Below are 137,414 nucleotides of genomic sequence, written 5' to 3'. Positions count from 1 at the left end.
CCGTATTTCATCAAGCTCATTCAATTGGAATTTCCTTTGACTTCCCGCTTCATCGAGGTTCATGTTAAACTTCTTGACGGCCCAAAGTGCTTTGTGCTCCAATTCAACGGGAAGGTGGCACGCCTTGCCATAGACAAGTCGAAAGGGGGACATCCCAATGGGGGTTTTGTACGCCGTACGATACGCCCAAAGTGCATCATCTAACCGTAAGCTCCAATCCTTCCTTGTTGGCCCAACGGTCTTCTCAAGTATTTGCTTGATCTCTCGGTTGGAAACCTCGGCTTGGCCATTTGTTTGAGGATGGTAAGGTGTAGAAACCTTATGGGTGACATGGTATTTCCTCAATAACGCTTCAATGGTCCGATTGCAAAAGTGTGACCCTCCATCACTAATGATCACTCGTGGCATGCCAAACCTTGCAAAAATGTTAGTTCTAATAAAATCTGCAACCACTTTAGAATCATTAGTCCGGGTGGCTTTTGCTTCCACCCACTTCGACAGATAATCAACCGCAAGCAAAATATACGTAAAACCATATGATGATGGAAAGGGACCCATAAAGTCAATACCCCAAACATCAAAAATTTCAACATTTAGGATAGAAACCTGCGGCATTTGGTCCTTTGCACTAATACCACCCATTCTTTGGCATTTATCACATGTTAAGCAAAACGTTCTAGCATCCTTCAAAATACTAGGCCAATAAAATCCACATTGTAATACTTTGAGGGCCGTGCGTTGTGTGCCAAAGTGCCCTCCACATGCATATGTATGACAAAAACTCAAAATTGAATGACATTCAGAATCATGCACACAACGACGTATAATCTGATCGGGACAAAATTTCCATAAGTATGGATCATCCCACACATAAAACCGTGCATCATGCCTAAGTTTATCACGTTGGTGTCTAGTGAACTCACTTGGAATTCGTTTTGACACCAAAAAATTAACAATATCGACATACCAAGGTGCACTAACCTTAATGGACAGCAATTGTTCATCGGGGAATGTCTCGGCAATGGGTAGGGCCTCTTCATTGTGCACCATTCGGCTTAGGTGATCAGCCACCACGTTTTCACTTCCCTTCTTGTCCCGAATCTCTATGTCGAACTCTTGAAGTAGCAACATCCATCGAATTAGCCGTGGCTTGGCCTCCTTTTTAGTGAGCAAGTACTTCAGAGCTGCATGATCAGTGAAAACAATTACTTTAGTACCAATTAGATATGATCGAAATTTATCTAAAGCAAAGACAACGGCAAGAAGTTCTTTTTCCGTAGTGGAGTAGTTCAACTGGGCATCGTTCAACGTCCGTGAGGCATAGTAGATGACATGTGGCCTCTTGTCCTTTCTTTGTCCCAAAACAGCCCCTAAAGCATAATCGGACGCATCACACATAAGCTCGAACGGGAGGCTCCAATCCGGGGGAACAATAATGGGTGCCGTGGTTAACAACTCCTTGAGTTGGTTGAATGATGCCGTGCACTCCTTGGTGAATTCAAACGTCACGTCTTTTTGTAGGAGACGGCAAAGAGGTTGTGCAACCTTCGAGAAATCCTTGATAAACCTACGATAGAAACCTGCATGGCCAAGAAAAGAACGAACCTCTCTAACCGAAGTTGGAGAGGGTAAGTGACGTACAAGATCTATTTTCGACTTATCAACCTCAATACCGTTTTCAGAGACTATATGACCTAAAACTATGCCTTGTTTAACCATGAAATGGCATTTTTCCCAATTAAGAACAAGGTTAGTTTCAACGCAACGTTTTAAGATTAAACTAAGATTATGCAAACAACCATCAAAAGAATCACCAAACACGCTAAAATCATCCATAAACACTTCAATGATTTTCTCAACATAATCAGAAAATATGCTCATCATGCATCGTTGAAATGTAGCAGGTGCATTACATAAACCAAAAGGCATGCGACGATATGCAAAAGTACCAAAGGGGCATGTAAAAGTAGTTTTTTCTTGAAAACAATAGAAAGCATAACCGGCTAACCTCTCAAGCATTTGGTCGATGAATGGCAATGGGAAGTGATCCTTCCTTGTTGCGGCGTTTAGCTTTCTATAATCGATGCACACTCTCCAACCGGTTTGAATGCGTTGAGGAACAAGTTCATTCTCGGCATTTGCAACCACAGTCACCCCAGATTTCTTCGGAACGCATTGAACGGGTGAGACCCACTTACTATCCGAGATTGGATAGATTACTCCACAATCCAAAAGCTTGATTACCTCCTTCTTCACAACTTCCATCATCGGAGGGTTGAGACGGCGTTGAGCCTCTCGGGATGTTTTAGACCCCTCCTCTAGAAGTATGCGATGCATGCATGTAGTGGGGCTAATTCCCTTGATGTCGGCCAAGGTCCATCCAATTGCTGTTTTGTACTCCTTAAGCACTCGCACCAATTTGCTCTCTTCTTGTGCCGTGAGTGAGGATGAAATAATGACGGGCAACATGTCATCCTCGCCCAAGAAAACGTACTTCAAATGACTAGGCAACGGCTTAAGTTCAAGTGTAGGTGGCTGCACAACTGAGGGAAGCATTTTATTAGCCGAAACTGAACTTAAAATAGGGTCCGAATACTTACCTGATTGTGTTGGCAATGACTTGAGGGCAGCCACCATCTCAATGACCTTATCATTAGGGGGCACGGCAAAAGAATGATCATGCATGCTGTGGGTTCCCATGGTTGTGGCTTCCATGTTTTGCTTGTCCATGCCTTGTGCAATGACCAATTCAAGTGCATCGTTGTTCAATTTGTCAAAATAGTCCTGCGACAAAGAGTCAATTACATCAATAGCAAAACATGAATGATTCTCACTAGGGTACTTCATAGAATCAGAAAGATTAAAATTAATAACTTCCCCATCAAATTCCATCGTCAACGTGCCATTATAGACGTCAATCTTTGTCCGCGCAGTTTTCATGAATGGCCTTCCGAGGAGGATGGGCAATGAAGGGGCATGGTCTGATTCATCCATCTCAAGTACGTAGAAGTCCGCCGGGAAGATCAAATGATTAACCTGCACTAACACATCTTCCAAAACTCCCTTTGGATAGGCATTAGATCTATCGGCTAATTGTATAATCACACCATCGTTTTTCAACGCTCCTAGGTTCATAGATGCATAAATTGAATATGGCATGACATTTATAGATGCACCTAGGTCTAACATGGCAGATTCAAACCTAGAATTACCAATAACACACGGAATTGTAAAACTACCCGGATCTTTGCATTTTGGGGGCAGCTTGCGTTGTAAGATAGCTGAGACATTTTCACCTACTTTGACCACCTCCTTGGGCGAAATCCTCCTCCTATTGGTGCAAAGTTCCTTCAAGAACTTGGCGTACCTCGGGACTTGTTTAATTGCATCCAAGAGGGGGATATTGACTTGAACTTTCCGAAACGTCTCCAAAATGTCCTTTTCCGCTTCTTCTTTCTTTGTTTGCTTAAACCTACTAGGAAAAGGAACATTCGCAGGAAAATCATTAGTATGAACCGAATTTGACACGTTTTTACCTTTATTGGATGAATTGGACAACTTGGGGTCACTTGGAACATGCGGCCCATTTGGTTCCACCTTGGCCGTGAGTGGCCTTTGCTCCTCCTCTTCAATTCTCAACTCGTCCTCCTCGTTGGAACGTGATTTGGATGGGTTGAGGTCAGATCCGACTTGCTTTCCACTTCGTAAATGCATTGCTTTTGCAGATTCGAATCCGCCTTTCGGATTGACCACCGTTGAACTTGGCAACTTTCCTTGCTCACGAAATTGCCCCATAAACTCAGCAATTTGTCCCACTTGTTTCTCCAAGTTGTCCACCCTCTTCTCTTGCATTTGCCTCTCTTTGTTTTGATTTTGGACTTCCTGCGTCAAAGTAGTAAGTAATTGAAAAATCTTATCATTATCACTTGAATTACCTACATTGCTTTGGGCAGGTTGTGCTTGGGCTTGTGGTGGTGCCAACGGCTTTTGATAGAAACCCGGGGGTTGTTGCCTAAATCCGCTTTGTTGTTGACCTTGTTGGGGGTCTCGCCATTTGAAATTCGGATGATCACGCCAACCGGGCTTATAAGTATTAGAAAACGGATCGCCACGTGATTGGTATTGGTTGCCATATCCCACGGCATTGAGTGTCTCCCACCCTCCATTCTCGATCAATTGTGGGCACTTGTCCGTAGGGTGTCCTTGCATGGAGCATACGCCACAAGAAGCTACGGTTTTGACTTTTGGACCTTCCACCACTTGAGAAAGCAACGTAGTAAGGTTAGCCATTTGATTTTGAAGTTCGGTTATGGCACTTACCTCATTAACTTGGTGTTGCCGTGGGGTACTCCTATGTCCAACGCCTTCGTATTGTTGAGCGTTCAATGCTCGATTAGCAATCAAAGTCTTTGCATCCGTGGGGGTCTTGTCCACCAAGGCTTCTCCCGCTGAGGCATCTAGCATTTGACGTTCAATAGGTAGAAGTCCCTCGTAGAAGTATTGTAGAAGTAGTTCCTCCTTCATTTGATGCTGTGGACATGAAGCAACAAGAGATTTAAAGCGTTCATAATAAGTAGGAAAGGATTCACCTTCATCTTGTTGAATTCCACTTATCCTTTTTCGTAGGAGGATGACTCGAGAAGTTGGGAAAAACTTCTCCAAGAAAGCCCGTTTCATGCTCTCCCATGATGTGACCGTTCCGGGAGCCAATTCGTACAACCAATCTTTCGCTTTCTCTTGGAGAGAAAAGGGAAAGGCCTTCATCTTCAAGATGCTCTCATCCACATTCACCGGAGTCATGCTTGAGCAAACGACTTCAAACTCCTTCAAGTGCTTGTTCGGATCTTCCATGGATAGCCCATGGTACTTCGGAATGTGATGTAACAGGCTTGACTTCAATTCAAACTCGGCAGTCTTGTCTTGAGCCACCCTTGGGTATTGAATGCACAAGGGTGCGGCATTGGCCAATCCCGAAGCGGAAAGCTCCTTGATTGTTCGGTTGTCCGCTGCCATGTCTTCCACTTCTTCTTCAAATTCAGAAACGGACTCGGAACTTGCACTTGATTCACTAGGTTCCGGGTTCTTCCTCTTACGTCTCAACTCACGCTCAAAATCGTCGTCAAAGTCTAAAATATGTTTGTGAACCGGATTAGAACTCCGACTCATAAACAAGTACCTAAAACAAGAAACAAAATAAAATAAGAATCTGATCTAAAATAAAACAAACGAAAATAAACAATCCAAGGGATTAGCAAAGTTGCTAATCCCCGGCAACGGCGCCAAAATTTGATGCGAGATTTATACGCACACAAATTAAACCCTCTTTTTATCAATTGTAGTGAAGAATGTAAGTAGGGATCGTTCTGGACCGGGGATTAGGAGGGATTGTTAATCACTTGGATTTGACTCAAAAACGTAGAAACACAATATAAAACACTATACTAGACTGAAAGAATGCAAAACTAAATTTTAAAACACAAAAACAAACCAAAAGACTCAAAACAGCACCAAAACACTCAAAACTGCCTTAAAAACACAATCTGGGCAGTTTTGAACACTAGACACAACTTTGGACGAAAATTGGTTTTAACTTGACCTAAGACACTTAAAAACACAAACTAAAGTGATTTCTAACTACTATGACTGAACAAAGTAAAGGGGGATTGGTTTTGAACGAATTTAAAAACAAAACTTAAAACTTTGTAAAACGAACAGATTTTAAAACGAATTTGGATTTAATGAATGGGATGGAAGCTAGCTAAGGGGTTCATCTCCACACATGTTATACTTGCACAAAAAAACGATTTCTAATTGCTTTTCAATAAACTATGAATTCTCAACGCCCAGATTAACCGTGAATTGCACTAATTAACCCTCAGATTTTCCTAACGTTATTGAATTGGATGATTGCATACGACAACCCAAAACATTCCCCACAAGTCCCCTACATGATTGCATAATAGAGATCCAAGCAAGAATCATTAAGTTCTATGAAAACCATAAGCATTGACGAAGCACTTGTTACTATGATTGCATGAAACTTATGCCAAGAATTTACTTAACGCGATTGAGATCATCAACCTTTACTACTTGTGAATATAATTCCATAACGATTAGGTGAAATTTCCTTATATCCTAGCATTCAATTTATGCATGATAATTAAGCGTGCACTCTCAACCAACACACACAAATCAATGTAATTCACATAGATAAGTAAATTGAATTCACAACTTATGAAACGCAATTAAAAGTAATCAAATCATATTGCAAGCATAAACATGTGTTTCAAATCCCCCCCTAGCCAAGGGGGGTTTAGTTCCTCATACGCACAAAACAAAGAGAATTGAAATTAAACATTGAATTCAAAGGAAAAGAAACACCTAGAAATTCCAGCGATGTGAACTTGAATTGCATGAACTTCCGAGCTTCCTTCTCCTCCTCCTTGGTGCGGCAAGGGTCTAGGGACAGGTTTTAGGGCCTTAGGTGTATGGATGTATGGTTATGGAGGGATGTAGTAGTGTTTAGGGGAAGGGGATGGTGCGGCAAAGGTCTAAAACTAGGGAGAAAGGTGTTTGGTGGCTGCGGCAAGGGTGTGGAGAGGTTTGGACGAATTTATGGAGTGAATGAAGGTGTATGAGAGGTGGTCATTTGATCTAGGGGTTAATATGAGTATATATAGGCACTTAAAACCCTAGGGTAATCAGATATGGACTTGAATAACCTAAATCCACTAGGAAATAGGCTTAGAAATCAGAAATAGAGAGGGATAATGCTTCCTAGGTGTGGCAGGTAAGGGATAAGGTGATAAGGCTTCTAGAATGCCTTGCAAGGCAAGGGAAATCAGATTTCTAGAAGGGTTTGGGCGCCACCTTTGTAGGAGATAAGATAAGGTTCCTAGAATCATGCTTTAAGTGCCAAATTTGTAGGGAAAAAGGGATAAGGGTGCGGCAAAGCTTAGGGATAATATTTAGGGCTTCTAGAAAGCCCTAAAACTAAGGGGAATTGGATAAAACCCATGGCAAGGATAGGATAGGGTGTCCTAAATGGATAAGGTACCCTCAATGGATAAGGACTCCTCATTGTACTTGGAAACTTTGCCTATTAGGATTAGGAAACCTTGTCTTCATCATTCCTTCTTCATCTTGGACTCCTTTTCCTTCTTGGACTTGGAAAACTTCTTTGTTGCTTCACTTGAGACCATTTGGATTTTGACTTTCCTACTTCAAGTAGGAAACCTTGTTTGAGTAGGAAACTTCATTCTTCAAATCTTCAATTTCGTCCATCCTCTTGGCTCCAAGCATATGATGTCCATTCCAAGCTCTAATTTGCTCCAAAAGGCTCCAAAATGCATCCTTTTGCATACTTTGCCCTTAAAACCTGAAAATACATAAAACTAGCTTAAAAGACTACTTTACTAAGGAAAAACACTTTAAATGCACAAGAACAAGCTAAACTAAGGTGCATAAATATGCTCCTATCAGTATCTCCCCCAACTATACCAAGAGGATCTTAAAGTTTTTAGATCTTGCATCATATTACTTGATTTATGGTTAATTGCTTATGCATTTGTGTTATGGGCCCGTGATGTCTTAGTTTGTTAAAAAATTTAAACTTTGAGTGTACTTATTAAAAAGAATGTCAATTGTTTTTTTTAAATTTGTGGTAATCAACTTGCTTGTTTATTTGACCGAGAGCTGACAGTCTGCTAGTTACCACGCGGATCGTGTTAATTAGATAAATGGAAATTTGGAATCTTTTTATGTATGGAAATTAATCTTTTGCATTTATGTTTGCATATGAACATAATAAATGGTTAGTCTATTAAGATCTTTTCATTAAACAAATTTTTTCATAGCAGGAAAATTCGGATGATAATCATTCTCCTTCGGATAAGAAGCGAGGGTTAAAAGGAATTCCATGGAAGGATTTCTCAAGAAGTGGTATTAGTCTCGGGAGGGATAATTGTTCGATGGGCAGGACAGCGGGAAAGAATGCCTATGGTAAGGAAGGCGATGGATCTGAACCAGTTCGTAAGAGCAAGCGAGTGCCTAAGAGGCGCATTCTTGATGGAGATTTTGGAGATGAAGAAGAGGATGATGAGATTCGGTATCTGGAGAAACTCAAAATATCAAGGGTTGCTGCAGTTTATAGAGATGACGATGATGAATCAAGCAGGAAGCACAGAAAACTTTCTGCAGTTTCCAACATTGATAATGCCAGTGCATCAAGGTTGGATAAAGACCTTAAAAGGAAGTCGAGAACTGATAGAGTATCTGGCGACACTGATCATGAGGAAGAACAAGGTTCATTATCTGATGGCGAGGTTGAAGGTAAAAAGAAACAGAAGAAAGAAGCTGTTGACTCTTTGGTGGATGGTAAGAAGGAAGTGACTCTCACAACTCGTCAAAGGACCCTTCAGTCAAGCAAAGATGCCACCCCTGGTTCATGCTTAATTGAGTTTCCAAACGGATTACCACCTGCACCATCTAGAAGTGAGCTTTTCCGCCATAATTTCGTATACTTTGAATTACTGTAGTTAATTGTAATATTTACATGTTATTGTTTTGGTTGACCACAGAGCAAAAGGAAAAACTTACAGATGTGGAGCAGCAACTGAAGAAAGCTGAGGCTGCTCAGAGACGAAGGATGCAGGTTGAGAAGGCTGCTAGGGAATCAGAGGTATGTTTGTTATTTGCCTTTTATTTTCATAATGTCCATTAGTTTCTTCGGAGCTCTAGAACTAGAAATCAGACGTATTTATTTAGTTATTTATTGTTATTGAATTATGTAGGCTGAGGCTATTAGAAAAATTCTCGGTCAAGATTCCAGCAGGAAGAAGCGTGAAGACAAGATAAAGAAGCGACAAGAAGAAATTGCACAGGTATTGAAACCTATGAGATGATCTCCCTCCCTTCCTCTTTCTCTTTCTCTGTCTCCGTAAAATGCTAGCAGTTCGGGCTTAGCATTCATTTGTACTTTATGCAGGAGAGGGCTGCTAACGCCTTGACACTTCCGCCAAACACCATCAGAACAGTGATGGGCCCAGCGGGTACTGTAGTTACATTCTCCAATGATATGGGTCTCCCAAGTTTATTTGACCCAAAACCCTGCAGGTAGTTACTTTTCTTGCAAATTTTACCCTATGTCTATGCTTGTTTCCTGATAGTGTCTAACATCTTGTGGTATGGAAATTCAGCTATCCAACTCAGCGTGAGAATTGTGCGGGTCCATCGTGTACCAATCCATACAAGTATAGGGATTCTAAGTCACAGCTTCCTCTTTGCAGTCTTAAGTGCTACAAGGCAATCCAGGAAAAGACAGCGGTGGGAACTACATGCTAATGTCTGGAAACAATCCTGGACTTGCCTTGAAGTAGCGTCTAGCAGAGCGAAGCAACATTCCATTCTTTTCAACGGCATCTTTTTGCATTGGCGGGGATGCTGATGATTCTACACAGAGTAGTTGATAACTAATAAGTAGTTTAAGTACATATTTAGGGGATTTGTGGGATAACATTTTTAAGTCAAGAGTAGAGATGTTTATACAAGTGCAGATTGTTTATCTGTCGCAATATATAAAGTAATCCCCTTCCATCTCAATGGTATTTTGCATTTGCACTTCCACTTGAGCATATTGGTGCGCTTTGGGAAAGTTACATTTACATACTTCAGCTGGTTTCAAACAATCCTTGCAGTTTTCGAATCTTCCAATCCAGGCCATAGCAAATTTACTGCAGACCGCGTCTTGAGCAATATTTTAAGAAGGTTTTCTGAGATGCAATTTAAATGTTTCTGGACATGCTTGTAACTACATTTGACTGCAAATTTTAAAAATGCTTGTGCGTCGTATAAGCACTTTCTGGAGGAGAATCTGTTAATGTGCTTCGGAAAGACTTGCAAGTACTTTTCCTTAGCACTTGGACTTTTAATAAAGGAGGAGAGTTCCCTCTCTTCCTATTTCTCTCCTCTCTCATCCTCTCCTGTTTATTGTGTAACGCTTGTGAGGGTTGTTGAACAAATTGATGAGAATGACGACATAATTCAAGAATTACTCGACAACTTTGAGATCTTTGAGATAGTTGTCAAGTTCTGCTACGACGACGAGAGCGACCTGAGGAGTCAACCATGAATGACGTGCAGGAAGAGGGTAAATGACGGTGTGGACATGAGTGGAGAAGACGAAGAATTGTTGAAAAAAGCAGTAAAAAATAAATAAAATGAAGCTCATTAAATATGTGGCACAACTTTAAACCATCAAATTTCTTTTGTACAGTCCAGATAAAAAAGGAGGAGAAGTGAGGGGAGAGAAATAGAAGAGGCGAGAATTCAAGTCCTTATATAAAAATATATAGATGTTTAGAAAATTATAATAAAAGCACTTCAAACATAAGTGATTATGAGTAACTCTTAATTAAACTAGTTCAAAATATAAAAAAATTTAGACCAATGTCAAACATAAAATCTTAAGGGGCCGTTTGTTTGCCATCACTAAGTGGGATTGGACTAGACTGGACTAACTGCTTTGTTTTGTGTTGAGATTAACATTAATGAGACTAAAGGGAACTCGCATGGACAAAACCCTTCGCTAAAAGGTCTTAGCGAGACCCCCAATAACCATGGACTGCTAAGACCTCTCTCTGCTACTGCTTGCATTGCTAGCTTTTTGTCCTCAATTTGAAATCACACCACCAGACCTGAAACCCTTCTGCGTACGAAGTCTGCACGTTGCAAGTCGTCTGCTTCTTTGCAACTCTGGCCACCTATACCCAGATCTAAAACCCACCGCATGCACCGCCTAATTCTCAAGATCCAACCACCAAAATTTGAAAAGAAAAAAAAAGTCAATTCGATAACAACAACAAACTCAATAGAAAAATTCTTAATTTTTCCTAGAAAATTAAGAGATTTTGTAAGAAAATCAGAGGAGGGCAAGAAACAAAGTGGTTGTGAAATCCATGGCACTGCAGAGAGGAGGCTCTACACGATTTCAATTTTCCGTGTGATTTGAAGTTGGGAAATCATAATCTATGGTGCCATAAATAATTTAGAGGAATCACAACAACAAAGAAAAGGAAAGGGAAAAAATAGAGAACAAAAGGTGGGGGTGATGAATGACGCTATTTTGAGGGAGGAGAAGAGTGGAATGGAAGAGAAAAAGACGAAGAGAGGGTGAGGGTCGGAGAAAAATTAGGAAGAAAAAGGAAGATCAGAGGAAAAAAAAAAAAATTAGGAATGAAGATGGGAGCTTTCCGGAATGAAAAAAGAAATAGACAGTGGAAGTAATAAAATATTACTAAATATGTATTAAATAATATAAAATATTAATAAAATATGAATGAAAAAATATAATATTAGAATTTGTTGTTATCCTGTTGTTTAGTCCGACACTGCATCAAATGCTTCACTAAGTCAGTCTAGCTTAGTCTAGTCTAAACCACTCCAACTTAGTCCCTAAAACTAGTCTAGTCCGAGATAATCCGGTACAACAAACGCACCCTAAATGCTTTTGTGCCCTAGTTGCAGCATTTTCGTCCCTGAATTGCAAAGTCCAAACTATGAGTATGAGCTACATCTAAATGGGCCCAATAGATTTGGGCTTTGAAGGAGAAGTAGGCCCAACAAAATGAAGAATCGGGTGGAAGATAATCACAGAATGGAAGGTGGTAAGGGGTTGCTTGCTCCAACACTCCAGACTCCTCCAATCCTTGTGCAGACTGCCGCCGTGTGAGCTTCATTTCTTTATATTTTGCAGATAAGGCGCCAAACAATTCAACTTCTTCATTTCTTCCCCAATAATTTACACTCCGAGCAGCACACAAATGGCGCAGACCTCCGTTTCCACCTCCGCCTCCGCACTCAGATTCAACTCCCTCGTCTTCGCCCCAAACCCTAGCTCTTCTCCCCAACCGCAGACCCTTTCTCTCCCCTTCCACCGCTTTGCTTCAAGGTCATTTCTATTCAAATTCACTCTCTCTATTTCAATTTCTTTTTACCTTAGTAGTACTACTTGGATTGGCTAAGGTAAGAAATTACATGTTCTGTAATTCGAAAAAATAGAGGAAGGAAAACCCAGAAATCTTAGCTAATTGGTGAGAAATTTGATGGGATTCAAAGATTTTGAATTTCTGCTGAACCCAGTTCTTTAGAATTCTCCGCTTTGTTCGCTGAAATTAATTTGGAAATTTTGGCGAATGTTACCGTAAAGGAAAGCTTTTTCCATGTGGAAATTTTGCAGGAATTTGAAAAATTTAGTTGGGAGCAGCAAAAGGAGTTCTCCAGTGAAAGCTATCTACTCTGGTGAATTTTGGACACCGGCGGAAAGGAATTCCCGTCAAGGAATTTGGTCCATAAAGTGGGTTCAGTGTTGATTAGTGCCTGCGTGAATAATATTTACTCGGATACTAAATCTTCTGCATATTTTTCAGTTGTTTATGTCACTATGACTTTGATGTTGTAGGGAGGATGTCCAAGTTCCATCTTCGCCATACTTCCCTGCATATGCACAGGGACAGGGGCCACCCCCCATGGTGCAAGAACGCTTTCAAAGCGTTATTAGTCAGCTTTTCCAATATGTAAGGAGTAGCTATTTGTGTTTTTCTTCCTGTTAAATTTGGTGAGTTTTGCATCGCTTTTTAGTTTCTTATAATTAATGCTTTTCTTGTTTATATGACTGTCAGAGAATAATACGTTGTGGGGGAGCTGTTGATGATGATATGGCAAACATAATTGTTGCTCAACTTCTTTACCTTGATGCTGTTGATCCTCAGAAGGTCTGTACTATTCTATTTCTGCTCTTCGTTTATAGACTTATAGTTCCTCTCTTTCTCTCTCTCTATTGCATGTTTCTTGCAGTGATTTTTGGAATTGTAAAATATTTTTCAATTGATTGATCAGTTAGTCTCTTCTGATTTCTGAACAGGATATTGTCATGTATGTTAATTCACCAGGAGGATCTGTTACTGCTGGTACGACCTATCTTACGAACTTGTCTGGCTCTGTTTACAGTTTTTTGTTCATAAGGCAATTGTTATATGTTACTTGAATAACTAGCTCTTTATCTGCTTAGGTATGGCCATTTTTGACACAATGAGGCATATCCGACCTGATGTCTCCACTGTTTGCGTTGGACTTGCTGCTAGGTACATGCCTCTATAATATACTCTTCTCTTCCCCTGTTACTACATATGAATCTTTTAAGTGTGTGTCAGTACGGGTCTAGTGTTAACTTTATTGATACAGATAGTAGCTTTGGGGATGAAATTCTAAACACAATTTTTATTTTATTTTTTATTTTTCTGCTGCCTCACAGATACTGTTGACTTGATTTCCTTAGCTTTTTCTGTTCTCCCATTTTATATTAGAAAAAATGAGGGGTGTTTTATTCATTATTCTTCTGGTTGTATGAGTGGAGATGCTGAGGCAGATTTAAGCTTTAGTTTGTGAAAAGATATCATTTGTTAATGCTTATAAGTATGTAATTTCTTAATATCAGCTACGTATTCAGAATTTGAGCGGTTTATTGATGGCAAGATTTCTTACTTGTTGGTTGTTGCTAATGTTAGCATCCAAAAGAAAATGTCTGTTACCACGCACCAGCAATTGATATATGTATTTGCTTTTAAATAAACAGTATGGGAGCTTTCCTGCTTAGCGCTGGTACCAAAGGTAAGCAATTCCTGTAGACCTGTGGTTTGTATAATTTGTGGTTTTGTGTCCTAAAGTTTGCTAAGTATTTTTCCTTTTTGCTGCATTAATTCACTGAAGGAAAAAGATACAGCTTGCCAAATTCGAGGATAATGATCCATCAGCCTCTTGGTGGAGCTCAAGGTGGGCAAACTGACATTGATATTCAGGTATGATTTGTTTCCAGTTTTGAAACCTCTATCCGTGTCAACCGAAAGCCAAAAAGGATAAACCTCTCTCCGTATATTATAGTGGGACCTCATGTTACTTTAGCAATCACATCTTGGTTAATGTTTTATTACTAGTCATCAAGCCTGTCTTATTTGGTACTAAAACCTTTATATATTAAAGTAGAACTCTCGATGTCTTGAAATTTTAACCCGCCATTAGGAAAGATTAGATTTTAAAGATTTCTTGAAGGCTTTTGGTCTACTATTTTCTTGAAGGGGTTGGTGTGCCTTGTTTTAAACCCACGATTAAATCTCTAAATAGTTGACATGCTGTGCAGGCAAATGAGATGCTACACCATAAGGCAAACTTGAATGGCTATCTCTCGTACCACACTGGTCAAAGTCTTGAAAAGATCAACCAAGACACAGATCGCGATTTCTTCATGAGTGCGAAGGAAGCTCAAGAATACGGGCTTATAGATGGTGTTATATCGAATCCTCTCAAAGCTTTCCAACCTTTGGCAGCCGCAACAGCGAGTGGAGATGAACCTACTGAGCAGACTGTTGCGGACAGTTAAAGGGGAATCTAGTGTCCGAACCTGTTGGTTTGTTGCGAGTAACGGCATGGATATGTTGTAGAGTTGGATGGCGAGGAAAGTGAAATTTACGGGGGTTCGTTTTTAATGCTGAATGATGTTAATATCCGTCAATCAGCGTAGAGAGACGTTAGTATTGCTGTTGATTTTCTCTGAACTAATCATTGAATCATGAAAGAATAGAAATTTCGATTAATTTGGGTTTTCATAGTCATACTCGTACATTGTCAATTTGAACTTCCTCGTTACTTCTCCAGAAATTCTTGTACTAGGATCGGGTGGACTGTCGGACAAGCTCACAATGAAATGAGCCCTACCACTAGGCCTCATGGGATTGCACTCCTTTGTTTGTGGGTTTGAGTCTCTCTAGCTCCGACTGTCAGATACAAGAATTTTTCCTATCTTGTTTTACGGTGGTGGTGAACTTGGTTAACGTTGGAAAATTTGAGTGGCCAAAAAAAGATAATGATTGATGATATTTAGAAACGCCAAATTGGATTTTTTTTTGGTCGAACAAAAACACCAAATGATGATTGGCATCTTGAAAGCTTGAATGATATACACGGCACGTGACTTGCATGCATAGTCCATAGGCGGATTATTGTTCTTATAGTTTGGTCTTTGGCTTTTTGTAAAGGGGATCTGCAACTATATCACACCAGAAAACAAATAAAACATATATTTTCTTAAATTATTATTATTAAAAAGAAAATTTGAAACTATTATATTAACCAAATCAACGACGCACGGCTCTCTGAAAAAGCAGGACGGACGGAAAAGAGAAACACCCAACACCACTTCATCCCCAAAAGAAGTCGGATGAACTTGTGCTGTTGTGCACCTCGTGCCATCTTTGATTAACTTATAAAGAGCCCGTTAATGTGTGAGAGAGAAATTTAACTATACCAACATAATCACGTATTGTTGTGTGTTTTGATTTTTCTGCATGAAGTGTGTGATTGACTTAGATAGCGATCGTCACTGGGGGCATTCCAGGCGCTTGCTACAATGGCGGTTCCCATGTTGATAAAGTAGTGTCATGTGTTTTTTTTTTTTTTTTGTATGAGACTGTGTAATTGAATGAGATATCGTTATTATGGCATTCCAAGTGTATACCATCAAAGCCATTTTCTAACCAATCTTTTCGACTGTGTATGTGTGTATTAGAATGACAGGATTGAAGAACCTACCACCACCCACTGTCCACCCCCACTCGTTAACTTTATGCTCATGAGTCATGAGCGATGACAAAGTGATCCAACTTTCTCATTTTGTGAACCAAAAATATATTAAAAAAAAAAAAATTTGTAAAAGATGCCAACAAGAAACAACCGCTGGTAGTGGGCTGTGCGGGATGAACAAGAACAAGATGACGACATATGTTACATATATTTTAAGTACATTGTTCTAAAAACACTAAAACACTAAAAACCAAACACTTCGAATTTCACATGGATCAAGAAGGGACAGAGGGAATCCTTTCAATTCCAAAGGAAAGATTGTTAGTCCTCCTCATGAAGCTTGGGAAAGATGAAAATGTTGGCAGTTCTTCAAGCTCATCAAAGAAGTCATTGTTTTCTTCCGATAATTTGGGTGTTGAGAAGCTCATCAGCTGAGAATATGATAGTGATAGTGGCTCTTGCTTTTCATCCAACAGGAACCCAAAGCTCGTGTCGTGAGCAATAAAAATGTGTTCTTCTTCCTGGGAAGATCTGACTGGGGACTCGATGTAGTGGAAGTGTTCTTCCAATTTCCGATGTTCTTGTTCTTGTTCTTGCTTTTGATCTTGCTTTTGATCCTGTTCTTGTTCTTGTTCCTGTTCCTGTTCCTGTTCCTGTTCTTGTTCTTGCTTTTGATCATGTTCTTGTTGGGTAGTGGAGATCACATTCACGTCAGGAGGACCTGAATGATTGTGGCTACAAGTGTAGGTGATTATGAGTACCGAAGCATCAGTTTTGCTTCTCTCCACTTGTTTTTTTGCCGAGCAACCTTTCGATGTACTGCAACGGTAGTATCCCCTGCATCATCGGGTGGTTGCTCGGTCAGTCATGGAGCAACCATCATCAAAAATACCAACAAAACTGAAACATTGTACTGACTTTGAAATCCCACCATATGCCAACCAAAGCTTGCAAATTCTTGATAAAATATGATCATAGATGGCAACATGCATGAGTACAAATAATCAAGGGCACTGGTTTTTAAACCCCGTTTTCTTCTTTTGCACTCCTCTCGTTTTTGGTCATTGATCTTCTTCCTCTGACGTGTCGGGAAATAACAGGGAAGTTTGAAATAACTTCCTATAATAAATTCACTTTTCCTATGGGGACTTCAAATTTAACTAAAGAAATTAAAAAAATAAAATGTGAAAACAATTGATCATGAGCCAAAGAGAAAAATATAAAACCTTGGATAAGGAGATCCTTTGATGGGTTTTTGGCCATATTTCCTCCATGACCAAAGATCAGAAGGCGGCCCTTCATTCTTTAGCTTCCCAACATTAGCTCCTATCTTCACTGTCACAACAGTCTTCTCATGAGCCAACTTCCTACAACAATACAACAATATACATATGTTAAAAACAAAAATAATAAAAATACCCGTACAAGTTTCAGATGAAATTTAAAGCCAGTGATTTTCACTCTCTCAGTTTCTCCTTCCGCACTTCTTCCCTTGTTTCAGTACATCGTTTCTTGTTTGACTTAGGTAGATATGTATGTACCTTCTTTTGGATGACCGAGTTTCTGGCCTGAGCTCCTTTGAAACATCTGAGTCGGGTTCTGGAGAGAGGGTTGCATCCATGCTCCTCCCCTTGGTGATGTTCTATCTTTTTTTTTTCTGGGGAGGGAGGGAAGGAAGTTGCAGAAGCAAATGACACTAAAAAAGAAGGAAGAAATGGACCAAGATGAGACAGAAGAGTTGTCCAGTTGGTTAAGAGAGAGAAAGAGAAGAGAGAGAGGAAGGGGAAAAGCAAAGGAGGAGGAGGAGGATAAGCTCGGAGATGACAAAAACCCCTCCAAGTTGCTTTCTCTCTTTCTTTTCACTCATTTAATATAAAGTTATCAACACTTACTATATGCACTGCACGTATCACCAACCCCACTTCCCTCTCTCTTTCTTTCTATTAGTAGCCCCACCTCACCACATATTCAATATTATATATAGCCCCACCCATTAGAGCCATGCAAAAGGATATTTTCCATGGCCAGCATGAGCATCTTGGCCCCATGCACTTTTTAATGCAGTAGAAATACAGCGGATGGATTTGGAAATTATATGTAACAAGTAATCTAACATCCAATGTCCACGGAGAATTCAAAAATGTGTATTAGGTTAATTGACAGTGACTTAAACCAAGTTCTAACTTCTCCCTCTTAAATAAGAGTAGCTCGTAAAACATATTGGGCCGAACAAATTGAGAAATTGTAGAGGCAATTGTATGCAACCATTTTTTTATGGAGGTATTGGTATCATCCCCTGAGATACTCTTTTATTGGTGTGATGGATCATTGACATTATCTTGTTTCAAAGAGTTGAGGTTTGAGAGGCATGAAAAATAAGGTGCATATTTTCTAATTTTGTTTTAGATGTCGAGGGCAAATCCTCTCGTCTAACTCTGCACACTCAAGCAACCCAAAGTTGAAATACACTAGAGAGGACAAAAGATGTACCAAGATGAAAATCCAAAATTCCATTCCATTCTTAGCCACAAATCCATCCAACCAAGCTGAAACAACTTATTGCATTAGTGCAACAATCAATTTCTATGTTTTGCACACAAAAGTTCGAAAATATGTTAAACCCAGGAGACTATCACGACAAAATATTAAGACATGCACTACCAAATGAGAGGTGAATAAAAATTAGACAAGCTGAGAACAGGTCTGCTACTGACAAAAATAACTAATAGAGTCGCCACAAAAATAAAACGATTCGTAACATATATCAATAAGCCTAATTATATTTTGTTTTGTGTGTCAATTTGTTATGCATCAGCGAACTTAGAGCGCCATTGAGAAACACGATCCGGGTGAAATGCATTGAAAAACCCTTCCAAGCCATGCTTTGAATACTTTTCCTTGAGTTGGATTTTAGGCTATGAACACTGACTTCATAAACACAACCTAAACTATTACCCAAAAACTCCGCAGTTCTCAGGGCTTTATAGCCATCGTCAACTGAATCGCACCCGAATCCATAGTGATGTTTCATTGTGAATTATGATGACGGCGGGTGTGGGAGAGGAAGCATCTTGAACTTTTGAATGGACGGGTTCCACAAAGCAAATACGCATAGCGTCATAGTTATAAATGCAAACTAGACCATTGGCATAGCCCAACATCAAAGTACACCTTTCTGGATTTTTCGGAGGGTGCTAAATTTTCACGCCTCTCCTGTCGGTGGGTATCGTTGTCGTAAAATGGCGATGAGTAAATAATGAACGGGTTTTTTCGTCCAACCAAATTCCGTGAATAAAAGAGTGCGAGAAAAGTTGGTTTCAATGGAGCGTTGAAGATGGGATTTGGTGAAGTGCTGGCCATGAATGATAGCATTCCAAGCTTTGGAGACGCAAAAACATCGTAGCAAATCCTCGGGGGGAGCCGTAAAAGGATTTCAAAGATTAACTCCAGTGGGAAGCCTGACATGGCTGGAACATGGAAGCCTCTCATTTTAGGGTTTTTAGGGTTAACAAGTCACTCGGGGACTTAGGGTTTAGGGTGAAGTGCACACGACGAACCAGTTTTGGACGAAGTAGCCAAATAAAACGTGAAAATAGCTCAACAGAAATAATAAAAAAAAAGGGTGGGCGATTGTAACAACAAAGTCGTTGTAGTATAGTGGTAAGTATTCCCGCCTGTCACCCGGGTGACCCGGGTTCGATCCCCGGCAACGGCGACACTTCTGTTTCTTTTTATGTTTTCAAGTAATTTAACACTTTCCCACGTGAATATAATATAATTGTGGTACGGCGGGACAAGTTAGAATCCCACCAGCAAATCCAATTCAGATATATAACCGAGGGCCCGCTTGCTCCTCCTCCTCCTGCGCTCTCAATCATTTACTTTACTGGATTTTGTGAGTAAAAAAAAAGAACAATTGATGGCATCGTCACTGGAGGGAGCTCAGTGAGGGAGTGATGTGACATGTGAGTGTCCATTTGCAGAAATTAAAGTGGAAACTCAGATCACAGGGTTCCACTTTTCCCGTTTTCCTGCTGTGCACAAACAAACAGAAACAGGAGGATCGCTTTAGATTATGGGGAAATTAATTTGGAGAAGCTGCCATTGGAAGCCAAATTATGTCTTTAGCTTTAATTAGTGTATAACATGCAACGGATGAAGGGGTCACCGAATGTGTAGCCAACGATAAAACAATTAATCAATGATCCAAAACAGGTACGTATAGGCAATTAGGCATCCACGTATACTAGGTCCAACGAACTATATATTGTATATAGACTAACAGCATGCCTTGAGTCCGGACCACTTAATTAAGGATCGACCTTAATATTCTGATTTTACCAGAATATATTAATTGTTGAGTACTTGAGCATATTTATTTATAATGTTACAGCAGCAGCATGTTTTTTATATCAACTTGAAAATGTTGTTGGTCGATTGACTGTTGAGGTAAAGATTACTATTACTTGATCATCATCGTGACCACCAATCAGGGGGCAGTAGTACTTCTTACATGTATATGTGTGTGTGTGTGTGTGTGTGTGTGTGTGGAGAGAGAGAGAGAGATTGTATATTTGCAGTTCATCAAATTATTCACGGGCACTCTCTATCCGTCTCCAAGCTTTAGCAAATCACCAAACGTCACACGTTACACCATAATCCCAGACAGTGACATGCAATGAAAAGAATCAGCATGCACGACTGCTGTAACTAATTAAGATCACCAATATTAATTAAAACTTGATTAGAAAAGGCAGACCAGCATAATTTTAATCCTCCTAATTAACAAGGCTAAATACACAAGCAAGTATTTTCTATTGCAAAAGTCTGCTTGGCCGTAAATGGATGATCATTGATGCATAAAGAAGGCAGTATAATTATTTATTTATTTATTTATTTTGAAGGCATCTTCTACCACCATAATTAAAAATAAAATTTTGTTATTCTTAATTAGCATATATATGGCAATAAACTAGCCACACTGGAAGTTCATTGGCGTAGGGTTGCCGGTGGTGGATGACAGGGTTTTAGGTGGCGCTAGAGAGGAAAAGTGGGTTGAGAGGGTGGCAATAGCTGCCAGCTTTGGTTGTTTGTGGTGGTGGAGGTTGAGGGATGACGTTGAGTCTTTGGTTGTTGTGGCTAAAGCCAAAAGAGAGCTGGCGATGGGCTCAGAACTGGCTGACTTTGTTGGTTGGTGGCTGTATTACCTCACTGTGACTATTGGTCTGGTTAGGGTAGTAAAGGGTAATGTGTGGCTTTCCATGGTTTTGTTATGTAGAAGGACAGAAGCCAAACTTCGTAACGATTAATTTGCAGAGAAGATCATGATCGTCAAGACGAAAAGGTTTATATCTTATAACCTCATCCGATTAATTGATTATTGAACACAAAACTTCGGGTGCAAGAATAAATGTTCTAAACCATCTGAGCTATAGGTCCCTTATCTTATTTGTTTCATACTTCATTTTGTATTGTTGGGTAGCTGTTCCAAAATTTAATTTAATTTTTCTTTTCTTTGGATGAACTTGTACCCTATTTTTAAGGAATTGGATCCTCTCCGAGGCAATGCCTTGGGATCCTACTGACCGGACAACATGGGTCCGTTGGATTTTGATCCAACAGCTACAAACAAAGGGGTCTCTCAAAAGTTATAATAATTATAGTTGTTGGATCAAAATCGAACGGCCCATGTTATCCGGTCAGTAGGATCCCGAGGCATTGCCTCGGAGAGGATCCAATTCCTATTTTTAAAGCCAACGTACAACAACTGTATCATAATTATTTAATTGTATTATTCTTGGCAAGATGTGCATTTATATATTATCAAATCAGCTGATAATGAAGATCAACATTGTTGGTAACTTTGTATTGGTTCCTTTACAATGTAATGACAAAAAATTGGTGCATTAAGTTGAGAATATGAGAAGTACTATAATCAAGTAAAATGGTATCTTCTTAAGTACAAATACAGCGACAGATTGATATATACACACAAACCAATCTTAACACAGCTCATTGCAAGGGGGTGTCTCTGATTTCACAGATCATAACTTGAGCGAGAAGTATTGTACAATATTAACCAAAGAGTTAAAATTCTTCCATTGTGGAACTTACCTGGCTGGCACGAAATATATTCTCTCCTTCTCACGTAAGTTATATCACATGAGCAGTGAGATTAACACTATAGTTATAACCCTGTGCCAGCATGTGTTTTTCTGTCGTTAATGATCTTCTTCTGTAAATATACATAATCAATCACAGCAAAATGCAAGGTCAATTGACCTAATTAGAGTTAAAAAGTTTTCTTCCGAATTTCCAATTCCATGATATTACCGAAAATGCTGGATTAAAAAGGTTCAAAATCTATAGTAATCTTCTCCAATTGAAAAAACTATGGACAGTAATATAATAATACGTTACTGCTTTTAGTTTTTTTACTTTCCTGTCCAACCCTTTTATTTGTCGTGTTTCTGAGTTTTGTCTTTTAACTCTCTATAGTCATCCGAACGAGTCCACATCTTCTTCCTTTAATTAAATCCCTTCGTTTAACAACCTTGTAATCTTGCGCAGAATATTTTGATTAAATATGGTGATTGGCAGTGACATTTGTTTAACTTTTAGCTCAAATTGAGGGTTAAATACAAGTTTTTGGCATTTCATGGCGGCTGCCTTTGTTGAATATATCGGAATTATGTCACTATCATGGTTGCATTCCTCGCCTTAAAATGTGCTTTAGTACCCATGCCTGTGATCGTTGTTATCAACCAAACATACAAATTGATATAGATATATTCATCGGCACATATCCGAATTATACTATTGTCAGGTTCTCTTAAGCTCTGAGAATATATTTGGTGAATTTGTTTGTGCATATACCCTTATCCGACATGGCGAATGCATTCTTCTCCTTCACAGCCTTTCATTTTGGAGTCCTCGGCAGCGGTGGTGGTTTGACTCCCCAGCTCTAAGAATATGAGAAGGAAGATCAGGAGTTCAAAGGGAAGCTAGACCATTTGATTGGGATACAAGAACTAGGGTTGGGAGAGAGGGAAAAATTATCTTATTTGTCCAAAGATCAACAACATTCCAAGGCAAGTTATTTGATGACGGATAATTTCAGTTTCGATACAGTTTGTTCCGAACATGATCTCCAACGATCCAACAGCAAGTCCGAGAAAGGACGAGCTCATGTTTCCAAAGATCACGACCACCGCCACAACCAACAACAAAACCAACATTACCAACAACAATCCAAGTCAAATTACTTTGATTTGGATAATTTCACCTCCCATCCACGCAACCGATCCAGGATGCGAGGAATCAGCTAATACCAGCCAAATCGGAGGATCAGACATTGCGTAAACCAACAAGAAAATGCCCCATCAGTCGACGAGGGTTTCTTACTTTCAAGAGGATACCACCCCTACGTAAGATTAGAATCTTAGACATAGACTTAATTTTTTAGTTGAAATAAGACAATGGGGCCGAATTCCACCTAGTGGCCGAACCCCTCATTGTTTTTTGGTTGATTTTTGAACAATTTTCCTTTATGTTTGGATTATTCGTTGGTGATTTGTTTTTGGATATTAAGTTTGAATTAATTACCATCCTTGAATAAGTAAAATTATTTTGAATTGATATTTGTTTTTATAAAAGTTTATACAAACCACTCGGGACATGCACCTCTGACAACTCTCTCAGGCTCATCCAACCTGAAGGATACGGTAGGGCACATACAATGTTGTCCAATGGTACAATCGGTACAATCTTGACCAATGCTGAGGCACTCTATTCTCCACGTTCCGAAAGAACGTTGTTGAGTTTCAAGGACATTAGAGATAAAAATTACTACGCTGAAAACCACGTAGAAAACGAAGTTGAATTTCTGTGCATAACTTCCTACGAATATGGCCAGAAATGTATTCTAGAGAAGATGGAGTGTATCCCGAGTGGTCTGTATATTACGACAATACGCCCCATCGAATGCCACTATGTGGCTGACCCTACTACTGGGACCGCGCACGAAATTACACTTTGGCATGATCGTTTACGACATCCTGGACAAATAGCGATGCGCCGTATCCTCAAATCTTCACACGGACATCCACGAACCCGCAATTTAGGTTTGATCCAAGGACATTCAAGGGGGAGTGTTGTAAACATTCCTAGTTTAAGTGTGATTATGTAAATCCTAGAATAGATTTGATTTTAGTTATCATTTCCTATTACAACTTGTATTACTTAGGGAAGAAGGAATATCTTCTCTCCTTTTATTACTATAAATAAAGGCACAATATAGGAGGGATAACAACACACATTTCCATACAATTCTACAAACACATCTCTATTTCTCTTTCTTCTCCTTGCCACCGGCCACCCTAACCTTGTCAGATAAACTAGGCTACAGCATATATATATATATAACACCATGACTAGAAGTCAACTATACTTGGGCGTGGCAACCACTATATATTCTTGTTGGCAACTAATAATTGTGAACAATTTATCTTTTTTTTTTTTTTTTTGGTAAAGCAGGTCTTCATTAACAAGAAGGAGTAAAACAGAGGAGCCACAAATGCAAAAGCTCCACTCCCAGCAGGGAGATGAAAAGTACAACCTTAGCATACAGGGAATACAAGAAACCTCTATAGAAAAGGAGGTACTGCCAAAAGCCATAAAAGGCAACCAAAAGGACAGGAGGGTGGAGGATCTCCACCAGCCTCAATCATCCGTAATAGGAGGGCACGGTAAGCCATCACTTGAAAGAACCATCACCAAAGAGGGAGGGGGCATTGCCGCTCATCTACAAGTGCTCACCCTCGAGTTGGCCAGTTTAGCAGCAAAATGAGTTGCTTGATTCAAGGACCGTGAAGTCCATCTCCATCGGATATTGGAGAAGTGAGTAGCTAAGCGGCGAATGACGGCAATTATCAGGAAAATGCGCCATGATCCTTTGTAATGACAATTAATGATAACATTGATAACTGATTTTGAGTCGCTCTCAATAATGACTTGTTGTAGTTGATATTCCCGAGCCAACAACATTCCTGCCAAAATAGCCTCCGCTTCAATCTCTTCGATGGTAGAACGTAACAAAAACTTTGCTTCTCCTCCCACCATCAAACCCATTGAATCACGAATAATAATTCCAACCCCAGCATGGAAAGAAGTGGTCCAAGCCCCGAACACATTCACTTTATAAAAAGGAGATGCGGGAGCGGACCAATTGAGGGGAGGTTGTGGTGATTCAAATGAGGAGGCATGGCGTAGGAAAGACACCCTTGCAGAAATATCACCAAACAAAAGCTTGCTTTTGGTAATCACACTAATAGGATTTGGACGGGTGTGGTTGAAGAAAGCATGGCTCCTCTCCTTCCAAATCTCCCAACAAATAACTCCAATTTGTACCAGTAAGCATGTCTTATGTGAAGATGTAGCATATTGCCTCTGATCCATTGTCTGTAACCATTGATCGAAAGTAGTGATAGCTTCTCCATTGGGACAATAACCAACATTAGAGCCAAACAAAACATAATGAACCCAAGGGCAAAGAAACAAAATGTGTTCAATGGACTCCTCGTATTCCCGACAAAAAGGGCATATTGGATTCGGAATAATGTGGCGACGAATTAAATTCAGCTTTGTAGGAATACAATTTGAGACAGCTCTCCAGAGGAAGTTGTTAATTTTTGGGACCATCTTGAGCTTCCAAATTAGCTTCCAGACCATTGGGTCAATCTGGTGCAAAGTGTGGGATGAAGAGGTGATATCAAGCATATTATGATCCATAGCCCACCAATAACCACTCTTAACAGAGTAGCCCCTATCTTTATTCCAAGCCACACAAACCTATCATCTTTATTCCAAGGCCACAACCTTTATTCCAAGGTAGCATCACCGCTGAGGTAGGTGGGCGCGCTACTTTTGGCGGTTTTGTTGATGGCAAAATATGTTTGTCAAGCAGAGCAATATTTTTCCTAGGGTTGCATGAGACAATGCTTCATTGGTGTAGGGTTGTGGTGATGCCGGTGATGGATGACACGATTTTCGGTGGCGCTAGAGAGGAAAAGTGGGTTGAGAGGGTGGCAATAGCTGCCGGCTTTGGTTGTTTGTGGTGGTGGAGGTTGAGTGTTGTGGCTATAGCTAAAAGAGAGCTAGCAATGGGCTTAGGAGTGGCTGACATTGTTGGTTGGTGGCTATATTACCTCACTGTGGCTATTGGTACGGTTAGGGTGGTAAAGGGTCTTATGTGGTTTTCCATGGTTTTGTTATGTAGAAGGACAGAAGCCAAACTTTGTAACGATTGCGGAGAAGATCATGGTCGTCAAGACAACAAGTTCTAAATCTCACGAACTCATCTGATTAATTGACTGTCGAACACAAAACCTCAAGTGCATGAATAAATTTTCTGAACCATTTAAGCTACAGATCCCTTCTCTTCATTTCATACTTAATTTTGTATTGTTGGATGGCTGTTCCAAAATTGTAATTTCATTTTTCTTTGGATGAACTTGTACCTTATTTTTATAGCCATGGTACAACTGTATCTTAATTATTTAATTGTATTATTCTTGGCAAGACGTGCATTATATATTATATCAACCAGATAATGAAGATCAACATAGTTGGTATCTTGTTATTGGCCCCTTTATAATGTAAATAAAAAATAAAAAAAAAATTGGTGCATTAAGTTGAGACTACGAGAAGTACCGTATATATGGTCAAGCTAAATCGTATCTTCTCAAGTTAAATGGTACATATCTTCATGTCTCTGAGTTTGTCTTTTAAGAGAGATTTTTCAGTGTTATCGTCACACGATGTGGTACATCATGTGTCCTTATATAAATGGTGGGTTATTTGTGTTAAAAGGTTAATAACTTAAAAATTAAAAATTTTCACCACTTGCATAAAAACACATAATGTACCATCCATATTCCTGTCACAACTAAAAATTTCTCGTCTTTTAACTCTTTGTACTCATCCAAGCCAGTCCACATCTTCTTCCTTTAATTAATCCCATCGTTTGATCAACCTTGTAATTTTGCGCAGAATATTTTGATTAAATATGGTAATTAGCAACTACGTTTGTTTAATTTTTAGCTCAAATAGAGGATTAAATGGTTTTTATTTGGACAAGTTTTTGGCATTTCATGGCTGCTGGCTTTGTTGACAATATCGGAATTATGTCACTATCGTGGTTGCATTCCTCGCCTTAAACTGTGCCTTATTACTCATGCCTGTGATCGTTGTTGTCAACCAAACATACAAACTGATATAGATATATTCATCGATATGAATCCGCATAATCCTACTGTCTCACTTGAGGTTCACTTGAGCTCTGAGAATATATTTGGTGAATTTGTTTGTTCATATATAATCCGGCATGGCGAATTCATTCTTCTCCTTCACACCCTTTGATTTTGGAGTCCTCGGCGGCGGCGGTGGTTTGACTCCCCAGCTTGAAGATTATGACAAGGAAGATCAGGAGCTCAAAGGGAAGCCAGACCATTTGTTTGGGATAGAAGAATTAGGGCTGGGAGAGATGGAAAAGTTATCTCATTTGTCCAAAGATCAACAACAATCCAAGGCAAGTTATTTGATGTTGGATAATTTCAGTTTCCATACAGGTTGTTCCGAACATGATCTCCAACGTCCCAGCTTCAAGTCCGAGAAAGCACGAGCTCATGTTTCCAAAGATCACGACCACCGCCACTACCAACAACAAAATCAACATTACCAACAACCATCCAAGTCAAATTACTCCGATTGGGATAATTTCACCTTTGACTCTGCCTTCCCATCCACGCAACCAATCCAGGACGCGACGAATGAGCTCACGTACAGCCAAATAGGAGAATCAGACATTGCGGAAACCAACAAGCAAATGCCCCATCAGTCTTCCTTAGCTGTGTTGGAGCTCCTAAACAACTACGGCAGTGCGTTCAAGAATCTGAGGGGAGACAGATTAAGCAACAGATGCAATGAAGCTGAAGCCTCCTTGTTTTTGATCCAACAAAAATTGTCAACCGAGGAGATCATGAGGGTTGCCGGAGCAAGGTATGTGCAATTCTCTAATCAAGGATATGGCGATTTTTTCATGCCTTTGCACCCGTTTGGTTACGCGCTTTCGGGTCTATCTGAAGAAGAAACGAAAGATGTGGAGCTTGCTCACATCCTTTTAGCTGCAGCAGAGAAGGTAGGCTACCAACAATTCGAGCGCGCAAACCGCCTGCTTCTTCGTTGCGAATTTGCTGCCTCCTTCAAAGTCAACCCTGTCCAGAGGGTTGTTTTCTATTTCGCCGAGGCGCTTCGCAAGAGGATCGAAAAGGAAACGGGGAACGGCATGTATAAGGGGAATGAAATATCTACTTATAGTAATGGATTAAGCACAAACCTTACATTTCTTGCATTCTACCAAGATACCCCCTTTCATTCAGTAATGCAGCACCCAGGAATCCAAGTAATACTCGAAAACGTAGCCTTGGAAAGCAACGTTCATTTGATTGATCTCGAAATCAGAAGCGGAGTGCAATGGACAGGGCTGATGGAAGTGCTTGCAGGGCGTGAGGAGTGCCACATTGAGCTCCTTACAATAACCGCAGTGGGAGTGACAGGCAAGCAGAAGATCGAGGAGACAGGAAGGAGGCTGGCAAGCGTCGCAAAGGCCTTGAACTTACCCTTTCAATTCAAGGCAGTGATTGTGGCAGACATGGAAGATGTCAAGGACCAATTGTTTGATGTTGAGGATTACGAAGCTGTGGTGGTTTACGCGCCTCTAATACTAAGGACGATGATTTCGAGGCCAAGTTGCTTGGAAAATCTGATGAGGGTGATGAGAAATCTCAGCCCTTGTGTAATGGTGGTGATTGAGGTGGAGGCCAACCACAATTCACCGTCATTTGTGAACCGATTCATTGACGCACTGTTTTATTACAGCGCATTGTTCGACTGCCTTGAGGCTTGCATGAAGCAGGAGAAGGACAGAGTGCTGATGGAGGGGTTGTTACATGAGGGAATACGAAACATTGTGGTGGTGGAGGGGAGTGAAAGGGTTGTGAGAAGCGTGACGATGGAGGTGTGGAGAGCCTTCTTTGCAAGGTTTAGAATGGTGGAAATCAACTTAAGTAATGCAGCTTTGTACCAAGCTAGTTTGGTGGCTAAAAAGTTTGGAAGCCCTCCTTGCACACTAGATTGGAAAGGGAAATGTCTTATTGTTGGGTGGAAAGGAACCCCAATCCATTCACTTTCGGCTTGGAAGTTCACTTGAGAAGAAAAACTTGGATTTTGGTACATACCGATCAAGTCATCCATACGACACTTCTCACAAAAGTGTAGAAGTCTCTCTATATTTAGTCTCACTCCTTATGAGAGGTACCCTAGTAGCGTAGAAATATCAAACTTGTGCTCTCTTCATTGAGAGATGGTGGAGAAAGAGTATTTTTTAGAGTTGAAAACAATGTAATATACGATTGTTGTGTTGATCTTGTATTTTCTATCCAAAGCGTCGTCGTTTTAATCAAACAATATTCGAATTTAAATTAATTTATTTCTTATAAATTTAAAATTAGTTGCATTGGAGAGAGAGCGCAATGACATAATTTTAACCATAGCAAAATGATGAACATAGAAAATATAAACATCAAATTGTATCCGTTTTGAATTCTCATTAGTGCTTGAATTTATCCAAATTTGGAAATGCATGAGGGTTTCTAATGGGGTAGAGAACCCTAATTCCAACCAATAAAAGAAGAGGATACAGTCCTAAGTATGTAGGCCAATCATTAATCCCCTAATTATGGGGTACAAATTCTATGCTTACTATCTATCAATTTTGAATTTCATATCATTAAGCCTTGAAATAGTTTGTGTGAGTTTTAAATTATCATATCATTTGTTAAAAGAATTAGGGTAAAGTACAAAAAACTACCTCAACTATTGGTGTCATGACACTTTCATACCTCATCTTTTAAAATTGACAATGTTATACCTCATCTTTAGAATTTGGTCCAATGTTATACCTTCCGTTACTTGGCCGTTTACTTTTCAGTTCAATGCTGACGTGGCTTGATCCGGGGCCCACTTTATGTTAAAAAATTATTAAAATATAATTAAAAACTAAAAAAAAAATTATTTAATATTTTTTAAATATTAAAAGAAAAGTTAAAAAAAAATAGCCAAATGTTAGTCCTATGTAATTTAACCCTAATATGAAAAACTCTCAGTAACATAAACCAGCAAACGCATAAAACCCTCCACGCCGCCGCTATACCAGCAACCATCCACCTCCAGCGACGGTCGGCGACATCTCGTCTCTTCTTACTTACTTCTTCGTTTTCTCTCTCATCTTCCCTTCGTTTTCTCCTTCTCTTACTTCGGCATAGGACCCAGGTTGGTCGACGGCAATTGCAATTCTTAAATCTGCTACTCCGATCTAAGAATTAGTGAGGTCGCTGACCTCCCGTATGTCCTTATCCGGCGTAAGAGAAAGGAGGCGAAAGAACAATAAAGGAAGATGAAGGAGAAAGAAAGGGAAAGGGAGAGAGAGAGAAATAGGTGAGGCCATGAGGAGCAAAAGAGGGATAGGTGGGGGTGAGGGTTGTTGGGCACAGAGGATCGGCATATGGGTAAATTTTTTTTTTTTTTTTTAATTAAGTTATACAGGGTTGAAATTGGAAGTTGAAAAAAATAAATTAATCCATCTATCACTTTGTAATTTGTTTTAATTTCAGATCTAATTTTGGGTTGTGAATTTGTTCCTCTTTTTCTTCTCTTCAAGTTCTAAACACAGAACATTTGAATCAGAACTCAAGTCATGTTTAATTGCAACCACACGATCTGATTAAAGAGATTGGACCGCGAAAGCAACAAATTGGGGGTAATCTGTAGAATGGGTTCAAGGATTCGAACTTCATTTTTCAAATTCTAGAGGTAATACCAACTATGTTCCCATTTGAAGGTGAAAATTCATTTGATTCTGATTAGAATGGGTTCACAGTTTTATTTTCTGGGTTTTTTTCCATTACTTTTTGGTACCTATATATCAGTCCTTATCTCCTTGAGAAGCCTAAGCTGCTGCCCAAAAATTGGGAAAAAAGATCCCAAATAATTGAACCCATTCTCCAAAATGGGAATTTACAAAATTCAAGAAAAGGTGTTGTGCAATTTAAATCAAGCAAGAGGACACCCAAATCCATTCTCCAGAAAATGTCCAACTGGAAAAACCAACAATTCCAATTCCCTGAACCCATTTTTCCAGAAAATTATAAAGAAAAAATAAAAATCAAATCGTTTAACCCGTTCATTGAATTGCCTATAATGATAAGGTGGAGGAAACCCATATCTAGATTTCAGAAACAACACGCCAGGAAGAGATAGAAAGATTGGGGTTTTGGTTTGCGATTCGTCATTCGAGGGAGAAAAATGAAAGGACAAAAAGAAAGAACAAGGGAAAATGGTCAGGTATTTGATGTTCTGGTCTGGAACACCAACTGTCACTAGTGAGTTGGTGTTCCTGGTACTTAGAAAAATTTCTACCCCCCCGCCCCTCTTCTCTCTCTTCTCCCCCATCTTCATCTTCTTCTCCCTTCCAGTCTCCTTCCTGCAACCCAGAAGAAAAAGGAGGAAGAAGAAGAAGAAGAAGAAGAAGAAAAAAAAAAAAAAAAAAAACCCAAATCTGCAAAAAAAGGAGGAGGAAGGAGGAGGGAAAAAAAAAAAAAAAAAACCCTAGATCCCATTAAGGTGGAATCGGGAAACCTTCGTGACCTCCTCCCTCTTCTTCTTCTTCTTCTTCTTCTTCTTCTACGGGCCCAGGCGGGGGGTGGTGGGTTGTTACTGAGGGTTTAATTTTTTTTTACTTTTCTTTTAATATTTAAAAAATATTAAATAATTTTTTTAAGTTTTTAATAATATTTTATTAATTTTTTAACATAAAGTGGGTCCCAAATCAAGCCACGTCAGCATTTAACTAAAAAGTAAACGGCCAATTAACGGAATGTATAACATTGGACCAAATTCTAAAGATGAGGTATGACATTGTCAATTTTAAAAAATGAGGTATGAAAATGTCGTGACACCAATAATTGAGATAGTTTTTTGTACTTTACCCAAAGAATTAATAGAAGAAGAGAAAATAATAAAATCGACACATACGATATTTTTTCCTTCATAGCGTAAACACGTCATCAATCTTTCAATGTGTTTGCTAATCTTTCATTCATGTCAAATTTTATATACGTGAGACATAAGTTATATATATATATATCTGACACACACAATAGTCGCCGCTCCGGAATGTAGGCCACGTCATATTTCAGACACGTAGGCCACGTCACAAAACCTCGGGCGTGTATGCCACATCAGCAATACTTACACGTGTCAGTCACAAAATGGTTTATTAACTTCATTTTCTTAGTCATTTCTTTGTTGAGTCGAGCAGGTACACAACAGAGATGAGCAGAACAGGGACGATGCTGTCCCAAGCTTCCGACTCTGCAACTGAACTCACAGTCAGTCTCTCTCTCTAAACTCTCTCACCTCATCGATCCCTGAAATCTCTGTTTCTTCTCGCGATTTTGGTTTGTGCTTTCTTTTTTTTACCTGTTAAAAACAAAATTTCGATGCTTTTTTTTTTTTTAAATTTTTATCAGAATTGTAATTGTTGTGATCAAACAGGGATGAGAATTTATCTTCGGATATCCAGATTGCATTTTTGATGTCAAAGCAATGAAATTTCAAAACTTTGTGTGATTAGAAGTCGTAGCTTCTTGCACAGTAATTGCACATTTTCTCTGCAGCAAAACAGAAAATGGAATCTGATTGTGTTTGATATTGAATTCACGAAATTGTGTGTACTCTGTGATTTATATGGGCAGAAATTCCATGGAGAAGATCCGAGTGATGGCGTTGGAAGCTTGGAGCAGAAGATGCACCAGCTCAAGTTGCAAATTCAAGCAGAGAGAGTGATATCAGTAAAAGTAAGTTTTGTCACATACATTTCAATGCCTTTTTTATTAATCCGTAATCGGAATTGTTTAAGAATTGAGTTTAGGAGGAGTTGAATTAAGGAGAATCAGAATCCGAGTTCCGGTAGAAGCTGTTTGCTAGATTATCTGGGAACGTATAACCGTAATGATTTCACTTTCAGTAAAAGTAAGTTTTGGCATACATTTGTTATACATTTCAGGAAAAAGTTGAGAAGAACAGGGAGAAGGTAGAGAGTTATGTTTCGAAAATTATATCGGAAACATCAAGAGCGAATTTGAATGCTTCGTCATCAGAGCAAAATGGGAGCTTTAAATTGTTTTCTTCAACAATTGAACAGCCTCTCTGCAAAATCAGTGGATTTGCGCAGGGATATGGTGAGAAAAACTGGATTGAGAATCAAGAGGTGTTATTCTCATCAAGTACCAAGCTCCCACTTGTTGATAAGATTCCGCCTTATACAACTTGGATATTCTTGGACAGGTTTAATTACCCGTTTGCTTAAACGCTTTATGGGGTTTAGAATTTGGACTTGTGACATAACGCAAATTGTAGATTTTTGTATATGTTTTTGTCCCTGCTTTCTTATGTTGTTAATGTGAAAATTGTTGCTGTTGTGTTTCTCCCATCTCAAATTTTTCTTTCACAGCACAGAAATCAAAGAATGGCTGAAGACCAATCAGTAGTTGGGAGGAGGCGTATTTACTACGATGAAGATGGCAGTGAAGCTCTTGTCTACAGTGGCAGTGATGATGAGGCAGAAGAACCCGAAAAAGTAGAACATGAATTTTCTGCGGGCGAAGATCGAATTCTGTTGTAAGTTCAAATGAGATGTTAGATTTTTAGAGAATCACATCGACTATGGCTGCTTATGAACTTGCGTAGTCCAATGTTTTTGTAGGAATAAATGAAGGTTTTTAATTTTTCGTATTGAATTTGTAGGATGGCATTTCAGGAGCATGGCCTAGGCGAGGAAGTAGTGGAAGTTGTGAGGGAGTTTATTGGAGTCCCCATTTTGGAAATCCTGGTAGCTGGCATTAACGTGTGTTCACATTGTTGTTTGGGAGGATTTTGGTGCCTAAATTTTGTGGAATTCTACACTTGCAGGACCGTTATAACACAATCAAGGAAAGGAACAGCGAGAAACGTGAACCCGATGGGTGCATTTCTCTTGATAAGAGTCTTATTGCTGCCTTAGATTCTTTCGATAACCTTTTCTGTCGCCGTTGCTTGGTATGCGGGTGTCATCTTGCTTGAATTGTTAAATGAAATTACTGGTTTTGCATTTTCTGATATAACTCTCAACTGATTCTGTCTAACAGGTGTTTGATTGTCGTTTGCATGGATGTTCTCAACCTTTAATCTATCCTGTAAGCAGCAGTGTTGCTTATATGTGCCAGCTTGCTTGAACTCCATTAATTTATGTCTATTGTGGTATTTTTTTCTTTTTCAGAGTGAAAAGTCGCAGTGGTCCGGTCATGACGAGAACAAGGAACCTTGCAGTGATCAATGTTACCTCAGGGTATGGAATTTCCTTTCCTTATTAATGTTCTGTTACTACTTGAGTCTATTTAGTTAAATTAGTTTCTTTCGTTCTCCTTGAATTTAATAGTAGGACACTGTTAATCTGATAAGTTTACTTATCATGAACTTGTACAAGTTAAACTTTTTCACCCTCTAGGGTTTTGGTGGTGAATTAAGTTAAACGCCGAAATCTCACTAGTTCGGGGCCTGATTACGCTTTTGTTTTTATTCTTTTGGTCAAATCTGAGGCTCACTGAACTTTTCATTTTTCTTTTCTCCTGATGGACTATAGGGCATATTTATCATGACAATTATGTTTTGTACACTCCATAATTACTTTGGCTTTTGCCACTAGTCATAGGATTTTTAATTATGACCTCCAGGTTCTTCTTGCAGTTGAGTATAGTAACATCAGAGAGAGAAAGTGCTCCAGGATCATCCATTAGTGCCGAGCGACCAAGTTCTCATGGCTATACAGACGTCACACACAACGAAAGAAGCATTCCTGGAGATGCTGTGCCTGCAACCTCAGAAACCATTCAGTGTTCTCATATCCTGAAGATGCACAATGAAAAAACAGGGAAGCGCAAGGTCATGAAGCATACGGATAAAGTGGCAAAGGACCTAACTATAGTACCTGATGATTTCCACGGTTCATCTAAGAAACAAAAGAGATTAGATGCTTTGGATTTGGTAACTGCAACTAGTGAACCTATCCCGGTTCGGGTTCACATTTCCAGAGGTGAACCAAGAGATGTAACCGAAGTGCCTGAACTGAGGCAAACATCCAATTCTACACGTAGACAAGTTGAGCGGATGTGTAGCAACTCTGAGTGGAAACCAGTGGAGAAAGATTTATACATGAAGGGACTACAGATATTTGGGAGAAACAGGTACATATTTTTGAATTCGAAATGCCTTACACGGTTCTTCATTACACCATTCCGTATCTTTGTACTTAATTGGTAACTTGCGTTCTGCAGTTGCCTCATAGCGAGGAACTTACTCTCCGGATTGAGGACGTGTATGGAGGTGTCTAGTTACATGCATAATTCTGGATCTTCAATGCCTAACAGATCTGTGGTTGGACCATCGTCATTTATGGAAGACAATGTGAAAGCTGATTTGGATCAGACAGTAGCATCATAGAACTTATCCTCCCTATTTCTTTTTTTACCTCTCTCTCTCTCTCTCTCTCTCTCTCTCTCTCTCTCTCTCTCTCTCTCTCTCTCTCTGTGGTTAAAAAAGGTTAATTTTGTTGTACTCGTACTAGGAACAAGAGATGTCGTTAAAGCCACGGTTACTTCATAGAAGGGGAAAAGCACGGAGGCTGAAGTATTCTTGGAAGTCTGCTGGGCGCCCAACAATGTGGAAAAGGATTGCTGATGGCAAAAACGATTCACTTAAACTGCATACGCCATGTGGATGCTAGTCTATGTGTGGAAAGGAATGTTCTTGTATGAGCAATGGAACCTGCTGTGAAAAATACTGTGGGTATGTCTGACTTATCCTAAAAGTAAACTGAATGAAATGCACAGAACCAGTGATTAACTCTTTCGATTTTAGGTGCTCAAAGAGTTGCAAAAATAGGTTCAGGGGATGTCACTGTGCAAAGAGTCAGTGTAGAAGTCGGCAGTGCCCATGCTTTGCTGCTGGGCGCGAATGTGACCCAGATGTCTGTCATCATTGTTGGGTTAGGTAATGAGCTCCATGATGGACCAGCTGATCGAGCTGTTTGAATCATGCACAGAGTGTTCATCATAGAGAGTTTGTTACTTCTTTAGTGGTGATTTTTTAATTCAAATATAAATTTTTTTTGCAGTTGTGGGGATGGTTCACTAGGCGAGCCACCGAAACAGGGAGATAGTCAGTGTGGTAACATGAGGCTTCTTCTAAGACAACAACAAAGGGTGAGCCATTCCTAGCATTTAGTTAATAAATCACTTCTGTGAACTACATAATTTACTTTATGATTTATGATTGCATACACTTTCTTTTTTTCTTCAGATTCTGCTGGGCAAGTCTGATATTGCTGGTTGGGGAGCCTTCTTAAAGGTTGGAAGATTTCGATGTTTTTGTATGTGGCATCCTATAACTTGAAGTTGATTTTTCTTTTCTCACCATATTAAACCATGTGATTTCAGAACCCTGTAAACAAGAATGATTATCTTGGAGAATATACTGGTGAAATCATCTCGCATCAGGAAGCAGACAAGCGGGGGAAGATTTATGATCGTGTAAACTCATCATTCCTTTTCGACTTGAATGAACAGGCAAGGGAAAATTAATGATTGACCACTTTTACATTTGCATTTCAATTTTCTTCGCAAATATGTGATACCTTTAGGATATAGCTTCACACTGGCTTTACACCTGTTTACTGCAGTATGTCCTAGATGCTTACCGAAAGGGAGACAAGCTTAAATTTGCAAACCACTCATCAAATCCCAACTGCCATGCAAAGGTAATTAAGTATTCTGTAATTCTCTTGTTTGATAGTTATAATGGTGTGTGCTAATACATGTTTGTGTATAGGTAATGCTGGTAGCGGGTGTGTGCTAATACATGTTTGTGTATAGGTAATGCTGGTTGCGGGTGATCATCGAGTTGGCATATTTGCCAAGGAGCATATTGATGCCGGTGAGGAGCTCTTCTACGATTATTGTTATCTTTCAGAGGCAGCGCCTGTATGGGCTCAAAAACCGGAGGGTTCTAAGAGGGACGATTCATCTGTCTCCAGAGGCAGAGCGAAAAAGCACCAAGCCCTTTGAATGGATAGTTAGCATGGATGGAGATGTACATAAGTATCAAAGTGTGGCGCATAGCTCGACTCTGGAGGGTTTTATCCATGACAACATCCGGGACAAGAATTGTCCTTCTAGGTGGCTGTATTGGAAGTAAGGTTTTGTTTTTTTTTTTCTTTTTTTAATTTTATTTGTTATGGATTTATAGAGAATGAGTTTGAATTCTTCTAGCGGTTCAGTATTGTAGTTTGTATTCGAGAATGCTATCGCAGAGAGGCATGTTGTGATGGTAATATCCGGAAATTCTATGTAAAACATTTCTCGAGATGGAAAAAGGGTTGAATTGATTTATTTTATCTTTTGATAAGATTCTGAACTTATTGAATGAACTTGATAAACAGACAGCAGTTTGCAGTGTGAGTTACTGCTGCAAATGAAAATACAGCAATTCATTCCACATATCAGGAATGCCTGGAAGACACCAATGGCTGCAATCCTGAACCCCTGAAGAATAAGAATTGCCATAGACAGATGGATGACCGTCTATTCTATATTCTGACAAGCCAGTTATGTTCAACAAAGTCACACGAGTCTTCATCTGCTTCACGACCTGCTCTGCAATTATGTTTCTCTCGTCTTCAATTTGCGAAAGTTCGAGGAGGGGTTCAGTAGCTTCTGTACAGCTCCCGCCTGTATTCCATTGACCTCCCCTGTTCAATGAAGAATTACAAATTAAACACTCTGAGATGCAACTAGTTATATGAAGTTTACATGTGCAGGCAGCATGATCGAAGACAGGAGCAAATGCAAGTTAACCTGAAATGCGTGGGTGATAAACTTCGAAAGAAAACTCGGGTTTTACGTGGATTGATGTTTTTATCAACCCATGACCCCCAGGTCATCATAGCTTTTCTGAGAGCTGTGGAAACATCAAGGTGTGGATGGATTTTGCCACCTTCCTGGTAGAAATTCATCCTGCAAGCTCAAATTAAGGTCAGGATATTGCGGTTGAAGAAATTCAAGTTAATTAACTATAGCATGTTTCACTTGCACAAATTCTGTGACTAGACTGACCCAGCATTAGTTTTGTGATCATTCCACCAATGTCCTGTGTCAAATACCAAAATATCAGCTCCTCTCCACCTTGATGAAGCACGATCAATTGCATCGATTAGCAAGGTCTGCACCTGCTTCTGCCCTACTCTTGCCATGCCTTTGTCAACCAAGAAAGGGGATGTATAAAATTCGACTGTACACTTGTAATCCTGTGACAAATTGAACTACTTCAGAAAATGAAATACAAGTATGCATGTTAAGGAGTAAATAATGTTGAAGAAGAATAATACCACAAAGGTGAAAGTATATGCCCTCTTTCCTTTGATGACTCTGAGCCCTCTTATAGCTCCCATTAGCATGCAAACCATGGATTGGCATTGATTCCTATTGAGTGAATCCCCCACGAAAACAAGCCTTTTCCCTCTAATCAGTTCCAGCATTTTCCTTGCATTGAACCTTGGAATGTCACAATCTTCTGGTTGCCACCTCCACTTCATGAAATCTGTGTCTAATCTCCCATTACCTTCACAATTAAAACCTTTTTCTATGAAAGGACAAGAACGATATGTGTACAAAGGATAGCTGTTGTTATCTTTGATCCACCTCCCTTTTGTACTATAATCACATGATCCCCCTAATTTTGTTATGCTCATGTCTTCTTCGACCAGCAGCCCCCCACTGCTGGAAATTTGAGAATTTTGATCAAGTGAAGTTGTTCTGGTCTTCTTCTTCTTCGTTTTCTTCTTTCCAACCATCCTTTTCCTACTTTTGTCTGCTTCAATCCTGTCTGCTTCAATCCTGTCTTCAGTCTCGTTCATCAACTGCGCATTTTGTTGCTCTTCAGTCTTTTTCATCAATGGCAATGGCGTGGCTTCCTCTTCAATCTTCTTGTCATTCAATGCAGCATTTTTCTCTTCAACCTCATTCAACAATGGCGCATTTTTCTCTTCATTCACTCTCATCGCAGGCCATTGTTTCTCTTCAATCTTGTTCTTATTCAATGCAGCATTTTGCTCTTCAGTCTCGTTCAACAATAGCATATTTTGCTCTTCAGTCTCGTTCTTCAATTGCACATTATTCTCTTCAGTCTCATTCAACAATGGCGCATTTTTCCCTTCAGTCTTGTTCATCAATGTTGTGTCCTGCACTTCAAACTTGTTTATGCTTAACGAAGCATTTTTCTCTTCAACCTCGTTGAACAAAGTCGCATTTTTCTCTTCAATCTCTTTCATCACAGGCCATGGTTGCTCTTCAATCTTTTTTTCGCTCAATTCAGCATTGTGATCTTCAGTCTTGTTTAACAATGGCATATTTTGCTCTTCTGTCCCGTTCAGCAACGATGCAGTATTTCCTTCAGTCTTGTCCAACAATGGCGCAATTTTATCTTCAGTCTCTTTCATTAATGGCCATTGTTGCTCTTCAACCTTGTTTTCGCTCAATGTAGCATTTTGCTCTTCAACGTTCAACAATTGCACATTTTTCTCTTCAGTCTCATTAGTCAGTGGCCATTGTTGCCGTTCAATCTGTTTTTCACTCAATGCAGCATTTTGCTCTTCAGTCTCATTCGTCAATGGAACATTTTTCCCTTGAACCCCATTCGTCAATGGGGCATTTTGCTCTTCAGACTTGTTCCATGGTGTAATATTTTGCTCCATAGCCACAGCTGCTGCACTTTGTTCCTCTGTTTTGAGCTCGTTACCATCTAAGTCATCACCGCCTCTGTCTTGTTCATCATCATCTGTCTCATTCTCCTTCCTCTGCAGCCCGCTAACAAGCGAATTAGTCCCAGAAAAGCTAGAAGCATTTTCAGGTGCACTCAAAGGGTTAGCCGCCAACTTCAAGGTTGAATCTTTCGGAGGAAGACTATCATCTGACGTAACTCCAGAAATATTGCTATTCGAATTACCAGTGGTCAAATTAGTCTCAGCAGATGATGGAACAGGTGGAACAACAGCAACTATGAAACTCGAAACGGCTGAGGATGTAGTGTTGAACCGGAGACATCTGCTGGTTTCTTGAACCGGCAATGAATTGGGAGGAGCGGTTTTGTTAACCCAAATGATAACAAAAGAGAGAAAGATGATAGAGAAAGGGATGCTAAAACAGAACACCAATGGTCTAGTTATTCTAGTGGTTGATGATTTAGAGGAGGAACTCAGCTGCCTCTTCATGACTACTACTTCTCGGTTTTGTAGTTCTGCTCGCCTAATCCCTCAGCTCCCTCTCTGTTGTCGTTAAGAAATGAAAAATAAATACTCTTCTTGAAGAAGAAGAACACAATTCATCAGAAGAAGCAGCAAGACATGTGCAGCATACTTGCAGAAAGCAGTCTTTGGATATTCATGTATTTTGGACCATTTGTTCCATGCGCTGGTTGAATTCTAACCACTTACGAATTTTCTACAAACAACTTGGAGAATGTTGAGGCTTTCGTATTCCACAAAAATGAAAATAAAAACGATAAAAATATACCAAAAAACAAAAGAGAGCAAGCTGTATGCAATATATATGCAGTAGAACATTAAGGTTGTGGTCCGAACTTCTCATGGTCTAGGGGCGAATGGAGCACAATCCCTAATTTGTAACTTAGCTACCCTTTTGTTTTTTGTTTTGATTTCTTTCAATAATGTTTTCATTGCTAATTAATCTCAATGTCTAAGGAAAGGGCTCATTGATCGTGCTCTTAACGAGGGTTATACGTACTCAAATCAGAGTCTAAGGAGAATCAAAGCTTCTTATCGATTCCTTCTTTTTTTTCACACTCGTTCTTTACTTCTTTCCAAAGCATTCAATTTCATTATGTGCTGTCATAACACAAATTTCTTGATGGATGTTTGTGAAATTGGTTATCACTGATTGTTCTTCTCAAACTTGGAGACGTTTGCTTCCATTGTCAAGCTTTCAGGCTTTAACTTTGATCAGTTCGTTTGATAATCATTTTAATTTTCAGTTTTTAAAGTGTGCTCTTTTTACTTCTCATAAAAACATGTACAATCAAGAAATTTTCACTCGCATTTCTAGGTGGCCAAAATGTGATTTATTTTTTGTTATCGTATGACACAGTGATCAAATATACTCGGTGTATTTTGGTCACGAGTCACTGAGGAAGTGCAGATACAACAATTCATTCCAGGCATCAGGCAGGCCAGGAAGACACCAATGGCTGCAATCTTTGATGGCTGATGGATGAGCATCTATTCTATATTCTGACAGGCTTGTTATGTTCAACAATGTCACAGGAGTTTTCATCTGCTTTACAACCTCCTCTAGCACTACATCTTTCTTGTTTGCCATTCCTGAAGGTTTGGGGAGGGGTTCAGTAGCTCCTATACAACTCCGGCTCGATTTCCACTCACCTCCGCTGTTCAATGAAGAATTACAAATTAGAGAACTATGTACTCAGAAAATCATCACAATGTGCACAAGTTGATGGACGTCGCCACACAAATATAAATCATGGAGCAGGATAGATAGTGTACTTGTATTGACTGTTTCGTGAACTCGTATTAACCATAAGAACGTACACATAATATTCCAGGAGGCAAACTCATTACCTGAAATGCGTTGGTGATGAAGTTCGAAAGAAAACTTGGGTTTTGCGTGGATTGATATTTTTATCAACCCATGCTGCCCAGGTCATCAAACCTTTTCTGAGAGCTGTGTGAACATCAAGAAATGGATGAATTTTTCCCCCTTCCTGGTAAAAATTCTTCCTGCATGCATTCATTTGTTAGCTCCAAATTATGTATTTTTCTGTGATCGAACATCAACAAGCATGGTATACGTAGCTACTACTACTCATTATCGAACTCACCCAGAGTTAGTTTTGAAATCGGTCCACCAATGTTCAGTGTCGAATACCAAAATATCAGCTCCTCTCCATCTAGATGAAACCTGATCAATGGTATCAATTCGCAAGGATGTTTGCACCTGCTTCTGCCCTACTCTTTTTGTGCCTTTCTCAACCAAGAAAACGGATGGAGAAAACTCGACTGTAAACTTGTAATCCTGTGTGAAATTTACAGCATCAGAAATTTAATACATATGGAAAACAACTTGAAAGAGATAATTGGGGCATGAGACTCTGAATTTGGCCTGAACTAGATTTCTAGTCCGCAATTTGGCCAAATTCAGGGACTAGCTAGTGCTCCAATTTTCTCTAACCTGAAACGAAATGATCGACAATGCAGAGAGAAAGAATTACCACAAAGTAAAAACTATAAGTCCCCTTGGCATGGGAGATTCTAGGCCTATTGGGATCTCTTATATCTCCCATTAGCATGCACACCATGGAGTCAAATTGATTTCTATTGATTGAATCCCCCACATAAAGTAGCCGTTTACCTCTCATCAGTTCCAGCATTTTTGTTGCATCGAACCTATATATAGATACATCACACACCAAAATTAAACATGGTAAGTTGAGATTAATCATTGATGTAGGAACACATTAGCAAGATGAAATCTGGCATGAATAGTGATTATGCAGTGAATTGTGTATTTTGAGTCTGCCCTTCCAGTACTACGTCAACCATTGTCGAATTGCAATCTAACTGTGTACATTAATGGAAAACGAATTTGATACCAAGTTTTGAAGAAGGAAATAATTAATTAGCTTGGCCTATGTACTTACCTTGGAATTTCACAATCTTGTGGTTGCCACCTCCACTTGGTGAAGTTTTTATCTAATCTCCCACTGCCTTGACAATCAAAACCTTCATATATGAAAGGACATGATAGACGTGTGTACAACGGATAGCTTTCATCATAGACCCACCTCCCTCTTGTGCTAAAATCACATCCTCCTAATTTTGTTGTTCTCTTCTTGTTTTCTTCAATGTCTTGCATCCCGCCGCTGCTTGAAATTTGAGTAGTACTACTCTTTTGATCAAATGATGTTGCTATGCTCTTCTTCTTCTTCCTCTTTCCCGCCATCCTCTTTTTTATTGGTTTTTCAACCAATGCAGCGTTTTCCTCGTCAGTAGTCTTGTTCATCAATGTTGGAGGGTTTTGCTCTTGATCAGCCTTATTCATCAATATGGGAGCATTTTGGGCTTCCCTCTTCCTCTCAATCTTGTTCATCAATGCAGCATTTTGCTCTTGATCAGTCCTGTTCACCGATATTAGCGCACTTTGCTCTTGATCGGTCTTGTTCATCAATGACGTTGGTTCATTTTGCTCTTCTGTCGTGTTCACCAACGGAGCATTTTGGTTCTCAATCTTGTCAAATAAGGTTGCAGCTGGTGCACTTTGAGCCGGGGCTACCGTGACGTTAGTAAACATGTCTGACTCGCTGGCGCCTCTGTCATCATTTTTGACAAGTAAATCATTTTGTGCGCCCACTGTTTGGGATACCCTCAAATGAAGATATAACAATTCATTCCATACATCAGGAATGCCAGGAAGGCACCAATGGCTGCAATCTCTGATGTCGGATGGATGAGCATCCATTCGATACTCCGACAAGCTTGTTGTGTTCAACAAAGTGACTCGAGTCTTCATCTGCTTTAGGACCTCCTCCAAAATTACATCTTTCTCGTTTACAATTCCTGAAGGTTGAAGGAGGGGCTCACTAACTCCTACACAAGTCTGCCGTAAATTCCATTTTCCTCCGCTGTGATCAATCAACAATTTTACAAATTAACCACTCATTGGTAAATTGTCATGTAAGAACACCAATACACGTACTACTTCGATCAACATTAAATAATTAGATAACCTGAAGTGCGTTGGCGATGAAGTTCGAAAGAAAACTTGAGTTTTGCGTGGATTGATGTAATTATCAACCCATGATGCCCACGTCATCAAACCTTTTCTGAGAGCTGTGAGAACATCAAGATATGGATGAATTTTGTCACCTTCCTGAAAGAAATTAACCCTGCAAATGCAATGCAAGCAGTCATAAGTACATAAGCTCCAAATGTCAGGATAACCCCAATTTAAAAAATTTAATTTAATTATCAGACAATTAAAACGATCGAGTTAACATAGCTCAGTTGTTCTAAGGGGTGGGCACAAGTAAAATTCACTCATTTATTAATGGAGCTTACCCGGCATTAGTTTTGAAATCGACCCACCAATGTTCGGTGTTGAATACCAAAATATCAGCTTCTCTCCATCGATGTGAACCGTGATCAATGGAATCAATTCGCAAGGACGTTTGCTCCTGCTTCTGGTCTACTCTTGTCATGACTTTTTCAACCAAGAAAACGGACGGATAGAATTCAACTTTACACTTGTAATCCTGTGAAAAAAGAAACTGCCTACATCAGAAATTTAAATACGTACATACACCATTCTAAATATGTATTAACCCTACATGAAACGGCAATGTAAATATAGTAATATAGCATAGAGAAGAGAAGAATATACAAAGAAGGGAAAGTGAAATATTTTCTGCACATTGTTTTTCCCGTTATTCACACGCTTGTTTATTTTGTCCCTTGATTATCCTCTAATTTATTCAATCCAAGCGTCAGAAATAAACATGCGAGTGCATGGGGAGAAAATAGGTTTGCGGGAATCACTTCCCTCTGAAGAATTACCACAAAGACGACACTATAGCCTCCTCTTCCTTTCAAGAATCTGGGCTTATTTGGATTTCTTTTATCTCCGACAAGCATGCACACCATAGATTGCCATTGATTCTTATTGATTGAATCGCCCACAAACACTAGCCTCTTCCCTCTAATAAATTCAAGCATTTTTCTTGCGTCGAACCTATACATGCATACATAATTAAAATCCCGATTAGCTAGCTAGCTTAATCAAATTGAAATACATAATTAAAATCCCAATTAGCTCGCTAGCTAGCTTAATCAAATTGAAATAGTGATGAAGAACTAATTAGAAAGTTACCTTGGAATGTCACAATCTTGTGGTTGCCATCTCCACTTAGTGAAGTTTTTGTCTAATCTCCCATTACAACTAAAACCTTCTTCTATGAAAGGACATGAACGACTTGTGTACAACGGATAGCTCTCGTCTTCGACCCACCTCCCTCTTGTACTAAAATCACATCCTCCTAATTTAGCTATTTTCTTGTCTTCTTCGACCAACAGAGGTCCGCTACTTGAAATTTGAGTCATCTGATCAAATGAAGTTGCTCTGGCCTTCTTCTTTCTACGTTTAGCTTGAACCGTTTTTTCACTCAATGCAGCTGCATTTTGCTCTTCCGTCTTGTTCATCACAACTGGAGCATTTTGGGCTTTACTCTCCCTCTCAATCTTGTTCATCAATGCAGCATTTTGCTCTTGATCAGTCCTGTTCACCGATATTGGCGCACTTCGCTCTTGATCGGTCTTGTTCATCATTGACATCAGTTCATTTTGCTCTTTTGTTGTGTTCACCAACGGAGCATTTTGGTTCTCAATCTTGTCAAATAAGGTTGCAGCTGGTGCACTTTGAGCCGGGACTACCGTGATGTTAGTAAAAATGTCCGACTCGCTGGCGCCTCCGTCTTCATTTTTGACATGTAAATCATTTTGTGCGCCCACTGCTTGCGATACCCTCAAATGAAGATATAACAATTCATTCCATACATCAGGAATGCCAGGAAGGCACCAATGGCTGCAATCTCTGATGTCGGATGGATGAGCATCCATTCGATACTCCGACAAGCTCGTTGTGTTCAACAAAGTGACTCGAGTCTTCATCTGCTTTAGGACCTCCTCCAAAATTACATCTTTCTCGTTTGCAATTCCTGAAGGTTGAAGGAGGGGCTCACTAACTCCTACACAAGTCTGCCGTAAATTCCATTTTCCTCCGCTGTGATCAATTAACAATTTTACAAATTAACCACTCATTGGTAAATTGTCATGTAAGAACACCAATACACGTACTACTTCGATCAACATTAAATAATTAGATAACCTGAAGTGCGTTGGCGATGAAGTTCGAAAGAAAACTTGAGTTTTGCGTGGATTGATGTAATTATCAACCCATGATGCCCACGTCATCAAACCTTTTCTGAGAGCCGTGAGAACATCAAGATATGGATGAATTTTGTCACCTTCCTGAAAGAAATTAACCCTGCAAATGCAATGCAAGCAGTCATAAGTACATAAGCTCCAAATGTCAGGATAATCCCAATTTAAAAAATTTAATTTAATTACCAGACAATTAAAACGATCGAGTTAACATAGCTCAGTTGTTCTAAGGGGTGGGCACAAGTAAAATTCATTCATTTATTGATGGAGCTTACCCGGCATTTGTTTTGAAATCGACCCACCAATGCTCGGTGTTGAATACCAAAATATCAGCTTCTCTCCATCGATGTGAACCGTGATCAATGGAATCAATTCGCAAGGACGTTTGCTCCTGCTTCTGGTCTACTCTTGTCATGACTTTTTCAACCAAGAAAACGGACGGATAGAATTCAACTTTACACTTGTAATCCTGTGAAAAAAGAAACTACCTACATCAGAAATTTAAATACATACAACATTCTAAATATTTATTAACCTTAAATGAAACGGCAATGCAAATATAGCAATATAGCATAGAGAAGAGAAGAATATACAAAGAAGGGAAAGCGAAATATTTTCCGCACATTCATTTTCCCGTTCTTCACACACTAGTTTATTTTGTCCCTTAATTATCCTCTAATTTATTCAATCCAAGTGTCAAAAATAAACATGGGAGTGCATGGGGAGAAAATAGGTCTGTGGGAATCACTTCCCTATGAAGAATTACCACAAAGACGACACTATAGCCTCCTCTCCCTCTCATAAATCTGGGCTTATTTGGATTTCTTTTATCTCCGACAAGCATGCACACCATAGATTGCCATTGATTCTTATTGATTGAATCGCCCACAAACACTAGCCTCTTCCCTCTGATAAATTCAAGCATTTTTCTTGCGTCGAACCTATATATGCATACATAATTAAAATCCCGATTAGCTAGCTAGCTTAATCAAATTGAAATACATAATTAAAATCCCAATTAGCTAGCTAGCTTAATCAAATTGAAATGGTGACGAAGAACTAATTACAAAGTTACCTTGGAATATCACAATCTTGTGGTTGCCATCTCCACTTAGTGAAGTTTTTGTCTAATCTCCCATTACAACTAAAACCTTCTTCTATGAAAGGACATGAACGACTTGTGTACAACGGATAGCTCTCGTCTTCGACCCACCTCCCTCTTGTACTAAAATCACATCCTCCTAATTTAGCTATTTTCTTGTCTTCTTCGACCAACAGCAGTCCGCTACTTGAAATTTGAGTCATCTGATCAAATGAAGTTGCTCTGGCCTTCTTCTTCTTTCTACGTTTAGCTTGACCCGTTTTTTCACTCAATGCAGCTGCATTTTGCTCTTCCGTCTTGTTCATCAAAATTGGAGCATTTTGCTCTTCAGTCTTGTTCATCAACGGTGCATTTTGCTCCTCGGTCATGTTTGTCAACGGCGCAGTTTGCTCTTCATGAGTCTGGTTCAATGGAGCATTTTGCTCTACAGTCGTGTTCACCGATGGAACATTTTGGTCTTCATGAGTATTTGTCTCAATCTTGTCAATTAAGATTACAGCTGATGGAATTTGTTGTGCCACTGCTGTGAAGTTACTGGCAATAATAATATCTAACTCACTACCGCCGCTGTCTTCTTCTTCTTCTTCTTCTTCTTCTTCTTCATCTTCGTCATCATGTAACTCATGTTGCAGTACTGCCACTGCTTGGGCTTCGTTCTCAAAATAGCTAGAAGAAGCATTTTCAGGTGTACTGGAAGGGGTGTCCGTCAACTTCAAGACTGATAAATCTTTCGAAGGACTATTTTCTGTAACGGAAACATTATTTGTATCGATAAAATCATCTCCGGTAGTCAAACTAGTCGGATGATCAGCAGCTGGAAGAGGTGGAACTGTGGTGGCTAAGGGTGATGGTGTGAAACCGAAAACGATGGCGGATGTGTTGAAATACTCGAGACAACTGGTAGTTTGTTGGACGGGCAATAGAATGTTGGAAGGAGAGGATTGGTTGACCCAAATGAGTACGAAAGAGAGAAAGATGATAGAGGAAGAGATGCTAAAATAAAGCACTAAGGATGTAGTTGGTAATGTAATGGAAAAAATACTCAGCTGCGGCCTCTTCATAACTAAACGTGCGTACTCTCCTCAGCTTTTCTTCAATGGAGAAAAAGAGTCAATGGGAAGGAGGTCTTCAGTGAGATTTCTTATGTGTCTTGTATGTCTATGTTTGATCAATGTGACTACTAGCTATAGAGGAAAACACAAATAATTCAGAAAAAAAATTCTTCTAGTATGCTTTGATATATGTGAGCTGCTGAGTTGCTGAATGTGAGTTGTTCATGAAAAACCATCTCGTCGCTTGAGTTGTAAAAGACGCTAGGCGTAAGTTGGACGGCGGATTAGAGTCTAACGCCTAGGTGGTTAGGTGGCCTAAACGGATTTAAATAAACTTATTATATGTCGGATGAATAATTATATTGGGATACATAAATTGAAAAATAGAATGACATATAGATTAGAAAGTATTAGAACATATTGCAAACATAGGGAATCAGTATATAATGAGTGTTCATCGAAATATTTAACAAGTTTCTTACAATTTAACAAGTATTTAAAAAAATGCAAAATAAAAGTTATCTATTTTCTGTCTAAGTGAGAATGACGACCCAAATGGATGCCTAGGGGGGTTGCTAGGTGGATCTAGACGGACACTTAAGCAAGTCTAAGTGTCATTTCTTAATTTTTAAACGCATAAGTATTAATTGAAGTGTTAGCTAGCCGTCTAGCGCTGTTACATGTAAGAAGGGCTTGGGGCTTAGAGATAGCGTTGTAGGTAAGGTAAGGTAAGGTATAGGCTATAGCGGATGAGATGCGAGTGTTGTTGCGTGCATTGGAATGTTGTGGCATGCATGAAATAACTTCTTTTGGCGCCATTTCTCTTGACGTTGGTGAATAGTGAAAGGAACACGTCCGTCTGCATGTTGGACCATTTGTCCCATATGTGACCACTTGTTAATTAACCACAAACGACATAGAATATAATCCACACAAAATTAGAAAGGAAGAACTAAAAGACATAATTGCATATTTATAAACAATTCGGAAGGAAGAATTAAAAGACATAATTGTATAGTTACAAACAACTCGGAGTAAATTTTTGTATGAAATTTATGTTTCTACTAGAATATGAGCATCGACGCAAACCTAATTCGTAATTTATGTTCATTATTAGTATGTGAGCATCAAAAACAAACTAAATTCGTCATATAAGAAAGATGATCAATATTACTATCAAAGCAAAATCCTTTTTTCAACACCAAAACAACTCTCAATATCCATAACCACGGCTCCACCGTTCACAAATAAATAGGTTGAAAAATGAATTGAATTAAATTGAAATTTCTATCCCCGATGGAGTCGGTGATTGTGTTGGGAATAATGTCAATGTTCACCCTGAGCTGTATGGATCATAACCCTTTTGTCTAATGTTTTATGGACAAAAACATTGAGCATGCAGGAATTTCGGAGTGATCTGGTGGCCCAAAGGAGCAACACAAACACCTAGTCTGTAGTTTAGTCAATTATTATTTTGTTTGTTGTCTTGTTTGATGGCCATTTCTATCCATGGGCACGTTCGACATTCGGAATGTTCAACTCTGACAAAACTGAATGACAAGGGCATCTAAGGCGGAATTCAACTGCATCTAGATATGATTTGTCGTTTGATTTGGAGAATAAACCCGTCAACATGTACTACTATTTTTATCCTTCTCATACGAACTTTTTCGCATGCAATCAATATTTATTCTAGTGGAAATGCAGTAAAATTTCAAGTCAGATTTGCTCTCTGATCTTAGATTCGAGGCATGAAGTTAGCAAAAACACTGATGATTCCCTAGTTAAAAGCTTTAAAAGGACGTGCAATTTGAATGTGGTTAGGTGACTAAAATATCATTTTTTCATAAATACTTGACACGTGTTAAAATGATGATACGAAGGAATCTCTTCATACATAGAGTATAGTAGTTAGAATAACTTTATTAAACAAGGGCAGTAAAAGCCCAAAACAACTTTTAGGCAAAAGTCCAGCCCAACTTAATATATGCCAACTCAACGTTCTAAGACCTTGCTCAAGACACTTAGGCAATCTCCAACCGATGGCTGACCAGATGGTTCGTTTTAGCCCTTTGACCCTCCAATATCCTCCAAGATATTAATATTTTAATGAACAGTACAGGGCCATATTTGCCTTCGTCTCCAACCAAGAGCCAAAGGACCATAGGGCCAAACATAATTTATTATTTAAATTTAAAAACTACAACAATTTAAATTCAAATCCAACAACTTAAATTTAAAAACTACAATGATAACTGGCTCAAAAAACCAAAAAAATTAGAACTTAAATTTAATGAATGGTTTAGGTATTTATAGGAAAAAAATAGAATTTTTAAGAATTAAAAAAAAAAATTGGCCCAAAAAACCAAATATATATTTGAATACAACGGCTAATCAACTAGCCGTTGTATTCAAATTTTTTTTTTTTTAAGCAATCCTGTCGGTTATAAATATATTTAATTTTTAATATAAATATATTCTTGTCGATTATAACAGACAGGATTGCTCCATTTTCTAGCCAACCCCGAGCTGGCTGGCTAGTTGCATGCAGCCAGCCCTCCAACCTTCTAGCCCTCTCTGATTCCGTGGGACCCTCTCATATTCCACAGCCCTCTAGCCTAGCCCTCAGTTGAAGACAATTTTTTGGGCTATTTTCGGCCCTTTGACCCTCTGGACTCTTCGGTTGGAGATGGCCTTAGTATTACGATCTAGTAATATTACTCTTCATTTGTAAGTGAGGTCTTAGATTCGATTCTCGTCAGAGACGATTTTGTATCATATTATTGCTAGCCAATTGTGAGGCTAAGCCCACCCTTCTCTTCCTTAGTATAGATAATATTGTTTGTTCAAAAAATAAACACCTTCTTGGTCGAAAGGCAGCAAGATAAATTTGCCATTTACTTAGGAGTAATGCTAGGTACACTAAATTTGTAGACTAAAATTACAAACTAAATAATGTGTTTGCACCAAAAAATAAGGTAATTATATGGAGACTTAATTTGGTGATTAAAATTTATAAACTAAATGACATGGAAGTTAATGATTAGATTATTACTTAAGGGTTGATAAACTTACTCATTTTTTATCAGCAACACATCATTTAGTTTATAAAGTTTTATCTACAAATTTAGTCGACCTAGCATTACTTCAAAAAATAAGGACGTTAATCAACAATTAAGTAATAATCCAGTCATTAATTTATATGTCATTTAGTTTACAAAATTTAACCTGCCTAACATTACCCTTTACTTGGGATTCCTCCTTCGCATTCAAAGGACCAAAAGGGTAAGTGTGAGACACAACGGAAGACAAAAAAATTAATAGCCCCTTTATGACAGAAGATGGAAACCAAAATTACAAGCTACCTAGTCAGCCATGCAGCAAAGTGAACAAATTTATAACACGTTTACTTCTCACACGTCTCTCTTAACTTTTGATCGTCGGATTGAATGAATTAAAGGCTCAATGGCTAAAAATAACAAGAGTGTGTGGGAAATAAAAATGAGTGTGAATAGCAATATCCTTGAAAGGAAGAATTATATACAAGTCAGATGAAACAAAAACCGGTTTAGCCTCAATTACTGCAGCAAATGAAGAAACAGCAATTCATTCCAGGCATCAGGAATACCAGGAAGACACCAATGACTGCAGTCTTGAATCCCCGACTTTCTAGAATTTCTTCCATATATAGACGGATGACCATCGATTCTGTATTCGGACAAGCCGGTTATGTTCAAGAATTTCACAGGAGTTCTCATCTGCTTTATGACCTCTTCTGCAATTGTATTCTTCTCAGAGTAAGAAGAGCTCGAAGTTTGGAGGGGTTGGGTTGCTTCCTTACAACTCCCACCCGAATTCCATTGACCTCCCCTGTTCAATGAGTTATAAATTAATCAGCTACTGACTTGCACAAGTTCAGCATTGCTGCAATATGAACACAAGCTAACCTGAAATGGGATGGTGCTGAACTTCGAAAAAAAACTTGGGTTTTGCGTGGATTGAAGTGTTTATCAACCCATGATCCCCAAGTCATCAAGGCTTTTCTGAAAGCCGTGGAAACATCAAGCTGCGGATGAATTTGGCCCGCTTCCTGGTAGTAATTAATCCTGTTACAAGCTTCAAACATCAGGTTTCCCATTCAAGATACTTATTAGATGTATCACTTGCATACTGTAAACATGTCATTTTTCAGTTTTAACCCATCATCAGATTTCAAGACGAGTACAATCTCCCAACAACGAGCATGGTACCCTAGATCCTGAAAAGCTTGATAATAGTTCGGTAATGGAACTGACCCGGCTTTAGTTTTGTAATGGGTCCACCAGTGAGCAGTGTTGAATACTAAAATATCAGCTCCTCTCCATCTAGATGATCCATGATCGATGGAATCAATTCGCAAGGTTTGCACCCGCTTCTGACCTACTCTTGCCTTACCTTCATGAACTAAGAAATGGGACGCATAATATTCAACTGTGCACTTGTGATCCTATATAAAGAACGCTACTTCAGAAACAAAACACATAATAATAACCTGCAAATTAAACACCAGAGAACAATCTGAAGAAATACCACAAATTTGAAACTGTAATTCCCCTTCTCTTTGGTTATTCTACGCCTATGCGTCTCATAGACCCTAGTTGGATCTCTTACAGCTGACATCAACATGCACATCATGGATTCCCATTGATTCCTATTGATTGAATCCCCCACGAAAACTAGTCTTTTCCCTCTCATCAGTTCCAGCATTTTCGTAGCATTGAACCTAGGGCACGTGCAACCATACACTACTTCAACAATCATGATTGCAGTTTGTCTAACTACATTGTTGTGTCCAGGCCAAAATACCAAAGCTTAAACAATCAATTCATCGTATATTTCTCGGAAGAAAAAAAAAAATTGCTTTTCTTTCAAGTAAATTAAAGGATTGGAGATAGAAACTACCTTGGAATGTCACAATCTTGCGGTTGCCACCTCCACTTCATGTAGTCTTTATCTTTTCTCCCATTGCCCTGACAATTAAAACCTTCATCTATCAAAGGACAGGACACATTTGTGTACAGAGGATAGCTCTCATCATATACCCACCTCCCCCTTGTAAAATCGCACCCTCTCACTCTCTTCTCTTCTACCACCCCATCACTTGAAATTTCAATCTTTTTCAGTGCAGCATTTTGCCCTCCAGTCCTATTCAATTCAGCATTTTGCCGTCCAGTCCTATTTAACTCAGCATTTTGCCCTCCAGTCCTATTCAATTCAGCATTTTGCTCTTCAGTACTCTCAATCTTCAGAAACAGGATTGCCGGAGCACTTTTCTCCATCGATGTGAAGTTACCATTTAGCCCACCGTTTGCTCCCTCTTCGTGTTCAGCAACTTGGGATTCGTTCTTCTTCTTCTGCAAATCACCTGTAAGTGAAGCCCCAGAAAACCCAGATGCATTTTCCGGTTTACTCAAATGGGCACCTTCCAAGATGGAATCTTTCAGAGCATTTACTGAGAAATTTCCACTGAAACCGGTCATAGTCTGAATAGCTACAGACGGGAAGCGGGTTTCTTGGGGGATTGAAGGGGTGGATTTAGTAACCCAGATGGTAAAGAAAGTGAGAAAGATTAGAGATGAAGAGATGGTGAAAGAAAACACCAGCAATCTGGTGGGTTTGAAAGAGAAACTTCTCTGCCTTTCCATAATTTCTGAATTTCTCAGTGGGACTGAGGAGTCAATGGGAGAGTGTTGGGAGATTTTTGGTAGATTTGGGATGAGGAAAAAGGAACATAATTAGGAAATTAGTAAAGGAAAATGCATGTGCAGACTGCAGAGCAGTTCGCAGATTTGAGAGCAAAGGAGCAGTTGCCAATCGGTAAAGTTGGGTGGTTAATTGTTAAAAAAATAGTTTATGAAATTGACAACGTAACTACATTTCTACGTGTGAAATAAATATTATGTCTTTTTAACAAACAACATCATCCTTTAGTTAGGAGGGAGAATGATCAGTAGAAATGTCTAGAGCATACAGGTATAATTATTTTTCATCACTGCGTTGTATTATATGCTTTGCAATCTACTCAATTTGTTTAATTTATAGAACACATATGAAAATGGAAAGTGATCAAGCTTCAGAAAGTAGCAAATCATATCACTTCTAGCTCATGTTAACGAGATGTCAAAATCAGAGCATTAGACTATCATTTTCTGTTTGGAAAGTGATTTTTATAGACCATTATTCTCTTGATTTCACCTTGTTGTAAAAGTCATCGGAAAATCTAAAAATCGCCAAATACATACACAATGCATACACTTATCTCTCGTAAGTCTGTCTCGTATCCACGAGAGAGTTTTTAGTGTGTTGAGTACATGGCCCATACATCAAATGTCATAATATACGTAGTTAGATATTTAAAGAAAAAAAATTCAACTACTTGTACAGTGACACGATATACCGAATCGTATTCTGTATTTACAATAAATGCATATATGAATTGAATTGAGATTCCTGATGAGATCGCCTTTGTCCATTTCCTACCACGTGAGTCATGAGTCATGACAACGTTTTTTTGTTGGGATTAATAGCTGTATGGGTCGTAGCCCTTAAATGGTTTTTGCACCAAACATGTTGTCGTGTGCAGCAAAAGGAGGCGACGCTTTGTTTTCTACTTTGAAAAGGAAAAGAAAAAGAAATTTAAATGCAGGCCCACTACAAGCCCAAACCTCTCATTTATAAACCAGGCCCGTTTATGTTCAACCCACGAGAAGAACAAGAGAAAGTAGGAAGCCCAATCCAAATACTAGGATCGTTTATGGTCGGAATAAAACAAACCAAAAGAGAGGAGGAGGGACAATGGAAGCTGGGAATCCCCCTCTCGGATGATTCGAAAGTTACAGAGGCTATTCACGGACGACGCATTACAGTCGAGTACACGCCTATCTGTTCAAAACGTAGAAATGTGGTTTACTGATATAGAAATCAAATTGAAACTCCGCAGACAACATCTAATCTACATATGAATACGATGGCGGTAGTGGAGTTGAGACGAGTCCAGCTTTCAGGCAGAAAATACTGCCTCAACGAGGGCATGCGTCTTCTTGGGGTATCCCATGCCAACCATGTGGCTGAGATACACCTTCCCGTCCTTCACGGTTGCTGCTGTGGCCAACCGATGCTTTGGGCCAGAGAATTTTCCCACAACGGAAGCTGTCTCCCACCCGTCAGAGCTCTCCACTAATCTACCAGAAGGGTTGCCGGCAACTACAACCTTGGTGGGAGATAGGAGCTCCAGACCATCCCCAAATGTTAGCGGTCCTCCAGCTACCTCAATGAGCTTCACTTCCTCTCCCTTTGCTAGATCAATCTTCAACAATTTGCCACTGAAAGTGTGAATGACTATCAAGTAGCCATCTGGGTGGTAAACGATTCCGTTTAGGCCAACCAAGTTTTTGTACCACTCCTTTGCTTTGAAGAGAGGGTTTCTAATTGTAGAGAGGAGCTTCCCATCAGCTCCAACCTTCCAAATTTTACTGGCTGTGCAATCTGTCACATATGCATTACCTTCTGCATCAACTGCAACATCATCTGCGAATGATTTCTCATCACCTACATCAACAGAAAAAACGGAGAATGGGATGTCAATCATATCTATAGACTGTAATAACGATTTTGACAATAAATATTAATCCACACCAATCAAAGGATGCAAGAATGTGGCAAGATGGATCAAAAAAATGCTTGAACAATTTCAAGCTTCAAGGGGTCTATATAGTTTACTTCGTCCATATTTTTCAAATCTCAGTACATGACTAAAAGCATGTTAGTAATAAACAAACTTGGCCGCATTGTACTCAGTTTAGAGTCTTTAAACTTCCAACTTAGTAGGTCAGCCATCCAGAGAGGACCTTAGAAGAAACTTTTCTATATCTTAGTCCAGTTTTCATCTTTGGGTGGTGTTAGATAGAGTCCGCTCACAAATATTTGACCTACAGTCAAAAGTGTTCAGCCACATTCAATAAATCGAATCTCTCTTGATTAGTCATTTAAGCACCAATTAGCGCTTGAGTAATTGACAGCTATACTACATTTGCTAACCATATTACCGACTACATCTTGCGAGTGACGAGTCTATTGTGAATTGTACCGCTGATAGATATTTCTCATGTTGTGTGTGAGAGATGAGGCAATCAATATTTGTAGTAAAAATGGTACGAATAGTTTTAGTAGTGGTGCTTACAATTAATGGAATAACAAAAGTACATAAATACACTTCGACTAATACTAACACGTAACAACCCCATGTCTCTCGTCTCTTTCAAGTAATGCGGTGCCTACGGCAATAACTCACCGATTCCTTGTTGTCTACCCATCTGTCTCTATCCTTAGATAACTTAGGATTTGTTTGGAAGTGCTTTTAAAATGACTAAAATTGCTTTTAGAGAAAATGTTTTTGAGTTCCACAATTACTTTTAAGTGCTTCTTAGCAGAAAACACTTCAAGTGCGTGTCCAGTATTCACTTGCATTTTTACCAAAGATTGGTTCCAAAAACATTTTCAACCATTTTAAAAACACTTCCAACAAGGCCTTAAATAACCCCCCACCCACGTCTACGGTTGTTTAAAATAAACTAAAAATGATAACAGGTGGACCTGTCTATATGTAAGATTCATTAGTTTGGTCAACAACTATTAGGCTCACTAGCACCAACCAAGATATTTAAAGAAGACAAACAAATAGCACACCAACCACTTCCAACGCAAAAATAAAAGCATACCATAACCAGATTTAATCAGAACTTACCAGACAACACCATAAAAGTTATTGTTCAGAAATAAATCCTACTAATCAGATAGATAGGTTTAACTACTTTTGTGGCTGCTATCTGAATTGAAGCAAATGTCCCCTGGTGGATGGCACACCAAAACTCAAAGGCGCGTATGGAAAAGCACTTGATCATAAGCGTTTTCACTAAAAGCGCTTATATTAGAAGCACATCGACCTTTTTTTAAAAAAAAATACAAGTACCTCTCTGAAAACACACTTCCAAACATGCCCTAAAAAATCAGCAAACTTTTCAAGATTTTCAACTATATTTCCAAATTTTCAAGGCAAAAATGCAAGCTTTGGTAGGTGAAATTTAATCCAGACCGTCCATTTACGTGGGGTTTACCCGCCATCAACTAGAGAAAGCGGTAAAAATGAAAGTAAAACAAACGGGTAACGGGCCAGATCAAGATCAACGATCAAAAAGAGGAACTTACTTGGGCCGCTGAGTTGAGTGAGAAACACCCGTTCCCACGTGGACAAGTCGTAGGCCGCCAGCGCACTATATAAGTTGCCCTTGACGTCAGCAGTGGCGACGAGGAGGCGATTCCTGGGCCGGTCGATGACGAGTCCGAGCGAAGCATTTCCGGCCAAGTCAACGTGTTTGACCACGGGGACTTCCACCAGAACCGCATCGGAATCGTCGCTGGGCACCGTTACCTGGCCGATTCCGCCGTCTATGAAGGAGACAAGGAAGCGACGGTTGAGATCGTCCCACTTGGCGCACTCGCGGAACCAGCTGGTGCTGTGGTAGTGGTAGACGTGGGTGGCGGGTTTGGCGACCTCGAGGGAGATGAGGTAGGCGATGGGGACGGCGGAGAGGAGGAGGAAGAGGAAGAGGAATTTGGGGGAGCAGAGGGAGGAGCAGTAAGCCATGTTTGACTGCTGCTGGGGTTTTGGGGTGAAAGAGTGATGAGTGAGCGGGTCGCCTTGTGTTCCTTTTCAAATAAACAGAAGATGATGGAATGCAAGAGGTGAAAAGAACGAGGTGAGGGAAAGACGAGGTTTCGAGGGTTTACTTTTTACTCGAAACATTGTGGTCCCCACCGTGAACATTTTCTTTTTATCGAAACAATAATACATAGAAAATCAAGAATACAGAAAATAATGTCTAAAAATGAATGGAAATGAGATCAAGAATTTGTTATAGTCAAATCTAATTTTTTTTGTTTCCCCGGTGTTTGCATCGGGAAGTCATAAATCGGGTCAGGAATAAGATCGAAATTAGCAAAGACATTTTTCCGAATAAGGTGAGGATGTTCTTATTAAATGGGCATGTCTACAAATATTCTTACAACCAGTCTAATATCATCAAGGTTTAAGCAACTAACTACGACACCACCAAGCTCTCCCGCTCGAGGCAAGAAAGAAAAATTGAAGGCATTAAAGATATGATTACTTGTCAAATCATATCTCTAATACTTTCTTAAATTGAAGATCAACTCAAACAAGTAAGAATCTTTATCACATTCAATTAAAAATGTCACTATGATCATCCCGAGATATTACGTCATTATTAAAAATTTTGAGATTATTCTTTTCTCACCTTCGTCAATGGAAAGCCACAACGGGAATGACAAAACCCTATACCTAAGCCGACCATCTCCCTATAAATACCCTATTTCCAACAAATTCTGTTAAGCTTTTGTTACGCTCTTAAGCTCCAAAAACTCACTTTTTTTTTAGAAAAACTTACTTGAAGATTCATTAACCAAACTCCTTACCTCGTGGGGTGAGGAGGTGGGGTGGGGTGAGGCTTTGGCCTTAGGCATTAGGAAACGCAAAGGTAGTCGAGAATGAAAGTAACTCTAATATTATATATTACTAAACACAGAGAATTTTCAATACCCGTCAACATCTTTCAAATAAGCAATCATTTCTTAAAGGGGATAGAAATCAAATTTCCTTTTGTGCCTTTTGAATTAATTGTATTACAATCACTTTTATATGTGTGCCATCATGTTGGTATTACTAACCATGAATGATTAGGTTAGGGGAAAAATACATAAAGAGGAAAACAAAAGCTCAAAGCGCAGTGTCCATATGTCGATATATAATCCAAAACAAACAAATTAGAGAAATGCTAAAGAAATTCTTTCAAAGTGGAAATCTTCATAGATTCGGTATCACTTCATAATTTAACGTCAATTTCTATGTCAATATTATAAAACATTATACCAAAAACATGAAGTTGTCCAATAGAGAATCTCACTTTTGAAGAATTCTCTTTAGCATTTCTCACTAAATTATTACAAATTACTAGAAGATTCTTTTTTTTAGTACATTGATTTTTTTTATACTAAGAGGAGCTCGGCTAAGCTATATAATGGGTAGCCTAATTTGGTGGTGAATTCGTCATCCATGATATTCAAACCTAAGACATCTCATTTCTAAGTAAAAAAAAAAATACTATCACACCGTAGTATTAAATGACAAAATATTCTTCCTTTTAGTTTGTGTGGTTAAGACTTGAGGCAGTTGGACAAGTAGCTGCATGGCTGGTAGTGCTAACATATTAAAGTCTTGCCAGATTGTTCCCATTTTTAATCTTTTGAAGTGCCCACCACTTACGACCATTGACTCAAATTTGGCATCTAATTTTCAAAATAATTCCAATTATTTATTTCAACGTGGGAAATGATGCAATTTTCATATTTCCAAATACAAATTCCAAACTTCACTCAATTTCTTCACCTACAACAAAACAAAATCACTGATTTTAAAATATAGATCATTCAACATCGCTTGTATAAAGATGTTTCGAATTACAGATATTTGTATTTATAATCAAAATCGTTCATATTATGAATTACTCTGTAAAAATTACATCTGCAAAAAAATAAATTAAACCTTCTATAACCTGGCAACGAACAATTTTGATTAGGAATTCCTACTTATTTTTTAAGTAGCCAAGTATTGAGTATCCAGTGGGTTGAGCAAGCTGACTGAATTTTTGTGTTTGAGAGTTTTGGGCAGCTCAAATTGCTATTTGTACACAAACACGACTCCAACGACTCTAACTTGAACTCACTAGATAACTACGATAACATAGTGTGGCTACATAATACTTAATGCTTCGAGTATTTTATTAGATTTGATTTCCATAGCTATTAGATCATCTATTTTCTATATCAACAAATTAAATTTTGTATCATTCAATGGTACGTACTATCGAGAAAAAATACATATTATAATAATAATAAAAAAAAAACTGAATAGAATTACCGAGGTTCACTTTATTCGAAAATAAGTGGCCATCAAAAAAAAAAGAAAAAGGAGACCAAATGCAAAATACTAATACTTCTTTTTAATAGCTAAAAGCAGGGATAAAAAGGTAACTCCAGTATAACACACTGCATAGATTTTAAAGGGCCAGTCTCAAGGCTCAATAAAACGATAACCCACTCCAGCTAATTAGAATCTAAGCCCAAAGGGATAAGAAGCCCACAATCTCGGAAGAGCCTAGATTTTCTCCGCGAGGGAAGGGGAGGCTCAGAGGAGGCCGATCGGTTGAAAAGGATTGACCTTTACACGAAGCCCCAATTTCGAATTCGCAATCTCTCTCTCTCTCGTCGCAGCCTCTTCGTTCTCAGGTGAAAACCCTAACAAACAATTCGATCTCGCTTCTCTGTTTTATTTGATTCGTATTTGTTGGTTTGTGGAAATGATTTCTTATTCAAAGCAACTATTTGAATCCGGGTTATTGACGTTTATAGTAGATTCGACTTCGATCACTAATTTTCATATTTTATTTTTCTGTTCGGTTAGTTGTTTAATTGTTCTGTAAATATGTGATAAATGATGGAAAAATTGGATCTTGGGATGAAGGGATTGGAGAAAATCAATCTCTGGTTCACTGCACCCAGAAAGCATAGAACACTCAGGAAAATTTCATGGATTTTACAGACAACTTTAGATTCCGACTTAAAGAAACGATTTCTTCACGAGGACAAAAGTCTTTTCAATTTTATCCCGAAAGTATTCGGTGGGTTTAAATTTTCTAGGCATCCTATTGAAAGGTTCAATTTTTTTGTGTTTTTTGTGTTTTTTGTGTTATCCTCACAATGGGCTAACAATAATATGGGTCAAACTCGTGTTTGGCTAGAATCAAACCTGAGACCTCCAATTTTTGGGCATAAAGTTAGATGCCATAGTCCGATTGTGGTAACCTCGCAGGGATAAAAAATTTAGCATGCTTTTATAACTGTTCTTCGATACATTCTCCTTTGCAGACAGCCTATTGATTACTTCACCTAAATCCTAGGCCTCTTGTTTTATTTTACGGTTTATTCTGTTAGAGTATATGGAGTACCTAAATCCAAGGCCTCCTGTTTTGGGGTTCAATCTGTTAGAGTATATAGAGTTAAGGTGATGCCGAGCGTCACAGGATTCTATATGTTTGTGAGGGTCAATGTCAATTGAAGATGATGACATGTAACACAGTTTAAACCATCTGATCACTGATCGGTGTATTGTTAGGATGCTGTTAGTGAGTCGGTTATGTTAGAGAGATATAATCCTCACTTGATTGTAATGTACAACCAACCTGAGATGATTCAGAATCATATCTGTAAGAAATGGATAATTTGACACTTTCCTAATTGCAGATCAAGCAAAATGGCGGGTCACAAGATTGCTCATGCCACATTGAAAGGTCCAAGTGTTGTCAAGGAGATATTGTATGGATCGGTGCTTGCTTTGGCTTGTGGAAGTCTGTGGAAAATGCATCACTGGAATGAGCAGAGGAAAGTGAGGGCGTTCTACGACTTGCTCGAGAAGGGTGAAATCAGTGTGGTCGTTGAAGAATAGATATTCGTAGTTCCGACCATGAATCCAACACCCAGTTAATCATTCTCCCTTTCCATTTAGTTTGGGTCTTGAAATTATCGAGTTTATCGACTGTTCTGGATTAGAGTATTACTTCAAAAACCAAAGTATGTTACTGATATTTGCTTCCTTTTGATTGCATTTATGGTTGCTCTACCTCTGTTTTGTACAATTGAATCGAGCGTGATAAGTTTCATGAGGATGGTACGATTCTCTTGAGCATTTACGTTGTCGGTCAAAGTACATTTTATTTTGAAATCAAAGTTATCCAACCAACGGCATTTCTTCATCGAATTATAACTGAATGCTAAATTAGCTCTTCAATATTGCAACTGGATTGTCTGTGTAACGTTATTTTTCGTTCAAGAGCTTTATGACATCAAAAGCGACAGATGGAAGTTATGGAACACGTATAAGTTTATAACCCCAACCCCCTCTCCCAGAAATTGGCTGCTAAACATCCATCAACTGGAAGGATTTTGGAGCGAAAGAAGTTTGGGATACAATTATAAATGATACATAGCAATTGTGACAAATACAAATTGCAGTTCAACGAGGAAGAGTCGTTGCCTTCGCACTTTGACAGGGCAATCTTGTGCCATCAATTTTGTCCACCACACTGATGTGCCAACTAGTTCTCAGAAGCCACGATCTGCAATTTTTTCTACAGGATAATCATTCGAGACAAATACGTAAGTAGAAAACCCAAGATTTAAGAAAAGGAATTTATGGTAACGAATAGATGAGGAAAACTGAGACTCCAAGGTTCGGATCCTTTTAAGAGGATAGATAGTGTAAAGAGATATTGAAATAATTATCTTGCTTCTTTTCTTTTCAGAGTTAATTTAGTTATGTCCCTCTATTTCTGCAAGATTAAAGAAATTACCATAACGATGACCTCGGCAACGAGTCAAATCCTTCATGCTCAGAATTTGACACCTCTGGACTACCGCCTCCACTAGCAGCCACTGATTTGCTTACGGAAACTGTAGATCCTGTGCCTAAGTTCTCTTTACTTGCATCGGAATCTGCATTTACATTGGAAGTGTTTGATACGCAATATTTCTGAAGCCATCTATCACTTTCCCATAGCACGTGCATGATGCTCTCTCTTGCTGCATATCCATGGCTCTCAAATGGAAGAATCACAAGGCGGGACAGAGCACCATGACCTTTCAGAGCATTAAAGAAGCGATCCGACTGTATAACACACTAACATAAATGAAATCACAAGTCGACAGCTCACAAACAGGAAGAAATTCATCAAGCAACTCAGCATTAAAGGGGTGAGCGACATCTTTACCTGCATTGTCAAAGTTCCAGAATTATTGTCTTCTTCTCCATGGATAAGCAAGATTGGCTTCTTAATTTTATTAGCGGACATGAAAGGACTCATCTCTACATAAGTACTGGTAGCCTCCCAAAGAGTTCTATCCTCGTTCTGCACCGATAAACCAAAGAGTCAGGCCATTAAAACAAAAGGTAAAGTAATTACCTAGGTCTTATGGCATGGAAAGAGAAAATATCAGAACACACATATCCGTGTATATATTTAAATCAATTTCTCATAAGCTACCTGAAAACCAAAAGGAGTAAGTGTTCTGTTGTAAGCACCAGAACGAGCAATTCCACAAGAAAAAAGATGAGGGGCATGTGCCAAGAGGTTTGCAGTCATGAATGCCCCATATGAATGTCCACCAACAGCAATTTTGTCTGGATGAGCCACCTTAATAAGGGTAGCACCAGAAGAGGTTCAGGTCAACATTATTAAGTCAGAATCTCAAAAGATTCATACTGCAAAAGTGGAGAAGCTTACCCCACGTCGAACAACTTCCTCCACAGCAGCCTCTGCACTTGCAACCAATTGCTCCACATAGCTGGTCAAATTATATACATTATAAATTGTTGAAAAACACTAAAGCATTAGAGGCACTTTGGGAGTATCTTATCCATTTTTTACCCAGTTAACAATTCGATGGATTTATGATATATGAATCATCTTCTGTCACTAACCTTCGGAGAAATGCTAATGAGTTCATACAGAAAATTATAATTAATTTTGGCTGGAAGCAGAAACCCAGGTTATTACATATGCAAAAACAAGTTACCTATCATTTGCTTCTTTATCACCCTCACCAATAATAGGAATTGTTGGTCCAGACAGAATAGCAAACCTGCACGATTCCGAGCAATCAAAAATTGGTCAACATGTTTAAAACAATCCGGACACCAAAAGGGTTCTAAACAAAGACTATTATACACAGAATCACCAAAACATAGTAATAAAACAATGGGAAGAGGTAATGCATGCCTTCGAGCCAGCCAGAGGAGAGCTGATGTGGGACCTATGCCAGCAAATTCATTAGGAGAACCACGAACTTGTCCAGCAGCATCTTTGCTTTTGAATTCTCCAGGGTAAGACCAGAACAGACATGGAAGAGGGCCATCTCTGGCTGGATCATAACCTGGTGGAAGGTATAGCGTTGCAGTTAGTTGAACCCCATCCTTCCTCTGGTACTTGACCAGCTCTTTCTGCAATGATGCCAGCTGTGGATATGGATGAGGAAAATTTGTAATTTGGACTGCTTTCTTTTCTGGCCAGCTTAGGATAGAATACTGGGTGTTTTCAGTTTTTGACTCTTTGGAAGTCAATACTTTCAGGTGATCGATGAGCAGATCCCCTTCTTCCTCATCAGACATTAAAGCAACAACAGTCTCGTAATACTTTTCTTTGTCACTCTTCCATATTCTTTCTTTGTTTCCTGTATTTCTGGAAGAATTTGGTTTAAGACACCAAACACACATGAGCACATGAGAATGCAATAGAAACAAGAAATTATAAAAAACCTACATGTCAAACAAGTCGAGGAATGGGATATCTCCCTCTGGTGTAGCACCATTTCCATTCAGCAGTAAATAAGTGCCTTCCTCATTTTCTTTCTTTACTTTTGCTAACACATATGTCCCAGCAGGAGTTCTCCGCAGCATAGGAGAGCCAGGATCAGAATACACATCTTCTGACGATCTATCAAACAGGATGCGCGGACTGACATCATTTGATCCAGGAGAAATTACCCAGGTTCTCGTTCGCCGTGTTTTGTACCAAGACTCGTAAACTAGAGCCAGTGAATCATCAGACCAAGAAATCCCTCTGTGAAATTGAAAAGTTCAAATGCATAAAACAAGTATGGTTAGTGTTGGGACCACCATGAAGCTTCTTAAGCGTAGCACAGTTTTAGAAGTCTTCTGGAGAAAGGAGAAAAAGTTCCCTTGGACAATAATTCTTCCAAAAACCCCAATAAAACAGAAATATCATTGATGCCAATAGATGATAAAAAATATAATAACAGTTCAACTTCATACCCATAGCGAAGATCAAGTTTGTGTAGGACAGTTGGCCCTTCACCTTCAAGTGGCTCAGCGGACTGTGTATAAACTATATCACGTGGAGAAACATCCACTTTTGCATCTCCTTCATCTTGGGTCTCAACCCTAGTAAAGTCACAGTGTCAATCAGGTAACTGAAATCATATACACAAACAACTATGTACAAGTCATATGTAGACCTGGCCATGGGTTAGGTTTCGGCTTGGAGATGTCAAACTCTTAATGAGCCTAGCCCGAAACACGACAAAAATTGAACAAGAAGTTGGCCTGAGGCCAGGTCCTATATTTGGTGAATGGAAAGTGCTTCTGTAACTTATTGCATATCACAAATGCATTTAGGATGATGCGAATGACTGTAGGGACAAAGTTAAAATTAAGAAATAAAAATCTAAAGACATTATAGATAAATGCTTGGATAGTTTAGTAACAATGATGTGGAATTACAACAGTTTAGACTGTTGTTCTGCTTTTTCATTTTGAAGCGCACACATTAGAAATATATTCAACTTATAAAAGCATACAAAACTAACTATTACTACAGTCTACAGCGTATCATGTACACTACTCCATAAAAAGTCTTTATCGAGTACTTGTTATGATATCATGAGAGAGAGTGTGAGAGTGAGAGTGAGATAACAACTCAAAGAGATGTCACTTGAGTTATCCAAACAGTTTGAAAACAGGACTGAAAATGCATACCAATAGAGTGTTGATGGTTTATCTGCTCTCCAGTTGATAGAACGCTTCCCTTTTCGCACACTACTGAATGCAATGGGGATGTCCTCAGCAAGGGGCAGATCACAAATTTCTCTAACAAACTTCCCATCAGCTGTCCACACATCCACCTTCTTGGGAAATCTTCCACATGGTACAATGAAAGAGTATGGTCTGTGAATTGAACTAATTAAAAGGTATTTCTGATCGGGAGAGGGGTCCATTGATGTATATACAGCTGGAGGACCAATTTCCTTAACCGCCCCATCCAAGGAGGCCAAAACAAGTTGTGTCGTGGCGTAGTAGTCAAACAAATCTTCATCATACTCATCCTTCAGCAAATCCTGAAAGGTCCTAACTTGGATAATACTTTTCTGCTCATTAGATTGAATTTTAGGCCCAAAAGGAACCAAAGGTTTCTTTGGCGGGTTGCCACGAGACTGAGGAATGGTGCAAACTAACAAAGAAGAATCATTCACCCAAACAAAATTATCAAAAACTGCATTCAAAAATATTTCTTCCGACTTAAACAAAGGTTTAGCAATCCCTGTTTCAACTTTGGCCACCCACACTTTAAGCTTACTAGTAGTACTTTCCCCCTCATCAAACCGGATGGTGAAGGCCAAATGGCGGCCATCCGGGGACCAAGTAACAAAATTGATCTTGGCACCATCAGGGAATCCACGCACCTCTATCTCCGGACCAAGGGTGCCATCAGGCAAAAATTGATGGATCCCAATACCCGTGTAAAACGACATCCTTGTCCTTGTATTGCATTTTCCATCAATACGAACACCGGCAAGCTTTTCCTCGGGTCTTGCAAGTTCTGCCAATGGTGGCAACGCTCTCCGCTTGAGAAACAGTATCTTATCCCTACACGGTGAGAATGACAAGGCGGGAAGTGGCGGAGCATCCACAATATCTTTGATTTCTTGCGGAGGAAGACGGTATCTAACTCCCAAAGTCGCATCTTCTGCATAAACATATATATACATACGAATTACTAGCACAGAATTCTTCGAATTTAAGTTCACAACCAATTGAAATCCAATTAACCAACCAAACAAAGTTACGAGAGCAAGCAAGAAAATCAAAACTTTCAAACTTCAACCCAGATTTGGGGTTCAAACAGATACAGATTATACAAATCCATATTCAACAAAAATATACACGAGCACAAAGTATATGTGTGGATTGTGATGGAATACCTTCACCGTCAAGTGAAGCGGCAGCTGCAGTGGAAGAGACAGAGCCGTTGGTGGCTCCGCCATCGCTGGCATCTTCGGAAGCGCCAGCGTTGACGCGGACGAGGTTGCGGAGCCGCGAGGTGGCCATGGGGGCGGCGGATGTTCTGATGGACCTTACAACGTCGTATGGGGAGCGCCTTGTTCTGAGGTGGGCGGGCGAAAGGACCGATGTGAAGTGGAGAGGCTTGAAAGGGAGTGAGTGAGGGGGAGTGAGGGAGAGGAGGGAGAAGCGATGATAGACTTTGTGAAGGAACATCCTATCGACATTCATTTGTTTTTGTTTTGTTTTTTCTATTTTTTTTGATCGAATCGGAATTTAGTGCGCTCTGTCACTGTGCAGTGTGTGTGAGTGGAGAAAGTATTTCTTTCCGTAGGCTCGCGCTTTGCCCCTCATATTTGGGAGATTTTTTTTTTTTTTTACGCTACACGTTTCAGTACATCGAGATTCAATTATTTATATTATGATTCTCGATGTATTGAACAGTGTTCACCGAAAAATATGGAAGAGGATTCTCTTTTGAGCACAGGATGAGGATCCTTCTAATCACGAAATTCAGACCGTTCAAATTTAATCCAATGATTGCAATTATTATAACTTTTAGAGGACTCCATGTTTAGAACCGTTGGATTAATTTTGAACGGCTCGGATTTTGTGATCAGGAGAGGATCCTCTTCCGATAATTATAGTACCTTAGTAATTGTTTATTTACCATTATACCTCCACGCGAGGGCAGTAGGTGTCGTTAAAGGTATAGAAACTCAAGGCTTTCTCTGTAAGTTTTTCTTAGACATTAAGAAAAGTATATTTTCTTATTAAACTAAATGAATAATACAATCACTAATATATAGCCTTTGACTATTTCCTCTCTCTCTCTCTCTCTAACTAACCAAAACATACTCTCTCACTCTAACAAAATAAAACTGAATACTTTACAATGAAACTATAACAAACTAATAACCATATGTTGTCATGACTTGTCATCTTCATCTTTACACCTCCTCAAGCCAAACTTGGAAGAAGGCAAGATTCCAAGTGAGAGCTTGGATTGTAGAAACTGAAATCTGGATCTAGACAAGGACTTGGTATGAATGTCAGCAATCTAATCCTGACTACACACATACTGGACTTTAATCAAGTTGGCAAGAACCAATTCCCTAATATAGTGGTAGTCTATTTCAACATGCTTAGTACAAGCATGAAAAATAGGATTAAAAGCAATAGATATGGCCGAGATGTTATCACACCAGATAGTAGGTTTAGTAGTCATGGGAAAATAGAAATCTTTCAACACTTTGCATATCCAAGTAATCTCTGATGCAGCTTGAGCCAAAGACTTGTACTCTATTTCAATGGATGAACGAGCCATTGTGGTTTGTTTCTTTGCACACCAACTAATCAAGTTAGAACCCAAAAAGGCACAAAAACCACTAGTAGATTGTCCATCAATGGTGTAGCCAGCCCAGTCTGCATCCGAGTAGGCAGAAAGATGTAACGGACTTTGTTTGAACAAAAGACCTTGAGTGATAGTGCCCTTGAGGAATCTTAAAATCCTTTTGGTTGCTTGCATATGTGTAACTGTTGGTGCATGCATAAACTGACACACCTAATTGACAGGAAAAGAAATATCAAGTCGAGTCCAAGTGAGATATTGCAAGCCACCAACTAGAAAGCAATATTCAGTGAGATTAGGTAACAAGTCACCACTGTGATCCAACTTTGCATAATTGAGGGGTGTATGACATGGTTTAGCTCCATCCATGTTATTCTTTTGTAAAAGATCAAGTAAATACTTGTCTTGATGCAGAAAAAGACTATCTTTGGTTTTGTGAACTTCCAAGCCCAAAAAATAGTGTAAAGGTCCTAAATCTTTGACTAGAAATAGAGTACTCAACTTTTTAATAAGTTGTTGACAGAGTGAAGCATTAGGACCACTAATAAGAATATCATCAACATAAACCAGCACAATAACCATGGTTGGAACTTTTAGTACAAACAAAGAGGCATCAGAGGATGATTGAGTAAAACCAAGAGATCTGAGAGCCTGAAACAACTTTTCAAACCATGCCCTAGGGGCTTGTTTAAGACCATACAATGATTTCTTAAGCTTACATACATGATGTGGAAGAGAGGGATCTTGAAATCCAAGAGGCTGCACCATAAACAGTTTTTCTTTTAAATCCCCATGAAGGAAAGCATTGCTAATATCTAACTGATTACAAAACCAGTTGAATTGCACATCAAATGTTAATAGGATTCTGATAATGACAGGCTTAGCTACAGGAATAGTGTGCCCAAGCAACTCAAAATTGGCTTCATCCATTCCTTGTTGCTGAGATGTTGTATGTCTTACTCTCCACGTGCCTAATTTTTTAGATCTTTGATCATTATAATGTTATGTATGCAAGGATATGTTATGTTGTATATTAAATACTACGATGCACGAATACAGCAATTCTGTCGCATATGGGATACGAGAATGAATACGACATACTTTCGACTCACATACGCTTGGATACGTTTTCTGGGGTAGGCGGGCGAGAGGACTGATGGGGAAGTTGCGGGGCATGCACGCAATCGATGTGGGGCTTGCACGCAAAAGTTGTGGATAACAAGACGAGTGGAATGGGGGCATTGCTAAGTCGAGAATCAAAGTAATTTTGGGCCGTATACTTCATGGCCCATTACATTTTGACAATAAGGTGGCCCGTTGGGTTTATCAACCCGCAAACCCGCGTAATCACTTGCTTTCTTCTTAAGCATTGACGACGTCGGCGTCCGAAGATACTCTTCTCAGACGATCAGACGTCAGACCCGTTGTAGAGTGTAGACTCTCTCTCTCTCTCTCTGCCTTGGTACTCAAAGCTTTTGCCTCGCCCAAATCGTCCCAAATCGTCTCTCTCTGTCGAATCGATCGAACAGAGGAAGAAGGAAGGCATAGATGGCGAGCGACAACGAGCCGGCGAAGCTGCTGTTGCCGTACCTCCAGCGCGCCGACGAGTTGCAGAAACACGAGCCTCTCGTCGCTTATTACTGTAACTCTTTCTCTCTCTCGCTCTTTAAACAAAACTGAAATTTTACGGGTTGTTATCTCTAAAAATCATATTTCTGACAATTCAATTTTTAAAAATTTGAATGGAATTTAGGTCGATTATACGCAATGGAGCGAGGGTTGAAGATCCCACAGAGCGAGCGTACCAAGACCACGAATTCCCTCCTCGTTTCCCTCATGAAGCAGCTTGAAAAGGTTCTTTCTGTCTTCCTTTTAACTGATTCTTTTTAACGTTTTTCTGTTTTGGAAAGATGGTCTTTTGTTTTAATTTGTTTCATCAACTGGGTCTGTTTGGTATCTGGGAAAAACTCAACCTTTGTATGGTCTTATACTTTGATATTCGGTACAAAAATCTTAATTCACCTCGATTTTTAGTTGCTCTATGCAACAATGGGATTACCCGTTGCCTAGCATCAGTGGCGAAATTAAGATTTTGGAATTTATTTTGCAATTGAATCTATGATATGTTTCTGCTCCATGGGATGCCCTTGCAAATTTTCGTATTTGGTTTCTTTAGTGATGTAGTGGTTGATTTTAAACAACAAGAGCATTTGTCTATTGCCTACCAGTTCATTGCTAAGAATCTTCGGGTTACGTATGATTATAAATATACAGTTGGAGGTTCGTCCATGGAGACTCAGATTACTCTTTAGGGACCAAAGATGGTTACTTTTTAGTGGAAAATGAAATTTGATTGTTGTTGCTTTAATTGTCTTGTAATGTCTCCCATGATTGGTCTTGAATTTTTACCAGATGACTTGTCCTGTTGATCTTTTTGACAAATTATTTTGTGATAAGATTCGTAGATTTTTGTTCCCCCATCTCAATGTATACTCACCCTTTTGCTCTGTAGGATAAGAAGTCACTAAAGTTGGGGCCTGAAGACAATCTGTACCTTGAGGGATTTGCCTTAAATGTTTTTGGCAAGGCAGACAAGCAAGATCGTGCTGGTCGAGCAGATTTGTAAGTCAATGTGTCCCTTGAGACTTTGAGGTGTCATAACACTACACCTCTAGGTTTCATGAAATGCAGAGCTCCTCCTGTCCCTTGTGCTTGTCGGCTCATGTTTTTTGACATATTTATATTTTATGTGGAAATTGTTAATAGCATGTGATACAAAAATATTCTTTTGAGCTTGTTGCAGGACTACTGCAAAAACATTCTATGCTGCAAGCATTTTCTTTGAGATTCTTAACCAATTCAGCGTGGTTCAGCCTGATGTGAGTTTCTAATTCTATTTCGCAATGCCACTTGATGTGTCATTATCCTTTTTGTTAGGATTAGATGACTCCATCTAAATGATTTGTGGTGTACATTTTTCTTTTCGGTATGTTATTACTAACTCGAAGGTTATACAGTTGGATTTTGAGGGTGACTGACATCTTTATGATCTTTTACAGCTTGAGCAGAAACAAAAGTATGCAGCTTGGAAAGCAGCAGATATAAGGAAGGCCTTGAAAGAAGGAAGAAAGCCTCAAGCGGGCCCCCCTGCTGGTGATGATGATCTCTCACTTCCATCAAGTGGAATGAGTGGTTCATATGTATGCTTATAACCTTTACAGTAGTTTATTTTTGAGCCTTTTGGATGAATCAAGGTTTTCTCGTTGAATGGTTTGATATCTTTGAATATATAACCTATTTGAAATGATTCCTTAGTTTTTCACCATTGAGAACAAAGTTGTAAAAATTCCAACCAGGAAAGAGAACAAAGTATAAAATTACGACAACAATTCTAAATTTATAACTTCTAGGCATAAGATTGTGGTGGTACAATCTTATGATTTGAGTAAGAGTATATGTTAAAACAATTGTAGTATATACTGAGAAAGTAAAATGTGTTCGTGTTAGTGGTTTTGTTTATTGTATAAAATGGTCTTCAACTATTTCTATCCTTGCAGGATCTTGGTCCAAGCGATGCTGCAGTTACCAGTCCTGGATCACAATCTGATCCCTCACCCCAGTTTTATGATGAAATTAACAGGCAGCATTCTATAAAAACTGCACCCCCGCAGTTTCAAGATCAGCATCCTACAAACATTGCACCGTCTGAGTTTCGTGATGATGCCAAATTCCAGCGTTCTACTAGCCTTCAGTCGCCACCTAAGTTCCATGATGAAGTCAATGGCCAGCATTCTGCAAACAATGCGCCACCGCCACCTCAGTCTTACCCTACTGCTGGTTACTCTTCCCATGATTTTCATCCACCTCCTCCAACAAATAGACCAGAAACGTCTGATTTTTCTCAGCCATACCACCAGCAATCCTACTCGCACGAACCCCAACAGCCTTTGCCACCTAACTATCCTCCTCATGAATCTAATTACTCTTATCCTAATTTTCAATCTTATCCAAGTTTTACAGAAACCAATATTCCAGCAGTCTCATCCCACTATCCCTCTTATTATCAGGGCTCTGACCCTGCCTACTCTCCCCCGTCAGCTCCTCCGACAACAAACCACCCTTCAACTACCCAATATCAGACAAGCAACAGAAATGGAACTGTTTCAGAACCTGCTCCTCCTCCTGCCCCTGCCAAGACGTACCAGTATGACAGTAGCTACCAGCCATCACCTGAGAAAATTGCCGAGGCACATAAGGCTGCAAGATTTGCAGTTGGAGCGTTGGCATTTGATGACGTGCCAGTTGCAGTAGATCACTTGATAAAATCGCTTGAAATGTTGACAAATCCATCAGCTGGTCGGTAATAAGCTCCTCGTTTCTAGGTGCGTGGAATTCCAGATGTTTCATGTAGTTTATTTGCGTGTTTACTATGTAAATATCACTGGATGATGGATTGATGCACAACTTTTTACTGTTATCGTGGAAACGTGATGCAGCATATGAGAAAGAAAACCGTTGGTTTATGCTTCATATTCTTTCAAGCATTTATGATTTTCTAGTTGAATTTGGTTTTCATTTATATTTGTGTAATATTCAAGCTGACCGACCATTTGCATGCACAAGGGAAGTCGGTGGACACATCATATGCCGGTGACCAACCGTTTTCTCCGATAAACCAACCCATGTGATATGGCTTCTCGCAAGCGATATTTTTACTCTAAGCTAGACTAAAAGAATGAATGAGATGCAGCTTGTTGAAGCGGAATGCCTTATCTACTAAGGCGATCCACTGCTTGTAGTTTTTGTAAGGTTTTTAGACAGATGAATGAATGAATTAAAGGAAAATTAATGAAAATAACTTGAAAACTTTAAGTTTCAACGATAAGGACAAAATAAAGGGTAAAGTAAATAGTATCATGATAGATTTTTTTAGTGTAAAAATGTAGTTTTTTGTTAAAATAAAAAGTACCGGAAACTTTTCATTAAAGTTCCCATTAATTAAACAGGGATTCCTCTAATCTTTGTTAACATTTTTCTGGCGATGAATTATTCTGACATATTTTCTGGTTGGCTGGCATTAGGCGTGTGCTCTGCTCTTGACTTTTAGCGCGAGGAGTTAACTGGTTAAGAAACTTTGCTGTTGGCAGCTTGGCATCATCATTCATCATGGTGCTTGACACGCCTCTAAAATCTATATATTCTGATACTTTCCATCTGACGTGGTTAATGACTTATTTTATGCTTTATACAAGCGATATTATATTACGAGTAGATTATTCAAACCCAAAGTTTCGAAAATGTTTGAATAAACGCTCTTATTGTTTATTGAAATTATAAGTCTTTTGAATTTTTTTTTTATACTTGAAGACTTTTGAGATATAAAAATAAATGCTTTTTAACTATTTTAATGTTAAATAGATCAATTTTTCAAATCACATTTATAAATCTACTTTAAAAATAAAAAATATTTAGATAAATACTTTTAATTAACTCTTAAATAATAATTTAATCATTAATAACCACATCATATGATTTACAAAGTTTAATTTAAATAGATAATCTCTTAAACTTCAAAACATTATGTATTCTTGCTAAGGCTCATAGTCTCGCCCTAACAAACGGAAATTAGTTACTACCAATCATAAAATAAAATATTATTAAAAATAAGGATAGAAAACACATTGAAATACAAATCTTCAAAGCCTAGCAAAGTTCTCCAAAATTTTATGTGTTCTTCTCCTCTCTTTTTGTCCTCTAACCCTAATGGCTAAAAAACCTTATTTATACTATTACATAATTAAAATCCTTAGTAGAACAGGTCTTCTAAAAACTAGAAAATATAATAAAATAAGATAATTAGGAAATACATTCCTATTCTAACTTTGGGAAATCTGTCCAGCCACAAATCAGCCACATTTTTTTACTTCCAAGGCTCCAAAACAGGCCCAAAAAGGCTAGAATTAAAGCTTGAGATGTCCCGAACATAATTACAGAAGAGCTCTAACCCAAAATTCGTCCGTTGCATCATGTGTTGCTCCAGAAAAAGTCGAATGTCCTACATTAAAAATACATAACAGAGTATCAATTTTCACACAAAATAACCAATAAATTAATACTAAGATAAGGGTAAAATATATAGTATAATATCAACTCATCAAATACTCCCAAACTTAACTTTTTGTTTGTCCTCAAGCAAAACAAAACTTAAAAAAACAAAAATAAAAGCTAGCAAACTAGAAACTTAAGTAAAACTTGACTAAGACAAATTTCACTTTAAGTTGCAAGCCATAGAAAACATTAAAAATCAGAACATCTTTTCAAAACTTCCAACTAATCCCACTACAGAGTCTAAGCCATTGTAAACACGAAAAATTCCTGAAACAAGAAACAAGAATACGTGTACAAAATATATTTTTGTATTAATGATTTTGGGGTTACAATCTCTTTGTAATTTGATCCTCTGATTCTATCTTCGTAGGGTGTAGGTTTGTGGATGAGTTGTTGATCCAAAGGGCCGTCGGGGCTTGATCTTGAAGAATGGGTGTATGAGTTTGTTGAGGTTGTTGATTCAAATGGCGGTTGGGGCTTGATCTTAGGATGAACGGATGATGAATGATGAACGATGAACACTTTCTTCAAGGGTCCGTCGGGGCTTGATCTTGAGTTGGTGGAAGTTCTTCAAGGGCCGTTGGGGCTTGATCTTGAAGGTTGATGGATGAGCGGATCTTCAAGGGCTTTTGGGCTTAATCTTGAAGAACGATTGGATGTGTGGATTTGTTGAGGTTGTTGATCCAAAGGGCCGTTGGGGCTTGATCTTAGGATGAACGGATGATGAACGATGAACACTTTCCTCAAGGGCCGTCGGGGCTTGATCTTGAGTTGGTGGAAGTTCTTCAAGGGCCGTTGGGGCTTGATCTTGAAGAATGGTTGTGCGGATTTCTTCAAGGGCCGTCGGGGCTTGATCTTGAAGGAAGACTTAACGAAGAACGAAGAGAGCTTTTTTTTATCCTTCGGGATTTGCTTGAGAGCTTTAGAGTTTCAAAGCTTCAAGGTTTTGGTGTGATATCAATTTCCCTTCCTTTCTTCCTCCTCAAAATGAATGCCTTGGCTTCCTATTTATAGAATTCCAAAACTTGATTTTTGGATTTAAATAATCAGATAAAATAAATCATTTCTGCCAGGTATTGACACGTGTCCTATTTGATGACTTTTCCAATTTATTTCGATTTTTCGTTGAGTCACACGCTACATGTAAAATTTATGTGACACGTGAGCGTTGAAATTTTAATTATTGGTCAACATTCATTTCACCGAAATTTTGATGTCTACAGCCATTTAGAATCAATTAAAAAAGAATTCATAAACTTCCCTTGGTGTAAAGTGAACCAACATAGTTAAAGAGACTCGACTAAAACCTTACCTCTCATCCTTTTTATTCAACACTTTGCACATACTAACTTGAAACGTAACTATTATATTTTTTTTTTTCAATTTTTATCCTTTTTTATTATTTTTTTCTTCTTTTTCCATTTTTTTTCAGTAATAGTAGTAGTCGTGCAATGTCAGTTCACTTAAGCTTTCGATCCAACTCATGTAACGAGCTTTAAGTCAACGACTCCCAAACCATAAGGGCTTTAGGGCACAAGGTGTAGAACACCCCTAAGAACTTACTAACTCAAGCTAAAAAGGCTACGAAACCAACTAACCACCCTACCCCATGCCAAAACTTTACCGTTTGACACGAGAATCATTGCTAATTAGGTAGGACTGACCCGGTTATTAAGCAAAGCCTCGGGTGGAACAATTATTACTTTATTTATAACAAATAAACTTCAATTTATTTAGAACAAAAATTAAAAATAAACTTAGACTAAAAGTAAGTGTTTCAATCTCACTCCTCACAAACCATGTTGATGTGAATGTGCAAATTTTCAAAGTATAACTCATGAATTAGTGTCTAACCAGCGATAAATATAAAAGACTCTAATGTAAGATTAACCTTCACCATGTCTATTTGTTCTAACGTTTAAAATAGACTATGGATATTAACTTTAAAAAAATGAAAATTTTTAACTTGACACAAAAATTAAAATCCTAAAATTTTACTTTCTCACCCCCAAACTTATGTTGCACCTTGTCCTCAAGGTGTGGAGAATAAAACAAAGATAAAGTAACGACAAAAAGAATAAACTATAAGATAAAAAACAACCTGAACTAAGATAAATAAACTAATCTATGTAAAAACATGAAAAGAATTAACAGAAAAACAAAATAATTGAGAAAAAAACACAATAATAAGGAAACTCAAGGTTCAGAGTCTATATCCTGAGCTGTGAGTTGATGTTCTTCAGGTACGAATATTGCCCTGGCTTTTACGTCTTCTAACTCTTTTTCTAATCTTTTAACTTTATCCTTGAGCATTAAATTCTCTTGGACAACGTTTTCTAAAAACTTAAGTCTACCCTCAAGATCTATAATCCTTTGAGATTGGGTAGATACATCTAGTTTTAAGGCTGCTACTTCTAGTTTTAAAGCCTTATTTTCTAATTATAACTCTCGAATACGTAAGTCTCGTGCTCGTATATCAAGTTCAAGACTGCGTTCCTTGATCGACTGGTCTTCTTGTGCAACAGGGGTATGTTTCACAAACTTAGTACACATAAAACATCCAATAGTTTTACAAGTACTACATCTAACCTTACACTCGTAACCAGGCCATCCTCCACAAAAACGGCACCGCTCATCGAGGCTTCCTTCATATGGTGTGAATATATGTTCACAGGCCATCTATCATGTTCTGAAAACTATCAATATTGAAGTCTCCAGATTCGCTTGGCAAGAAGTCGAAGTCTTCATATTCTTCGTCTTCAGGCTGTACATCGTCATACCCAGAGAACTCTGATAGGGAGTCATCTTGAGCATCTATAAATTCTACATCAGTGAAAATACTATAAACAGAATCATCACTGTCATAATCAGAATCTGCTGAAATAATAATGCATTCATTAAGCAACTGGTTATAGGCTGGTTGCTTACCTCGCTGTGGACATACATTGGCGAGATGTTCTTCGCTATTACATATATAGCTGGCACACTTATTTTTATATGGTTTCCTAGGGTTAGGTTTAAATTTCTTAACATGCTTCCTAGGATTGAAATTTCTCCTAAAATTCTGACTAGGCCTAATGTTCTTAAACGTCCTAAAATTAGGTCGTCTGTTGAACGGTTGCCTAAATGGTTGTGTAGTTCTATTTTATTTTTGAACTGGACGTCTAACTTGTTTTCTCTTCGTTCTTTTATATAATTTCACGAAGATCACTATATCCTTCTTGACATAAACCTCTACATGTACTTTGGTCTATAAGCTTCTTAGCTTGTTGGATTTCTTAACGCTGTCTGCAGAAATCAGCAAGCTGCAAAAAGGTGAATCTTATAACATAGCTAAGATTAGAATATTTAAAAGTATTCAAAATCTTACGCTGTTCGTCAGTGGTTGCTGCTGCTAGAGCTGCTTCTTCTTCTTTATAAAATCTATCCTTAATTGCTTGTCCTAGATCTTGAACCAATTTTGCAAGATATAAAACGCAAACTGGTTTATCATAAACTACTCCTCCTATACTAGCAAGTCTTAAAAACTCTTTAGAAAAAGCAGTAACGTTCTTCCTATTGAAGCGTCTATAGCGCGTTTCTGAATTGGTGAACTAAGTCTGTAAGGACTAGTATCACCGGTGGCTATTTCTCTAACTGTATTAACAAAGTTATTTATATTTAAATCTTGAGATATCCTGTGTTGTATAGTTTCAGGGTATCTGAACCTAAAATTTTCATAGGCCTTCTTAAAATCTTGACCTAAGAACGATTCTCCCCATTCCCATAAATCTTCAGTTTTGGAGAAAGTCTTTGTTAATCTAACATATTCACGCTTAAGTGCGTCTTCCCATTTATCAACTGCTTCAGGCCACATATCCGGCTGAATAGGTGAAAGGTTGAGTTCTAAACCATTTTCTGCTTTTTCAAGCCTAGGGGTTTCTCTAGGTTTTCCTCTAGCAATTTTATATTTATTGTTGTTGTTGTTGCTAGGGATGTAAGGCCATCCCCAACTGAAAGCTGGTTAGATGGGTCGTTTTGGTCCTCAAAGAATTATAATTCTTAGGCTATCTTCAACCGCAGGGTCCAGAGGGTCGAAAATAGCCCAAAAACCATCTCCAACCGAGGGCTAGGCCAAAGGGCTTGTGGACCCCACCAAACAAAAAAGGGCAAAAGGGCCAACCGGCTAGCCCAAAGGAGCCAGCCAGCTAGCCCCAGGTCGGGCCATAAATTTGAAACCATCGGCGAGCTGACGTCAGTTACTGTTATTTGATTTTTTTTTTTTTTTTTTGGGTCAACATTTTTAAAAAATATATATTTAATTACAGGCCCAGAGAGTATGTTTAGTTGAATGTTTGGGTGTTCTTTTTATAGGCTTTGGAGCTTGCTCAAATCTCTCCCACAGCCGATGTGGGACTCCCACCCACTTCCATTTTTTTTTTTATACTTCCCCTCCCATAGCCGATGTGGGACTCTCCCACCCACTTCCATTTTTTTTTTTGTCTACTTCCTCTCCCACAACCGATGTGGACTTTCCCACCCACTTCCCTCTTTTTTTTCTATACTTTAAATAAAACCTCTCACATTTGACTTGAAATATATAAGTTGTATTTTTTAAAATTTTACTTGCAGTTATTAAATTTAAGTTGTATTTTTTAAATATTAGTTGTAGTTTTTAAATTTAAGTTGTTGTAGTTTTTTTAATTTAAATAATAAATTATGTTTGGCCCCTTGACCCTCGATTGGAGATGGTTTTTTGTGACAGTGCTAAAACGAGCTCTATGGTCCTTTAGCCCTCGGTTGGAGATGGTAAGAAATATGGCTCTGCACTGTTCATTAAAATATTAATTTCTTGGAGGGCCAAAGGGCTAAAACGAGCCATCTGGCCATCTCTAACCGAAGGCTGGCCAGAGGGCTCGTTTTAGCCCTCTGGTCTTCCAAGATATTAATATTTTAATGAACAGTACATGGTCATATTTGCCTTATTCTCCAATCGAGGGCCAAATGGCCAAAGGGCTCGTTTTAGCCATGTCACAAAAAATCATCTCCAACCGAGGGCCAAAGGGCTATAGTATGGAATGTGAAGAATTAAAATAAAATAAGGCAAGACAGTATGAAATGGTGTAAAATATGTGAGAAATGGTGTTAGAAAAAAAAATTAGAAATAAAAAAAAAAAGTAGGCTGGGACCAAAAAAGTTCATAAACCCTAAACCTAAAGTGGGCTGATAGATAAAAAAAAAAAAAAAAAAAAAAAAAAAACACCGGGGCTAGGCAAGTGGAAAAGAAAACAAAATGGACTAGCCAGCGGGCTGGCTGGCTGAAGGTGATCAGCCGGTTGGCCCTCTAGCCCATTTTTGTCTTGTGGGGCTCACGAGCCCTTTGGCCTAGCCCTCGGTTAGAGATGATTTTCGGGCTATTTTCGGCCCTTTGGACAGTTCCGTTGGAGATGGTCTTACCATTTCCAACTGAGGGCCATAGGACTCGTTTTAGCCTCGTCACAAAAAACCGTCTCCAATTGAGGGCCAAAGAAAGGGCAATAGTATGGAATGTGAAGAATTAAAATAAAATGAGGTAAGATATTATGGAATGGTGAAAAATATGTGAGAAATGGTGTAGGAAAAAATTAGAAATAAAAAAAAAACGTCCAAAAAAAAAAAGTGGGCTAGGACAAAAAAAAAAAAAAACCCAAGCCCTAAACCCTAAAGTGGGCTGGGCAAATGGAAAAGAACCAAAAAAAAAAAAAATATATATATATATATAGGGCCAGCCAGCTGTCTGAAGATGACTAGCCGGTTGGCCCTTTTTTGTCCAGTGGGCCAGAGGGCCAGAGGGCTGAAAATAGCCCTAAAACCGCCTCCAACCGAGGACCAAACCAAAAAGCTCGTGGGCCCCACTGGACAAAAAAGGGCAAAAGGGATAACCGGCTGGCTAGCCCAATTTCTTTTTTTTTTTTTTTTTTTCCCTAGCCCACTTTTTTTTTTTGACGTTTTTTTTTTATTTTTAAATTTCTAATTTTTTCCTACACCATTTCTCACATATTTTTCACCATTTCATACCATCTTACCTCATTTTATTTCAATTCTTCACATTCCATACCATAGTCCTTTGGCCCTCAGTTGGAGATGGTAAGAAATATGGCCATGCACTATTCATTAAAATATTAATTTCTTGGAGGGCCAAATGGCTAAAACATCTCCAACCGAAGGCTAGGCAGAAGGCTTGTTTTAGCCCTCTAGCCCTCCAAGAAATTAATATTTTAATGAACAATGCAGAGCCATATTTCTTACCATCTTCAACCGAGGGCCATAGGGCTCGTTTTAGCCTTGTCACTAAAAACCGTTTCCAACCGAGGGCCAAAGAGCCAAACATAATTTATTATTTAAATTTAAAAACTACAACTAAAATTTAAAGACTACAACTTATATATTTCAAGTCAAATGTGAGAGGTTTTATTTAGAGTATTAAAAAAAAAAAAGAGGAAGTGTGTGGGAAAGGAAGTAGAAAAATAAAAGGAAGTGGGGAGTCCCACATCGGCTGTGGGAGAGGAAGTATTAAAAAAAAAAAGGGAAGTGGATAGGAGTCCCACATCAGCTGTGGAAGGGATTTGAGCAAGCTCCCAAGCCTATAAAAAGAAAACCTAAACGTACTTTATGGGCCTATAATTAAATATTTTAAAAAAATTTGGCCCCAAAAATAAAAAATTTAAATAACAGTAACTGACGTCAACTAGCCGTTGGTTTCAAATTTAGACCATCTCCAACCGAATGGTCCAAAGGGTCAGAGGGCTGAAAACCATCTACAATAGAGGGTTAGGTCAAATGGCTCGTGGGCCCCACATGAAAAAAAATGGCTCAGAGGGCCAACCGGCAAGCCATCTTAAACTAGCCAACCAGCCCGCTGGCTAGCCCATTTTGTTTTTTTTTTCTTTTCTTTTCCACTTGCCCAGCCCAGTTTTTTTTTTTTTTTTTTGTTCTTTCAGCCCACTTTAGGTTTAGGGTTTAAGAACTTTTTCGGTCCCAACCACTTTTTTTTATTTTATTTTATTTTAATTCTAATTTTTTCCTACACCATTTCTCACATATTTTTCACCATTCCATACTGTCTTACCTTATTTTATTCAATTTTTCACATTTCATACTATAGCCCTTTGGTCTTCGATTGGAGATGGTTTTTGGTGACAGGGCTAAAACGAGCCCTCTGGGCAGCCTTCGGTTAGAGATGGCCTTAGACCATCTCCAACCAAAGGGTCCAAAGAGCCGAAAATAGCCTGAAAACCATCTCCAACCGAGGGCTCGTGGGCCGCACAGAATCTGAATGGGTCAACCGGCTGGCCACTTTCAGCCAGCCAGCCCACTGGCTAGCCCAATTTCAAATTTTTGTCCATTGCCCAGCCCACTTTAGGGTTTAGGGCTTAGTTTTTTTTTATAGTCCCAGCCCACTTTTTGTTTTTATGCCCAGCAACCTTTTTTTTTTTTTTTTAATTTCTAATTTTTTTCCTACACCATTTCTCATTTATGTTTCACTATTTCATACTATCTTACCTCATTTTATTTCAATTCTTCACATTCTATACTATAGCCCTTTGGCCCTCGGTTGGCGACGTTTTTTGTGACAGGGCTAAAACAAGCCCTATTACTATTTGGCCCTCAGTTGGAGATGGTAAGGAATATGGCCATGCACTGTTCATTAAAATATTAATTTCTTGGAGGGCCAGAGGGCTAAAATGAGTCATCTGGCTAGCCTTCAGTTGGAGATAGTCTTATGGCCCGGCCCGGGGGTAGCTGGCTGACTCATTTGAGCCATCTGGTTGGTCCTTTGGCCCTTTTTTATCCACGACCCACGAGTCCTTTGGCCTAGCCCTCAGTTGGAGACGGTTTTGGGGCTATTTTCGCCCCTCTGACCCTCTATAACCTTCGGTTGGAGATGGTCTTTACCGAAGGCTGGCCAGATGGCTTGTTTCAGGCCTCTGACCCTCTAAGAAATTAATATTTTAATGAACAGTGCATGGTCATATTCCTTACCATTTCCAACCGAGGGCCAAAAGGTTATAGCATGAAATGTGAATAATTGAAATAAAATATGGTAAGATAGTATGAAAGAGTGAAAAATGGTGTATGAAAAAATTAGAAATAAAAAAAAAAGGCTGCTAGGCATAAAAACAAAAAGTGAGCTGGGACCATAAAAATAAAAAAAGTAAAAAATAAAAAAACTAAGCCTTAAACCCTAAAGTGGGTTGGGCAATGGAAAAGAACAATAAAAAAAAAACAAAAAACAAAAAAAGAAATTGGGCTAGCCAGTGGGCTGGTTGAAAGTAGCCGGCCCTTTAACCCTTTCAGATTCCGTGGGGCCCACGAGCCCTCTGGCGTAGCCCTTGATTGGAGAAGATTTTCGTGCTATTTTCGTCCCTCTGGACCTTTGGTTGGAGATGGTCTAAGTTCCTGACCTATAGCGGCTAGAGTTGTCTGGTATAACTCCAAATTCATCTTCTTTCTTCTTTCCGCTACCTTCAGCTTGGTCTGCAAAAACTACTTCTGGTTCAGAATGTTCTAGCTTCAAACTTGCTAGGTCTTCTTCTATACAACTTAAATCTGTAAAGCTATCTATCTGGAAAATTATATCCGTCTCCATCTAGATATTTCTAACTTGGTTCATACTCTTATACGTATGATCAGGCGGTTTGATTTTAGCATCTCTTCCTCTAAGTGATTCCATCGTTCCATATAAATCTGTGATGGTTTTATCAAATTTAACCTGCATGTAATGTATAGATTCTGCAAGTCTTTATATTTTCAAGCTTTTCTAGTCTTAAAGCTAGACTCACAAAAACTTGGTCCATTTGTTCTTTAGTGGCTAAAGTGTTTACCATTCCGTTTATATCTGGAAATTCAGCACTGTCATTTCTTTTAACAATTTTCTTTATAACAGAAATTTGTTGTTCTAACTCAGTAAATCTTTTGATGCTTATATCATGTTTAGAATTTACTTTTAGACTAGCAATTTGTTGCTGAATCCTATAAGTCATACAGCCAACAAAATTTAACTGACCTGTCACGCTGATATTTCCCAGATCCATACCTGGTACTACGTGAGGGTAATGCCATGAAAATTGTGCGTCCTTACAAAAACTGCACAACTTTTTACGAAGGTAAGTATCTCTTTCATCCAGAGGTCTTTCCGAAGAGAAGATCTCCTTCAGAACTTCCTTAAACGCAACAAAAGTCGTAGATTAAGATCAGGAATATTATATCCTCCTGGACCATAACGTCTTCACCTGAAATATAGCCGTCAGGTGCAGGTAAACACACTCTAGGACCTCTAGGATTAATATAAGAAATTAACATCATTTCCCATTGTATTTAAATATTACCTCACAGTTTGTTATTGAAATTGAAATTGTACAGGACTCGGGGATCTCGATCTCAAAGCCGGCTGATAGAAGGTTTCAGGAATAAGCTTCTTGCTCCATTATCAACTGATGACCACTTAGGCTGGTGGACCATGACTCGTACAAAAATAATTGAGAGGCCCTCTCAATTATTCAACAAAATACAATAAATAAAGAAAAAGTGGTACAGAACACTGAGAACCCCAAAAAGAAAACTAAAATGCATTCCCTGTTCAAAAGTGTGATTTTTTTCCCGTAAAATATCTCAAGTGTTTCCGACGTGGAAGTAGATGATTGGCTGTGATATGATAAGAAGTGTGCGATCCTGAACCGTTGGAAACACCAATTAAACCTCATGCTCGTAAGCACCTCACCACTTCGAAACCAGAAAGAAAGAGAGGAGGAGAAATGGCAACCACCACTACAGTCGCCGGAGTGAGCCTCTCCACCCCAAGGGCAGCGTTGTCAAAAGCAACAGAGGCACCGAGGGCATTTCAATCACTCAACATCCCCACCTGGAGAAGCTACTCTTCCGTTGGCCGCCGCATGACCATGGTAAGGCCAGTAAGCGCAGCACCAGATAAACTGTCGGAAAAGGTGGCGGAAAGCATCAAGAGCGCCGAGGAGAAGTGCTCGGACGACCCGGCAAGCGGGGAGTGTGTGGCGGCGTGGGACGAGGTGGAGGAGCTGAGCGCCGCCGCCAGCCACAAACGTGACAACCAGAAAAGTTCCGACCCCCTGGAGACATTCTGTAACGACAACCCCGAAACCGACGAGTGCCGTACTTACGACAGCTGATCGATGGATCTCAATCTACCTATGCCTTGGCCCGGCTTTGAGGTTGTCGTGTTTTAGATTTCACAGTACTTTCTCTGTCTCTGTTTATGTTAATTAAGATGGACTAAAACCTGTTGTTGGGATATTGTCATGAAAAACTTACTTTGGAATGTTTTTTATAATTATTTTGCATGATGATATGATACAGTAGCATGTTATAATATATATGTTTAACATAAATTGGTGATTACTTTATCAGCTTCCAAATATTATAAAGAAGCTTTGCCTTTATTACTATTTGAATCTCATATTTCATTTGTGGAAAGGGATTTTATTTGCATTTTAAAATGGAATTGTTATTGGCATTTTAAAAATCTTATTCTACCCTTCAAACTTTATATATTTGGAAGAAAAAAAAAAATACACTTGTGAGGAGTGTAGAGTTAGATTTTTGAAATGCCAATAACAATTCCCTTTTAAAAATGTTGATCTTGTCAATTATCAATTAAATACTGGACGTATTATCGAAGGGCCGGGTATAAGTAACGAATCGGGTACTTAGAATAGAGAAAATAAGAAAAAAGAACCGGAACGATTAGTTCTCAGGTTGGTCCAATTCTTGATTTCGAGGTATTTTGTCATGGATTTTTGATAATCTGATTTTATATGCAGGGGGAATTAGGAATTGAAATGATTGCCATGCTCATATTTTAGTAAACACCAGAAAATTAGGAATTCGAAGTCTCCCAGTTCTTATACTGTGTAAGTAAGCATGATTTAAAGTTGTATTCAATAGTTCACTACATTAAGCCAAAATGATTGACAATCTATCGTCAAACTCATTACAAATATATATGTACTACCATGTTTTTATGAGAAAAAAACTTGCATGATACGAGTGCACTATTAAGGTTTTTTTATTATATGTCATGTTGTTGGTAAGAAACGCCACTATGATGATGAATGGAATTAAAAATAAGGCCTATCTACGTAGAGACTTGGTTGTGCAACTAGACCAACTGTTCGTGCGCAACGCGTGGATGAATCATAGGTGATTGGGGTGGTGACTGGTACATCATGCATAGCATGTGGGAGTTGTGGGACAACCCTCCCCCAGTTTCCGGTTTTCTGTTGCTTTTGCTTGGGACTTTGTCCAAGCTCAATGGGAAGTACATTATTTTTCACTAAACACACGTTAACTATAATATTAATATGAAGTGTGGTTTAATCTTATGATTATGTAGGCTGTGTGCTTAAAAAATCGATCGCAGACGTGAATTAGATCAATTAGTCGTATCAATCTTGATTGATAGGGTGTGCCCCTTGTACTCGAGTGCAAGTTTGTATAACCGGAGTGTAGTTTCGAATATCATCTTAAAAATATAGATAATCAAACCTATTATGGAGGTTAAGCGTTTGGGAACAATTTCAATTACCAACAAAAAGAGCAACTCTACATTCCACAGCTAACAAGCACCACAAACATTTGATTTATACAGACCAAATGAACAACATTGTACACACGGTTCGGTTCCAAGTTCCAACAGCAAACCCAAATGCACTGCTAATCCATCATGAAACAAGCTTGTGCAAAGACACTGACTACAACAACTATTAATTAAAGACACCAAAAACAACTGAGGCTAACATCAACCCAACAACTAAAATCGAAATCAAAAGACGAACACCACCAAAACACTGACAGACAGAAGCGATGAAGATCGTCATCAAATGAAGAACATGCCGGACGAGGCCGGGATGGGCTGCGACGGGTAGGGGCGCTGCCATGGCTTAAGCAGAGGATCATGCATCTCGGGGATGTCGACCGAGAAGCCGCTGACCTCTTCGAATATATGGAGGACCGAGTTTAACGACTGCAGTCGATCGGTGAGCTCCATTGCTTGAGCTCTCAGCACATTGTTTGCAGACTCTATCTCATTGTAGCTCCGCTCCCTGGCATCGACTGTCTGCCGAACCTGATTGTTCGACATCTCCAGACGGGTGATCTCAGTCGTCAAATCATCAATCTGCTTCTGCTTCTTCATCCTCGAACGCCTCGCGGATTCGCGGTTGGACAGCATCCTCTTCCTCTTCTTCTCGTCCACCGTCGCGGACCCGTCGGATCCTGAGCTAGATTGGCGCTGAACCAAAGACATTTCTTCCTTTCTTCGGGTAATTTACCCAAGAATTGCAAAAATTAGGAATTGATGTTTGTTACCTAAATTAGATTAGGGTTGAAAGAATTGGGGCGAAAATAAAATTAGGATTGGGATTCGAATTGGAGGCAAGGAATTGATGCGATTAATTCATGAGAAAACGTAGAACCAGTAGAGGAAGACAACGGAGAACGAGTGAAGCAGACGGATACGATACATAATGTCATAGAAAGACTAGACCCATTGATTTAGATTTCTACAAACCCAGAGTTTCCAGGCCCCCAAATCAGATCCGATCGAATTGGATTTCAAGAACCTCAAAAAAAAACCCAAAGTTGAACCTCAGATCTAGAATCCGATCAGAGATTTCGGATCTAACGAAGGAGAAGCAAGCGGAAATGAAAATCTAGAGACAGAGAAAGAGAAAAGGGGGGAAGAGGACTTATCTGAAAGGCAAACGCGCGGCGGAGAAATATAGACGAAATGAGACGGAAGGAGAAAGAAGGTTTAGTAAGGTGTGGGAATGGGCTTTTATAGCAGGAGATGGGAGGGTTTGGTGGGTGTGGAAAATAATAAATTAATGACTTTTTTAATAATAACGAGTGCTAAATGCTAATTTGGTGCGTCATGGCTGACGTCAATGGCGAGGACGGCTAATACGTTAAAAAATTATAATAGGATGAACCTAGAACAAGAAAAATATTCTTTTGTTTCTCTTGTCCATTAAATTGTTTATCATTTAAATCACAAAAGGAAAGTTCTCCTTTATTCAGTAAAATTATCTTTGTTTTCGTAGTTAAATTATTACGATTAAATTACGTAAACATCTTGTATTGATTTTTTTTAAAAAAAAAATATATAAAGTGTAAGAGGAGAGAAGAAGAAGAGGGATTTAAAGAGGAGAGAATCCGACTTCAATTTGGTCACCCTTATTTAAGAGAGAGTAAAATTCTCTCCCCTCCTATTCTCATCTTATTCTCACCCCTCCTCTCACATATTCACTATTAAAAAATTAACATAAAACATTAACGTGGTTTAATCGTAATCGTTCAAATAGAAGAAAAAATAAAAGAAAAATGAGACTAAAAAGAAAGAGAATCTTACTCCATTTAAGGACACTAAAATTTAGTGGTGTGCAAGACTAGACTATTCTGAAACTTATAATACGCATTGCGTATTCAAATCGAATTTTCATTTGTCTTTGTGCATACATATTTCTCTCTTAGGAAATAAAATTCCAGTTATCAAATTAGGACAACTAATATACTTGAATAGCGGATTTCTTCCACTAAGGTTACCGGATCAAGTGATCCGGAGCTTTGAAATTTCATCCAATAGTAAATAATTATTATAGCTTTTAAGGGGTCAAAACAGGTGGGCCGTTGGATGAAATTTCAAATGTCCGGATCATTTGATCTAGTGGTCTTGATGGAAGAAATCTGAATATGATCTCCCCTTTTATTTCCAAGTAAAAAAAAATAGAGTATGATTCTCTCTCTTCTTATTTTCATCTCCTTCTCTCCCCTCCTCTCACATATTGTTTTTTTGTCTTATTATCTTTATAAAAAAATCAATATAAGATGTTGACGTGGTTAAACCATAACTATTCAAATATGAGAGCAGGGAAGGGAATAGAGATTAAAAGGGAAGATAATCTTTCTAAAAAAAATATATAGAGACTTGGAAAAAAGGAAAGATTATATCGACACGGGTCCCAGTCTCATTCAAGCAATCATTTTGTTTTGCCTTTGGCCCTTTGCCTTTATGGAAGATCTCTTGAAATATTAGCCTAATGGAGCGTAATAATATATATATATATAAGTACAGTGCAAGGACAGCTCATTTTTGCTGACGCACCTTGCCATTAATTGCACGGTGAAAAAAGGTAGTTGCACGCGCCATGACATTATGCTCTGGATATTAGAGCACTTCCAGCATGTGCTCTCCCCTGAGGGACAGGCCCGTGAACAGTGGCAGAGAGCCCGAGCAACCAAGTCCAGCATGTTCTAGCGATGGAGCCCGAGCGAGACTGAGGGAGAGGCCCGGCACGAGTTAGTAGTTCGAGAGCCCGAAGGCAACGTGACGTGGGCTGACGTCAGGGTGACGTCAGCCATAATATAAATTATTAATAAAAAAAAATTAAAAAATTGTAAAACCCAGGCTTCGAACTCAACGACTCTCGCCGGAGTTTGTCGCCGAGGTTGATGAACACCCACATACAAATGGTAGAGATCCTCCTCCGTCGCAACTGCCGCCGCACCCCACACCGCCTTCGCCCCCACGCACTCGCAATCCTCTTCCTTTGGGATTTGGGATTTGTTTTCTGGGGAAAGAGGAGAGAAAGAGTTTGGTTAGAGAGCGGGGAAGATCGGGACCGTTGATGGAGGCTGAGGTGGGTGGGATGGTGAAGATGGAGGAAGAGAGGCGGTGGTGGGGTGGTGAAGATGGAGGAAGAGATGAGGAGGGTTTGGGTGCGTCGGGGGGTTGTGGGGGGGGGGGGAGGACACAGGTTGAAAAGAAAATGTTTGGGCTTTTGGAATGGTTCCAACGCACCATGTGAAAGAGCAGAAGAAAAAAAAATTAATAATAATAAAAAAGGTTTTGGATTGGGATCACCATGTGAAAAGAAAAAAATTAAAATAATAAAAATAATTTTTTAATAAAAAAAGGTACAATGAGACCGATTAAAAATCATATCCGAAATTACAAATAAAATTATTTTGTATTATTTAAAAAAACTAATATTTTATTGCCTATTGTCAGGGTTATTCAAGTGCAACGGTAAAGATGCAAAAAGTAATTATTGTTTATTAAGGGCAGTTACTGTTCACTAGGTGGATTAAATAGTGAATAGCCTGGGGGAGGGTTTTCCCACGGTGGAAGTGCTCTTACAGAAGGCAGGAACTTTCTCCTTTTCTATCATTTTATTTTCAATTGTTTTATTTTTCACGCATTTGCTTCTCAATTGGTTTTTTATGAGTAATGCTATGAAAACTAAATTTAAAAATAAAATTTACAAATTAAATAACGTGTCATCAATAGGAAATGAGCACGCTTACGGCTTATCAACGTTTAAGTAATAATTCAATCATTAACTTTCATATCATTTAGTTTACAAAATTTAATCTACAAATTTAATTTCCCTAACATTACTTTTTTCTTATTTACACATTTGGTTTTCAATTATTTTATTTTAGGGAATAGCAATATTCTCTTTTGGTGAGGAAACATGTTATCTTTCTTATTCTAATGTTTTTATAACAAGAAAATGTTAGGTTTTATTCTTGCTAAAGATAAATTTAAACTACATTATTATAGCTCGTATATTATGAGGCCTAACCCACTCTTCAACTCTCTTAGTGTAGAAAATGTCGTTCGTTCGTTCAAAATAAAAAACAAGCAAATGTTTCCATTTGCTAATAAAATTGCTTTTGCAAGTCGTATGTTATTAGGTCTCGCCACCAAAGAGACTATCAATAACATTTTTCCACCAACTACTTGTTACTGTTGGCTTATTTTTAGCTACACTTATTAAAACTTGATTTCAATCTCGCTTTTCTCCTTCAAACTCAAAGTCACAACTTTCGTCTCTTAAACTCGATTTTGATCCCATTTTAATCCCTATAACTCAAAATTTGCCACTTTGTTTCCTAAATCTCGATTTTGATCTCACTTGCATCTATTAGCAAAATGACCATTAACACTTGTTTTTACATAGGCTATTTATAATACTTTTGCACGCAACATCGATTACTATTTTTGCATGCAACATTGATTATTGTTTCTATACATTTTTGTACATACTATCATCAACCATTGTACCCCACTATCGTGTATTATGTATGGAGGGAGTGGAACAAATGTAAATTCAAGAACTTTGTGTCAACTCGATGAGGTGGTTCTCAACTCTATTAAGTACTGGTTTGGTACTAAGATGATTTTATAAAAAGTGGGTATAAAAAAAAGCTGAACTCAAAAAGGTGTTTGGTAAACACTTAAAAACAGCTTATTTTCACAGTTTTGGGTGAAAAAAAACCTGAAAATGTGAAGCAACAAAAATGAGCTTATTCTCACAGTATAACAGAAGCAGTTTTTTTCAAAGCACAGTAATACCAAACCAGTCCTAAGTCCACTAACTTGAAGGTCGATCATTCTACTACTACTGAGTCTATTTAACGAAAATGGAATATCCCCACATATAATTAGTTTTTGTTGTTGCTTCTTTGGTGCAACTTTGTTGGCATTTTTTTTCTTCCGATGGTTGAATTTGTTTGTTGCTTGTTTGTAAAGTCTTTCCTTTGCGATATATTTTATTTTATTTTAGTTTTTCAAAATGAAAAAGGTTGTGAAGGTAAAACAACTTTTACTTGGTGTGAAAGATAAGCAACTTAGTTTAAAAAAGAAGATAAACAACTTATTTTATACATGAACAAATGAACATGGTCATTGTCTAAACCAATAAGGTCAAGACAACTTCAAAATTAACATATACACTTTATACAACACACAAATTGTATAAAAATGACGTCATAACAGTTGTTTATTTGTATCGTTAGTGTTAAAATTTTGTATAAGACATTATGGGCTTACTGGCCTTAGATAAACAATTGACTTTTTACTCTTTGGGCTCAACTCTGCTATAGCCCCGCCCTACAAATAGCCATGGCCCATGTTAGTGATATTTGACAAAACCTTTCTATTAATAAAACCAAGGTTCTAAAAAACGCTAGGCACTAGGCGCTAGTCAGGCGGCGGGCTGGCGGCTAGGTGGCGTCTAGGCGGGCGCCTAGGTAGATTTAGGTAAATTTCTTGTATATCTTGTAAATAAGTGCATATTGACACTTACAAAAAATTAAACTTGTATGAAATTCATGGATAAGATAATAAAAGAAAAATAAAATGCAAAAAGAGTATCCAACAAGTCCAAAATTTAAAAACACATTAAGCATATCTATCATAGAACCATAGTGAGGAGTATTGTAGGATGACACATGTACAATAAATTCCCAATTGCAAGCCACACAAAATGCAACATAGGAGGAAAAATAAGGAAATATAGTAATGTAGATAGGATTTTTTCTTAATTAAAAAAAAAAAAAAAAAAAACCTCCTAGCCTCCTAGCCGCCTAGAGCTGCCTAGCCCACCTAGTGCCTAGCCCGCCTAGGGCCGCCTCACCCACCTAGGCGCCGCTTAGAGCCCAACCGATTTTTCTAACCGATTTGCAAGAAAACGCCTCGGGTCACCACTGTCTAGCGCCTAGGCAGGTGCCTAGGCCGTTTTTTAGAACATTGAATAAAACATTGTAGTTCAAGTGGTTAATAAGATATACTAGTGCACTCAATGTCCTAGATTCGAGTCCTCCACTATCGCTTTGTCTCAACAACCGAAAACTCACATAACAAAACAAATCAACTTTGTTGTCTTCATTTTGGTAACTAACAATTATCAAATATCTTACTAATAACATGGTTTCAAAATTAGTGAAAATTTTGAATGAAATCGTGTTGCTTATATCTAAACGAGTGATATATCCAAACAAATATACAGAGAAGGAGGCTTAAGAGTCAAATCGATTCTTTAGTGTTCCAATTGGCTTTAGGAAAAAAATAGTGAGAGTTATGAGGTGATTGTGATAGAATGTTCAAAATAACCGCGATAAGTTAGAGCATAGAAGAAAAAGTCGTAATTATAATTACTTTCTCTAATCTTCTTCAAGCCATGGTAAAGCAAATCAATGCTAAGGAAACTCTTTCAAAATTGACTCTTCATGAATTATTTGTCATGTCAGAGTTTAACTTCAATTTACAAGCAAACCTTAAAAATATGAAATGACAAAAAATACATGAAGGGTCTCAATTTTAAATGAATCACTGAACATTTCTTGAAGATAATTATAGAACTTGTCATTTCTTAAAAATTTGCGAGGAGTAATAAAAACTGATAAAATTTCATTACAAGGTGTGTAAGGGTTCAAATAGTCAAAGGCCTAAAACTACGGACACTGACCTCTACGTCGTCGTTTAACAAAATCATAACTGTATCCCTGTAACAAAATTTTGATTGCATTCCAGCAGCGCCAATTCTCGGATCACAGAGACTGAAGGTTGAGGAAGAAGAAGAAGAAGAAACGTAGAAATGGAGGTGAACGACGTGCCGCTGGACGACAAGGCGAAGAGGATGAGAGATTTGCTGTCGAGCTTCTACTCCCCTGACCCTTCGCTGTTGTCTTCCAACTCTAAGTCCTCGTCCAAGTACGCCACTCTCGACGCCATCAACTCCACCTCCTTCGATCCCGACCAGCACATGCATCTCCTCGTACGATCCCCAACTCTTATCTTTTACCAAATACATGATTGATTCAGCTGTTTTGTTTACTTAATTTTGGGACAATCGTAATCGTTACTGGTAACTAGGGCAGATTTAGGGTTGAATTGTAAGGCTGTGTCTGGAAATTTATGTATATTTACGTCGTAGCTAAGTTTGTAGAGGTGAAAAATGGAATTAGTGGCTGCTCAAAAAAATGTCATCAAGTTGTTTTGAATTGAGCTGGCAATTTTGTGGAGTGGAACGAACCATTGGTTTTCGTAGCAGAATTGGAGACGGGCATTTGGTTCAGAATCAGGGTAGAGGACTTTGTAGGAATGTTGTTGATTTCATATGGTGATGTATGTTTTCTCCGATAAGTTGATTGTGCGTGATTTGTGGCATTTGTATATTGAATGATCATAATACGCTGATTTTGTTATCAAATATGAGGCAGAAATTCGAACTTTGAATCAGCATTGTGAGTTTTATGAACTTTGCAGGTACACAAGTCAAACTTGGAAGGGCTTCTACAGAGACATGTTCAAATGGCTGCTGAGATAAAGAATCTTGATACTGACTTACAAATGTTAGTATACGAGAACTACAACAAGTTTATTAGCGCGACAGATACTATTAAACAGTAACTCTTTATTTTTTTTACGTATATGTCTATATTTACATGTTGACGAAATTTCTGCTACCCACATTATCATTTATCATGTTTCAGCTTGTAGATAATGTAACCAAGAGTCTCCTATAATATTCTGGTCTTGGATAATTTTTCCAACAGGATGAAAAGTAATATTGTGGGGATGGAGGCAAATATGGAACAGGTCCTCCAGAAGGTACTTCCAATTGTTTCTACTTTAACTAAGGCTCGCTCAAGCTATGTTTTTGTTTTCAGAGGAAAAAGAAGGAAAAAAGGAGTGTAATAGTAGCTTACTTCACATTGACAATGATTGCAGATAATGTCTGTGCAATCTAGAAGTGATGGGGTCAACACTTCTCTTTCTGAGAAGAGGGAACACGTAGAAAAGTTGCATCGCACACGCAACCTTCTTCGTAAAGTTCAGGTTGGCGAGCAATATATGTGTGACTTCATGACACTTCAGTTTTAATTTCGGTGTCTGGCCTTGTGGGTTACATAAATCTCTTTTTTTTTGTGGAACGGCAGTTCATCTATGATCTACCTGCTAGGCTCGGGAAGTGTATCAAATCAGAAGCATATGCTGATGTGGTCAAATTTTATACAGGAGCAATACCAATATTTAAGGTAATTTCTATCTCCTATGATCTTTTGCATTCGGGACCAGAGTTTACCTTTGTGTGGAGTTTTATTTACATTGTGTCTTGTTTCTTTGTGGTTGGGCTCTCACAATTAGGCATATGGAGACTCCTCATTCCAGGATTGTAAGCGAGCATCTGAAGAAGCTGTGACCATAATTATCAAGAATTTGCAGGTCTATCCTTTTTTCTTTCTCTTTCTTTCCATTTTATAATATGGCGAGACTGGTTTTTCTCTCTACCCAGACCTAACAAGAAACAAGTAGATGTCTTATCCTTACTTCCTTCGCAACGTTTCTCTTGGGGGTTCTTGTTAAGTTTTTGCAGTCGAGGTAGTAATTTTTAGTTGGATGGTGTCATAGGTTATATGTTTAGGGGCATATAATATATAACTCCATTTGCTTTAATACATGGATAAGTGTTATGCAGTTTTTGGTGGAAGTTTTAGCATCAATATTGGTAAAGGATTATGCAGTATGTTAGGATTGTGCCTATATCTCGGACATATGATTAGTTTTAAGATGTAACATTCAGGTATTGCCTTGTAATATCTTTTCATGAAGGGCCACTGCTTGAAACGTGTGGGAAACATTCCCTTGGATGAATACAATGTTTCAGTAATATGATGCATGTGTCGTCCTAAAATAAGCTCTCCGAGCTCTTGGGATTGCTGTGAGTCATGTGAGTGAGATGTTCATGCTCATGAGTTAGCTGTATTCTATTAGATGAACTATAAGTTGTGAATCAAGGCATGACATTTTTCACTAGCTATCAAGCTATTTCTTATTAGCCATTTATTGTGTATCTGTGTCGTATTACTGTACTTTCTTAAGCATACTTTAACAAAAGAATAGACATTCACCATCTGAGATGTTGTTAAAGTTAATGTTTAAAATCATAATTTCATGCCGAATAACTTACTGACTGCAACTGGATGTGTTCTGTTGGAAAACTTGTCTTATGATTTTCCAAATTATTCTTTTCAGGGAAAGCTGTTCTCAGATTCTGAATCTATGCAAGCAAGAGCTGAGGCTGCTGTGCTTCTTAAGCAATTGGATTTCCCAGTCTGTACTGCGCTTTTATTTAAGTTTGCCATTTAGATTACATATTACCGTGTTAACACATCATGGCTTTAACTATAGAAAATGTATTCAATATTATACTGTTACAGTTAAATTGTGTGAACAATACTCACAGGAAATTGGTAGACATTTCAAAAATAGGTTATCCTGTTTTTTTGTTCTTCAAGTCCTAATGTATTTTAAATTTCGTAGTAAGTGAAGGCATAGATGTGGACATTTTTTGTTCACAAGAAGAATCTCAACAAAGAAAATGCATTGAAAAGAAAATTCCAATAATCTTTTTTCGCCCGATGACATATTGCCTGCATTTGGCAGGTTGACAGCTTAAAGGTGAAGTTGCTAGAGAAGTTGGAACAATTTGTTGCTGGCCTTCAGCTTAAGATAGAAGATATACGCAATGCTTCACTGGATTCTAATGATCCTTCTACTGACACAGTTCCTTCTACTGCACATGAGGTGAGTCTCTGACAGTGGACTAGTGTAGCATCATTTTGGTTTTTTATCTTTGGCAAGTTGTGTGTGACGACTTGAATTGATTCGTAGTTAACAATAAACTCACTGCATGAAGTATGCATCTTAAAATTGTTGGAGAGTGATTATTTACACCTTTAAAGATGTTAGATCAAAGTGAGAGAAGCAGGTTAAATTTAGATGAACATAGTACTTGTACTAAAAATTTCTATTCAACTTAAATAGGCATTAAGGTTTCCCCCTTGTGCTTCATGATTACTCTCTGCTCGGTTACATATGCTCTCCCTCTTTCTCTTTGATGTCTGTAACTTGTAACTGCACTGATGAATCACTGACTTACTTGCACTCAATTTAGACTTCTGTTCGTGAGTTTGCGGAGTATGCTTACGGAATGTAGACAGAAATCACTGAGCAATACATAAAGACAGAAATCTGGTCAGCAGATATACTAGGAGTTCTTCGTAAGTATGACCAATGTGCTAGTACACCATCCTTAACACTGCTCTTCATCTACCCCTCCTTTAACAAATGGAGATTTTAACACTATGATCAAACCACTTTTATTGGGCTACCATGATCACACCACTTTTATCTATTATGCAGACAAAAGTTTGATAACAAAATGTTTTGATCTTCTCTTTTCAGTACATAAATATGAGAACTCAGCGGATATCAGTTCTCTTAAAGAAGAGGTTTACAACACCAAATTGGGTCCAGGTACACTTTTTGTTAGGCAATATTTGAATAATAGGAAGTATATCATGTGCACTAAACTATTAAGAAAGGATTAAACTTACTACCATGTAAGTTCTTTTTAATTTGTCTATATTGTTCAACATTTTTGCAGCACAAGGAACCCCGCGAAGTTCATATGTTTGTTGATTTATTTCTTCAAGAGGTCAGTACATAATTTGTTTCCCCCTGCCATTTAATACTCTCTTGGAATAAGAGTCAAGTTGGGAGAACTCGCTTGGTACCTTGTTTGTTAAATCTATTATTTGTTGTCAGCTGCTCTGCACAATTCATTCCTTTCTTTCCTGTGTTAGTTGGAAGCAATTAGAAGTGAAGTTAAACAAATTTTGCCCCAAGGCATTCGCAGGCATCGCCGGGCTGACAGCAACCGTAGCACTGCTTCATCTCGGAGCAACCCATTACAAGAGGAAAAATTAAGTCGGTCAAACACCCAGAGGGCTAGAAGCCAGCTGTTGGAAACCCATCTGGCAAAACTTTTTAAGCAAAAAGTTGAAATATTTACGAAAGTTGATTTTACGCAGGTAAATGAACTAGTTGTTGCTTGAACCAGTATTGGTACTGGTTTAGGAACAACATGAACTGACTGTGCTTGCAAATTGCAGGAGTCGGTGGTAACGACCTTGGTAAAACTTTGCCTTAAAAGCTTGCAAGAATTTGTCAGACTCCAAACTTTTAATAGGAGCGGATTCCTGCAAATTCAGTTGGATATACAGTTCCTAAGGACTCTATATAGAAAATAGTCTTGGCTCTCCATCTTGAACCTCTTAACTTCATATAGCTTCTCCATCTTAGTTCATATCTATTTTATTGGCGCCAACTTTTGAATGGTTGAGGCCTGAAATCTCCTTCACCTCTCTCCATAAATAATCGGTTTGGACTTGTTTCTGTCGAGCAGGTGATTGTTGCAGCAGCTGAGCGTTGTCTTGACCCAATTCCTTTAGAGCCCGCCATCTTGGACAAACTTACACAATTGAAGTTGGCTAAGACCAGGGAACAGAAGCCAATCTCTCCCTAGCGATTGTCTCGAGGTACAGCAAATTTTTGCGACCTTTCATTGCATGGTACCATGCTTTATTCTTTAAAACTTGCCTTTAGTTTCTTATTTGATTCTTCGATTTAAGTGAGATGTATTTCTGAAGAGAGTGATTTTTCTTGTTACAGCTAGTTTGACAGAGGCAAGATGATTTGGCTCTGGAATATCATCCTTCCGCATCCGGAAGTGCTTCAAGGCTGCAGTTGAACGGCCGCAAATTCTTTGAATTGCATTCTCATCGTGCACTCCACTCGGAAAATGAAGTATTTTGGTATAGAGTCCATTGTTTTGTGAAATTACAAAGAATTCCCGTTGCTTGAAATGACACTCTATTTCCTCCCCATTTTGTACGTGACATGACGGTTTGGTAACCGAATACGACGATGATATCAATGAATACAAATTTCTTTAAATTTGAGACCAATTCTTGAGACCAGAGAATTGTTAGTATGAAACTTTTCCTTGAAGCTTTTTTAGAAGCGCCATTTCCTCAAAATTTCCTTGACAAGAGATGTAGTGCTCGTTTAGAACTGTTTTTAAAATGACTGGAAGTGCTTTTAGAGAAAATGTTTTTGAATTTCAAAAGCACTTAAAGAGCTTCTTGCACGAAGCACCAGGTATGCGCTTCTTACATTAAGTACTAAAGTGTTTTTTCATGATTCACTTGCATTTTTACTAAATTGGTTTCAAAAGCATTTTCACAAAAAAACGCTTTCAGAAATTTCATACCCACTTTCAAACGAAGCCATAGCTTTCCGGATGTTGTTCAATATATCATACAAGGCAAGTCCGAATTGCTTGTAAACAAACACAAGACAACTCAAATTATAAAATATTATGTTCTTGACTCTCGTCTCTATGCAATTAGTCGGTTGAACCGATTACTTGGAGCTTGGGCCGGCCCTCTAATGGGCCTTCTTTTACGGCCTTGGCCCAGCTCAATGTAAAGAAATTACCCTCCCCTTATTTTTCCCGCCAAAACCCTCGCCTCTATCCGTCATTTGCCTCCAAATCTGAGCTCTCATTTACTCTTCAGTCTCTGTATGTGTGTGACTGCCCCTTTCTCTCTTGCTCTCCCCCTCTCTCCAATTGCCGGCAACAATGAAGGACATCGACTTCAGCGCTGAAAAAGGTCAGTTTTCGTCTACCTCTCTCTCTCTCTCTCTCTCTCTCTCTCCTCCGTCAATACTCGATTTAATATTTGTTATTTTTCATTTTTATTTTTGACAGAGCTCACCAAGGATTTTCTTTCCAACTTTCCCGATTCGAATGGCGAACCCAAATACATGCGCATACTTGTGAGTATCCCTCTTCTTCTTTACCACATTTTCTTGTAAGCTTTGATAGTACGGTCTGAAAACCCTAATAGACCGTTGAATTGAATGCCGGATTCAGTTTTTCTGAATTGTTTGACTATAAAGCAGCAATATCTAAATGTTTTTTTACTTTTCAGCAGGAAGTTGCAAACCGCAAATTTCGCGCTATCCAGATTGATATTGAGGACTTGTTTAGTGTAAGTTCCACCTATGCCTTTTGGGATTTTGTTGCAAAGGCCTAATTATCATTATTATTATTTGTGAATGAGTTGTTGATTTTCTTATACGAAATCATTTGTTACTTTGTGTTATGCAGTACGCAGAATTGGATGAAGAATTCCGCAATCGAGTTCAAGAAAATACTCGGCGTTATATTGGTATTTTTGCTGATGCTATTGATGAGCTTATGCCGGAGCCCACAGAGGCATTTACAGATGATGATCATGACATACTCATGACTCAGAGGTCTGATGATGTACCAGAGAATATGGATGGTCCGGATCCACACCAGAAGATGCCACCTGAAATCAAGCGCTACTTGTGAGTTCAAAGCAAAATCCTAATTCCGGTTGTGCTTGTTTGAATGAAATTTCGGTCTGAATGTGTAAATTCACTGAATTGTGTGGTCATACTGATACACCTCCTGTTTCGGGTTTAACTTTTGTGATTAGTAGTTTGTTATTCATGACTCATTAGTAAATGAACGTCGATTTTCTTATAGGTATTAGCTAGTTTGGTTTGCAGTATATGTTTTGAAAATATGCTGGTACGATGTAAGTTCAACAGAGGTTTATCTCAGATTAATATTGGTAACTTACTTTTACATCTATTCCGTGTCTTTGGTTGTAGTTTATTAATAGGTTTCATATGCTTCAACTTCCATTGTAGCGAAGCTTTCTGTGATGTTTGAATTTACTAGTGTTTTTTCATATGTATTATAGTGAAGTTTACATAAGAGCATCTTCAAGTGGAAAGTCGAAGCCATATGCAATTAGGGAGGTCAAGGCTTCACATATTGGTCAGCTTGTAAGGATATCAGGTATTGTGACGCGGTGTTCAGATGTTAAGCCATTGATGCAGGTAGCTGTCTATACATGTGAAGAATGTGGTTTTGAGATTTACCAGGTACTTAGACACAATCCTTATGTTCAGCCATTTGATTGCCAATAAGCCATAATACAGTTTGGCTATTCTGCGTATTTTGAAACATTTGTTGCTTGCTACAAACCCGTACATACTCAACATATTTCAAACCTTATTTCTCTCCCTTTTGGAGTATAATTTATTCAATGCCACTGCGCCTATACTTGTGCCTGTTTCTTTAAAGCCACTTTTGTTGACTCATGAATTCTTTTTGTGCCTAACAGGAAGTAACTGCTCGAGTATTTATGCCACTTTTTGAATGCCCATCCAGGCGTTGTATAACAAATAGAACAAAGGGGAACCTTATTCTTCAACTCAGGGCATCAAAGTTCTTGAAATTTCAGGAGGTACTTTATGCCGATTTAGTCACAATTATTTAATAACACGGGGACAGCTGTATTAGAATGTTTATCATCCTCTTCTGAGTTATATTTAGGTTCAATTTCAGGCAAAGATACAAGAGTTGGCTGAAGATGTTCCAAAAGGCCATATTCCACGGACAATGACCGTTCGCTTCCGGGGTGAACTCACAAGAAAGGTTGAATAGTTCTATGCTAATTATCATAAAGTATTTTAAACTTAAACTTACAGATTTGAATGAATCCCTTGCAATGGGGTAGACAGGGGGGTTTCCGCTTCACATGATTGCAGGAAGTGATGACATCCTGCTTCTACTTAACTGATTCTAACTATTTTCTATGAATTTGCACGTGCCTCTTCCTCAACACCATTAGGTAGCTCCGGGTGATGTTGTGAAACTATCTGGGATTTTTCTTCCTATTCCTTACACTGGTTTCAGAGCAATGCAGGCTGGCTTAGTTGCCGATACTTACTTAGAAGCCATGTCCATCACACATACTAAGAAAAAATATGAAGAGTAAGCCACTATTCCATGTTCAGTACAATTTTGTCATTGGTTTATGCATTTCGTTTATCAGTTCTCAGTCGACAAAACCATCTATACTTGTGTAATTGACTAAATTACTTTTCATACAAATCTTGTACCATATATTGTTCCCATCTTTTCAACTCTTAACATAGAGTTTATCTGGTGCTTGTAGTACCATTTTTGCTAAACTTATTGTTCTTTTTACCTACCTTGATAAACCTCTTTAATTCTTAGGTGAAAAAAGGTGTTGTGTACTAACTTGAGTTATGCCACAGTTATGAACTTATAGGAGATGAGGAAGAACAAGTTGCACGTTTGGCTGAGGATGGTAACATATATGAAAAGCTGGCTCGATCTTTGGCACCTGAAATATACGGGCATGAAGATATCAAAAAGGCTCTGCTTCTGCTCCTAGTGGGCGCTCCTCACAGGAAGCTAAAAGATGGAATGAAGGTAAGTTCTCAACGTTACCAGATGCCATCTGACTCAATTACACATATTGTTAAATTGAATTTTGCTTATCCTTCTGAGAATTTTTATTCACAAGATTATGGATATCATTTGGATGTATCCTCTACATTGAAGTGAAAGATCAGCAGTCCTCCCTTCTTCCTTCCCTCTATTGCAGCTTCCTGACCTGGCACTTACATGTCCTGGTCACTGGTTAATGGTTATGTAAATTGAGCTCCAGTTTGCAATTTGTCTTCTTCCTGTATAAGATGGAATTCCCAAGCCAAATGTTCTATTTTTAGGATAATTTCCAAGCTCATGTCATGCCTGTGATAAAGTAGACTGGTCATAGCATGTTTTATCATTTGCACGATAGGACCACAAGAGGTCATAATACATTCTCCTTCAAAATGCAGATTAGAGGAGATTTACATATTTGTCTGATGGGTGATCCTGGAGTTGCAAAGAGCCAGCTTCTCAAACACATTATTAATGTAGCACCCAGGGGAGTATATACAACTGGCAAAGGAAGCAGTGGAGTTGGTCTAACTGCTGCTGTTCAGAAAGATCCCATCACAAATGAAATGGTCCTGGAAGGAGGAGCATTGGTTAGATACATATGCTCCTTTCAGTTATATAATATATATGTGTGTGTGTATATATATTTATCTAAGTTTATTTTTCCATGTTATATGAGTGGAAGAGCATACAAAGTTACAAAATACTTGCTGAATATATGCATAATACTCAAGAGTTCTTAATGTTAAACTTTTATTGCATCATACCAGTGTGTGCCTTTGATGCAGAAGCAATAGCTAGAAAGTGAAGAGGGGAAGTAAAACCTAGCCAGTTTTCAGGAGTCAATCCATAACCAATTCACTTAATAATCTCTAATTAGATCAGATTCCCCATAATTCTTTATTAGGCTTTCTATATGGTTAATTTTTTAGTGTTTCTGGGTGTTGAATTGTGGAAGTATTAACTCATTTCAGGTGCCAGCGGATATGGGAATATGTGCTATTGATGAATTTGATAAGATGGATGAATTAGATCGTACAGCCATACATGAAGTTATGGAGCAGCAGACTGTCAGCATTGCCAAGGCTGGGATCACTACGTCTTTGAATGCAAGAACTGCTGTTCTTGCAGCAGCTAATCCAGCATGGTAAAAATCTTTCTACTTTTAATCTGGTTCATATAGTGCATTACTCCTTGTCACTTCTCTTCTAAATCATATTGCTCTAATTATGTGGTGCCTTTTCCACTGCTGGCAGCTAACCTTCTGTGTAAAATCTGTGCAAACTCTTACTGTAGTTGTTCTATATATATTCTTGAAGGGGGAGATATGACCTACGTAGAACTCCTGCTGAAAACATTAATCTTCCACCGGCCCCTTTGTCAAGATTTGATCTTTTATGGTTAATCCTGGATCGAGCAGATATGGATAGTGATCTTGAGATGGCTAGGCATGTTGTCTATGTTCATCAGAATAAAGAATCTCCGGCTCTTGGCTTCACTCCACTTGAGCCATCTGTTATTCGGTAAATTTCACATCACTTTTACCATGGAAAGCTCAGTAGTACTGATTTCAGGAACTTCTCTTTTGTTTTAGTCTTTCTATTGATCACTTTTCCATGCAAACAAGTATGATTTCTCTGTATAAAACTTGTAATTTGTAAAACTACCTAAATCCTTATTTTCAAGTCTGCTGATTAGTGGTACTTTCTGATAAGATCCTTTCTTTTATGATTTTCTTCAGGGCATATATTTCTGCAGTGAGAAGATTGTCTCCTTCAGTCCCACAGGAACTTGAGGAGTATATTGCTAGTGCCTACTCTAGCATTCGACAAGAAGAAGCTAAATCGAATGCACCCCATTCCTATACAACTGTGAGAACTCTGCTCAGCATTCTTCGAATATCAGCTGTAAGTCCTGCCTTTCATTTTTTCATTTAAATAAATGTGGTTCCGCAAATATATGCTGTGTATCACAATAGAATGAGACGGCAATAAATGATACAACAATATATACAGAGCATCAAAGTTGACTGAGGTGGCAAAATTGATGGTTTCTAGCCAGCTACATAGGCATAGGGTTTGGGTTCTGCCATCTTCATCAGGCAGAGTGAAAGCCACCCAATTTAAGAGTGTTACGACCTAAATGGTGCGTATTTAAGCGGAACCTTTCTGTGTATGGAGTGGGTCAGATGTTTAGGTTGGAATTGTAAAAAGGTAATATGTAGGAGTATTGTTTGTACCATCTTTTACCCATTTGATGGGTTGCTCAAGAAACTGCGTCCATAAGTATAGGAAGAATTATCTAGCATGGAAATCTAGTATGCTTTTTTGGGTATTATAGATAAATAGATTTTCTTGGTTTGTTGGATGGGTTGCTTGAAATTGCTCATCCGGAGAAGGAAGCAATAGATGTTTATACTTTACAGGGTGTGTTGATCACGCAACAAACAAACAAACTTCTTTCGCTTACAGGCAATAGCAAGACTCTGATATTCTGAAACTGTGGCTCAATCTGATGTGGATGAGGCATTAAGGCTGATGCATATGTCGAAGTTCTCTTTGTACTCAGATGATCGCCAGAAATCTGGTCTGGATCCTATTGGAGATATCTATTCAATTTTGCGGGATGAGTCTGAGACGACGGGCAAGCAGGATGTGAGCTATGCACATGCACTGAATCTGATTTCTAGGAAGGTTAGTTTTTGAAACTCAACTTTAAGCATCTTGTGATCGATGTTCAGATAAATGATTGAATGCCAACCTATACAAGTGGATCTAATGCCGAAAGTCCAACTGCACTGCTTATCATGTCAAACAACTAGTACAAAACTTGAAAGTGAAAAATATAATTATATAATAATGTTCGAACTTCTGTCTATTTTGTCTTAAGCCTTATGGAATGTTTCCTTTGGAACAGGGATACAGTGAAGCCCAACTGAAACAATGTTTAGAGGAATACGCAAACATAAATGTGTGGCAGATTAATCCCATTTCTTTTGACATCCGATTCATTGATGCCATTTGAAAGATCAGTATGTGGGAAGCCACTCAACTCGGGAAATAACATGTTTCTATTGAAGGTCGTTTCGAGCTTTTCTTGCGAATACATCATTGGTTGCTTCATCAACCGTAGCAGCGCCATCTGCCAAGATTTGTCTACATTTACCTTGCTGAACCTAGGTTTCATTTACTCTTTTGTTGTAGCTCGGACTGTTTAGAGCTTAGCTTGAGTAGATAAGATTATTCGACATGGCATGCCATCGTTGCAGAACTGTATTGGGAGTCTGATTAGATCGGTTAGCCGAAATGAATGGAGCTGAAGTGTAGTACTTCGTTTGTATTTTGATATTGATGTATTAGGATTTTCTTTCTTTCTTTTATGTTTCGTAAATTACAAATACAATGTGCATACATGAGATTTGCTAACGCTCGTTCGCACGTATAATTCTTAATAGATATTAAGTAGGTTTAGTAATCCCTAAGCCATTGAAGGATTCAGTGATAGACGACAGGGTTTGTCATGCACAGGTTGGATTTGAAAAATGAGGTATCAACCGTGCGCATTGATGAGATTAGAAGTTTAAATTTTGATATCAGAAAATGTATCAACTTTGAATTTCTAATTACTATCTCGCAGTTGATGAAAAAAGGATAATTATTGCATTTTCTTGAAATAAGCTTATTTCTCCACTTACTTATAACATATATTCACCGTAAACATTTTATAATCAGAATTATTCTATTTCTTAATCCTATTTTGAAGATCAACTTTGAAAAAAATCATTCAAAACAGACATTGGTAGTCATTCAAATGTTTAACGATGTAGATATCAAGTATCATATTTATGATGAACCGTTGATTTATTTAACATACTTAGATGACTAAACGATATCTGATGGGAATGATTTTTTTTTGTTAAAATGATCTTCATATGAAGATTAAGAGATTGAACAGTTTCAATTATTTTACTTGAAAATACAATGGGGGAATGAGTTTATTGCTTAACTCGGAGATACAAGTATTATCCATGAAAAAAAATCACATTAACTGAAATTAACCAGAATGTTGTCCGTATATTTCTCTTTTTGGTATTATCTCATTTTGCCTTTCGAAGAAAAAAAGGTAAAAAAAATAACTGGAATGTAAAATAAAAACAGAAAAGTACTTTTCCCTGGAGAGAAAATAAAAAATAAAAAATTGAGCGCGCGCATGCCGAACGCTTTTTCCCTACATAGAAAAGTAAAAATAAAAACAAAAAAGGAAATTAAATTAACGCATTTAATTCATTAATTAATTAAGGCAGATTTCTGAGAATTAATAGGAATCGTCCTCCATGAATTAGCAGAGCAGAGCATCCCTGAATCCTCTACGATAATCACCGATATCCATACAACCTAGAAACTCGACTAAACCCCGTACGAGTAAGATTTAAAATCGGAAGCCGGCCGTCGGACAATCGTACTTGGGACAGCAACCTCTTCTCCTGCCTCGGAAACCTAAAACCCAGTTTCAGGTTTTTCCTGTGTCTGCAAGTCAGCAACTGCACTTTCTGATTTCCTTTTAAGGTAATTAATCTCCTCCTCGGATGTGATTAAGCTTTAGTTTACCCGTTTTGGAGTCTGTAATTAAGCTCTAATGATTTATTAGATAATCCAAAACACATGATTTTCAGGCGCTTGTCTCTCCGAACCAAAATGTTGCGAGATTGATGCACATATGACTCAAGTTTTGGAATTTTAATGTTTGTGTTTCAGGTTTCCGGTAAATGGGTTCGGCAGCCTCTTCAGTTGCAGTCAACTTCTCTGCCTCTCTTTTACTTTGTTGAAGCAAATCCAGAGGTTTCTAAAATGCACACGTTTATTCATATGGTTTTCTACTTATGCTGTTTCAACTTAATGCCTAACGATTAGTACGAATAATGATATACGCGTGTGAGCTCATGAACACAAAATCTTGATGCAGTGTGCATTTCTCAACTTGTTTGGTTGGTTTCTGTTTACGTACTGTCTCTTCTACTTCTTTTCTATTACATATTTAAACGAAAAAGTCCCATTTACTGCTTGATTATCGGAGGGCATGAGAATTGAATAGAGCACGATCTCCAGTTATGGAAGCTAATGAAGTCATCCGTTGTATGTTTGTTTGTTCGTATATGTTGGCTAACGGAAGCTAATGAAGTGATCCGTTATATGAAGAACCCACCTTTAGCTGTTTCTGTTTTTACGGAGTTAATTTCACAAAAAAGTCAAAAAAGAAAGAAAAAGGATGGTCCTGAAATTAAAACTTCGTATAACTGGAAGACTTATAGCGGAGCATCCATCTTTAGCTATTTAGTAGAGAACCGCATAATTTAGAGAAAGTTGCACGGAAACAGCTAATGAATTGTTGAATGCATTATTATATCTTAACAATTTTGGGTTGGCAGTTCAAGCCTTTTCTTTTCTTGCACTTTTTGTCTCAATCCAGGTCTAACTTGTTTGAGCTCATCCAAGTTATAGCAGTAGGCTGGCTTGAGAACAGTTGGGTTTGAGTCGTTTGACTCAATAGCCTTTTTACCAATTCAGGCTTAGGTTATGTAGGCATGTCATGGTTTCTAACTCACCAAAAATGTTGCTTGAACTTTTAGAAAAGTAATGACTCATATTCATAGCTGCTTAGCAGTAAAAATGAATAAAAGGGAAAACCAATGCATGAGATTCCTCTCATTCTGGGGCCTGGAGAGGGTTATGTCTAGCATATACATAGCCTTACCCCTTTTGTAGAGAGGTTATTTCCCTTTCGAACCCGATATTTGGTTCATAATGGAGCAACTCTATAATTAACGCCAAACCTTTTTGCCTTGCTATAGGAAGAAAATAAAAGGGTTTCCGCTTCCCCATTAAGGGTTAGCTTGGTTTGCAATAAGTTGAGTGAAAGGGACAAAAATTGCACCCCACACTTGCATTTCCTTTTTGAGGATTTCGTAGACTATGGGAGTAAATAACAACATTAAAGTTGCTCTAGTTTCCAACAGCTTTTGGGCCTAGTGGCACAACCTCCCCTTGGGAACAACGGTAAAGGTCAGTTCAATAGCTGGTGGTCTACTTAGTAATTTACTAAGAAAACAAAAAGAAAATTCTCTAGGTGTTATATGGCTTCTGTAGGCTACCTATATATCATTCACCACACTTGATGTTTTGTATGGTACAAAACGTACAACTTCAGTAATATGGAAATATTATGGAGTGAATTTGTAGCATTTATTCATAATAACTACCTTTGTTCAGATCTGGGTAATTGCTCTGTCTGGCACTCTGTATTTTCTTACCCCTGGTAATAAATCTGTTCCCAATAATGTGTTTCAATATTCAGTCACATTGACCAGCAGAGTTAATTAATTTTATGGATATATAATGCTTCATTTCGTTCCACACTGACTAGGTATTATGCTTTCACCGTTCAAGAATTTTGCTGATATTTTAGGCAGATATCATTTGATCATATACCTAGGTTGGGAAAGTTTTTCTGGGTTGCTAGCTTTCTGTTCTTTTTTGTGGAATATATTTAGAATCTTTCAGATAGTCCGCAGATGCCATTCATATTCGTCAACTTTGTTTAATGGTTGGTTTTTAATGTTTCAGGTTGTACTCAAATAATGGATCCTCGGAAGTGTACTTTGTCTGGTGGTGCAACTTCTCTTGCTATGGCACCTCCAAGCATTTTGAATAGGTTAAATGAGAAGGCTCAGTTTGAGAAAGAAGAGAGGGATGCAGGTCATGTTGTCGAGGCTGGAGTCGATATAGACATTAGAGAGGTTTATTTTTTGATTATGCATTTTCTGTCTCTTGGGCCATGCCAGAGGACTTTCGAACAGTTTGGGAATGATCTTCTGGAACATCAGCTTCTACCTAGAAGGTTTCATGCTTGGTTTTCAAGGAGCAGAATAGGAAGTGACAATAGTAATGAGGATGCTACCTCTTTCCCATTGAGTTACAACAACTTGGTTGAAAGGTACATATTTTCCTTAGTTTGTCCAACACTCATATGAAGAGCTCAATGCCAAGCATAGATTTTGTTCTTGTTAGAATTGGTGTTATGTAATGCGTCCAGTGTCCTCTTATTACAGAAGATATATGTTTTAAGTTTTAACAGTAGTCACTTAATAAATGTGTAACACATGTAACAAAACGCACACCCAAGCCTCACATTACATGCCGACGTCCCTTGTCTGGTATTGGTGCCCTAACCCTAAACTTTGGTCCTCAATCCATGTCCAGTCGAACAGACAATTGGGACGTAAAAGAGGAAATGTACCGGGTTGTGTTAGAATACGAAATAGTTGCTTAAACTTTTGGCAGTAGTGGTAAACAAACAAGTTCTATGGTATCTGAACAGAAGAACTGAGCATTAACCTGAATTCTACATGTTGGAAAAAATTATCAGGGTGCACGGGTTTTCTTATTGCATTCCTTTGATTTCTTTCTATACTGTATACTTTGGCCTAGTCATTTTATTTCCTATGCTGGGTTTCTAGTGATTAGCTTCTGTATGATGTATAGGTATCCTCATATAGAGAGAGATCACTTGGTAAAGCTTCTAAGGCAACTGCTACTGAGTATAGCCACTCCTTTACATGGCAAGGTTGGAAGAAGTACTCTGAATGCAGCTGATGTCCCTACATTACTGGGAACTGGTTCCTTCTCGCTTCTGGATAGTATGTGATATTTTAAGTTTCATATTTTATATATCTCTGATTCTCGATTGGTTTTTTTTCTGCATGTGGATATATTGGAAAAAGTGTACTTGGAATAAAACCATTTCTTTATTGAAATCTTCTGTCCTAATAAATTACTTGAAAAGATGAGTAATGCATAATTATGGCAGTATGATTGTTTAGAGGATGAAATCTCTGCTATACAAATCTTTGGTCATCTGTACATTGTCTTGATTTACAGTGGTAAATATCCTTCCTCATGATGTCCTTTTAAGAAATATAAACATTCAACTACTCTGCTGTAGATAAATATGACAACTTCGATAGAGATTTCTGCTGTACCTTTTCTATGACTGCCTGGGACATAACAGTTATTTAACATGTTATGTTTGTGTAACACCTATAAGACCCCTCTTAACCTACTGCATCTTTGAAAGTTCTGTCTTTCCTGCTCAAAGGAATGTGGATCATACCTAATAATATGCTGCTTGGTTATCCTATGCATGTAACTGCTTACGTTTGGCTCAAATACTTTTTTGGGTCTTTTACCACAGTAGAACCCTCACTTAGGTAGATAAATTTGTAGGCTGCTTCATGACCTTTTCTTTTTCACTACCATGTATCTTTTCAGTTTCCAGACATTAGGTTTCTTCATATGTTACTTATTTCAGCAATTTTTACTTCCTTTTTTCACAGGTGATAGGAATAAGGAAAATAAGAGAGTTAAGCCCCTGCCAGCTCACCTGCGTTGGCCTTACATGCAGGCTGATCAAATTCATGGGCTTAGTTTAAGGGAAATTGGAGGAGGTTTCACAAAGCATCATCGAGCTCCATCCATTCGCTCTGCGTGTTATGCGATTGCTAAACCATCAACTATGGTGCAGAAGATGAACAACAAAAAGAAGCTACGGGGGCACCGTAATGCTGTCTACTGTGGTATGGCTCACTTCTTAACCAGAATTGAATTAAACAATTTATTTTCTGGGGGCATCATAATGCTGTCTGCTGTGGTATGGCTCACTTCTTAACTAGAATTGGATGAAACAATTTATTTTCTGGGTGTTTGATTTCTTAAGGGCATGCTAAATTAATATTTGTTTTCATGGAAGTCAACATTGTATGGGATAAGGATAAATAATAATAAACACAGATAATACATAATTACATTTACATGTTGCACTTTGTATATGAATTTGGGAATTTGTATTACTATGGACTTTTTGCAAAAAATATGACCGATACTTTTATCATGTAGCCATTTTTGATCGGTCTGGGAGATATGTTATCACGGGTGCAGATGATCGGCTTGTGAAGATATGGTCAATGGAAACTGCACTTTGCTTGGCTAGCTGTCGTGGACATGAAGTGAGTTAAGATTGTTGACTTAATAATCTACAAACTCTTTCTTTCTCTCACCCTCTATCCCCCAAACACCCCCCCTCCCTCCCTGTTTGGGGGCTTCATTTGTTATACTGTATTATATGATCTACTTTTCTTGTTCTATGAATCAAAGGGAGACATTACTGACTTGGCTGTAAGTTCAAACAATGCTTTGGTGGCATCTGCTTCAAATGACTTTTCCATTCGAGTTGTATGTATACCCTACCATTTAACATGTCAGTTTGGCTTCTTTTCTTATGTACCAGCCAGTGAATAGTTATTTTACCTGCAGTGGCGTTTGCCAGATGGATTTCCAATTTCAGTTCTTCAGGGGCATACTGGGGCTGTGACTGCTATTGCTTTTAGTCCCAGGCTTAGTGCTGTTTACCAACTTCTATCGTAAGTTCAATTCTTGGAGTTATTGCTCTTTGAGTTTTTTTCCCTTTTCCCTGGTGGTATCCTGAGTTAATGACATTTGTAGGTCATCAGATGATGGGACTTGTCGAATCTGGGATGCTAGGTCCTCCCAATGCCCGCTGCGAATATACATGCCAAAACCTTCAGAGACTTCAACTGGTTAGATAATGCTTCTGACACTGTGGCCTTATTTGGGTGATGGGACTTACATGAAGTGATGTTTACTTGCAGGGAAGGGCAATGCTTTTGCAATCACTGGATCCTCCTCGAGCAATGGTCCACAGAGCCATCAAATACTTTGTTGCGCTTACAATGCCAATGGGACTGTTTTTGTCACTGGTAGCTCTGACACTTTTGCAAGGGTATTTTTAACCATGAAATTTTTACATTAGTTCATATGATTAGTGCACAGCTGCCTTTTGATTTGCTTGCATTGGTTGACTTTTGTCACATGTGAAGTTGGATATTTTACCAAAACCAAAGTACTCGCAGGTCTGGAATGCTTTAAAATCTAATACAGATAACTCAGAACAACCAATACATGAGATGGATGTACTGGCGGGCCACGAGAATGACGTGAATTATGTCCAATTCAGGTTTGTTGTCCCAATGTCTTAGAAATAAATGTAGGTCACATCTTTCTGATATTTCTATTTTGCTGGAGAAAGATGAAATTATGCCATTTTGCCAACATCTTGGTTTAGTTTTTGATAAAATATTTCCTGCATTGTTTCTCTGAAAGTGTTGGAAATTTCCAGAAATTGGCTGAAATTTGGTTTAAATCAGTTTTCTCAAATTTTCCAATGTCCCAGTGTATTACAAATCCAAAGCTCACCGCATGCGGAACTAGAACACATAAAAAGAGCACCAAACTTTACCAAATTGGTAATTTTAAGGAGAATAGTAAGCTTGGCTGAATAAGCTCACCTCTATACGTGAGATGTTTTGATAGATGGAACGGAGGTTCCTAATAGAGGCACTGTGACCTATAAGCTGTCACTTGGTTCTGTGGCAATGTGGCAATATTTGCTCGCAGCCACCAGCTTTGGGTGGCAGTGTCCGACAGTGCACACTATATTTGCTTAAACCACATAGACCTACATTGCTCCTAAACTCCACATAGATAATTGAATAAATAAATGTCTTGTGAAGTTTCATTTGAAATTTCTTGTTTTCTTTTGTTTCTCTCAGGTTCTTTCTGACAACAGATTTTTGTTGATTGTTGTTATTAGAAATTTTTCTTCTCATTTTTTTCAAACTTTTTCATGTAATCTTTTCTGCTTTCCTATGCAGTGGTTGTGTCATTCCTTCAAAGTCTTCATTTTCGGACTCGGTCAAGGAGGAGACTAATGGGAAGTTCAAAAATTCCTGGTATATGTCTGAACTGATTTTTCTTTGATATTTTCTGCATTGTGCTTATGCTGTCTTGTGTAGTATCTGCATGATATTCCTTTTTGGTTGAATGTGCTAAGAGAATCTTTGAATTCTCAGGTTTTGTCACAACAACATAGTTACCTGCTCTCGTGATGGCAGTGCCATTATATGGGTTCCAAGATCACACAAATTCCATGTGAGCTGCTTTGAATGAGTATTTTTACTTACATTTTTGTCGAGTCTAATTTGATGTGAATGAGTACATGACAACTGATTTCTAGGTCATTTTTTAAAAATAATTCTCTCTTCACTTTAGGGGAAAGTTGGACGTTGGACACGTGCATATCATCTAAAAGTTCCACCTCCCCCACTGCCTCCTCAGCCTCCTCGAGGAGGCCCACGTCAAAGATTTCTTCCCACCCCTCGTGGTGTTAACATGATTGTGTGGAGCCTGGATAACCGCTTTGTGCTTGCAGCTATCATGGGTAGAATACTTACCATGATTTATACATATATAATGCCATTTTTATGGACATAAGATTTTCCTGGCATACCTTTACTATATTTTTTTAGGAAGCACCTAATTCCAACTACCATATGCTCTGGCTTGGGCCACCGCATCCATCAAGTTACAGACTGTCATGTCTTTTTTCATTTTTGTAATATTTATTATATTTTATTTAATCCCGCTTCAAGTACTAGGGTAAACAAACCTCGATTTTACTCTTTAATAAGTGTAATGATTATGCAGATTGCAGAATTTGTGTTTGGAATGCTGTTGATGGCAGCTTAGTACATTCTTTAACCGGTCACACTGCATCGGTAAGTAGGGTCTGATATCATAACAAATCGAGATGTTGATGATCGTAATGCCTATAATCTGTTGATTCAGATACACCATCTAGGATTTTTTCTTTATCCAATTCTTCATCTCTGCACCAAGAAATAGCTTTTCAATTGGATTTGATTTTTTTCAATCTATTGATCTGGTGGTACTTGTCTGTCAAACTCTTGGCAGTCTTATGTTTTGGATGTTCATCCCTTCAATCCTCGAATTGCTATGAGTGCTGGGTATGATGGGCAAACAATAGTTTGGGATGTGAGTTTCAGCTTAATCCCCTAACTTTGTCAAGTTCTCATTTCTGTTGCATTGCGCTCCTAATGCTGATTGTTTCATAAGTTGTTTCTTTTTGTGTTTCTAGATATGGGAGGGCGTGCCTATTAAGATATACGAACTTGGACATGTAAAGTTGGTTGATGGGAAGTTTTCGGCGTAAGTGAGCTGTACAATAGCTAATTATGTTGAATTTTGTTTTCTCATTTTATAGTTAAACTGAAAATTTCAACCTTATTACTCTTTGTGGAGGTCTACTTATGTAAGGAGACATAAGCTAATTGCCTTGATACTACCTCATAGCTCTTCAATATCTCACCCTTCTCTTCTTCCCTTTTTCAGCAAGATGGATTTATGTTTACTACCATCATTTTTGTTTCATGGATATTGAATTAATTACACTAAAATGCTTAACCTTTTTCTGCTAATATTGGAGACATTCTCTCTTTGTTACATAGGGATGGTACATCAATAGTACTTTCAGATGACGTTGGCCAAATATATTTAATAAACACAGGTGAAGGCGAGTCTCAAAAAGATGCTGAATATGATCAGGTGTTGTACGAATTTGTTTTGTAGGTTTGTCCTTCCCTCTATTTGATTCCAAGTTGAAGTTATGAATTTCCTTTATGATGGCTGTTTGCATGATTCTTCTACAGTTCTTCCTTGGGGATTATCGCCCCCTTGCACGAGATGAGTTTGGATATCTTATTGATCAGGTTAAATCTTCTCACTACCCACTTGTCATTTCTAAATTGTTCTGCAGTGAATTTTATTCCATGTCTGCATTTAGCATCAACTTGCACATTAAGAAATTGAATTGATATATCTTTTATTTTGGAACATATTATCCATGTTGCAGGAGACACAACTTTCCACTTACCGAAGGAATCTTCAAGATCCTCTATGTGATTCAAGTATGTTTTGGCTCCTACTGGGTGGGTTCTTAATTTATTATTAGTATTCATAATATTTTCTCATAATCATATATATTGATTGGAAACGATAGGTATGATACCATACCCCGAACCTTATCAGAGTACATACCAGCAACGAAGACTTGGTGCTCTGGGCATGGAATGGCGTCCGTCATCCATGAAATTTTCTGTTGGTGTGGATATCAATACAGGCCAAGAATATATGATGCCTCCTTTGCCAGATTTAGAAAGAATGATTGAACCACTACCAGATTTTATTGATGCCATGTTATGGGAACCAGAAAATGAGGTTGTAAGTGAAGATACTGATTCAGAGTATAATGTTACTGATGAAAATTCCAGTGAAGGGGAGAAAGGAAATATTAGCACCAGTTCTTCTAGTGATCCAGACTGCAGCGAAGAAGACAGTGAAGCTGGATGCAGTCACAAGGATGGTCTTCGTCGATCAAGGAGAAAAAGACCAAGGGTAAAAATGCTCTCTCTATCTTTAGATTCTATACCAGTTTTTGTTTTGTTCGACCTACATTGATTGACTTTTAATGATCTTTAGGTTGAGTCTTCTGAGAGGCGTGTTAAGAAAAGGAGAGTGGGTGAGCATGATCGCGTTATATCTGGGATTAAAAGAACTAAAAATTCAAAAGGTGGCCAGAAAGTTTCAAAGAGGAAGTCTTCTAAAGCAAAGACATTGAGACCCCAGCGAGTAGCAGCACGCAATGCTCGAACTGTGTTTTCTCAGAACCCTGGTACATCTACAGAAGGAGAAGAAGATGATTGGGAAGATGATTCATCGAATAGTGAGTCTCTTCAGCAAGATTTCCACACTCAAAGCGATGATGGAGACTTCCAGATAATGCAACAAAACCGTACTAAAGAAGAACCATCTCGACATGAGTTTGGCAATATAGCGAAGCCACGTGTAGTTTGTTCGTCTCAGTCAAATGTCAGAAGCATGCCGAAATTGGTTTTTAAGATTAAGAAGCAAGAGGCTCCAAAGGATGTAAAACTCAAAGATAATAATCAGGCTGATTTGGTGTCTCCATCTTCTAGATATCAAGATGTCACTCCAGATAACAGGATTACTAACAGCTCTGTGGATCCAGATTCCTCTTCGGTGGATGTGGTTGACCTAAAGTTTTCAAGAAATCTCTTAGCCAATGATTTGACAGATACTGGGGAAACCGTAAAGACAGATAATTCTTTGGAAGCATCCGCAAGTTACCAGGATAGCAGAGTCATGGAAGCAGCTACTGGGTCGCTTGCTAGTTTTAATGTCCATATAGAAGAGATGAATAATGTCCATCGGTATGTTAATCCTGAGAGTAATTGTGAACAATTTTGTAATCATTCAAAAATGAAGGGAAAGGAAAATTATGAAGGTGTCTTGCCTTGCAGGGATGAGGAACATACTGGAACACGTGCATTTGAGGATCTGGATGGTCTCAAAAGTAGAGAGCTTTCTCATACTGACGAGGCCCTTGTATCTTCATCATTTGATTCCTCAGCTTTGGGCGAGCACAAACAAAAGATAATTGTGTGTTCTCCGGAGATAGAGGACTTTGCTAGAAGAAAGCACTCTGGTGATTATGCTTCTCCTAAATTTCCTGCACAAAACTTCACAAGTTCTAGAGATTCAATCCCCAACGATTCTTCAAGCATGGATCTGATTCCAAATTCAAATTTTGGGGTACGGAAGGTGGGTGGAGGTGCTGGCAGATCAACTTCTTTGAAGTTTGTTTGCAAGCACAGGACTAATTCAGAAGGTTCTGGTGGTAATGTCGAAGATTATGCAACAAATATCAACGACCATCATGATTCAGGAATGGATCTCCCCGCAGCTGCAACCAATGCAATATGTGGAACAAGAACCTTTAAGATCAAAACAACTTCACAGAAGGTGGACTCTGTGAGCTGTAGCCCTAAGTTGAGGTGGGGCCATCAAACATTGGGGACATCAAAGGATGCAGAAGACTCCTCTGCCAAATTGTGTGACCAGATTCATCAAAGACCAAGGTCTACGAGAAGTCGTCAGGGTTCATGTAATGACTATGACCAAAGTTCTTCAACCCGAAGCATGTTAGTTAACCCCGCTGGAAAGTTGCCATGGTTGATGTTGTCAAAACATGAGGATGGTTACCGTTATATTCCTCAGCTAGGTGATGAAGTTGTATACCTGAGACAGGTGATTTCTAATATCTATGATTCATGGTTTCTGGTCCTTTGGTTATTACTTATGCTTTAGAATTTACTGTTTGATAATTAATGTTTGGGCTTGTGATTGTTAGGGCCATCAAGAGTATCTAAAACTAGTCAAGAATTCAGAGGAGGGTCCTTGGGGTCCTTGGGAATCAATTAAGGAAAACATCGAAGTTGCGGAAATTTGCAAGGTTGAAAGCCTCGATTATGCTTCGCTGCCTGGTTCGGGGGAGAGTTGCTGTAAAATCAAACTTAGATTTGTAGACCCTTCTTCTGCTATCCTCAGTAAAGCATTGAAGTTGACTTTGCCTGAAATTGATTTTAATGATTTCATTGTTGAGAAAACGTGGTATGATGCTTCTATTAGAAGAAACTGGACCACTGGGGAGGAATGCGCAGTTTGGTGGAGGGATTCAATTTCAGATGAAGGTGGGACTTGGTGGGTAGGTCGAATTGTTCGGTGCCAGGCCAAGTCACATGAGTTTCCCGATAGCCCTTGGTTAAGATATGAGGTTCGGTATGAGAATGATGATGAAACCCATTTGCATTGTCCCTGGGAATTGCGTGAACCGTCCATAGTAGATGATCCATCCTCATGCGAACAGCCCCATATTGATTATGAAAGCAAAGAGAAGCTTCTGCGTATTTTTTCTAAATTACAACAGAAGGTTTGTGCAAATACTTCCTGTACCTGTCTTGTTATATTGTGGGAATTGGAATTCAAAGCTCCAATTATCATTAGGAAAGACTTAATCATTCTGAAACTGTTTTCTATCATCAAGGATATTAATTAATTATGCTGTGAATGGTGCAGGACTTGCAAACAATCCAACAATTGAATCAAGCTGTTCAGAAGGCGGATTTCTGCAACAGGTAGAGAAACACTATTATATGGTTTAACCATTTCAGTTCTGATAAAGTAGAAAGAATGTGCGGAAGGTCGCAACATATACGCTTGCCTATCATCGATCTTGGCTGAAACTAAGATTTGAGAAAATAATGATGTCTTGGTTTGTGGATATTTTGCAGCTTTCCTGTGCAATTGTACCCTGAACTAATCCAGTCGAGGTTAGAGAACGACTATTATAGAAGCTTGGAAGCTGTGAAGCATGATATAATGGTTATGATGTCAAATGCCCAGCATTACTTCAAGAGAAATGAATTGCAAGCCCGGATTAAGCACATCTCGAAAAGGTTTAAGAAGAAACTGTCGAAGTTGTAGAGGTTTTGGGCAGTGAAGATGTAACCGTCTTCCTTACTCCGGTATACTGCTCTCACTTTTCAAATTTGTATTTCCCGGCTTTAGGCCCGGTTGTTTCCTTTTTAGGTAAAGCAGTCCTTCCAAAAGGGGAGTGAAAACCACAGGCCGAAGGAGATAATTTGTTGTATAAACTCCTTCAAGATGACAAGTATGATTAGCCTCATATGGGCAAGATAGCATGTCAGCTGTTTGGAATTTTACTATTACAAGTTAGAACCACAGAGAAAATAGGAGAATTCTGCACATAGGAAAATGTTCTTCTGTCAAACAATGCCCTCATTTGATATCATTTTTATTTTACACCTGGCATGATAAATATTTTGATTAAAAATCTAAATTCTTAGTATTTTCTAGATAGTATTTAAATTGATATGAATTAAAAGAACTAGTACTTGAAGCTAACGGGAGGCGTGACAAAATTGAGCGCAATGACGTTGTAAGATTTATCCAGTTGACCCTACTTAGCAGAATAAGATTTTTTTATTGTTGTTTGGATTAAACAAACTTCGATTTAATTATTTATTATAGATAATATTTAGATAGAAATAAACCATAATGTATCCCTTGATATAATTATGAAATAAAAAATAAAATAAAAAACCATAATACATCTATATATCCTTGTCTAAAACTAAAATTTCTGCAAAAATCTTAGATCATCTCCAACCGAAGGAGGGCCAAATGGCTCTCGTTAGCCCTATAACACTGCAAGAAATTATAGTTTAATGAATAGTGCTATGCCATATTAAGAAATTATATTTTAATGAATAGTGTTTGGTCATATTTTATACCATCTCCAACCGAGGAAGCCAACTGGTCATAGGCCAAACATAGCCCTTTAACAAAAGACTATCTTCAACCGACGGGGCCAAAGGATCATAGGTCTAATATAATTTATTATTTTAATTAAATTAAACTACCATATTAAAATAAGGTTTTCAAATATATTTTGAGTGTCACTTGTCGTCAAATGAATAAGCCTTCAGATTTCTTATCTTTATATAATCTCAATAATTTTTTTTGATAGGATTTCGAGTAACATGTGTTGCTAACATGATTAACTCTCCAAATTTCTTATCTTTATATAATCTCAATAATTTTTCGAATATAATTTCGAGTGACAATTGTTGCTAAAGTGAGTGACTCTTCAAATTTCTTATCTTTATGTAATCTTAATAATTTTTCTGATAGGATTTTGAGTGCCATGTGTCAAGATATAATTAGTTGTGCAAATTTTAGATAGAATTTTTATCTATGTGACACTTCTTATATTTAGTTTACAATGTTGTAGGAATGACGTAGGTATTTATAAGAAGAAGAAAAATTAGAATTTTTTTTTATAATTCGTCCAAAAAAAATTTCAAATTCCAACAGTAACCTGACAGCTGCTAGCTAACGTCATGCTGATGCCAGGTAGCCATTGACATTCAAATGGGCCGAGTTTGAGGGCTGGCAAAATGTCAAGCTTGACGTTCTAGAGCTGGAGGGCTAGCAAAATGTCAAGCGTGACATTCTGGCGTTGAAGGGCTGAAAATAGCCAGCCCGCTAGCCTGATTTGGGGATTTAGGCCCGTTAAGGCCCACAAACCTTGGCCTAGTACTCAATTGGAAACGATTTTCATGTCATTCGAGCTATTTTTCGTGTCATTCCCATTTTAAGCGTGGCGCCACTGTCTTATTTTCCACACTTTTCTCCCCTTCCACCCGCGAACAAAACCCTAAACCCTTCTCTGAAACTCTGTGACTAAAGCTTGTCAATTGGCATCGATGGCGGGAGGCAAAACGAAGAAAGAGAAGGCGAGGCCAGCCGGGCACACCCCCTACCAAGGAGGCATATCGTTCCACAAGTCCAAGGGACAGCACATCCTCAAGAACCCCTTGCTCGTCGACTCCATCGTCCAGAAGTCTGGCATCAAATCCACGGATGTCATCCTTGAGATCGGTCCCGGTACTGGTAATCTCACCAAGAAGCTTCTAGAAGCTGGTAAGAGGGTCATCGCCGTCGAGATTGACGCTCGCATGGTCCTCGAGCTGCAGCGCCGCTTCCAGGGCACCCCTCACTCCAACCGCTTGCAGGTACCGCTTCTTCTTATTTTTTATTTTAAATTTCATTTACCGAGCCTTTTTTTTTAATTAGAAAATCCATTATTGGGTAATTTCAGTTAGTGATTCCATGACTATGAATCGATAATTAAGAAATAAGTTCTCAAATTCTGTTCTGGTTGATTTGTTGGGTGTGATGTGTGTTTGGGGGATTTGCATCAAGTTCTGTTCCGAAATGATAATTATATTTGCCAGAAGATTTTCTTAAGTACTGTTGTGATTAATTTAAGAAATTATGTTGTATGATTATACAGAAATATGTTTGATGCGTTTTGGGGATTCTGAATTGAAGAAAGATAGGGGTTTGCTTGTGGTTCTGTGCACAGGTGATTCAAGGAGATGTGCTGAAGACTGAGCTTCCCTATTTCGATATATGTGTGGCAAACATCCCTTATCAAATCTCTTCTCCCTTGACCTTCAAGTTATTGAAGCATCAACCTGCTTTCCGATGTGCCATTATAATGTTTCAGAGGGAATTTGCGATGAGACTGGTTGCACAGCCCGGTGACAAGCTCTATTGTCGTCTTACCGTCAACACCCAACTCTTGTCTCGGGTATCTCACCTCCTCAAAGTTGGTAGGAACAATTTTCGCCCCCCGCCTAAGGTGGATTCCTCTGTCGTTCGAATCGAGCCCAGGAAACCGGCTTTACAAGTGAACCAGAAGGAGTGGGACGGCTTTTTGCGGATCTGTTTCAATAGGAAAAACAAAACCCTTGGCTCAATTTTTAGGCAGAAAAGTGTCATCAATCTGCTCGAGAAGAATTACAAGACCCTACAGGCGCTTAATCCTGCAACAGCCCAAGAAGAGGATACTAATGATGTGATGGAGTTTATGGATGAGGACATGGAGATGGATGATGATGGACTCGATGATGGGATGGAGATGGAGGTGGAGGATGGTAATGCGGAAGGGGAGGTATCCGAATTCAAGAAAAAGGTGCTGGATGTGTTGAAGAAGTCTGGTTTTGAAGGCGAAAGGTCCTCCAAGCTCAAATTACAGCAATTTTTAGACCTACTTTCCCAGTTCAACAAGGATGGTATACACTTCTCCTGATCTTAGGATTTCTTACAAGATTATTATACATTTTACTCAACCCAATTTTGTTAGGTTGCATCAAAGTCTTTCTCTTGTTTTATTTAGTGTTTTCTTAGAGGGGATACGTGATGATTTAGCTTGAGATTATATGTCGGATGTCCGATGGTTCTCAAAGGTTCCTTTCCAATGTATGTGAATGATGCATCTTAAGTGAGAGAATGCAGACATGAGATTTCACGGTTTTTAATCGATTTTACGAATCACTACAAAATCCCGCACCATTTTGAATCGGTTGTATGTTCAGCATTGTAAGCCATAAGCTGTTTGCATTATTGGAATCATCAATTAATTTAATTGGATTCAATCGTCTACCACTGCGATGCATCTCCACAAGTAAAAAGACGGTAACGACAGACATTTGCATTCTTTTTATTGCTTGTTCAAGTTCCTTTTCAGAATTTCCGACCCAAACAAGTTGTTTGAACGGAACATATTGGTGGTACGCCAAATGAAATGCAGATACATCTGGTCCACCTTCCATACGCTCATTTGACACGAAAGTTCAAATTGCAACGAAAAGATATAAAGATTAACCGATAACGATACAAAGCTTTGTGATCTTAACAAGTATGAATGACAAAGATCAGTCCATGTGCGCGTGTGCGACCAACACTAAGTTTTGGCAACGGAAAAAAATAATTGCATGGACTGGTTTCAAAAGTTGATAGAGAAACCTATATGATACAACACAATGCATGTCAAAACATAACAACTTCGGTACTACAAAGGTAGCTAAAGCTAGGTACTTCCAAATCTAGTTCAAAACAGTTTATCTAAGACATCAAAAGGAGCACCTCAATCACAAACAGTTTTAAAGTTCAAACCCAGAAATACAGAGGTAATCAAGTAAACTTTGTCTTCTTTGACTTTACAGGAGGCTTTTCAAGGATCTCGCCATCGTCTTCCGAAGAGTTTTCAACAAGTTCATCAGGGACATCATTAGGAACATTGTGTCTGGTGATGAAGTCCTTCAATATTCTCATGCTTTCTTCTTTCACAGAAACCAGTTGCTCCGAAAGAATGCCCTTGTGCTCCTTGACAGAATATGTTTCTGAACCGAGCTGAAATTCCACCTTAATACAAGGCCTACAAGGGACTGCTTCTTGAATTTGAGCATCCATGATACTGTCGAACGATTGATCCCAACAAGGAAACAATTAGCTTTAAAGTTTTAACCAATGACAGTGGAAAGGCATTGACAGAACGAGTTCTCTTATGGTCCTATATCCAAAGTTTCTTTATAGCTGGTTAATTGCTTCGTCAAAGATGATGGCTGTATTTTGAAAGAGACATGAAACATGCACGACAAAAAAGGTTCTGAAATCTTGTTGACAAACCAGATGACAAAAGGTCACTTATGGTTCTTACTATGCTTCAACTAGTAGCTTTAAACAGTTACAATTGCAGTCATCTCGCGCTACATGAATGAAGACAGACATCAACAATAGGAGGATAAATTCAAACCAGAGAGAATGATTCTACTTTGCACGATTACAACTTTACAAGTGCACCATCTACAAACAATGAAAAGGTGAAAGACGGTATTAACATACTGATTACTGACCCATTGAAATCCTCGTTTCGGGTAAAAACCTGACTCAAAAACTTTCTTGTGTTCTTTCGGTGGGGATCCAAAAGAAAAACTAAACAAACTATAATATTAACATGCTGATTACGGACTAATCGAATAGTGTTCCATATCCATATCCATTAGTCTGTACCCTATCCATATATCAAACTAATTTCCCAACTAAAAAGCGTAAAATCACATTCCAATTCTTGCCCTTTTCTCAAAGCTCACAAGTTAAAACCAAGCTAGCACTAGCAGTGAAGATATTACAAGAAAATTTTCAGAACAATTGATTGCTCTGCTCCAACGAAATTCATAAGACAGTTTCACTCCATGGATTTGGAAACTTTGACATCTGCAGTCGAATTCCAAATCCGTCAAGGTTTCCAAATCCGCGGCTATTGGGTTTTGCGCGGGTATTCCACTGAATGCAATATGAGCTAATACACACACACACACACACACACACACATAGTATGGCAGAGAGAGACTTTTAAATTTGAGATTCCAAGCTATTTACCGGAGAATAGATCGACGGCGACCGGAAGTCAACTGTGAAGCTTTTCTCTCCCTCTGCGAGCCCTATTCGTAAAATTCCACCACTGACCCAGTCGACTGCCACTAATTTCCCCTTCCTTTCACTTTTTCAAAAATATTTCATTTTACGTAAATACCCTTATACCGATTTATGAAGACGGAAAATATCACCCACCCACAATCTTTTTTATTTTCTTTCGGAAAGCGGAAGCCAACAGAATAGTGACCAGTTAATGTTCAACTCTCATGGAAGACAACCTTAATTCCATATGGCTGCTTGATTGGGGTAGCATGGGTTCGGGTCAGTGTAATCAAAGTTTTTGAGATTCTTTGTTTTTGTGAGATGTCTTACGGCAGGTAGCCTTGTTTTTCTCACAAGAAAAAGGACGAAGAGAGTACAACATACCTCTGTATTCTTCTATATTTTGTATTCCTTGTTCATGTTGTAGTTGAGAGATTCAAAGAGTATGTATCCGAACAAAAAGAATTCTGATTGGCAAACTCCACATATAAGCAAAATTTGATCCAAATTTTTACTTTTGAACAAGAAGAGGAAAAAGAAGAAGAAGAAAGATAGCGGAAGAAAAGGAAAAATTGATCATAACATTCAAATTTATATTAACTAAATGCTTGATCATATATAGATCTTTGATTTCAATCCAACAGATTGTTTGTATCACATTGGACGCTCACATTTAAAAACAGTGAGCTCATATGACATCATATTCCTCTCTATACTCTCTTTAACATTTGTCTTTCAATTTGTTTTTATCATCAATGCATTTCGTTATTTCAAGCAATTGTTCCCTTTTAAACAGTTTGCTCAAATGATCGTCCATGCCGGCCTCCATCCTCCGCCTTCTTTCCTCTCCCGATGCGTGACCAGTCAATGCAATGATCGGAATGTGAAGATTATAAGGCTCCTCCCCTCTACTTGTATGCCTTGTTGCTTTGTATCCATTCATTTCCAGCATCTGCCACCAACCAAAAAGCACGTCAACTTTAAGTTTTGATCCAAAACAAAAGGCGATAGGGAATACAATTTGAAATCCATGGGAAAGAGAAGTGCAAAAATCACTTCACCAAATGATTGGATTATTAAACCATTAATTATTGATCAACCATGAAGAGTGAAATAATTACCTCACAATCCATTAATATATAATCGAATCCATGTTTTCCTTGATTAGTTAGAGCACCGTGAACGAGGTCAACAACTTCTCTTCCATTTCCACAAAGCTCCACAGTTGCACCCAACCTTGTCAAATTAATCTGAGCTAGCTTGCGGTTCAATTCAATGTCATTAGCAACCAAAATTTTCTTTCCAATCAAGGGCCCGTTCGCATCGCTAGCATGCTCTTGTGTTTGATCACTAAGAGGACCTGGAATTTGTGAGTTTCTTGATGTGGTGGAGCCAACATGAGACAAATATTGTTGAGTCAGCGTTGGTGAATTTTTTTACTTGCGAGGTGTCTCATTACCTGAACTACCACCAATATTACTAACAATGCTCAAAATACTTCTTCACATAATTTCTCTTAATGCCGTTCTCAGAATTACTCCCAATATCGTGGCAACTTTTCAAACCCTAGAAATTATCAAGGCAAGGGTAATTTCAGAGGAAACTCACAGTGTAACAATTATCGGTAGAATAATCCATGTTTTCCTATTAGTGGTCGTTCTTTCTCCAATTTCTCCGGTAAACAAACTCCTTGTCAAATCTGCTACCATTATGATCATGAAGCAATTGACTGTCCACAAAGAATGAATCCCAATTACACTAGCACTTCATCTCTTTCTGTTATGGTTACAAATACTGGATCTACTTCTTCTACACTTACTTGGCTTGTAGATTCTAGCGCCAGTTCATACATGACCAACAACTACATCAATCTTCAAAATCCTAAGGCTTATCATAGTCCTGAAACAGGTCTACATTGGTGATGGCAAAGGTTTGCCCATCTTTCACTCTAGCTCTTCAATCTTAAATACTAGTACTCATCGTTTTCAGTTGAAAAATGTTATTCATGTGCCTGATTTAAAGCAAAATTTGCTTTTTGCAAACCAATTTCTTCTTAACAACTGGTGTTCTATGCATCCTTATCCCTTTCACTTCACTATGAATGATATTTCTTCGGGGAAGATGTTTTTTAGTGGACCAGTTCGTGATGGATTCTACCCATTTCATGCATCATCTTCTGTTGTTGGTAATCACAAAGCTTTTGTTGCTGATACAAAGGCTTCCAAAGATTTTTGGCACCAAAGACTTGGCCATCCTTCTATCAAAATCTTAAATAAATTGGTCTCAAATTCATGTATTTATGTGTCTATAAATAAAGCTTTCTGCTTAGATTGTGATGTAAGCAAAAGCTCTAAGCTTTATTTTGTCATTGTATCTTGTACAACAAGCAAGCCATCAGAGCTTCTTCACACAGATGTCTAGGGACTAGCTTCTGTCACTTTTGTACATGGTTTTAGATACTATGTGATCTTTGTCGATGATTATACCAAGTACTCGTGGTTTGATCCTTTGAAGTTTAAGTTTGATGTACTTTCTACATTTGTTCAATTCAAAGCTCTTGTTGAAAATCAGTTAGGAACCAAGATTATTTCTATATGCTCAGACTCTGGTGGTGAATTCTTGAGTTCAAAGTTCTTTCAGTTCTTACTTGCTTATGCTATTACACATCAACTCAGCTGCCCTCACACTCCATAACAAATGGGTGTGCTGAACGCAAGCACAAACATCTTGTTGAGACTGCAAGAACTTTATTGACAGTTTCAAAGGTTCCACATCAGTATTGGGTTCATGTTTTCTCTACAACAATTTATCTTATCAACAGAATGTCCACTGACACAAAACAATCTCATTGGGAATCCTTATTCAAGAAAGCTCTAAAGTATACATTTCTCAAAGTTTTTGGTTGTAGCTGCTTCCTTTGGTTAAAACCTTACACTACATCCAAGTTATAACCAAAGAGCAAACATTGTGTTTTCTTGGGTTACAGTTTAAATCACTAAAGGTATAAGTGTCTGGATCCTATCTCCAATAGGATCTACATTTCCAGGCATGTTATTTTTTATGAGGGAAATTTTCCTTTTCACAAATCATCCCTATCAATTTCATCTCCTTCCCAAATTCACTCTTCATCACCATCACATACTATCCCATCCATTATAACATTCACCTCAGTTCCCCCTTACCTACAAACATTAAACACAACACCTTATTCTTAGGACTCATCTCCTATCTCCCATTCACCAAATCCTCTTTCAACTTCTCATTTCTCTCAACCACTGCCTCAACCTAATTCAACCATTTCAACCTCTCATACTACAAATCCTAATACCAACATTAATCTAATGCAAACCAAGTCAAAATCTGATATCTTCAAGCCTAAAGCCTTAAATGCCACTAAACATCCAATCCCATCTCATCTCAATGTTGATTATGTTTCATCTACCTATCATCAGGCATCCAAATATCCTTATTGGAGAAAAACAATGCAAGAAAAGTTCAATGCTCTTCTCAACATTGGAACTTTCCTTGGTTCCCTCTTCTCCATCTCAGAATCTTGTAAGCTGCAAGTGGTTGTTTCAAATCAAGAGAAAGTTTGATGGTTCCATAGACAGGTACAAGGCTCGGCTTGTTGCAAAGGGATTTCATTAACAAGATGGGTTAGACTATAGTGAAACTTTCAGTCCAGTTGCAAAACCCGTCACAATTCGACTTCTACTCACCTTGGCTACTCAATGTGACTGGTTTCTCAACCAACTTGATGTGAGCAATGCTTTTCTACATGGTAACCTCAGAAAATTTGTATTCATACAACAACCTCCTGGCTTTGAGGACTTTACACAACTTAATTATGTCTGCAGATTACATAAGTCCTTGTATAGACTTAAACAAGCTCCTAGAGTTTGGTATGAAAAGTTGAATGATGCATTACTTTCTTTGGGATTTGTTGGTTCACAATTAGATCATTCCTTATTTATCAAGAAAGATCCTCAATTCGTGTTCATTATTGTCTATGTTGATGACATCCTTGTCACTGGTCCTTCTCTTCAAGCCTGCAAGTAAGTTATTGGCCAGTTGAGTGCTCTATTTCCAATCAAGGATCTTGGTTCCTTAAACTACTTTCTTGGCATTGAAGTTAAACGATCCTCAAATGGTATTTTCATTTCTCAAACAAAATATATTCTGAATTTGTTGCACAAGGCCAAAATGGATGGTGCAAAACCTTGTGTTACTCCACTTAGCACATCCAAGCTTGATCATACTTCTCCACTCTTGGATAACCCTATTGAATATCGATCACTTGTTAGAGCACTTCAATATCTTACATGGACTCGGCCAGATCTCTCATTTGCAGTAAATCTTGTTTGCTAGTTTATGCACTGCCTTAGAGTTTCTCATATTTAAGCAGTCAAGCGAATCCTGAGGTATCTTAAAGGATCCATTGGTTGTGGTATCTGGTTTTCTAAGAGTTCGTTTACACCAAGTACCAATGCCTACTGAGATGCTGATTGGGCAAGCTGTGCTCTTGATAAAAAGTCCACTGGTGGTTTTTGTGTGTTTTTGGGCAACTTCATTATCAGTTGGAGTGCAAAGAAGCAATCTACAGTGGCAATATCCTCCACAGAGGCTGAATATAGGTCATTGGCTAACACTGCTGTAGAATTCACATGGATCTGCAAACTCATTGTTGACATTGGTTTTCAATCACCTTGTAATCCAAAGTTGTGGTGTGATAACATCTTATCTATCTCTTTAGCCAAGAATCCTATTTTCCATGCTCGGACTATGCATGTTGAAATAGACTATCACTACATTTGTGAAAAAGTTTTGGCACAAGAGATTTCTCTGCATTTTTTTTGTTCACAGGATCAAGTGGCTGACATTTGCATTAAAGCTCTGTCCAAGTCAAGGTTTATGTTTCTTAGGAACAAACTTGCTCTTCGCTAACCTCAGATCAGTTTGAGGGGGGATATTGAGGGTACAAATGTAAATGCAAAGGTAAAAAGATCTTCCTTAGATATTATATAGTTTGTTATAGTTGGTTTTAGTTAGTTAGAATGTGGTATTTGTTTTATGTTGTATATATACATGTTGTAATATTATTTTCAATCAATGAAAAGATTATTTACCAATACTCCCTGCCTCCATTAAATTTTTTGAGCTGCACCACCCGTACAACAGTGCAGAATAAGTTTGTAAATTTGGTGTAAACCTTCATTTCAACTTCTCAAAAAGCAATTGCATTTCTTTTCCCAGCTTTGCCCTTCCAAAAGTATCAAGCAAGCAATTAATGGTATTGACACCAACTTTGAACTTGTAGTACTTCATCAATTCAAAAATGCCAACAACTTCATTCCTCTCCTTGGTAGCAGCAAAAGCTTTAAAAAGCAATCACAAATGTTTCCTTCGTGAAAAACTCTTTCGCTCCCATTTCTTCAAGCAGCGACATCATGGTCTCAAATTGCCTAGTCTTTCCTAAAATGCTCACAATTGAATTACAAGTCCTAGAATTATGGGAAAACCCTGGCTTTTGCCCTGCCCAATAGAAAAACTGAAGGCGGGTTTTCTAGCGTGCTGGAAGCGTTTCAACACCGCCGCAACCAAATCATTGGACAAATGGATACTGCATTCATCAAGAACCGCCTCCATGTTCTAATCTAAAGCAAACAATTCGTCGATCACCTTGCATACCCTGTCGACCTCTTACGGGCCCGCACTAGAACTAGCATGAACATTCTCCCTATCCTCATCCTCGCTATCAGTTTCAACACCCGAATCCGAACCATCAGCAGTGGCACTAGAAACGCCATAATCCAATCACAATATACAATGCCAACCATTGAAGTTGTGAAATTGGAGATTGTAGTAGGTATAGTTAGCAGTTTTTCTTGTAGAATAAAAAGTGAAGTGGGGTATGGCAAAATAAATGGAATTTGACAATGAGAATGATAGAGATAACGATGAAGAGGAGAATGAAGAAAACTAGGTAGGGGCAGAGAGCTACTACTAGGAAGGCAGACTTGCCCTCGGCGGCGTCGTCTTTCTCGTCCTTGATAGAAAGAGCATAGCTCGATGGTGAAGTGGCGGCGTAGGCAGACATCTGAGAGCGGTGTTGCTGGGTGTGGTTGAGGGTAAAAGAGGTGGCTTTGGGCGGAAGAGGATGATCTTATTAGAAAGAGGGACATTGGGCAGCCATGAATGGACTTTCTGGTAGTCTTTGGTAGATTGAGATTTTCAGCTATCAAGTATGGAGATTCAGAGATGGGTGAAGAAAATGGAAGGAAATGTAGAGTTCGTAGTTGCAACAGGCCAGCAACAAAACTGCTGAATCCTAATTGAGCGTAGCGGCGTAACCACTGATTAGTAAATTAGGCCCAACCCATTAAAATTTTCGATTGTGGAATAGAACAAAATTCTACTCAACTATCCAGCTAATGTGACAACGTAGCAATTAGCGATGACATAATGGTAATTGATCATTTGGCTAAGTTCTCAAAATATAAAATAAAAAAATTAAATCAAATTCATCAACTCACACTTAATAATGAGTTGCAATTGACCACACATTGATAACTCAATCCAATTTTTCACTTAAATGAAGAGTGTGATGCTCATCAACTCTATGTAGAACTATATAAAGTTTGTATGGCTATATTAGTCTTTTCAGGGTTGTTTCTTCTTGGACTGGTTTTCCGATTAATTTTTTAACACAATAAAAATTAACAATACTCCAATGTGGCTAAAAATATATATAAGTCATGTATAGTGCACATGAATAAAAGAAAGCCATTTGCACGCACAAAAGCTTAAAAAGGGTAATCAATTATTAATTCGGGTGATAGATTGCTTAAGTTTTTTTCTTTTTCAAATGGTAAGTTGAATCTCTCATAAAAATTCAGGTGGGGAATCAGATAAATTTCTTTGGTTATTGTATTGGGTCGTGGATGAGGACTTTGTAGATTATTGGGCCCGATTTAATTTTATAATGCCCGCCCAATTTAAAAGCTGCGAAAGAGAAGGCAACGAAAAGGAAATTAAAAAAACTAATGAAAATGCTTGAAAACTTTGAGTTTTAACGATAAAGACAAAATAAAGGGTAAAGTGGGCTGGTTTGGTATTGCTGTGCTTTGAAAAAAAACTGCTTCTGCTGTACTGTGAGAATAAGCAACTATGAAATAAAGCAGCATAGTGTTTGGTAAACTTTTTTGTAAAAGTGCTTTTTGGAAAAAAAAGCAGTATTATAGTGTTTGGTAAACTTTTATGTAAAACAACTGTGACTGTGTGAAATGACCAAAAATGATATAATACTAGATGTGCCATTAATTTAATTAACAAATAAAGGTGAATTACTGAATATACTTTATGTTTAAAATAAAAAATATTTATAAATTTTATCTCAAATATTAATTAGGGTAAATTACATTTTACCACCTGAACTTTAGATCTCATAACAAACATTCCGTCCCTAAAATTTCAATTTTATAATTTTTTTTAAATATATGATTTTTTATTATGTATTATATGTTACTATATTACTATTATGATTTTTTTATTATTTAATATTACTATTTTTATGTGAGGATTTTGTGTGGCCATGGGGCCCACACCCCATTTCCCTTCTCCCTGTGTCTTCCTTTCCCTCTACAATGTACACTCCCGAACTCTCTCGAAAACTCTCAACCCTCTTTCACCATCTGCACTCTCTCCTCCACCGAGACAACCCACACACAAACCTTCGATTTCAGACCATCTCACCACCAGATTATCATCATATCCACCCCTAACGAATTTAACCCTAAGTTTAGGTTATGGGAATCATGTTTTGGGTGTTGGGGTTAAGAAAATCTGAGAACTTAAATCCCTAAGCTCTCATAAGAATCAGGACAAAATCCGACTGGTATCAAACTTAGGCTCAACCCCTTCCAATCTCAGGTAGGATGTCCTTGCTCTGTCTATTGGATTTGAGTTAGAATTCGAGTTATAAACCTCTGTGACCTTCTGTTGCATTTTCTAGTTTCCTGATGTGAGAGACTAGCGAGTTGCATGCTTAAATTTGACGAATTCGAGGTTTTACGAACTCGATTTGATTTCTATTTGAAAATTTAAAACTGTAAGGAACCCCTGCATAATCTTGCAGCTTTTTCGGTGAAGAAGTTCGACAATGTCTCATTTAATGCAAGAGAGAGGTAGAAGATTAGGGCACCAAAGAGAAGGAAGGGTCGGATTGGAAAATTGAAAAGTTCATTTATTTTTTACTATTCATCCGTGTTTTACCAAAATAAGCTGTTTTGTTGAAGCTGCTATTTCCAGCTTTTGGTTTTCAGCTTTTTTTCACCCATAACTTTGAAAAAAAAAACTGATTTAAAGTGCTTACCAAACACTTAAAATGCTCCAACTTTTTTTCATGCCAATTTTTTTTTAAAGTTAAGCTAAGCCGAATAGGGCTAAATAGTACAAGATTGATTTTTTAGTATAAAAATGTAGTTTTTCGTTAAAATGAAAAATATTCAAACATTTCGCTAAAGTTCCCGAATTAAAATGGAGGACGAGGAACATACTGTTAAGCTCTGACGGAGAGAGAGTGAGAGTTCCCGGGCAATTTTCGCTGATTTTCCCGCCACCTTAAAACATCGACCCCCGTAAGAGTTCCCGGGCAATTTTCGCTGATTTTCCCGCCACATTAAAACATTCCTCTCTTTTATTCGACGATCTCCTAACTTCTCCTCCTCCTTCTTCCGTCTTCTTCTCAGTCACAGTTCCAGCGATTCCACATTTCCACACCCCTCAGTAAGCTTGTCTCTCTTCTTCTTCATCTTCGCTAAATTAACACCTTCACAAACGGCGATGTCGGCGTCGCGTCGTCGGACCAACGGCCAATCCCCACTGGTCAACCCACAGCGCCAAATCACTTCCTTCTTCTCCAAAGCCACTTCCACTCCGTCCCCAATTTCTTCCAAACAAACCCAAAACCCTAAATCTACCCCCATTTCTTCCAAGCAAACCCAAAACCCTAAATCTACTCCCATTTCTTCCAAACAAACCCTAAACCCTAAATCTAACCCCATTTCTTCCAGACAAACCCTAAACCCTAATTCGAATCCTGGTCCCAGTCATAGCCCTAGCCCCACAACCCCTTTGCCTCTCGATTCCAAGCCCAGCTCCAAGACCAACCCCAAAAAATCCAACGGCCACGAGGCTGTCGGGAAGAGGATCAAGGTTTACTGGCCGTTGGATGACAACTGGTACGAAGGTTATGTCAAGTGCTTCAATAAGCACAGTGGCAAGCATTTGGTTCAGTACGACGATGCTGAAGAAGAAATGTTGGATTTGGAAATGGAGAAGATCGAGTGGGTCCCGGAAACCGTGAAGATTTTCAAGCGTTTGAGGCGAGGCCCTTTGCCAACTCCCACCAATGTGGATGTAGATGTGGTGATGGAGGATGAGGAAGACAGCAACGGTGTAGCTGATGATGATTCGAGCGATGAGGATTGGGTAAAGAGTGGGGACAAAGAGTTAGTTGCTGAGGTTGGTGACGATGAAGAGGAGCTTAGGGAATTGGAGGATGAGGAAGATGATGTGGTGCCCACGAACACAAACAAAAGAAAGCGGGGTGACTCCGGTGGTAAAAGAAAATTGAGCGGTGGAGGGAGTTTGGGGTCTGCTAAGAAGACCAAGTGTGGTGGAAATGTGGGTATGAACGGCCTCAAGGGTGTGTCACCGGAGCCTACCCCTAATGCTGAAGGTAAGTACTACATATTGAGCTTGTGCTCTATTTTGCCTTTTATTTGTTGATTTTGTTTGGAGATGAGAAATGTGATTTTATTAAGAAAATTACTACATATCGGCGGGGCTTTCATGTGTCTATCTTTATTAATATGGTTGTTTTCCACGTATGTGTGCTTCAATGACTGTTTTAGAAGTAGATTTACCACATTTTGGACAATGTAAGCCAAGCTAGAGTTATTCTGTCTTATATGACTCTGTTAGATACTTCATTCTATGTAATTGTATCTTATTAAAAACTTTATTGTAGTTCTACATTTTTTTTATCGACGGTCAATGGATACTCAAGTTATATTAACTTTAATTGGTTTATGCTTTATCTGGTGCTGAATTTGAGTCTGCTTAACTTCAGGGACAAATGCGACTAATGGTATGGATACTGTTTTATCTGGTGATGCCTCATCAAGGTTTAGCTTGCGTGAAGCTGAGAAGTTGCACTTCCTTGGGGAGTAAGTTTCTATACTTATTCCTAATGGTGTTTTTAGGGCCATCCCACTGTACACCTGTTTTATTTGGCAGTTGGGAGTTGGGGATTGCTATGTCTGGAAATTTGTAATTTTCCATTTTTAGTTACTGTTAACTTTGAAGCTTGTTGTATGGCTAGGCTACGGTCATCATATAATTATTATATACCGAAAACATTTGTTACTGGATTTCTGTTTTGCCTATGACAATGATGAAAAAAGAAATTTTTGTACATTAGTATGCATGGATCTGTATTTGTTGCTTTTACTTTTGGAAGCATTTAGATACTGTTTGCATGTAGATGCCCAATTTCAAAATTGTTTTGCTCAACTGCTTTGTTATGGAAACAGACAGCGCATGGATGCCAAAAGAAGAAGCCTTGGAGATGCAAATTATGATCCAAGAACTCTGTACTTACCTCCCGGATTCTTAAAGAGTTTATCAGGTGGCCAGGTAATTGCTTGCTTCTAGATAGATAAGTGGCATGAAGGGTTTTTGTGGCATTTACTATTATGAACACTCTTAATTCAGTGACATGTTAATATTTCAGAGACAATGGTGGGAGTTTAAGTCAAAGCACATGGACAAAGTTATCTTTTTCAAGGTATGCTCGTCCTTACAGGTAGCCAAGTAATGATAAATTATGCCACACAAATTCAGGGTCATTATTGCAGTCAGGTGATGAATATCTCATTTTTGTTTGAGCAGATGGGCAAATTTTATGAACTTTTTGAAATGGATGCACATATAGGAGCAAAAGAACTTGGTCTGCAGTATATGAAGGTAATATATCTTGAAATTTTGTCTTGGTGTTGGCTTTGTGGGTGGGCACATAGTATTTTCTTTTGTTTCACATTTTTATCTTGATTGTTCTGAGATTTTGTATTGTTTAGATTGCTGGATGCATCCATTGTGTTTCCTATTTGTTTTTCTTTAGTTATTGATTTGTTGTTGCCTGATATTAGGGTGAACAACCCCATTGCGGATTTCCGGAGAAGAATTTCTCAATGAATGTGGAGAAACTTGCCAGGAAGGTTGGTTTTACTCTTGTCACTCTATTTGGAGATATCTTTCTTACTCTATTTTATTAAAGTTCAGCATCTATGTGAAGCCTCATTCACACTATGGAAGGAGATTTATTTAAGCTGCCTTGAGTGACTAGGGGTATCGAGTTCTTGTAGTGGAGCAGACAGAAACACCTGAACAGATGGATCTTCGTCGTAAAAAGGATGGCTCTATAGATAAGGTATGCTCATTTTTCACTTGTCAGTCTGTATCCTTGAATTTTTGTCATCTGATTAATTTGATATTCTGTGTTATAATTCTTACCACTGCACGTTGTAATTTGATACCTGTATTGGAGCTATTAATTAGAAAAATGGTATTAACTTCTGAATTTACCTTGGTGTATAGGTTGTGAAACGTGAAATATGTGCAGTGGTTACAAAAGGAACACTAACTGAGGGAGAGGTGCTGTCAGCAAACCCTGATGCTTCTTATCTAATGGCAGTGACTGAAAATTCTCAGAATTTGGCAAATGAAAATGCAGAGCGGGTTTTTGGGGTTTGTGTAGTTGATGTTGCTACCAGCCGGGTCATTCTTGGGCAGGTATGAGTCTGGTAGACCATCATTTCATCTTGTTCTCTTAGTTATCTTGGATTAATCTCATCATTATATAGTTATATATGCGCACATAAAACAGTTGCTCCCTGAACTGGGCTGGATTATCACTCAATAAAGCAGTGGGGAGAGGGACGGGAGAGGGGTTCTTGGTAACTGCTAAGCAAAATAGGTGAAAATTTGTACCTGTTATGAATGTAAAGGGTCTGATAGTGTGATCTTCTGCTGCCTGATGGAGTTTGTGGATGTATGCATTGCATTTCCATTATATTTTAGCTATTTAGGACATATATAATCATTGGGGCAAGTTGTGACATTATTACTCCTAATTACCATTTCATAAGATGCTGATGTAGATGTGTCATAAGGTCGTTTTAGTGAATTGCTTGTTATGTATGATTGTGTTTTTTACTAGTATTTCTTTCCCAATACCAGTTTGGAGATGATCTAGAGTGCAGTGCCTTGTCTTGTCTCTTGTCTGAGCTGAGGCCTGTTGAAATTGTAAAACCTGCAAATCTACTTAGTCCTGAAACAGAGAAAGTGCTGATTCGGCATACAAGAAGTCCTCTAGTGAATGAGTTAGTCCCAGTATTGGAATTCATGGATGCTGAGAGAACTGTTCAGGAAGTTAGAAGTATATACAGGCGTGCCGATGATCAATTGGTTTCTGGTTCTCCAAAGAAAGCCAGTTTTCATGGCAGTGATTCTCATTTAGAAGAAGATGGCTATGGCTGCTTGCCAGATGTGCTGTCAGAGATGGTGAGAGCAGGTGAGAATGGCATCTGCGCACTTTCAGCTCTTGGAGGTGCTCTTTTCTATTTAAAGCAGGCCTTCCTGGATGAGACAATACTCAGATTTGCAAAATTTGAGTTACTTCCAAGTTCTGGTTTTGGTGATACCGTATCAAAACCATACATGGTTCTTGACTCAGCTGCCCTAGAGAACCTTGAGATTTTTGAGAACAACAGAAATGGAGACTCTTCAGGGTAAACCTTTCATATTGTCTTATGCTTTTCTGGTTTGTTTTTATTCCAATCCAAATTCTTAGATAATGTATTGCTCTATGAAGGACATTGTATGCACAATTGAACCACTGTGTTACTGGATTTGGGAAGAGATTGCTTAGAACATGGCTTGCAAGACCTCTCTATCATGTAGAGTTTATAAAGCAACGCCAGGATGCTGTTGCAAGTCTTCGGGTACTCTGTTCATATTATATTAACATTTTACTTCTGGTTCTTATTTTTTCACTTGAACACTGAATCTTAGTGTACAGTATCTAGATGACTTGAACTGGATACCCAATCACTAGGCCTTTCTAACATACAAATGTTATATATGCTTCTTTCTAGGGAGTTAATCTTCCTTATGCACTTGAATTTCGTAAAGCAATTTCTAGGCTTCCGGACATGGAGCGGTTGCTTGTGCGTGTCTTCTCTAGTAGGTAAAACTAGGAATAACAGTTGATTTTATGCTTATGGAGAACTTACTGATGCTCCCAAAGAATGATTTATGGTAACTGAATGTGACTGGATGTAGTAATGCTTGCGGAAGGAATGCTAAGAAAGTGGTTTTCTATGAGGATGCTGCAAAAAAACAGCTTCAGGAGTTTATTTCAGCTTTACGTGGTTGTGAACTCATGGCTCAAACATGTTGTTCTCTTAAAGTTATCTTGGAAAATGTTGAATCTGCACAACTTCATCATCTGCTGACACTGGGTATTGTTTGCTTTTTGCATTTTAAAAGATATAATCTTGCCATAAGAAAGTCTTCGTATAGGTTCATTGTTTTGGTACATGCATGCATCCTTCATTGTTAAAGAAATCTTGGCATCTTATTGTTCATTGTTTTACGGGTAAAGGTCTTCCTGATGTCAACTCAGTTCTAAAACATTTCAAGGATGCCTTTGATTGGGTAGAAGCCAATAATTCAGGGCGTATAATACCTCATGAAGGAGTCGATATTGAGTACGACTCTGCTTGTGAAAAAGTAAAGGAGATAGAGTCTCATTTAACAAAACACCTCCAAGAACAGAGAAAGTTACTGGGAGATAAATCGGTAAGAACTTCTATGGAAGACAAATTGGCATTTTGATTTCTGAGTAGTGTACTTTTAAGTAGAAACGTTACGATATCTCGTAACTTGGTCTTCTGTTGGTCTGTTGCAGATCACTTATGTCACAGTCGGAAAAGATTCTTACCTATTGGAAATGCCAGAAAGTCTGTGCAGTTGTATTCCTCCGGATTATGAGTTACGTTCGTCCAAAAAGGTAATTAGAAAAATCTTTGGAATGGTGAATTAAGTAGCTTTG

General features: G+C 38.5%; 20 protein-coding genes, 1 long non-coding RNA gene, 1 other non-coding gene and 1 pseudogene across 26 annotated transcripts in view; 13 read left to right on the top strand and 10 right to left on the bottom strand.

Moving 5' to 3' along the window:
- The window catches only part of LOC103967189, a 16,107-nt gene extending 6,507 nt beyond the window's left edge, over nt 1-9,600 (top strand). The window contains exons 3-7 of one of the 2 annotated variants that reach the window (XM_009380461.3): nt 7,857-8,493; nt 8,580-8,680; nt 8,793-8,882; nt 8,987-9,114; nt 9,198-9,600. In XM_009380461.3, the coding sequence (XP_009378736.2) occupies nt 7,857-8,493; nt 8,580-8,680; nt 8,793-8,882; nt 8,987-9,114; nt 9,198-9,342 (1,101 nt within the window). In that variant the 3' untranslated portion in view covers nt 9,343-9,600. The remainder of the gene's footprint in view (nt 1-7,856; nt 8,494-8,579; nt 8,681-8,792; nt 8,883-8,986; nt 9,115-9,197) is intronic. The other variant, XM_009380462.3, reaches the window with a different exon arrangement.
- Nucleotides 9,601-11,699: 2,099 nt separating this feature from the next.
- On the top strand, nt 11,700-14,663 carry LOC103967188 (ATP-dependent Clp protease proteolytic subunit 5, chloroplastic-like). Its single transcript, XM_009380460.3, has 9 exons — nt 11,700-11,947; nt 12,236-12,352; nt 12,458-12,572; nt 12,678-12,770; nt 12,920-12,965; nt 13,067-13,139; nt 13,631-13,665; nt 13,765-13,853; nt 14,192-14,663. Exons 1-9 carry the CDS (start codon nt 11,820-11,822, stop codon nt 14,429-14,431), a joined length of 936 nt encoding a protein of 311 aa, XP_009378735.1. The 5' UTR covers nt 11,700-11,819; the 3' UTR covers nt 14,432-14,663.
- Nucleotides 14,664-15,804: 1,141 nt separating this feature from the next.
- Nucleotides 15,805-17,419, bottom strand: LOC103967187 (probable WRKY transcription factor 35). The gene is made up of 3 exons (XM_009380458.3): nt 17,172-17,419; nt 16,857-16,997; nt 15,805-16,467 (listed from the first exon to the last, which is right to left on the bottom strand). The coding sequence occupies exons 1-3, from the start codon at nt 17,249-17,251 to the stop codon at nt 15,906-15,908; spliced, it is 783 nt and encodes a 260-aa protein (XP_009378733.2). The 5' UTR covers nt 17,252-17,419; the 3' UTR covers nt 15,805-15,905.
- A 1,854-nt stretch (nt 17,420-19,273) lies between these two features.
- On the top strand, nt 19,274-19,345 carry TRNAD-GUC. Its single transcript has one exon. It is a non-coding gene; the product is annotated as a tRNA-Asp (tRNA).
- Nucleotides 19,346-27,013: 7,668 nt separating this feature from the next.
- LOC103967204 (DELLA protein RGL1-like) lies at nt 27,014-28,897 on the top strand. Its single transcript, XM_009380478.2, has one exon. The coding sequence runs from the start codon at nt 27,014-27,016 to the stop codon at nt 28,895-28,897; it is 1,884 nt and encodes a 627-aa protein (XP_009378753.2).
- Nucleotides 28,898-31,993: 3,096 nt separating this feature from the next.
- Nucleotides 31,994-37,229, top strand: LOC103967180 (histone-lysine N-methyltransferase EZA1). The gene is given in 17 exon segments (XM_009380450.2): nt 31,994-32,135; nt 32,502-32,603; nt 32,813-33,093; nt 33,265-33,426; nt 33,553-33,637; nt 33,718-33,843; nt 33,933-33,980; nt 34,064-34,132; nt 34,531-35,027; nt 35,118-35,271; nt 35,408-35,628; nt 35,701-35,832; nt 35,957-36,044; nt 36,142-36,189; nt 36,279-36,407; nt 36,521-36,598; nt 36,714-37,229. Coding segments are annotated over 17 exon segments (2,469 nt in total). The 5' UTR covers nt 31,994-32,078; the 3' UTR covers nt 36,906-37,229.
- Nucleotides 37,230-37,279: 50 nt separating this feature from the next.
- LOC103967181 (protein trichome birefringence) lies at nt 37,280-40,422 on the bottom strand. The gene is made up of 4 exons (XM_009380453.3): nt 38,225-40,422; nt 37,953-38,143; nt 37,695-37,853; nt 37,280-37,588 (listed from the first exon to the last, which is right to left on the bottom strand). Exons 1-4 carry the CDS (start codon nt 40,103-40,105, stop codon nt 37,300-37,302), a joined length of 2,520 nt encoding a protein of 839 aa, XP_009378728.3. The 5' UTR covers nt 40,106-40,422; the 3' UTR covers nt 37,280-37,299.
- A 503-nt stretch (nt 40,423-40,925) lies between these two features.
- Nucleotides 40,926-48,442, bottom strand: LOC103967182. Of its 2 annotated transcripts, XM_048585647.1 has the most exons (13): nt 46,938-48,442; nt 46,629-46,803; nt 46,138-46,331; nt 45,807-45,965; nt 44,793-45,701; nt 44,480-44,654; nt 43,985-44,178; nt 43,654-43,812; nt 42,568-43,548; nt 42,139-42,313; nt 41,749-41,942; nt 41,489-41,647; nt 40,926-41,295 (listed from the first exon to the last, which is right to left on the bottom strand). In XM_048585647.1, the coding sequence occupies exons 1-13, from the start codon at nt 48,023-48,025 to the stop codon at nt 41,025-41,027; spliced, it is 4,833 nt and encodes a 1,610-aa protein (XP_048441604.1). In that variant the 5' UTR covers nt 48,026-48,442; the 3' UTR covers nt 40,926-41,024. The 2 variants fall into 2 exon arrangements, with proteins under 2 accessions (XP_048441604.1, XP_048441605.1); XM_048585648.1 differs by lacking the exon at nt 46,629-46,803 and having other exon boundaries at nt 46,938-47,076.
- A 2,996-nt stretch (nt 48,443-51,438) lies between these two features.
- On the bottom strand, nt 51,439-54,082 carry LOC103967183 (protein trichome birefringence-like 6). Its single transcript, XM_009380455.3, has 5 exons — nt 52,958-54,082; nt 52,586-52,778; nt 52,312-52,502; nt 51,964-52,122; nt 51,439-51,886 (listed from the first exon to the last, which is right to left on the bottom strand). Exons 1-5 carry the CDS (start codon nt 53,698-53,700, stop codon nt 51,595-51,597), a joined length of 1,578 nt encoding a protein of 525 aa, XP_009378730.2. The 5' UTR covers nt 53,701-54,082; the 3' UTR covers nt 51,439-51,594.
- A 695-nt stretch (nt 54,083-54,777) lies between these two features.
- LOC103967185 lies at nt 54,778-57,811 on the bottom strand. The gene is made up of 2 exons (XM_009380456.3): nt 57,260-57,811; nt 54,778-55,603 (listed from the first exon to the last, which is right to left on the bottom strand). The coding sequence occupies exons 1-2, from the start codon at nt 57,696-57,698 to the stop codon at nt 55,056-55,058; spliced, it is 987 nt and encodes a 328-aa protein (XP_009378731.2). The 5' UTR covers nt 57,699-57,811; the 3' UTR covers nt 54,778-55,055.
- Nucleotides 57,812-60,253: 2,442 nt separating this feature from the next.
- LOC103967186 (probable cytochrome c oxidase subunit 5C-3) lies at nt 60,254-61,805 on the top strand. The gene is made up of 2 exons (XM_048585508.1): nt 60,254-60,415; nt 61,430-61,805. The coding sequence occupies exon 2, from the start codon at nt 61,440-61,442 to the stop codon at nt 61,629-61,631; it is 192 nt and encodes a 63-aa protein (XP_048441465.1). The 5' UTR covers nt 60,254-60,415; nt 61,430-61,439; the 3' UTR covers nt 61,632-61,805.
- Nucleotides 61,806-61,961: 156 nt separating this feature from the next.
- Nucleotides 61,962-67,305, bottom strand: LOC103967179 (probable glutamyl endopeptidase, chloroplastic). 2 transcript variants are annotated; one of them, XM_009380449.3, is made up of 11 exons: nt 66,959-67,303; nt 65,736-66,723; nt 65,013-65,141; nt 64,501-64,800; nt 63,961-64,419; nt 63,758-63,823; nt 63,466-63,526; nt 63,226-63,375; nt 62,953-63,090; nt 62,536-62,849; nt 61,962-62,313 (listed from the first exon to the last, which is right to left on the bottom strand). In XM_009380449.3, coding segments are annotated over exons 1-11 (2,916 nt in total). In that variant the 5' UTR covers nt 67,269-67,303; the 3' UTR covers nt 61,962-62,312. The 2 variants fall into 2 exon arrangements, with proteins under 2 accessions (XP_009378724.2, XP_009378723.2); XM_009380448.3 differs by lacking the exon at nt 61,962-62,313 and having other exon boundaries at nt 62,532-62,849; nt 66,959-67,305.
- Nucleotides 67,306-69,795: 2,490 nt separating this feature from the next.
- LOC103967178 (protein HOMOLOG OF MAMMALIAN LYST-INTERACTING PROTEIN 5) lies at nt 69,796-72,918 on the top strand. Its single transcript, XM_009380446.3, has 6 exons — nt 69,796-70,030; nt 70,142-70,242; nt 70,901-71,010; nt 71,192-71,267; nt 71,448-71,588; nt 71,946-72,918. The coding sequence occupies exons 1-6, from the start codon at nt 69,937-69,939 to the stop codon at nt 72,750-72,752; spliced, it is 1,329 nt and encodes a 442-aa protein (XP_009378721.2). The 5' UTR covers nt 69,796-69,936; the 3' UTR covers nt 72,753-72,918.
- Nucleotides 72,919-74,017: 1,099 nt separating this feature from the next.
- On the bottom strand, nt 74,018-79,388 carry LOC108868696. Its single transcript, XR_001954885.2, has 2 exons — nt 77,086-79,388; nt 74,018-74,443 (listed from the first exon to the last, which is right to left on the bottom strand). It is a non-coding gene; the product is annotated as an uncharacterized LOC108868696 (long non-coding RNA).
- Nucleotides 79,389-84,254: 4,866 nt separating this feature from the next.
- LOC103967177 (calvin cycle protein CP12-1, chloroplastic) lies at nt 84,255-84,888 on the top strand. The gene has a single exon (XM_009380445.3). The coding sequence runs from the start codon at nt 84,270-84,272 to the stop codon at nt 84,657-84,659; it is 390 nt and encodes a 129-aa protein (XP_009378720.2). The 5' UTR covers nt 84,255-84,269; the 3' UTR covers nt 84,660-84,888.
- Nucleotides 84,889-86,070: 1,182 nt separating this feature from the next.
- Nucleotides 86,071-87,299, bottom strand: LOC103967176 (bZIP transcription factor 53-like). Its single transcript, XM_009380444.3, has one exon. It carries the CDS (start codon nt 86,792-86,794, stop codon nt 86,366-86,368), a length of 429 nt encoding a protein of 142 aa, XP_009378719.1. The 5' UTR covers nt 86,795-87,299; the 3' UTR covers nt 86,071-86,365.
- A 5,534-nt stretch (nt 87,300-92,833) lies between these two features.
- On the top strand, nt 92,834-98,130 carry LOC103967174 (vacuolar protein sorting-associated protein 51 homolog). The gene is made up of 15 exons (XM_048585888.1): nt 92,834-93,110; nt 93,602-93,741; nt 93,892-93,946; nt 94,067-94,174; nt 94,276-94,374; nt 94,484-94,561; nt 95,372-95,449; nt 95,783-95,923; nt 96,294-96,320; nt 96,584-96,655; nt 96,786-96,836; nt 96,985-97,212; nt 97,294-97,406; nt 97,526-97,719; nt 97,853-98,130. Exons 1-14 carry the CDS (start codon nt 92,931-92,933, stop codon nt 97,704-97,706), a joined length of 1,551 nt encoding a protein of 516 aa, XP_048441845.1. The 5' UTR covers nt 92,834-92,930; the 3' UTR covers nt 97,707-97,719; nt 97,853-98,130.
- Nucleotides 98,131-98,341: 211 nt separating this feature from the next.
- Nucleotides 98,342-104,919, top strand: LOC125478025 (DNA replication licensing factor MCM7-like). Its single transcript, XM_048585676.1, has 15 exons — nt 98,342-98,856; nt 98,955-99,022; nt 99,178-99,237; nt 99,357-99,580; nt 99,982-100,165; nt 100,408-100,530; nt 100,620-100,721; nt 100,918-101,060; nt 101,348-101,525; nt 101,939-102,130; nt 102,515-102,687; nt 102,860-103,063; nt 103,282-103,447; nt 104,012-104,233; nt 104,457-104,919. The coding sequence occupies exons 1-14, from the start codon at nt 98,826-98,828 to the stop codon at nt 104,027-104,029; spliced, it is 1,866 nt and encodes a 621-aa protein (XP_048441633.1). The 5' UTR covers nt 98,342-98,825; the 3' UTR covers nt 104,030-104,233; nt 104,457-104,919.
- An 888-nt stretch (nt 104,920-105,807) lies between these two features.
- LOC103967173 (bromodomain and WD repeat-containing protein 3) lies at nt 105,808-118,212 on the top strand. Its single transcript, XM_009380437.3, has 25 exons — nt 105,808-106,105; nt 106,295-106,378; nt 108,161-108,530; nt 109,079-109,233; nt 109,930-110,169; nt 110,489-110,598; nt 110,747-110,824; nt 110,906-111,012; nt 111,095-111,189; nt 111,262-111,392; nt 111,523-111,626; nt 112,324-112,401; nt 112,522-112,600; nt 112,721-112,889; nt 113,156-113,226; nt 113,423-113,503; nt 113,607-113,677; nt 113,977-114,073; nt 114,178-114,237; nt 114,381-114,435; nt 114,528-114,922; nt 115,007-116,635; nt 116,739-117,317; nt 117,464-117,522; nt 117,679-118,212. Exons 3-25 carry the CDS (start codon nt 108,175-108,177, stop codon nt 117,869-117,871), a joined length of 4,992 nt encoding a protein of 1,663 aa, XP_009378712.2. The 5' UTR covers nt 105,808-106,105; nt 106,295-106,378; nt 108,161-108,174; the 3' UTR covers nt 117,872-118,212.
- A 1,449-nt stretch (nt 118,213-119,661) lies between these two features.
- LOC103967171 (ribosomal RNA small subunit methyltransferase) lies at nt 119,662-121,313 on the top strand. The gene is made up of 2 exons (XM_009380435.3): nt 119,662-119,985; nt 120,339-121,313. Exons 1-2 carry the CDS (start codon nt 119,677-119,679, stop codon nt 121,065-121,067), a joined length of 1,038 nt encoding a protein of 345 aa, XP_009378710.2. The 5' UTR covers nt 119,662-119,676; the 3' UTR covers nt 121,068-121,313.
- Nucleotides 121,314-121,726: 413 nt separating this feature from the next.
- LOC103967169 lies at nt 121,727-123,357 on the bottom strand. The gene is made up of 2 exons (XM_009380434.3): nt 123,200-123,357; nt 121,727-122,234 (listed from the first exon to the last, which is right to left on the bottom strand). The coding sequence occupies exon 2, from the start codon at nt 122,228-122,230 to the stop codon at nt 121,952-121,954; it is 279 nt and encodes a 92-aa protein (XP_009378709.2). The 5' UTR covers nt 122,231-122,234; nt 123,200-123,357; the 3' UTR covers nt 121,727-121,951.
- A 4,999-nt stretch (nt 123,358-128,356) lies between these two features.
- LOC125478100 lies at nt 128,357-129,420 on the bottom strand (annotated as a pseudogene).
- Nucleotides 129,421-131,764: 2,344 nt separating this feature from the next.
- Nucleotides 131,765-137,414, top strand: part of LOC103967167 (DNA mismatch repair protein MSH6) — an 8,531-nt gene continuing 2,881 nt past the window's right edge. The window contains exons 1-14 of one of the 2 annotated variants that reach the window (XM_048585772.1): nt 131,765-132,977; nt 133,371-133,467; nt 133,834-133,936; nt 134,034-134,087; nt 134,192-134,266; nt 134,449-134,517; nt 134,646-134,729; nt 134,897-135,091; nt 135,539-136,089; nt 136,173-136,302; nt 136,456-136,547; nt 136,643-136,821; nt 136,965-137,161; nt 137,271-137,372. In XM_048585772.1, the coding sequence (XP_048441729.1) occupies nt 132,080-132,977; nt 133,371-133,467; nt 133,834-133,936; nt 134,034-134,087; nt 134,192-134,266; nt 134,449-134,517; nt 134,646-134,729; nt 134,897-135,091; nt 135,539-136,089; nt 136,173-136,302; nt 136,456-136,547; nt 136,643-136,821; nt 136,965-137,161; nt 137,271-137,372 (2,826 nt within the window). In that variant the 5' untranslated portion in view covers nt 131,765-132,079. Of the gene's footprint in view, nt 132,978-133,370; nt 133,468-133,833; nt 133,937-134,033; nt 134,088-134,191; nt 134,267-134,448; nt 134,518-134,645; nt 134,730-134,896; nt 135,092-135,538; nt 136,090-136,172; nt 136,303-136,455; nt 136,548-136,642; nt 136,822-136,958; nt 137,162-137,270; nt 137,373-137,414 lie in introns of both variants that reach the window. The other variant, XM_009380431.3, reaches the window with a different exon arrangement.

This window comes from the organism of the source record quoted next, unplaced genomic scaffold (assembly GCF_019419815.1).
Source record: "Pyrus x bretschneideri cultivar Hongxiangsu unplaced genomic scaffold, Pyrus_bretschneideri_v1 Contig23, whole genome shotgun sequence".
Lineage (NCBI taxonomy): Eukaryota > Viridiplantae > Streptophyta > Magnoliopsida > Rosales > Rosaceae > Pyrus > Pyrus x bretschneideri.
Note: the sequence above shows the minus strand (reverse complement) of the source record. Positions and strands in the feature narration are given on the sequence as shown.

Bases quoted from the DNA above. Each gene is read 5' to 3' on its own strand.
- LOC103967188 (XM_009380460.3), top strand. From the start codon at position 11,820: ATGGCGCAGACCTCCGTTTCCACCTCCGCCTCCGCACTCAGATTCAAC. The intron at 13,140-13,630 runs GTACATGCCTCT...TTAAATAAACAG, and splicing joins TGCGTTGGACTTGCTGCTAG to TATGGGAGCTTTCCTGCTTA. The intron at 13,854-14,191 runs GTATGATTTGTT...CATGCTGTGCAG, and splicing joins AAACTGACATTGATATTCAG to GCAAATGAGATGCTACACCA.
- LOC103967187 (XM_009380458.3), bottom strand. From the start codon at position 17,251: ATGGATGCAACCCTCTCTCCAGAACCCGACTCAGATGTTTCAAAGGAG. The intron at 16,998-17,171 runs GTACATACATAT...GTATTGTTGTAG, and splicing joins ACTCGGTCATCCAAAAGAAG to GAAGTTGGCTCATGAGAAGA. The intron at 16,468-16,856 runs GTTTTATATTTT...CCGATGATGCAG, and splicing joins AAAGGATCTCCTTATCCAAG to GGGATACTACCGTTGCAGTA.
- LOC103967204 (XM_009380478.2), top strand. From the start codon at position 27,014: ATGGCGAATTCATTCTTCTCCTTCACACCCTTTGATTTTGGAGTCCTC.
- LOC103967181 (XM_009380453.3), bottom strand. From the start codon at position 40,105: ATGAAGAGGCAGCTGAGTTCCTCCTCTAAATCATCAACCACTAGAATA. The intron at 37,854-37,952 runs GTCAGTCTAGTC...TTGAGCTTGCAG, and splicing joins GATCACAAAACTAATGCTGG to GATGAATTTCTACCAGGAAG. The intron at 37,589-37,694 runs GTTAACTTGCAT...TTCATTGAACAG, and splicing joins TTATCACCCACGCATTTCAG to GGGAGGTCAATGGAATACAG.
- LOC103967182 (XM_048585647.1), bottom strand. From the start codon at position 48,025: ATGAAGAGGCCGCAGCTGAGTATTTTTTCCATTACATTACCAACTACA. The intron at 43,813-43,984 runs GTAAGCTCCATT...TTGCATTTGCAG, and splicing joins GATTTCAAAACTAATGCCGG to GGTTAATTTCTTTCAGGAAG. The intron at 41,648-41,748 runs GTGAGTTCGATA...GAATGCATGCAG, and splicing joins GATTTCAAAACTAACTCTGG to GAAGAATTTTTACCAGGAAG.
- LOC103967183 (XM_009380455.3), bottom strand. From the start codon at position 53,700: ATGGAAAGGCAGAGAAGTTTCTCTTTCAAACCCACCAGATTGCTGGTG. The intron at 52,779-52,957 runs GTAGTTTCTATC...CACGTGCCCTAG, and splicing joins CAAGATTGTGACATTCCAAG to GTTCAATGCTACGAAAATGC. The intron at 52,123-52,311 runs GTCAGTTCCATT...AGCTTGTAACAG, and splicing joins CATTACAAAACTAAAGCCGG to GATTAATTACTACCAGGAAG.
- LOC103967185 (XM_009380456.3), bottom strand. From the start codon at position 57,698: ATGGCTTACTGCTCCTCCCTCTGCTCCCCCAAATTCCTCTTCCTCTTC. The intron at 55,604-57,259 runs GTAAGTTCCTCT...CTGTTGATGTAG, and splicing joins CACTCAACTCAGCGGCCCAA to GTGATGAGAAATCATTCGCA.
- LOC103967186 (XM_048585508.1), top strand. From the start codon at position 61,440: ATGGCGGGTCACAAGATTGCTCATGCCACATTGAAAGGTCCAAGTGTT.
- LOC103967179 (XM_009380448.3), bottom strand. From the start codon at position 67,268: ATGAATGTCGATAGGATGTTCCTTCACAAAGTCTATCATCGCTTCTCC. The intron at 65,142-65,735 runs GTATGCATTTTC...TGACTTTACTAG, and splicing joins AAACCATCAACACTCTATTG to GGTTGAGACCCAAGATGAAG. The intron at 64,801-65,012 runs GTATGAAGTTGA...TCAATTTCACAG, and splicing joins AAACTTGATCTTCGCTATGG to AGGGATTTCTTGGTCTGATG.
- LOC103967178 (XM_009380446.3), top strand. From the start codon at position 69,937: ATGGCGAGCGACAACGAGCCGGCGAAGCTGCTGTTGCCGTACCTCCAG. The intron at 71,011-71,191 runs GTAAGTCAATGT...AGCTTGTTGCAG, and splicing joins CGTGCTGGTCGAGCAGATTT to GACTACTGCAAAAACATTCT. The intron at 71,589-71,945 runs GTATGCTTATAA...CTATCCTTGCAG, and splicing joins GTGGAATGAGTGGTTCATAT to GATCTTGGTCCAAGCGATGC.
- LOC103967177 (XM_009380445.3), top strand. From the start codon at position 84,270: ATGGCAACCACCACTACAGTCGCCGGAGTGAGCCTCTCCACCCCAAGG.
- LOC103967176 (XM_009380444.3), bottom strand. From the start codon at position 86,794: ATGTCTTTGGTTCAGCGCCAATCTAGCTCAGGATCCGACGGGTCCGCG.
- LOC103967174 (XM_048585888.1), top strand. From the start codon at position 92,931: ATGGAGGTGAACGACGTGCCGCTGGACGACAAGGCGAAGAGGATGAGA. The intron at 96,837-96,984 runs GTCAGTACATAA...TTCCTGTGTTAG, and splicing joins TTGATTTATTTCTTCAAGAG to TTGGAAGCAATTAGAAGTGA. The intron at 97,213-97,293 runs GTAAATGAACTA...TGCAAATTGCAG, and splicing joins CGAAAGTTGATTTTACGCAG to GAGTCGGTGGTAACGACCTT.
- LOC125478025 (XM_048585676.1), top strand. From the start codon at position 98,826: ATGAAGGACATCGACTTCAGCGCTGAAAAAG. The intron at 99,581-99,981 runs GTGAGTTCAAAG...TATGTATTATAG, and splicing joins CCTGAAATCAAGCGCTACTT to TGAAGTTTACATAAGAGCAT. The intron at 102,131-102,514 runs GTTAGATACATA...AACTCATTTCAG, and splicing joins TCCTGGAAGGAGGAGCATTG to GTGCCAGCGGATATGGGAAT.
- LOC103967173 (XM_009380437.3), top strand. From the start codon at position 108,175: ATGGATCCTCGGAAGTGTACTTTGTCTGGTGGTGCAACTTCTCTTGCT. The intron at 112,601-112,720 runs GTGAGCTGCTTT...TCTTCACTTTAG, and splicing joins CAAGATCACACAAATTCCAT to GGGAAAGTTGGACGTTGGAC. The intron at 117,318-117,463 runs GTTTGTGCAAAT...TGAATGGTGCAG, and splicing joins TTTCTAAATTACAACAGAAG to GACTTGCAAACAATCCAACA.
- LOC103967171 (XM_009380435.3), top strand. From the start codon at position 119,677: ATGGCGGGAGGCAAAACGAAGAAAGAGAAGGCGAGGCCAGCCGGGCAC. The intron at 119,986-120,338 runs GTACCGCTTCTT...TTCTGTGCACAG, and splicing joins CTCACTCCAACCGCTTGCAG to GTGATTCAAGGAGATGTGCT.
- LOC103967169 (XM_009380434.3), bottom strand. From the start codon at position 122,230: ATGGATGCTCAAATTCAAGAAGCAGTCCCTTGTAGGCCTTGTATTAAG.